We start from the raw sequence: 133997 nt of genomic DNA, 5'->3' as shown, positions 1-133997 counted from the left end.
GCATAAATCTTATATTTTGTTAAGATTGTCCTTCTCATGATGTTATTTTTCAGGTGGGAATACTTTTATTTATTTTGCCTTAGAACCAGCCTTTTAGAGAAAAGGATTTAGGAGTAGGAGTGGAGGGCAGGCAGGTGAGCCCAGGCAGGGGGAAAGGAGGGAAGCAGAATCTTGGAAGGCCCTCTCTGCTGCGGAACCTCACAAACGCCAGCCCAACATCCCTGGGCTCCAGTGTATCCCATATGCAGTGTTGCTGGAGGCCCTTGCCCTGCGTAACGTGCGGCAGCTGGAAGACCTTGTCATTGAGGCCGTGTACGCCGATGTGCTTCGCGGTTCCCTGGACCAGCGCAATCAGCGGCTGGAGGTTGACTACAGCATTGGGCGGGACATCCAGCGCCAGGACCTCAGTGCCATTGCCCGAACCCTGCAAGAGTGGTGAGAACCGTGTCCTGGCATTGTCCCTTCTCTTCTCACCCCAAGAAAGGGAGAGGTGCTTTGAGTGGGAGAGGGCTGGGTTGCACTGCAGAGGTGGAATCCAAGAGGGTGAAGGGAAATGAGCTCATTCCTCCAACTGCTTCTGAGGAAAGGAGTGGAGGAGGGCCTGCGGGGTAAGAGGCAGGACTTGGTGCCCTTGGTATAGTAACTGGAGGAGGAAAAGGGGAATGGTACTCTTCAGAGGATCCTCACTGGGAGGTCGGTCAGCTGTCAACCCCTGGGTCTGTAACCAGCGCTGTCATAGGCTGTGGGCCTTTTCCGCTTCTTCTCTTTGTGTTCTTGGCTAACTTTAGTTCATTAATACACCTTCTTTTTTTTTCTCTTAAGTATCTCCTACCCCATTTTGTTTTTAGTTCCTACTGCCATCTTGCACATCACTCCAGGCACTTCCTTATACCTCTTTCATCCTACCTGAGTGTCCTTCCAGGTCCTGAGAATATTGTTGCAGGTGGTTTCCAGGTGCCCTGGTGAGGGTTCCTAATTCAGACAAGGGTTTGGCTGCCAGGATCTAGGGTTCTTTCCTTTTTTTTTTTTGAGGAAGATTAGCCCTGAGCTAACTGCTGCCAATCCTCCTCTTTTTGCTGAGGAAGACTGGCCCTGAGCTAACATCCATGCCCGTCTTCCTCTACTGTATATGTGGGACGCCTGCCACAGCATGGCTTGCCACTTGGTGCCATGTCCTCACCCGGGATCCGAACCAGTGAACCCCGGGCTCCCAAAGTGGAACGTGCACACCCAACCACTGCACCACCGGGCCAGCCCAGGGTTCTTTCTGATTCTATTTTTCATGAGCCTGTGATCACAGCCCTCTTCCGCTGACACTTCTCTCTCCTGATTCCCACAGGTGTGTGGGCTGTGAGGTAGTGCTGTCAGGCATTGAGGAACAGGTGAGCCGTGCCAACCAGCACAAGGAGCAGCAACTGGGCCTGAAGCAGCAGATTGAGAGTGAGGTGAGGAGGCAAGGGGGCAGCATGGACCCAAGCTCCTCCACCCTGGGCCAGTTGTCCAGTTGGACAGTGGCTGCAGCAGACAGACAAGGTGGGCAGTGACTGTCAGGTTCTGGAACCTTCCTCATTATCCCCTATTCCTTTCATCTTGGTAGGTCGCCAACCTTAAAAAAACCATTAAAGTTACAACAGCAGCAGCAGCCGCAGCCACATCTCAGGACCCTGAGCAACACCTGACTGAGCTGAGGGAACCAGCTCCTGGCACTAACCAGCGCCAGCCCAGCAAGAAAGCCTCAAAGGGCAAGGGGTGAGCCAGTGTGGCAAGAGCTGCTCGCTTCTGGAGTGCCCTGGTTTTACTTCAGAAACCCAGCTGCCATCATTCCCTTTAGTCATTTGCAAGGGGGTAGGGAAGGGGGCAGGCTTCAGGGGTCAGGGGATTCCCTGCAGCCTCTCCCTCTCTCTTCCCCTTGCCAGGCTCCGAGGGAGCGCCAAGATTTGGTCCAAGTCGAACTGAAGGGACTGTCGTCTCTTTCCTGGGGATGTGCTTCCCAGCTGCCTGCCTGCCCTTTAGGAGTCCTCAGAGAGCCTTCCTGTGCCCCTGGCCAGCTGATAATCCTAGGTTCATGACCCTTCACCTCCCTTCTCCTCTTCCCCACCCCCAAGCATAGATCACACCTTCTCTAGGGAGGAGGCAAGTACAAGTGTGTTTTTGTTGGTACTTTTTGTTTTATGTGACTTTTTTACGTGTCCATTGTCCCCCTCCCTCCCATGCTCTCTTCCCTGTTTCTTTCTGAGCCAGCATCTATCCCTGTTTATTACATGTCATTCAGAAGGTGGGGCTGCTCCTTCTCCAGCATAACACACATGTGTTCCTTCTCCCACCACCCCATCCCTGCATGCCTGGTCCCCAGTTCTACTCCCAAGCCCCAGACTATTTGGGCAGCATCTGCAGAGCCGGAGGGCTCCCACCTTTATTCCCACCCTCAGAGTTCCAGGAGCCAGTCGGCCATTCTAGGAGTCACTGGACACTTTCATCCTAGAATCCTGTCACACTACAGTTGTTTCCTTTCCTCTCTCTTCCCCTTGGATCCTGGGAATGCTGCTGCTTCAATGACCCCAGAGCCTCAGAAGGCTAGCTGTTTCTTGAGACGTTGAGAGATGGTTCTTTCTTGGCCCTGGCTATCTTGGAAAGCCTGATGGCAATCCTGGAAGGATTTATACTTCCTTTAGTGAGTTTGGTGGGGAAGGGAAGGGGATATAGATTGTATTAAAAAAAAAAAAAGTATATATACATATATCTATATACAAGATGACACAGAAATAAATCTATGAGAAGTCTATCTACAAACATGCCCTGAACTCTAGGTATCTTCTGTCTTTGATATCTGTGGATGGGAAGAAGGCTCATTCCCATTCCACTCTAAAGCAAAGTGCTGGAAAAAGAAGAGAACCAGAGAAGATGTGCTGAATCCTGACCTAGAGGCCAGGAGACCTAGATGCTGGGCTCTGTGACTTTGGACAAGTTTCTCAGTATCTCAGCATCATTCAGAAGCTGTGGATACTTACTGAGCACCAACGTGTGATAGGTGCTGGGGATGCAAAATGGCGGTCACTGTCCCTGCTCCGGAGGAGCTTGAGTTCAGCCTGTTTCATTCCACCTTATAGAATCGTAAGGGGAAGAGTTGACGATAAACTTCAGTTTTTGCATCAGAATCACGCAGAACTCTGAGATCTGCAGCAAGAAGTAGCAGTCGGGCCACTGTTCTCTGTCCAAGGCAGAGCTTCCCGAGTGGTGTGCCGGAGGATTGGTCTCCTTGGCCTAGCGTCCCTGGAGTTGGGAAGCTCTCATGTAAGGGACAGTTGACCCCTGCTTGCATGTGAAGTGGTTGCCTCCTGAGGGTCCCAGTGTTGACTGAGCTGCCCTCCAGAGCGTGCGCTGTTCTCTAGGTGGACATTAGGACAGACCATTCTTTACTGGTCCTAAGGCTATCAGTCATAGAACTAGAAAGTGGGGGAGTTTTTGATTAAAAGTGGGCTGGATGAGCCTATTGAGGCACTGGAGCCTTAATGGGACCAGTCCAATGAGCCCTGTTTCAGGAGTTGACACTCTTGGCTTCTCTTTTTAGCTTTGCCCTAGACAGGCTTGTTGAGCCTGTTGCATCTTGGTTCTCAGTCTCTACCTCTGAAATAAACTCCTTCCTCCCATACCTTCCAGTGTGTAGAAGTTGCTCATTCATGGTGCCTTGAATCTGTCTCCCCCTCCTCTGCCCATGTCCCAGTTTTTCTGTTGAACTTAGTATCTTGTTTCCCTGTAAGCTGCTTCCAGCTAATGGCTCCGTAACTTCCCCGACCTCTCTAGTTCCAGCCTTCAGTGGCTGGCTCTAAAGTCTACTGTAGGCTGGGCTGGGACTGGCTGGCTTAACACCCAAAGAGGGAGGGGGGCCATTCACAGCTCCAAAGACATGCAAATATAATTTGTCTCTTTATTTTACAAAGGCAGGGCTCTTGGCGAAGGGGGAGTACATTATTTGTAGGCTTAGTTTTGACCATGAAATTTGGTTTAGGATTTAGGGATTCTATGTATAACCAAGCCCATGGCACCAGGAAAATCTTCCCAGACAAGAATCTTACTACCACCTGCACTGTCTTACACGCAGATCTCTACCGTACAGCAGTCTTAGGTGATCTTAGGGCTGAACCACTATGGTGAGAGGAGGAGGAAAAGAAGTTGCCTTCATGAGAATTCATGCACCTGAAACAGATACTTGAAAGATTAAGCCAAAGTCTCTGAAGCTCAAAACAGCAGTCGGAGTGGTGCACATCTTTATGCACAAGAAGAGCAGAGACAATGTCTCCAGTCAGTATGTTGTGAAATCCTGTTAAAGAGAGATTAGAAATTCTCCGCATAGGTGCATCTTCCAACACGGATGGATAGAAGGGAGTTTAGAGGGGCAAGTCTAGGCAGTGTACTAGTTGTCAATTGCTGTGTAACAAATTACCCTAAAATTTAGCGGCTTACAGCAACATAGTTATTATCACAGTTTGGTTCAGGAATCTGGGCACAACTAAGCTGAGTTTTCTGCTTCAGGGTCTCTCACAAGGCTACAATAAAAGTGTTAGCTAGGGCCATATCATCTCAAGGTTCCAACGGGAAATACTTGTTTCCAAGCACACTTGATTGTCAGCAGGATTCTCTACCTTATAGTTGGGTGCACTGACAGTCTCATTTCCTGGCTGATTGTTGGTCAGAGGCCACCCAGGTAGTCCTCTCCATCAGAGCAAGAGGCAGAGAGACCACATCAGCAAGGCGGAATCACAATCTTGTAACCTAGTCACACAAGAGACATCCCATCAGTTTTACCAGCCACCAGTTCCGGCCTAGTGACTCAGAAGGGAGTAGAAGCCATGTCATAAGTTTCCTACCACAGGCAATGTTTCTGTGGGCCACCAGCATCAGAATCATCAGGGGAGCTTTTGAAAATACATATTTCTGGGCCCCCCTCCCACCCCAATTTCTGTTGAATTAGAGTCTCTGGGAGGTGGACTGGAAATGTGCCTTCACTGCCCTCGTCGACTCAGCTCTGAGCCATGAAGTACCATTTATATAAGCAGACTTGCCCCGATTAGTGCTAACGGGTCAGCTGGAAAGGCTGCTACTGCAAGGTCTTGGAGGACAGGTAGGGAGGCCGAGGGTCACCATCTGGGAGAGAAGGATGAGCAAAGGTGAAACTTTGAGTACAGGACAAGAGAGAGGACTGTTCCTGTCCTTTGAGGTTCTTAAGTACATGGTTCTATGGTTAGAACTATGATAAGTGCTAAGAAATATATGGTGATATAAAAGCATTTAACGGGGATCTACATCTTGCATTGGGTTAGGAAAGCCTTCTCCAAGGATGTGACCATTAAACTGACACTAGGAGCAGAAGTAGCAATTAGCCCATAAAGGAGAGGGAGGATGAGCATTTGGAGAGGAAGTAATAATAGGCTGAAGGCCTGGAGGCAGCAAAGTTTCACCCTGTAACCTACTGCCTCTCCCCTAATATGAAATGCTTAATTTGGGAGATGGGGCAGGGAATACAATCCTGTTCTTTGACTTACTGTTCATTCGTCCATTCAGTCAATTGGTAAATATATCTTGACTGAGGAATCTGAAATAATGTAAACCATAATGTCTATGTTATAGTTCTGGGCATTGGAGTTTTGGGTGATTTTTGTCTTTTTGCCTAGCTCGATTTTCCAGTCTTTCTACAGTAATGGTAATAATAATAAAAGATAATATATATTAGGTGCTTGCCATCTCAATGCTTTATGTATATAAACTCATTTAATCCACAAAACAACCTTCTGAGATTGATACCAGTATTATCCTCTTCTAAAGATGACAAAAGGGGGCTGGCCCAGTGGTGCAGCCGTTAAGTGCGCACATTCTGCTTCAGCAGCCCAGGGTTCACCAGTTTGGATCCCAGGTGCAGACATGGCACCACTTGGCAAGCCATGCTGTGGTAGGCGTCCCACACATAAAGTAGAGGAAGATGGGCACGGATGTTAGCTCAGGGCCAGTCTTCCTCAGCAAAAAGAGGAGGATTGGCAGCAGATGTTGGCTCAGGGCTAATCTTCCTCAAAAAAAAGAGAAAAGGTACAGGTGTTATGGTATGTATGTTATGTAACTTAGTCAGGGTCACACAGATTATAAGTGGAGTAGGCATCCAATGCCAGCCCTCGTCTCTCCCTTGTTCCTGAACAGAGTGCATGGAGTGGCTGTCAGATCTCAGACAAGTAAATGGTAGCCGACAGAAAGAAACCAGAATTCAAAGTTCCACTAAGCCAGTGGAACTTTACCGTTTTTCCCCCCTCCAGTATTGCCCAGAATGGACTCAAAGGCAGCCCAAAACCTAGGAGTGTACATCAAGTGTGAACTGAAAGAACTCCTCTTGGTGCCCTCTGTTGCAGGTCTGAGGAGCAGGAAAGGGACTCCTAAGGGTCAGACAGCAGCGGATTCCCTATTGTTTTTCTTTCTCCTCTCTTCTACGTCCAAACCCAGGCAATACCATGGTGGTGGTAGCTACAGCAGCACAATGACAGGAACAGTGGGTGGGCAGGCACTTAAAACTCTGAGGGAGGAGAACCCTTCTCTCTCACCACAGGAGCTGTGGTCCTAAGAGTGTGAGGCAAATACTCTCTGCTTTTTTCTTTCTCTGTTCTCTTATGCTTGGCCCAGATACATAGTAGGAAATGCCCAGCAGAGTAGAGAAACCGAAACCCCAACTTTTTGGCCAGAGGATTGGGACGGGAAGCCCCAGAGAACTAGAAAGTATCAGGGAGATTGCAGAGAGAACGGAAATCAAGAGAACAGTCCCAGAGAGTTGTGGGTGAACTCATGGGCTCACCTCTGACCTGCACAAGCATAGATCTGACCCTAAACGGCTTACCACAGGTTTGTGAACTGAGCTCCAGGTTGGATCACTGTCCAGGTCTGACTGCCCACTGAGTAGCATACATACAGGACTGATCCAAATAGCACCACAAACTGAAAATGAAATTGACATAGGAAACACAATTCAAAGAAGGCAGGTTGTTGCTCAAACCTAACTTGGTCAATTGCCTTCTGAAATTAAAAATATTCTGTTTAGGGTTTTAACAAGACCCAGGGTCTCAAAATAATATTCAAAATATTCAGGATACAATCTAAAATTACTCAGTATACAGGGAAATCTTCAGGGAAAAGACAACAAACCCCGAGATGACAGAGATGTTGGAATTTAAAGCACAGGCTTCAGAGAAGTTCGTATAACCACACTGGAAGAAGGATGAGAGCACTCTTGAAACAAATGGAGAGATAGGTAGTTGCCGCAAAGAAATAGAAGATATAAATAACCAAATGGAAATTTTAGAACTGAAAAATACGAATAGCCAAAATAAAGTAATTACTGGATAAATTTAATAGCAGAATGGAGATGACAGAGGAAAGAGTGAGTTTTGAAGATAGATCAGTATAAATTATGCAATCTAAACAGGCAAAAAAGATTAAAAATAATAATAAAAAGACCAGAGCCGCAGGAACCTGTGAGACAATACCAAAAGGTCTAACATTCATGTCAACAGAGTCCCAGAAGGTGAGGAGAAAAATTATTAGAAGAAATTATGGCAAAATGTCCCAAATTTGGCAAAAGACAAACATAAATATTCAAGAAGCTTGGTGAACAGCAAACGGGATATACTCAAAGAAATCTGTGACCAGACACATCATAATCAAATTGCTGAAAATTAAAGACAAAGAAAAATATCCTAAGAGCATCCAGAGAATAACAATGCATCTCATGTAGAGGAACAATGACTCAAAGGACTGCAGATTTCTCATCGGAAACTATGGAAGCCAGAAGGAACTGGAACAACAAAGTGCTGAAAGAAAACAGTAAACTCAAAATTCTATATCCAATGAAAATATCACTCAGGGATGAATGTGAAATAAAGACATTCTTAGGTGAAGGAAAAGTATGAAGATTTGTCACCAGCAGATCTGCTCTAGAAGAAATCTAGAGTCTGCTCTAGAAGAAATGCTAAAGTCAGTTCTTCAGACAGAAGAGACATGAGAACAGGGGAAAATTGGGACATCAAGAATGAAGGAAGATGGGCCGGCCCCGTGGCCGAGGGGTTAAGTTCAGATGCTCTGCTTCAGCGGCCCAGGGTTTCACCAGTTCGGATCCTGGGTGTGGACATGGCACCTCTCATCAGGCCACGTTGAGGTGACGTCCCACATGCCACAACTAGAAGAACCCACAACTGAAATATACGTCTATGTACTTGGGGGATTTGGGGAGGAGAAAAGCAAAAAAAAAAAAAAGAAAATGCAGGAAGAGCAACAGAAATGGTAAATATAGATTGCGCTCCTCTTAAATTCTTTAAAATGTTTTATAATGAAAGTAAGAATTATAAAACTGATGGAGTTTTCAGTATTTGTGGATGTAATACACATGACAGCTACAGCATCAAGGAGAGAAAGGAAAGGGATCTATGTAGTAGTAAATTTCTACATTGAACTTGAAGTGGTGAAATGCAAATTCTAAGTGGACTATGAAGAGCATGTATTGTATAATCCCTAGAGCAGGGGTTAGTAACCCATATTCTACAGGGCCAATCCAGCCCACTTGGACTTATTTACCTGTTTTTGTAAATAAAATATTACTGGGACATAAAGACACCTCGTTCATTTACATATCGTCTGTGGCTGCTTTCATGCTACAGCGTAAGAATTGAGTGTTTCAACAGACATTATGTGGCCTACAAAGCTTAATATATTTATTATCTAGCTCTTTACAGAAAAAGCTTGCTAATCGTGCCCTAGGGCAACCAGTAAAAAAAAGAAAAAGAAATTTAGTGAAAAAAAAAATCAGTAGATAAAGTGGAATACTAAATAATATCCAAATAAACTGAAGGAAGGCTGGAAAGTGGAGATAGTGGAATTATAAACTAACCAGAAACAAATAATAAAATGATAGAAATATATCCAAACATTAATAATTTTATTAAATATATAAATAGCATAAATACACCAATTAAAAGACAAACTATCAAAATGGATTTTAAAAAAAACAAAACCAAGACTCAACTATATGCTGCCTTCAAGAAAAACCATTTTTAACTGTGAATGACATAAGTGGGTTAAAAGTAAAAGGATGGGGAAAGATATAGCCTGCAAACACTAATCAAAAGAAAGCTGAGGGCCAGCCGTGTGCCTGAGTGGTTAAGTTCGAGCGCTCCACTGCTCCACTTCAGTAGCCCAGGGTTTCACTGGTTCAGATCCTGGGTGTGGACATGGCACTGCTCATCAAGCCATGCTGAGGCGGTGTCCCACGTGCCACAACTAGAAGGACTCACAACTAAAAATACACAACTATGTACCAGTGGGCTTTGGGGAGAAAAAGGGGAAATAAAATCTTTTTTAAAAAAAAAGCTGAAGTAGCTATAGTAATATCAGACAAATTGACTTCAGAGCAAAGAAGATTATCAGGAATAAAGAAGAACATTACAAAATGATAAAAAGTTCAGTTTTCTAAATGTCTCTGCATCTAACTACAGAGCTTCAAAATACATGAAGCAAAAACTCATAGACCTCAAGGGAAAAGTGGACAGATCCACAATTATAGTTGAAAATGTCAAAGCTCCTCTCGCAATAATCAATAGGGCAAGTAAACAGAAAACAGTGAATATATAGAAGAATTGAATGATGCCATCAACCAACAGGATCTGACTGAAATTTATAGAACACTCTCCCAACACAGCAGAATACACTTTTTTTTCAAGTGTACATGGAGCATTTACCAAGATAGACTATGTCCTGGGTCATAAGCCTCAACAAATGTAAAATAATTGAAGTCATACAAAGTATGTTTTCTGACCATAATTGAGTTAAAACTAGAAATCAATAACAGAAAGATAACAGGAAAATCTCCAAACACTTAGAAACTAAACAACACACCTGTAAATAACCCATGGTCCAAAGAGGAGGACCCAAGAAAAAATTAGAAAATATTGTGAACTTGATAAAGAGGAAAATACAAAATATCAAAATATGTAAGATGCAGCTAAAACAGTGATTAGAGGAAAAATTATAGCATCAAATGCTTACATTAGATAAGAAGAAAGGTCTCAAGTCAACAATCTACACTTCTACTTGAGAAGGTAGTTAAAGAAGAGCAAAAATAAACACAAAGCAAACAGAAGGAAAATAGAGTGGAAACTAATGAAACTGAAAACAGAAAAATAGAAAAAAAAAATGAAACCAAAACCCGATTCTTTGAAACAATCAATAAAATTGATAAACCTCTAGCCAAACTGATCATAAAGAAAGAGAAAGACACAAATTACCAATTATCAGGAATAAAAGGAGCTATCACTACACCCCCCACAGACGTGAAAAGGTTAGCAAGGGGATGCTACAAACAATTCTACACACAGAAATTCAGCAACTTAGTGGAAATGGACCAACTCCCTGAAAGCTAGAAACTGCCAAAACTCACCCAAGAAAGAAGAGAAATGCAAATATAAAATGTGCAAGTATAAAACTTTTAGAAGATAACAGGAGAAAATCTTAGTTATCCAGAGTTAGGCAAAGTGTTCTTAGATATGACACCAAAAAAAATGATTCATGAAAGAAAAAGTTGGACTTCATAAAAATTCAGAACTCTTGCTTTGAAAAAGACAATGTGAGGAGGAGGAAAAGACAAGCTAGAGGAGGGGAGAAAATATTTGCAAATCCCTATGTAACAAAGTACTTCTAACCAGAATATATAGAGAACTCTCAAAACTCAAGTAAGAAAATAACCCAATTTTCAAAAATGGCCAAAATACTTAGACACTTCATCAAAGAGGTTGTAATGATGGCGAGTATGCACATGAAAAGGTGCTCAACATCATTAGTCATTAGGGAAATACAAATTAAAACCACAATGAAATATCTGTTAGAATGGACAGAATACCTACACACCTAATAGAATGGGTAAAATAAAATGAAAACTGACTGTAACAACTGCTGCAAGGATGTGAAGAAACTGGAATTCTTGTGCATTGCTGGAGGTAATGCGGGGTGCAGCCACCCCGGAAAAGAGTTTGGCATTTTCTTATAAAGTTAAATATACACTAATCATATGACCTAGCAATCCCACTCCATTTCATTCCTAAAAATATTAAAACATGTTCACTCAAAATCACGAATGTGTATAGCAGCTCTGTTCATAATTGCCAAAAACTGGAAACAACTGGAATGTTCTTTGACAGATGACTAGATAAACTATAAACACACTGAGAGTACTACTCAGCAATAAAAGGAATGAACTATGAATACATGCAACAACATGACTGAGTCTCAAAGGCATTGCTGAGTGAAAGAGCCACTCTCAAAAGGTTACATACCCTGTGATTTCTTTATATGACATTCCAGAAATGGCAAAACTATAGCAATGGAGAACAAATCAGTAGTTGCCAAGGGTTAGGACTGGAGGAAAGGTGTGACTACAAAGCAGCAGCAGGAGGGGGTTTGGGGGTGATGGAAGTCTCTTGATCCTGATTGTGGTGGTGCGTACACAAACCTGTATGTTAGAAGTGTATGATAGAACAGTACACACACACAGCAATTTTACTGTATGTTAAAAAAATACAAGATTTAAAGAAACAGACATACTGGGCTACTGGCATCCATCATTTTTAAACACTATACTGTTACTTGGGTAAATTTTTTAAAATTAATTAATTTATTTATTTATTTTATTAAGATTATGATAGTTAACAACCTTGTGAAATTACAGTTGTACATTATTATTAGTCGTGTTGTAGGTACACCACTTCACCCCTAGTGCCCTCCCCCCACCCCCTTTTCCCCTGGTAACCACCGATCAGTTCTCTTTGTTTATATGTTAACTACCACCTGTGAGTGGAGTCATACAGAGTTCGTCTTTCTGTGTCTGGCTTATTTCACTCAAAATAATACCCTCAAGGTCTATCCATGTTGTTGTGAATGGGACGACTTTGTCCCTTTTTATGGCTGAGTAGTATTCCATAGTATATGTATACCACATCTTCTTTATCCAATCATCAGTTGCTGGGCACTTATGTAGGTTCCATGACTTGGCTATTGTGAATAATGCTGCGATGAACATATGGGTGCATGGGACTTTTGGAATTGCTGATTTCAGGTTCTTAGGATAGATACCCAGTAGTGGGATGGCTGGGTCATAAGGTATTTCTATTTTTAACTTTTTGAGAAAGCTCCATACTGCTTTCCATAGTGACTGCACCAGTTTGCATTCCCACCAACAGTGTATGAGGGTTCCTTTTTCTCCACAGCCTCTCCAACATTCGTCACTCTTGGTTTTGGATATTTTTGCCATTCTAACAGGTGTAAGGTGATATCTTAGTGTAGTTTTGATTTGCATTTCCCTGATAATTAGTGATGATGAGCATCTTTTCATGTGTCTATTGGCCATCCATATATCTTCTTTGGAGAAATGTCTGTTCATGTCCCCTGCCCATTTTTTGATTGAGTTGTTTGATTTTTTGTTGTTGAGCTGTGTGAGTTCTTTATATATTATGGAGATTGATCCTTTGTTGGATAAATAACTTGTAAATACTTTTTCCCAATTAGTGGGCTGTTTTTTTGTTTCAATACTGTTTTCCCTTGCCTTGAAGAAGGTCTTTAGTCTGATGAAGTCCCATTTGTTTATTCTTTCTATTGTTTCCCTCATCTGAGGGGTTATGGTGTCTGAAAAGATTCTTTTGAAACTGATGTCAAAAAGTGTACTGCCTATATTCTCTTCTAGAAGACTTATTGTTTCAGGCCTAATCTTTAGGTCTTTGATCCATTTTGAATTTATTTTTGTGAATGGTGAAAAAGAATGGTCAATTTTCATCTTTTACATGTGGCTGTCCAGTTTTCCCAGCACCATTTGTTGAAGAGACTTTCTTTTTTCCATTGTAGGCCCTCAGCTCCTTTGTCGAAGATTAGCAGTCCATAGATGTGTGGTTTTATTTCTGGGCTTTCAATTCTGTTCCATTGATCTGTGCATATGTTTTTGTACCAGTACCATGCTGTTTTGATTACTGTAGCTTTGTAGTATGCTTTGAAGTCAGGGATTGTGATGCCTCCAGCTTTGTTCTTCTTTCTCAGGATTGCTTTAGCAATTCGGGGTCTTTTGTTGCCCCATATGAATTTTAGAATTCTTTGTTCAATCTCTGTAAAGAACGTCATTGGGATTCTAATTGGGATAGCGTTGAATCTGTAGATTGCTTTAGGTAGTATGGACATTTTAACTATGTTTATTCTTCAAATCCATATGCATGGAATGTCTTTCCATCTCTTTATGTTGTCATCAATTTCTTTCAAGAAAGTCTTGTAGTTTTCATTGTATAGATCTTTCACTTCCTTGGTTAAATTTATTCCAAGGTATTTTATTCTTTTTGTTGTGATCGTGAATGGGATTGAGTTCTTGAGATCTTTTTCTGTTAGTTCATTGTTAGCATATAGAAATGCTACTGATTTATGTATGTTGATTTTATACCCTGCCACTTTGCTGTAGCTGTTGATTGTTTCTAATAGTTTTCCTATGGATTCTTTGGGGTTTTCTATATATAAGATCATGTCGTCTGCAAACAGCAAGAGTTTTACTTCTTCGTTGCCTATTTGGATTCCTTTTCTTTCTTTTTCCTGCCAAATTGCTCTGGCCAACACCTCCAGTACTATGTTGAATAAGAGTGGTGAGAGTGGGCACTACTTGGGTAAATTTTACTATAAACTTTTTTTAAATCACCAAGGAACTTTCTATTGAAAGGACCTCCATGGTGAATCATTCTGTACAGCACATCAGTATCATTTATGCCGATCTGGATTTTGAGTCCTTGCTCTTGCAGTGCTGCTGGGTAGCTGCACGATGTTCAACAGGTCCCCTCTGTCTCTTAAGCGGTAGAGCAGGCGTGGGGTTGCATGCTACCTGGAATTGTTGCTAAGCTGCCTCGGAATCCTCTCCAACCTTGAGATTCTGCTTTAGTAGGTCTGGGATGGTGATTCTGACCTGCTGCTGCATTTGGGAATGTCCAGAGAAGGTGATCTCTAAGGTCTCTTTCAACTCTAAAATTGTTATTTATATCATACACTGGGTTTGCTCAAATTAAGGTCTATATGCATTGGGAATCAGCTTCTGTCCTTCCCTGCCACATTCCCTGTGAATTGGGAATTTCCCCCTACCCCAAATCCAGGATATCTTTTTTTCTTAATTTTATTTTTTTCCTTTTTCTCCCAAAAGCCCCCTGGTACATAGTTGTATATTCTTCGATGTGGATCCTTCTAGTTGTGGCATGTGGGACGCTGCCTCAGCGTGGTTTGATGAGCAGTGCCATGTCCGCGCCCAGGATTCAAACCAACAAAACACTGGGCCGCCTGCAGCGGAGCGCGCGAACTTAACCACTCGGCCACGGGACCAGCCCCCCGGGATATCTTTATCTAAGTTCACCAGTAGTTTTATAAGAACCTAGCTTTGTTTACTTTCATCAAACCATCTCCCACCTCAGTGTCACCTTGACCTTTCCCAAGGTATTTCTGCTGCCTCTTTTAGAGACTCATGCCCCATGCCCCCTTCTCTCCCATCCTCCAGTTTCATGTGTCCAAATGTTATAGCCTCAAACCCCTCAGACACTTGGTTGGCCTCCTGGCTGGAGAACACTGACATCTGTGAGCTATCCAGATAGCCGATGACAGAACAGAGGAAGGATGGAATGGATTCTGAGAGAAACTAGGGGCAGCACCCTATTCCCATCCAAAAGATACAGTCTTCAGGGAAGACGAAAAGAATCATGAAGGGCAGAGAAAGGCCAAGGCGCTCTGAATGCTAACCCAGCTCATCTCAGCTCTGGGACAGTCCGGAGTAGGGAGGGCCTGAGCCCAGAGGCGGAAGCACTGCCTGTTTCTCCTGTCTCCCTAGAGATTACTGTTCAAGACCAGACGTTGAGGCTGGGAAGGCTCAGAGCCGTCAGCGCTCTCTGCAGAGGGGGCTTCAGGCTCACCTTCTATAGCAGCTCTGCCAGCCTTCTGCATCGCAGGCCCCTCAAATGCTCTTCCCTCCAGCCATGCCAGTTCCCGCACAGGCTCTCCTCAGGGACAGAGGCTAATTGAGAGGCTCCTTAGGGGAACCAGCTGCACAAGGTCTTCTCTCCTTGTGCCCTTAGTCACGTCTTCTTACCTCTCAGCACCTCCTATGCCTAACTGTCCCTATCTTCATCTCCCCCTTCTAGCGCAGCCTCACCTGGCTCCCACCTCTCCTATCTGACGACCCCAGTAATGTCTCAAAGGGAGAGAGGTAAAGGCTACCTTTTTTTTTTTTTTTTTTAAACCCTAGCCTAACTGGAATGGCCTGAGAGAAGGAATTCTTGACACTTGCTGTTCCCTCAGCCCCTGGAATGACCCAAGCCCAGGCCCGGGAGCATAAGGGCAGGACAGATACGTGGAGTTAAGTGGATTTGGAATACGTGGGGCTGCGAGACCAGACTACTGGGTTCTTGTGGATCAGCTCCTGATTCTCTGGGTAACCTGTTTCTATGACTTGGTGCTGGGTAGAGGAAGGGGTCATTGTGTAAAGGGTGTTATGAGGACCTGAGGCCCTTTGTTACCATAGGAGGGAAAAATTCCCAAACTGCAAGCAGGGCTGGGTCAGAGTGGCCCAAAACATTTCTGTTTCTACTTGTCTGTGAAGCTAAGACATAAAAAGGGTGAAAGATGATAGTTGGTAGGTGGGAGAACGGAGGGCTGGAGGCTGACTCGAGGCCAGTAAGATGATTTCCAGGTTGTCTAGAAGTATTTTAGGAGCCCTGAGGATGGAACTGGGGATGAGGCCCACCAGAGAGCACTGAAGGAGTAAGCCAGGCACAGAGTAGCTGGGGAGAAATCGGTCCCATGCACTGTGTCAAACGCTTTCTCTGTACTAACTCAATTCTCCTAATTCTGAGGTTGGAATCCATGTCCCCACTGCCACCAGCACCTAAAAAGGCCCATTTTATAAAGCAGGAAACTGATATTGAAAGATTAAGAATCTTCCTCAGTCAGAGCTAAGTGGTAGAGCTAGGTCTTGCTCGTTCCAGGCTGTATTCACGATTTCACTCCTTTCTATAATTCTTAGTCTTCCACCAAGTATCAGTCTCTTCCAACTTATAATTTTTTGGGGTGGAGGAAATAATCCGAGTCTGACCACGTCCTCTGGACATATGTTAGTCCGAGGGCTAGTGGGGTGGCCATTGTAAATGGGGCTGCGCTCAGCTGGAGAACTGACCGGAAATAAAACATCAGGGGGCCGGCCTGGTGGTGTGGTGGTTAAGTTCACGCGCTCCACTTCAGTGACCCAGGGTTTGCAGGTTCAGATCTCGGGCGCAGACCTAGCACCACTGGTCAAGCCACACTGTGGCTGCATCCCACATAAAGTAGAGGAAGACTGGTACAGATGTTAGCTCAGGGACAATCTTCCTCAAGAGAAAAGAGGAAGATTGGCAACAGATGTTAGCTCAGGGCCAGTCTTCCTCATGAAAAAAAAAGAAAGAAAGAAAGAAAGAAAATGTCAGCATTCTTCCTGAGAGTTCCTTTTTCCTATTTCTGCTCCCTGGCTCTCAACCCACAAGCACAAAGGTCAGGAAGTGCCAGAGAGCTGGTTCTTAAGCACCTCACTCAGTGGCTGCTGCTCACAACTAACTTCCCAAAACATATCCCTGCTAAGAACTAGTTACAGACCCTAGGAATAAGCACTGGGTTGAAGGGTGGTCCTCACCCAACAGCAGGGAACAGGAGTGAGTTAGTTCATGTGTCTGAAAGCCAGGACCCAAATGGGGGAGCTTGCGAAACACTAGATTGACTCACCTAGATGGCAATCGGGGCAGCCCTTGCCCTGCTCCAGCCCCTACTCAGAACTACACCCATGAGGGTGGGCATTAGAAATGAAATGCAGGTTGAGAGGTTGCCCAGGAACTGTAGCCTCCGATTTTGTTGTTAGAAGGGACGCACACAGCTGAGGTCCAGGGATGTGAATGACCTGTCCAAGACCACATGGCTAGGTTGGTGGCAGAGCTGAACTGAGAACCCAGCCTCTGGGCTCCTTCTATAACTCCAGTGCTCTTTCACCTGCTGCCTCCTCAGGAGACTGATGAAATCTACTCCCACTCCCAGAGTAATTAAGTAATTGTCTATCTGGACAGAACACAGATTACACTTGAAGCCGAGGGCTGTGGATGCTTTGAGTTTCACCATCCACAATTCAGCAACCCAGGTGGAGATGAATTATCTATACCCATTTGACTTCTGGGATTCCTGGATTGTTTTACACATTGGGTTGGTTCCCTTAACCCTGGTCATGCATCTCCACCAGCCCTATTTATTGAGATTTAGTTCCTGCACTGGACAAGGAAGTTAGTGCCCAGTTGTTGAGCTCAACTTTATCTCTGCTCCCTGAGTGACTAGACAAATCCTCTTGAGTCTATTTGTCCATCAATAACATGGGGGAAATCCTCCCTTCCCTGAGGACACAGAGCCCTGAGGAGTTTTTTGCCTTTGATTTACCAACTGAAAAGATTTTTATAAAGAGATTATATAAAAAGATTTTTATAAAGAGGAAACATCATCAGACTCTCACAAGCATTTGCCATCATTAAATAAGTTCCCAAGAGGAACCGAGTGACCCATTTGGCTGCACCAGGTAAAGCAAGAGTGAACATCTTGAGAAATCTGAGTACCTCGTGCCCTTCCAGTACTGCTCAGATTCCAGGTTAGTTCTTCTCTGGTCTCCTTCCCTGGGCTCAAATTCTCAACAACTGGGGGTGGAGGGTTTGAAGAACGGTGCTGACCCCAGGCTGTCTCCTCCTTGGGGCCTGCGTAGGGTTATTTGGGCTCCTTCCTGCTCTGTACCACAAGTGTTCCCATCCACAGTCCAGGTGAGGAGCTATACCCAAGGGACAAGGGGTAGCAAATTCCTCCGGCTCCAGTGAGATATGCCCTCCATTCCCCCTGAAGAGTGAAGTTACGGCAAAAGCGAGGGAGAGAGCCAGCAAGACGGCTGCTTACGTTTTCACGCCCCCCCGCCCAGCCCAGCCCAGCCCAGCCCAGCCCAGCGAGTCCTGCAGCTGCTGCTCCTTTGCTAGTGCTCTGACAGTCCCACTGTCATTGCCATGAGGTCTGGGCTTGAACTCGAGTTAAGAAGGCCACACATGGAGAAAGAGGGAAGGTAAGAAGGGGACTAGAAGGGGACAGTAGGGTTGAAATTGAACAGAGAAAGGATCAAAAGTAAAGCCAAAATCCCACTTGGTCTTTTTTCCATTCTCCTTTATTCCATAAACACCTAGTTACAAGTTGCACAAATCAAAAAATAAAGGCAGAGAAGGGTGTAGGGGAGATTTTTGTGATGTGCATGGGGTGGGAAGGGAGGAAGGGGTGGGAACAGTCCTCTCCCTCCACACAGCCCTGGATGAGGGCTATGGCCCCTGCAGCGGGGGATCTGAGGAGGAGGTGGGCAAAGCTCCAGGGTAGCTGAGGGAGGGAGGAGGCCCCTAAACCCAGAGCTCACCCCAAAAGCCCCTAAATGCATGGCAGGGGTAGAATGGGGAAGGTGAGGAGGTTCAAAGATGGAGCAGCAAAATGAAAAATCAAGTTAGCGGATACAGGAGAAGTGGAGTCATCATGGTAAGGGGATTAAAGAAGGAAAAAGTAGGTAAAGGGGGCAGTGAAAGGTTCCCCCTGAGACCCCCAGGGAGAGGTGGGGGCCAGCTTGCCTGTTAATTTAATATTAAATGGGGAGTGGGAGTTGGAAAGGAAGAAGTTATTTCAGGGGATGATTTCTCAGCCTCTCAGCCTGTACCTGGAGAGGGAAGAGAGATGAGTACAAGTTAGAAGAAGACGAAACATAAGGAGTTGGGGCTTAATCCCCTATTCTAGTGAGACCATTTTTCTTTTTCCATACCAACTAAAACTTCTACCATCAAGGGCAGTATCTGCTGGGCACCTGGCCTGCTTCTGCCTCAGGGCAGAGAAATGTGCACAGCCACACTCCCCAGCCCCCTTCCTGGGCTCGACCGACACCTTACAATCCCTCCCCTCTCAGATACTTACAAGAGAGGCTGAGGGCTGAGGGCCCTCACCAGTCATAGCGGCGGGACTGTCGGGAGGGGGAGTCCTCAGGTCCCTGTATAGCCAGGCGGGGAGGCCCCTCAGCCCTTCGTCCCCCACCCCCTGAAGCCTCATGCCGTCGAAATTCCAGAGGGCGCTGCTGCCGGAATCGGGATGTCTCCCTCCGCCACTCATCATCAAATGCCGCGGCCTCACCTAAAGAGGACAGAGACCAGACATGACACATGTGTACAGCCAGGCTTCTGGAGGCCGATGCCAGAGGGAGCCACAGGCTTCCAAGACCAAACAACAGGGCAGAGGCTGAAAGTGCATGTGTGGGGGGCGTGCTGGGGGAGGGCAGCAACTTCCCGATGTAGCCATTCTGGGTTCAACATGGTTCCTGGAGGCCACTAGCAGGCCTAAGGCATGACCACTGGAAACAGAAATCGGGAATGGAATAATGATTTATTTAAGGAGCACATTCCCGTGCACACAACTAAGCATTTAATAAATATTTGTTGATTTGAAGAAAAAAAAAACCAAACTGATCCAGATGGACAAGGGTAGACTACTACCAATACTTGACTTAGGTGACAAAGTTTGGCCCTCCTTGGTGAGGATGCTGTTGGCACCCTAAGCTGACAATAAGGCTCCAAGTGAGGTAAGAACATGGGGCTCACCCATAATTTTGCCCAAGAAGTATCTACAGAGGTAGGAGAGAAAGCTGGCATCTCCTAGCTCACAGGAAGTGGGCTGGGGCTACTGGCCAAGAAGCCGGAAGGGTGACGAGCGGGAAGGAGGCTCACTCTCATCCAGGTTGATATAGTCCTGCCGCTCCTCCTGGTCCCCTGTGCGGTGGTTTCGTGAGCGCTGGAGGATGTGAGCCCGGTCTCGGATGTGATGCCCAATGGACATCTGCTCTAGCCCACTGTCTGAATCCCGAACAGTCCTCCGAGTCTCCCGGATCTGAGGTGAGGCAGGATACGGCACTGGCTACGCCACCCCAGGACAGACAACCCCCCCGCGACCCAATCCTGAAAAACGAAGCCAGGATTTCTGCGCGTGCCGTTCAACCCCGCCTTCTCTGGGATATGAGAAGCCCTCCCACTCACCCCGCCTGGCGCTGAGCGCATCTCTGATGTCTCTTGGTAGACCTTGGGGGCACCATCACCAGTATTGGAGTAGGAGATGACAGTGGAGGATGAAAAGGTCTGGCAGTTGCCTCCAGCCGTCATGTGCTCCTGGGGAGGAAAGGGTAGAGCAGGACTGAATGGGGAGGGGGGTTCCCCTCTGGAGAAGGGACCCCACACTTCAGCTGCCTGTTCTTGCCCATATCTTTCTCACAAAATGTGAGAACTGAGAAAACATGAAGACTCATCATTACCCCCCAATTCCTCTGAGTCCACAATACGAGAAGGACCTTAAGACACTGAGCCTTCACTGCACACTTAGTAAGAGTGCTGCTGCTTCTTCACTCGGGCACGAGCAGAGACAGGAGCCCAGCGCTCTCTGGGTTCAATGCCTTCCTCAGCGTGAACCCTTCACTAGCACACCCTTCCTCACTTCTGCCTCAGAGGACTCAAGGGGTTGCCAGCCAGCACTGAGAACAGGGCCCGGAAAAGGTATGGGGCAAGAGTCTCACCATGTTCCCAATCATGTCGTTCATCATCCCAAACATGTCCATGAAGCCACCCGACTGGAGCAAAGAGATGGAGAACAGTCAGGAAAGCAAAGTCGGTGCTCGGAGACCATCTTAGTCAGGCACCCACTAGCTACATGGCTGCGCTTTCCCTTTCTCTTCTTCCTTCACATCTAGCAACTGCTCTTTCTCGCTCCTGGAGAACACGACCAGAACACTGCGTGCTTATCTCCATGTTTCTCTCTCCATACTGCCACCCTCCTCCTCAGTCAATGGCTGCCTGGGTCCAATTTTCCTTCTCCCGACTGCCCTATTTCTCCCTATCTTTAGGAAGCAAACCACAGTTAATGGATTCTAACCTATAAAGGCATGAAATTGCAAAAAAAAGTTCTTCTAAAAACCATCTCGAGTTGGCTCTTCAACTTCACCTCCCTCCTCAAAAGAACAAACTTTGTTAGACAATTACATTTTCCTAATGGGTATGGCTCCTAGAAGTACAGGAGTCAATAAGGTTGCATCTTTAGCACACAGGACTCCGCACACAGCAGGCCCAGAGCTCTGTGAACACTATAGATTCTAGGGTTACCCAAAAAGGCTATTTTAGAGGCACATTTGGGAATAATATCTAAGAGTATAGACTGTGTCCGAAATGGAAAGACACGAGGAGATGAGGACTCACCATTCCCAGCATCCCAAAGGGGGAGACAGTCCCAGCCTACAGGAACAGGTAAGGAACAGGAATTAGACCACATCCTATCTCATTACAATCCCAAACCATGCCCATGGCCTCGGCTGTTTTTCCATCCTCTTCTCACAAAGCCCTTTTTCCAGACCCTTTCCCCACTTCTCGATCACTCCACTTGCTAAGTTAGCTGTAGTGCAAGAAACATCAAGTGCCCTCCAACCTTTTTTTTGGCCTCAGGTATATTGCAGCACCATTACCTGCATCCTGCGACTGGCAGGCCTGGTCCCTGGCATGTTGCCATCTGTGATGCTGAGGAAGGGGCTATATCCAAAGCCACCAGACAACATGCGGTTCATATGCTGACGGTGAATGGCAAAAGGGTCCCTGAGGAGTGAGTATACAGTATGGGTGGTAGGAGGGCCAAGGAATCAACACCTCCTTGCCCCCCAAAAAGAAAACACTCATAGAGGAACAGTGGCACAGATGCCTGTTTCCTCTCTAGGTCCGGGCTGGAGCTGAGTATCCAGCCAGTTCCAATTAGTGCCAGCAATGGGAACCCAGATGTCTGTCTGAAGTACTCAGAGAACTGAAGTGGAGTGGGATGAACGCTCCAGAGCATGAGGGGGAGGCAGTACTCACATCAGGAACATGGGATCCTCGGGCTCCACGTCCCTCATGAAGCGGAACATCCTGCTTAGCTCCAGGGGGCTCCACACTGTAAAGATGTAGAGGCTCAGCACTTGGAGGCGGCCAGGCTTTTTGCACACCCGCTCAGTGTAGGGACTCTCAGAGCCCTGTGCCTTAACAAAACTGTAACTGACCCCCCAAACTCCAGTAAGACCCTTCTCCAGGTATTCAGCACCACCCTCTAGGGAGAGAAGAGCTCTTCAAAGCCCTCTGTCAAGGAGGGCGATGGAAAATTTTTCCAAGCCTCTCAGTTTTCTGCCTCCCCACTCAGAGCCATCCCCTTCCCGAAGCCTGGCCAGAGCACACTGCTCCTCCCCTGACGCCACTGTTCCGGATGCGAATCCCCAGCGCTGGCCCTCCGCCCCATTAATGACCCCAACCACCCCGCCCCCTCCTTACACCAGCCACTCCCAGGCCTCCCCCCAGGCGGGCCTCACTATCCCCAGCGCGCCCGTCGGCGGCTCCCCCAGCCCCTGCCTTCGCCGGACGCGCAGGAGAAGCAAGGCTGACCCTTTCCGCTCCCCTCATCCCGGGTTTCCAAACCCTGCAGCCCTGCGGGCCCGCTCCCGTCCAGACCCGGCTGCCCGCTCTGCTCGAGGCTCACCGGTCCCCGATTCGGGCTCAGCGGCCCATCCGGCCGGTGTCGCCTCTCGGTGCGCTGCAGAATCGGGGGGTTGTGGCCCGGGACGCGGGATTGGTCCAGGCGTGAGCTCCTCGGCCTCCCGCGCCGCCTCCTCCCACAGCTGCCACCTCCGTCCCCCCCCTCGGCCCACGAAGCCCGAAGCACGGCCAGGCCCGGACGGAAGTGACGTCACGATGGGACAGCCCCCCCCCCCCCCCCCCCCCCCCGCCCCCCGGCCCGACGCCCCGCCCCCCCCCCGCGCGGGGGGGGCCGCGCGGGGGGCCCCCCCCCCCCCCCCCCCCCCGCCCCGGTGCCGGGCCGCGGAGCTCCGCCCACTGGCGGGCGTGGGGAGAAGGCGAGGCCGCGCTCCCAGGGCGGCGGGCGCGGGCCGAGGGCGCGGGGTCGGCCGGAGAGTCGGGGACGGGAAGCCTCGTCAGTAACCTGGATTTGAGTTCTGTGGACAGGAAGAGGCTCCCTGGAAGGGCGTGGGGGAGGAGCAAAGGAGTCGGCTCCTCGGGAGGGCCGGGGCAGGGGAGGATGGAGGGCGGTGCGGCACGTTCCCTGGGGGGAAGGAAGCGGACCAGGGGCAGATTCCCATGGGGGAGGGGCGGGCTCCCTGTGGGCGACGAAGTGGGGCGGATCCCTGCGGGGAGCTTTAAGCAGATTTTCGACCAGAGAAGCGCTCAGCCCCGGGAGGAGGAAGGGCGGCAGTTCTGCGGGGGAGGCGCGTTGTAGGCAGGGCGGGGTCCTCGGAGTGACGTAGAGAAGGAGGTGACAGTTCTGCCCTGGTCTAGCTGTGGCTTCGAGAACTCCGGATGGGGCAAAGAGAATGGACAGGGGACCGGCCACCAGATGGCGCTCTTCGGCCAGGCTGGAACTACAGCCCCTTGGGAACTGGCTTTGGAGAGGCTCCTGGAACCCTCAGTTACCCTGCCGTGAAGGGTCGGACTGGGGAAAGGCTCTGAAATCATTCAGTTTAGTGCCAGTCTCCCCCTTTATTTTCTCCAACTCATGTGTCCTCAAGAGCTCCCAATCCTGCACTGATCTTACTTGCCTCTAGTCAGGTAGGTAGGTTAAGGGTCTAAAGTTTGGGAGAAGAAAGGGGTGGAGAGCTCCATTAACCAGGATCACCCAGGGGCGGAGCTGAAAACACACCCGGGAGACCTGACACCAAGGCCAAAGACCGATACTTTGACACACCAAATGTCTTGCATAAAATCTGGCCCAACTGGAGAGAAGGGCCCTCCTCCTGGGTGTCAGGGCATTTGGACTGTCGAAGATGGACTTTAAACCAGACTCATCCAAACTCGAGCTCTCTCTGGTTCTTTACTCTGGCTGCTAGCCATATTCGTGTTATGTAGAGCCTGACAATGAGAAAGACTTGTCCCCAGTACTTCCCTGGGGGAGAAGGAGGAGGGGGTCTCTGGTGACTCAGGAGAAAGTACTGGGAGCAGGGCTTCTCAGGTTTCTTTGGACTTGATCATTATTAAAGAGAGAAAAAAAATAGTGGGAACAGAGACAGATAATTTAGAAGCTGGCAGACTGGCAAAGCCAAAGAAAGACAAAGACAGAATAAAAGGAAATTTGTTTTTCGAGGATATTTTTGGAGAAGAGACTTAGTGAAGTCTTTCAAATTTATCTTCCAGATGGTTTCTCTCCGGACATCTCACCATGCAAGTGCCCCTTTTTCTCTGGCCCCAAACAAAAGCAGCTGGACATGTGATCACATCACCCCGTGAGAGTTCTATGGCCCAGACAACTAAGTGTTAAGTGGAAGCTTACCTTCCACCTTCTCCCTTCTCATAGCATCATGTCCAACCTTCAACAGAATTGGACATACAACTTAGCTTCTTGTCTCCTCCTTTTTTCTTTTTCTGTACCTGGTATCCTCTACCTACTGCCTTTCGGTGCCTAAAGCCCTTTCTCTTCTTCCTTCCAAAACTTAAGAACCTGATATCAGCCATTTTTACCTTTGCATGATTTTAAATCAATGTATTACCTCTCCTAGGAGTATTTCCAAATTACAGCTTAGCTTCTAACTCTGAGACAAAGCTCCAAATCTGGGCTTTGTCTCAGGTTAAAAAGAAATCATTGAATAGGTGGGGATGAAGGAGGAGATGCAAGAGCTCGTTTGCAGAGTCCTCAGAGACTTAGCATATAGGCAGCCGTCTACTTCAGGAATCGAAGGGATATAATTTTACAAGTAACCTTTCTGTCCCCCACAACCAGAGTTTGTGTCTGTCTTCCTTCTCCATCACCTTGCCTTGCCTTTTCTTTCTCCCACCTTCCCTTCCTCCTTTCCTCTCTTCCTTCCTCCTCCCTCCCTTTCTCCCTCTTTCTTTCCTTCCTTCCTTCCTTTCATCTCTGTCCAATGAACTCTGATGAAGAGAAATTCCTGAGTCACTGGAATGTCCTGTAGATGATAAGATGTAGGAGGGAGAGTGGGCCCTGCCAGGGGTGAGGCTTAACACAAGGAGGATAAGGACTGTTGGGAAGGAAGAGAAACAAAGTGGTGCCTATATTCACTGCTCTATCTGATGGAGCCAAAGTCAGGAAGTCCTTGAGAGAGTAGAGCTGGGCCAGAAAAGGGGCCCTCTTTGGATGTGAGGTCACGCATCTGGAGCTATCCCAGAGCAGCTGGATATTGGAAGAGTGAGCATGGGGCAGTGATGTGGGAGTTAGAGAAGACTGGATTTCCTGCCTGAGCCAAAGTGAATGGGTGTGACTGAGTGTATGTGTGTGTATATATGTGCATATGTATTGGAGGAGGGGGATACACCCTGAAAATTAGCACTAAGGTGCCCTAGGTAGAGAAAGTGAGTTCTACAGTGGATACCAGATCCAAGGGAGTAACTCAGGAGCATTTTTTAAAAATCAGCTTTTCAGTTTGTTTTTATGTCCACATCCATTCAACAAATATTTATTGAATGGCTACTATGTGTCAGGTATTCTTCCTGGCTCTGGAGATATAGTAATGATACAGAGGAAAATAAAGCAGGGTAAAAAGGGGAAAGAGAAACAGGCAGGCAGCTGCAAGGTGGTGTTGCTTTTTAGGGTGACTAGGGAAGGCCTGACTGATAAGGTGACATTTAAGCAGAGACCTGAACAAGGTGAGGGATAGCTGGGGTGAGAGCGTTCTGAGCAGAGGATATAGCAAGTACAAAGGCCCTGAGGCAGAAGCATGCTTAGTGTGTTCAAAGAACAGCAGAGAAGCCAGTGTGCCTAGACTGATGTGAATGGAGGCAAGAGCAATACTAAGAGACAAGGTCACAGACAAAGAAGGAAGCCAGGTCATGTGGACCTTTGTACGACCTACAAAAGGATCACGCTGGCTCTTGTAGGGAGAATAGATTACTGGGGACAACAGCAGAAACAGACCTATTAGCATGCTATTGCATAACCCAGATGAGACAGGATGGTGGCTTAGAGTAGGTTAGAAACAGTGGAGGTGATGAGAAATGGTCAGATTCTAGGTATATTTTGAAGATGGAGCTAACAGAATTTGTTGATGGATGGATGCACTATAAGGGAGAAGAGTCAAGAATGACACCAAGGTTTTTTGACCTGGACAACTGAGTGAGAAATAACATTCTGCTTGCCACACTGTACAGAGTATATTTGGTACTGGTTTGAGAATATATTGAAACTGTGTCTGGCTGGAAGATCCTGACTATGTGACTACACAGGATAACGGACTTGGACAGTCTTACCCTTAGAAGCTAGCAACCTAAAACAGGAGGAGATGTGAACAACAGGAATAAGTGAATTCCATACCTCCTTTGACCATGAGATATTAGATGTTAGTTAGCCCATCTTGAGTGGATATGCTTTTGTTAATGATTGACATTAGTATTGGAGTTTTAAGTCTTAAGAACTTCCTGTTGTCCTTTGATCATTTCAAAAAGACATCCTGAAGGAGGCAGTATGTCTCACGATTAACATGAACATTCGGGATTGAAGTTGGTGCCACCTGTGCGGTAGTTCATGTCAATAAATATTTACTGAGTTCCTACTATGCACGAGGCATAGTGCTGGGTGCTAGGGACGAAAAGACAAGACATGGTCTCTGCCTCCCCAAGAGGGTCCACAGCCTAGTGAGGGTGGCCAGCCTGGAATCCATCATAATCCTGTGTTGAAGGCCACGATGGAAAGATATATGTTAAAAGGGGAAAAGTGGTTCAGAAGAAAGAGGGAGAAACTTGGCGGGGGGGGGGGGGGGGGGGGGGGGGGGGGGGGGGGGGGGGGGGGGTCAGCCAGGAGAGCATTCCAGGCAGAAGATGGGATCAGTGCAAGGGCACAGAGGTATGCCCCATTTGGGAAGAACTATGAGGAGTGAAAAAAAACATGCTGAAGTGAAACTTTGGAGGGAACAGTGGTAAGAGATAAGGCGACAAAGGTTAAAAGGAAACAGACCTTGAAGGGCCCTGTTTGCTTCTGGACTTTATCCTACAGGCCTGGAAAAGCTATCAAAAGGTTTATGTAGGGAAATTACAAGTGTCTGTTTGTATTTTAGATAGAAAGGCAGTTTATGCATTTCAGGAAACATGTTTGAACTTCTACAACATGCCAAGTAGGGAGGTAAGTGCTGAAGATACAAAAATTCTTAAGTCATGATTGAAAACCCTAGTTAATTAACCTTAAAGTCAAGAGAGTGACGTTGACCCCTGGAACAGAGGCAGGACTGGGCTTGGAGAGAAGAGGAGGCACTCGAGGAATCTTCAGAAAGTGCAATGTGAAGGATCTAGGCAGGGCGAGAAAAGGTGGGTCTTGGATGACTCCTTGGCAGAGCGAATAGGCGGAGGACAGTACCTTTAACTGAAATAGAAAACCAGGGAATTTCAGTTGGAATACGTAGGGTTTGAGGAGCTACGGAGGATCCAGGGAGTGATGACCAGAAGGGGACTGGAGTCATGACTCGAGCTCAGGAAAAAAGCCAGCGCTGACGATAGAGGTTTGAGAGTCATCAGTGTTTGAGGCACGTGTGGCAGTGGGACTTAAATCCATGGAAATGTGCGATGGAGTCGCTTAGGGAGACTGTGAAGGATGAGAACAGGACCTCTGAGACTAGAGTCACCTGGAAGGGTCCAGTCAACACTGTCATTGCCTCCTCCTGGTTATAAGTCCTCCCTCAGTCTTTTAGTCTCTGGGCAAAATAAGTCTCTAGCTGTCACTCTTGGTCCCATTTTCCCTGGCCTTTTCATTTTTACTTTCCTCTCCTCTGGGTCAGCCACATAGTCTGTTTAATATGTGGAAACCCTGAACAAACATGCACCTATGGTAATGGAGATGACAACAGTGGCCCAGGTGACCTTCCCCACAGCAGCCAAAGTTGCTCTTGACTTTCCAGTACAGAACACTGAGGATGGAGAAAGGAAAGGAGGTGGAAAAAGAAGAGACAGTTTTGGCCCAAGGTCTAAAGTGGTGCTGTCCAATGTGGTAGCCACTAGCCACAGGTGGCTGTTTAAATTTAACTAAAACTGAATAACATAAAAAATACAGTTCCTCAGTTGCACTAGCCACATTTCAAGTGTTCAGTAACCACACGTGGCTCGTGGCTACTGTATTGGAAAGTGCAGATATAGAACATTTCCATCACAGAAATGTTTATTGGACAGAGCCAGAAAGCAGCTATAAATATTATCTTCCTTCTAAACTTTTTCGAAGGTCTACAAAGGGTTTTTGAAAAGAGTGCACGTGGGAGAAAAATTGAAAAGAGGGCAGTGGAGGGTTGGGCAATAGTAACTATTCTAGGTGTAAAAGTGAAGGAAGTCAGGAAGAGGGTGTGAAGAATAGGAAACGCCCATCCAAGGACCTGGAGGAGAGGTACGATGGTGAAAGCAATTCTTTTTGCTGGGGAGAAAGTTCATGGGGAAGTAGGAAAGCCCTAGAAATTTTGGTTGTGATGTTGATACCATAAAAGACAGACGGTGACCACTAGGACACGAGTAGCTAATGAGAAGATCCCAAGCCAGAGAGAGGCAAGTGGGTATCCTGGTTGCGGCTTGTGTATTTTCCCAGCCCACTCAAAGAAAGAAGGTTGAGAGGGCTCTGAGATTGAGGCCAAAATGGTGTGTCAGGGCTAGGAAATCACTGATTTATTGACCTCTTCCTCTTTGGTGCCTAGCGTCGTGCTGGGGATTGTGTGCAAGAGGAGACAATCCGTCAGGGTGGAGGAACCAAGGAAGGCTGTTTGGAGTTGGGAACAATGGGTAAGCATTTGCAAAATCAGGAGAGATCAGGGAGGCATTCCTGAAAAGGAGTACCCATGGAGATGGGACAGTGCACTCTCTGGTCTGACTGGTGGAAAGACAGTGCTGGGTACATGTCCCTGTGTCCCTTTTCAAGCGGTACTTTGACTGCCTGAGTCTCCCCATGGATTCCTTGAGCTCAGGGACCATGTATTTTTCATTCGGCTTTGTGTCTCCATCACGTAGCACAGTGCCCAATACCTAGTAAGAGCTCAATAAAAGTTTGTTAATGTGCAAGAGTTCAAGCTTGATGTAGAGGGCAAAAAGAAAACTTAGAACGTTTTTTTAGTTTAACTCTACTTAAATGTGAGTAGAATATGAAGATGGATATAGCTTGACTGGTAGCATTCATAATAAACGTGCCCTCGTGTTGTTGTGAAGGTGATTTCTTAAGTAACACTCCTGGGGGCACCATACTCAGCACAAACATGATCAAAGTTATGCTGGTTTAGGTCTCCAGGAAGCTGGAGAAGGGAAGGACTTCACTTAAGAATGAGATGGATGGGGCCGGCCCCATGGCCGAGTGGTTGAGTTTGCGAGCTCCGCTTCGGCAGCCCGGGGTTTCGCAGGTTCGAATCCTGGGCAAGGACATGGCACCGCTCATCAAGCCATGCTGAGGCGGCGTCCAACATGCCACAACTAGAAGGACTCACAACTAAAAATACACAACTATGTACCAGGGGCCTTTGGGGAGAAAAAGGAAAAATAAAATTTAAAAAAAAAAAAAAAGAATGAAATGGAAAAAATTAGAATTGAACACCTTGCACACAGCAATGAGGTAAAATTTCTAGAATGTCAGGCCAGAAGTCATAGTTTCTAGGGGGCTCCTACCTCCCTTGTTCTCACCCAGCCTCCTTTTTCCCATCTCCAGAAGATGTGTAAGAAGCACAGGTTCCCAATTCAACTAGTGGAGAAATTCTCAGTTGGACTGTGGAGTAACAGAACTCTTGGAATAGGCAAGCCTCCACAAGGCCTCAGAATCAATTCTCTGGGAAGGAGCAGACACAGGCTGGCATCAGTTAACACTGTTGGCCCCAGAGGCCCAGAGACTAACCCTGAGGATGGGGCTGGCTTTCAGCATCCCACTCACTCCAAATTCATCCCAAGTCTCCTTCTAGCTTCTTTCTCATGAAGGCAAGACTTCAGGAGACTTGTCTGTTGTCCAACCAGACATAGAAGCCTAAGGGATGCTTCCCCCATGCAGAAAGGGAATTAGATCCAGGCCTCCTGCTTCCTAGATCTTTTCCTCTGGTCCCTGAGGACCCCAGTGTCCAAAACTCTTAGATTCTCAAGGCGTTCCCTTGGGCCTTGGGGCAGGATTCCCATTCCCTGCCTCTCCATCTCCCTGGAATTTTCCACTGCAGCTGCCTCGGCTCCCAGACACCCCTCCCTGGGCAAAATTCCCAGCTCCCTCCGCCTCCCCTTCCCTAATCACACCTCATTCCCACCCCCAGCCCTGAGGCCCAGCCTACAGTCCGGCCCACACCACACACTAATCCTAGTGATCCCAGTTAGAGAAATGGGAGGTCAGGCCCTTATAGAAGGGTGAGAGGGAAGGTCCTAGGCTCTCTCCAGGGCGGGGAGAAAAGACGGTGGAGGGGCTGGTCTCCTGTGGGGCTGGAGTGGGGGGAGTGGCCCTCCTCAAATCCCCATATAAGGCAGGGCAAGCAGTTAGGCTCCTGGATTGGCTGATTCAAATGAGCATTCCACCTGGCAACAGGGTTTCTATTGGCTCTCAGGAAAAATAGGAGGAAGGTGGATGGAGGTTGTTGGTGGCGGTGATTGAAGTGGGGGAGGGGAGTGGAGGTGACCGGAGTGGGGGGCGGTTACCAGGGTAACAGGGTAAGAGCCCAGCAGGGTGTCCGAGACAGCAGGCGGGGCTGGTAGGTGGAGAAGAGGGAAGAGGAAAGGAGGGTGGGAGGGAAAGGAAAGAGACTGACAGGGAGGGAGCGAGACAGGGAGACGCGGGGGGGGGGGGGGGGGGGGGGGGGGGGGGGGAAAAGGGGGGGGGGGGGAAGGTAAAAGGAGGCGAGAGAGGGAGAGAAATGAAGCAAGAGAGTACAGAGATGGAGAGGGTCAGAGCTCGCTCCAGACATCAGCGAGTGAGTCAGAGAAACAGATTGAGAGAGAGATGAAAAGATGCAGAGTCCGGCAAGGAAAAACCTGGGTGGGGCTCCAAGATTTTTGAGGGGAGGGAGACTGAGAAACTGATAGAAGAATTAGAAAGAGAAATTGGGAGGTTTCTATACCAAGGGACCAAAAGATGGTATATTTAAGCACTCAAATACTAAATGATGATGATTGATCAGGGTCTTTTTTATTAAGATAGTGAAAATTATAAAAAGAGGAATAATGATAATGATAGACAAATATGGGAGGGCACACACACCAAAGATACCCTTTTTCCAAGCCCTAAAGCATTCCACCCCATCCACCTTCTGACCTTTAATACACACCCCAGCTCCTGAGCCCTCCTGAAATCCCAAACTTCTCAAAATGACCCAAAGATACTGAGACTGAGGGCCAGCAACTGAGGATGTGTGGAATAGGGTGGGGCTGGAACTCCAGACCTGGACCCCTTGCAAAGTAGGCAGTATAATCCAGAAAGGCTCGGGAAGATGGCAGCAGAGGAAAGAGAAAAGCAAAGAGGGAAAATGTGAAAAATAAGGACTTGAAGAGAAGTTGAGGGAAATCAGCTAAGGATATGGGGCCAGGTGACAGACTCAGATGAGACAAGAACAGGGTTGTCTGGGAGAGAGAGGGAGAGAGACCAGGGTTGGAAAGATAGAAGAGGGCAAATGAAAAGTGGAGAAGAGGTGACAGAAGAGTAAGAGATGTGAGGTATGGATGGTTGTGAGGCAGGGGTTTGGGTACAGAGGAATGAGGAGGGATGAAGAGAAATAGAAGGATCAGGCAAATAAAAGTGAGGAGAGATGGGCGAGTAAGAAAGGTCTAAGATGGAAGAGAGGAAAGGAGACTAGAGAACCTGTGACTCCCCTGAGATCACAAGAAAGAGCCAGGAAGGGAGGAACCCGGCAGGGGTCACATATGTCGCCTCAGGCAGGACAGAGGATGGGCTGCCCTTTCTGTTCTTCCGTCCCCTCTCAGGGCCACCCAGAGAATGTAGATGCAGGATGAGAGGGGAAATCCAGCGTGATGTGGAAGTAGCTCTCCACCCTCTTCCTCTTTAAGCTTTTGGTTTCTCAAATACCTGCCCAGCCTTTCCAACTGTTCCCCCGACTCCATCCTTTGGGGAAATCTCAGGGCTTGCGGGGGGAGGGGGGGAGGGGTGGTTCAGAAGGATTCTGGCCATCCCTCCAGTCCGCCCCCAAAAGAGAGACTCCACCACATTCGCAGGCAGTAGGTCGGGATTCGGAGAGGTCCCTCCCCGCAGGAACCCCACCCCTTCCCACCTCCTCGCCCCACTCCTTTCTCCGCGACCGTCAGTCTCTCCATTTCCCCCTGCTGGTCTTGTCCTCCCTCCCGCCTCTCGCGCTCTCCCTCCCCTCGCTTTCATCCTCCTCTCCCCACCTCTCCAACCTCCGCTTTCATCCCCCTCCCCTCTCCTCTCCTCCCCGCTCCCGCCTGCCCCACCCCTGGGAAGCCCCTCCCGTCGGGCAGCGCCGCCTTTATAAGCGGGTTCCCTTCCCGGGGGCGGCAGCGGCTGGTCGGCGGCAGCTCTGCTGGTGCGGGGGCGGCGAGCCGAGGACCGAGTGACCGCGGCCGGAGCGTGCCGGCCACCGCCCGCACCGCCCTTCCGCCCGCCCTCCGGACGGCCGCAGCCCTGCGGGTCTCCGCTCCAGACCCACCCCCGCCCCACCCCGCGCGCCTCTGCCGCCTCTTCCAGAGACCCAGCTTGCTGAGCGGCCGCCGCTGCCGCTGCCGCCGCCGCCGCCGCCACCGCGCCAGGTTCCGGCCGCGGCCACCCTCCGCCGTCCAGGGCCCCTCCGTCCCGGCCGCGGGACCCCGGCTCTCCGCCAGCCCCGGCCCCGGCACCATGTCGGAGAAGAGCGTGGAGGCAGCGGCCGAGTTGAGCGCCAAGGTACGGGCGGGCCGGCGGCGGCCCGGACCCCGCGCGACCCCCGCGCGACCCCCGGGCTCCGCGCGGTCCCGGTGCCTCCGGCCGCCCCCGACGGCCCCACGCTGCCCCGGCGCCGGGTCCCCGCGGCCCCTCTCCGCCCCCCCCCGCTCCCCAGCCTGGCGCTGCTGCCCCGCTCCGCGCGGCCGCGCCAGCGCCCTCTAGCTTCGCGAGCGCCGCGCGCCGCCCCGGCCCGCCGCCCCGGCCCGCCGCCGTCCCCACCCCTCGCCGGCCCGGCTCGCGCGCCTCGACCCGGCCCGCTCTCCCGTCCAGCTGGCCGCGCCTCCCTTACCGTGCCCCCTGCGCCGCTCCGTCTCCCTGCGCCCGGGTTCTCCGGCTCCCCCTCCGCTGGGCCCTCACCTTTCCACTGCTAAGCGGCGCGAGCCTCAAGTGTAAACAGCACTCTCCCGGGAGGCTTCTCGCTCGGCCCCTCCCCTCGAGGCCCGAGCGCAGACAGCTACTGCCTCTATTTTCTCGTTCCCTCCTTGCCTTCCATCTGTAGCCGGATATTTCTTGCTCCGCTCGCCTTCAGCTTCCCTTTCTCTCCCTAGCTCCTCTCCAGCCTCTCCTCCACACTTAAAGAATCTTGAGTTCCTAAAAATCAGAGGGGGGCGGGAATAGCCTTCAGAAACAGCTGGGGCGCAGCATTGCATGGCATTGCCTCGAGCCCTCCTGGCTCTCTTCAGCTCCCTTGTCTGGCCCCCTCCCTTTGCCCTTGCCTCTCTTCCAGCCTTTCTCTAATTTCCCTAGGGAACCTGCTGAGTGTCGCTTTGGGAAATTAATTCGGCCAGGGTTTGGGGGCTGGGAGCCCGACCTTGAGGGGGCTTGCTGAGGAGTAGGCACAGGGGTCTCTCTGAGGTCTGTGAAGTGAGAGGGGGGACCACTGGAAGGAAAGGCGATGAGAGAGAAGGGGCTATGTGTCAGATCTAACAGGGGTACCGTGTGGCCCTCCGGTGGGCTGTGCGGTGGCATGTGACTTCACTGAGTAGGTGTCTTTGTATGTCTGAAATGCAGCGTGTGTGGGCCTGCCAGTGTCAGTTACATGTGTGCATGTGGACATGTAGATGATGTGGAGCCATGTGGCCGCTTTGTGAGTGCCCAGTGGCTGCACTGTGCTCTTGTGCTGTCTCAAGAGTGTGTGCCAGAAGGCCCAAACACCGGGCCATGTGTCTCCGGATCGCGTGGGTGCTCCTCTGTAGCTGTGTGTGTGAATCGGTGTCAGCCTGTGTCAGTGCGTGTGCCTGTGTTGAGTAAATGAGGCCAGAGAGCTGCTTAACACAAGACCTAGGCCACATACCCTCCTGGAAAAGGGATCATGGAAGGACAGTGACCACGAGGACAGGACAGGGGAGGAGAGGGTCCGGCCCCTTGGACTTTGGTCTCTGGTAGGCTCCCTCCCTCCCTTGTACTCTCTCCCTCCCTCCCTCCATCAGCCCAGATGGGAAACTCAGGCCAGGGCCACAGAGAGCTGGTCCTGGGGCCCCCAGAGAATGACTGACTAGCCCCTGGCTCTCCAGGCCCAGGATGTAGGGGAAAGCCACCAGGTAGTGGAAATGGCATGCGACCATGTGGCAATGAAATGAGGACAGAGAAATGGCATGAAGCAGCCTAGCTGGAGTGAGAGGGGCAAAGGATCTGTGCTCCCCTTAAAGGGAAGAGGGAACTGAGTGTTCCTCCAGGCCCACCATTCTGCACCAACTCCCTCTCCTACCCCCAATCTTCTTCCAGAAAGGACACACCCTCCCAGGGTGCTCTCCTCGCCCAGAAAACTTCCATCCTCATGGAATCAGATACACAGAGTTGCACACCAACACCAGATCAGATCACACAGACACCCACAGTGTCGCTCAGTGCCTGCCAAGGGGTGGGGTGGGGAGAGGACTGGAATCTAAGCTGGAAGGGCTGCTGTGGTGTCCAAAGAGAGGAGACTCTCTCATGAGCATCTCCCTCTGCCACATCAGAATAGGACATCACGGAGGTGCCAGTTGGGACCTTGGGGTGAAGGGGAGGGGGTGGTGTGGAGGGAGGTTGCTTCCCCAACTACATTCCCACGCCACCCCAGCTGTAGATCTTGTTTGTCTCTCTCCATCTACTGTGTCCAGTACTCTTTCCTTCCCACTTTTCTTTTATCCTGCTTCACCTGCGTTCCCCCTGGAGACAGGTACTCCCACCCTCTACCACACCAGTGCACACACCACGGGCCATGGGGAGGAGGAAACTACTGGAACTGTTGGGGTGGCGGTGGGAAAAGTGAGAGGGGGGTGCCGGGAATCGTGCTAGAGTGCTCTCCCTGTTCCTGTAGTGTTTGGCCAAGAAGGAGCCTGAGGATTTGGGGGACACAGACAGAGACACAAAGCCTTTCGAAACTGAGGGGGAAGCTGGGAGGGATGCCCAGGAGAGAGTACTCAGGAAAAGGCCCCAGAGGTAGACAAAAGGCAGGGTAGGCAGGGCAGGCCAGGCTGGGAGGGGGTGGGGCATCAGGGCTGCGAGCAGATGGAGGGGATTTGCTTTGCTGAGCTGAACTCTTCAGCCGGTGAGGTTTGGAAGAACCTGAGGGGGGTGGTGAGCAGTTCCCTTGGCCGCCTGTTCCCCCCTCTTCATCCCTTCTCTCTTGAGTCCTGGGGAAGAAGGTGTCTGCTCTCAGCCCCTGGTGGCCCGAAGGACCCTGGATCTCTGTTCTGTCTCTAAGGTGCTGTGGCCACCATCTCCATTTCACACTCCTCTAAGCTCACTGCAGAGGGAAAACTGGGGCTAGAAGGACTTACAGACTGCAGATCATTTGTGGTGAGAGGAAGGTGACCTCTTTCTCTCTTGCAGGACTTGAAGGAGAAGAAAGAGAAGGTGGAGGAGAAGGCAAGCCGGAAAGAGCGAAAGAAAGAAGTGGTGGAGGTGCGGAGGCCTGTGGGGGGTGACCACACCTGCCCACCATGCCCCTTTCAGTTTCCTTCTTGGGGGGCTGCATCCTTCCTTTCCTTTGACCCCTCCCATCTTCCTTCCCCCACCCTTCAGGCCCTGGCAGTGCCCCTTGCCGTCAGTGGGTGGAGGCACACAGCTAGCTTGACACTGTCCCTCTTTGGTCCCCACAGGAGGAGGAGAATGGAGCTGAGGAGGAAGAAGAAGAAACTGCTGAGGACGGAGAGGAGGAGGATGAAGGGGAAGAAGAAGGTGGGGAGGGGCAGGGGAGGCTGGGCTCAAAGAAACAGAGTCAGGGTGGGTTTGAAGACCTGCAGCAGGGCTGAGCGGGACCACAGGGAGTCTCTGCCGGAGCTTCCTGCCCTTCCCCAATGACCCATTTCTGGCTCCTCAGATGAGGAAGAAGAAGAAGATGACGACGAAGGGCCCGCGCTGAAGAGAGCTGCTGAAGAGGAGGTTTGGGCTGGGTTGTGGCCCCTGAGGGGCTGTCAGGGATGCAGCAGGGGCTGGGAGCCCTTTGGATTTGGACGCAGATCCCTGTGGTGCAGGGCGGGGGCTGGAGCAGGGCCGGGACAGGGGGAGCTCCCTCTCCCATTTTACAGCTACCCAACTCTTTTCCTCCCACAGGATGAAGCGGATCCCAAGCGGCAGAAGACAGAAAATGGGGCATCGGCATGAGCCCCCTGCCAGTGGGCTGGGGGTGGGAGGCCCCTCAGGGCCTGGAGGTGGGGTGGGAACAGACAGTGCAGCCACTCTTCACCTGGCTCCTTGCTCTGGGCCCCGCACCAGAGCTGCCACCCTCTTTCTCCCCAGCCTTCTCATGTCCGCCTCTCCAGACACTGCCCCTCCCTCCATCCTCACTCTGCCATTGTTCCACCTCCTGACCTGCTCCATCTGAGCTTCCCAGCTGGTCCCCAATGGCTCCTTTCCCCTTCCTTGCTCTCTTCCTCCCTCCTCCAGCCAATCCCACCCCTCCTGCGGTAGCCTTTCCTTCCTCACCTCTGCATCCCAGCCTCATGTCCTGCCCATCCCAACCCCGCCTGATCCCTGGGTCTCCCTCAGATCCCCTTCTCTCAGACAGCGCCAGGCCGGGGTGGGGCCAGGGTTGGGGCCGAGCCCCACAGCTGCCCCCCTCCCCTCCCCTTTTTGTATAATTTAATAAAGAAACGGTCGCGCTTCTGTTTTTAACCTGTCTCCTGCTTTCCCGGGGCAGAGGGAGGAGGGTGGCTGATGGCACATTCTGTGAGGACCTTTCCCTTCTGTAAAATAGTGGCACCCTCCTACCACCCACCCATCAAGAAGACAGGATCAGCGCTCCAGGGGTAGACACGGAGCACAGCTTCTTTGAGAGCTGACTTCTGTCCTGTTTTTGGATTCTTGGGGATGCTCCTGCCCAGCAACACACGCACTGCCCTGCTAGCCCACACCAGGTCTAGACACTGCTGAGTCCAGTGGAAAGCTACCAGCGCTGTTGTGCTGAACCAGGCAAAGAAACAGCCTCAGAAACAGGAAGTCCCACCCCTGAAGTGGGAGAGGGCTGGGAGGCCTGGGTCTCAACCCCTAGGACCCGGAGTGAGAGTTGCCTGGCATTAAAGGTGCCCTCTGCCTGGCTCTGAGGAAGGGAGCCCCTGGTCAAGCAGGGGAGAAGTCCAGGGCCTCTTGTGGTTCCCAGGCATGCTGCGATTTCTTGGCACCCACCGTCCACCTCTCCTGGCTGGGCAGGGTCTGGTGGGGAGCAGGAGTTTCCTTCTGTCTCAGGCTTCCATCCCTAGTTCTGCCTCAGTTTTTCGAGGGTTTGAGCTCTGTTGCAGGATTTGTGTATTTGTCCATATCACCTTTGCCTTCTCTTAGTTCAGAACCTCTGGTTTGGGAGAAGCTGCTGAATACACGGGGGGCCCGACCTGGAGGCGGGGGGTGTGTGTGACTCATTGGCACAACCGTTCTTCCCAAAAGATGAGAAGACACTCATAACTCACCCAGGGTCAGGACCACACACACGCACTCTGAGCTTTTGTCTTCACACTCCCTGTTTGACCTTGGCAAATTAATCTCTGAGCCTGCCTCAGTTTTCTCATCTGCGCAATGGATAATTTCTTGAGTATGTGAAGTGTCCAATACAGTGTCTAGCACATAATGAAGGCTCGGTACAATGTAGCTATTCTTTTCCCTGGGCTTGGGGTGCCCTTCCCCAGACCTACCATCTCTTAGGATACAGGAAAGCTTCCTGTCCATCCCATTCCCCGGAGGCACTGGCTGGATGGGTGGGGAGGCAGGTGTACAGGGCTAATGAAGTTCTGGGAGGCTGAGGGAATGAGGGAGGGGCTGAGTACCAAGGAAAGGGCCTGCCAAGAAGGAAGTGTGCATGGAGGACTGGGGAGGCCGTGTAGAGGTGGGCCAGCAGGTAGTTCCAGGCAGAAATGGTTTGGAGAGAAGGGCAGAAGGTCCCTGAGAAGGAACAGTCAGGGGGGTGGGGGAGGGAGTGGAGGGGGTGGCGGGGACACCCAGGACTGAGGAAATAAACAAGGGGAGCGCCACCACAGGGGTGGAGGGTAACGCTGCTGGGAATCAGCCCCCTCAGACTTTCCACTGCGAAGCGAAACTGTGAGCCCTGGGGTTTGTGGGGGGGGCGATGGGGAGGGGAAGTGGGGAAGGTGGAGGGAAGGCAGAAGGACAGGGGCAGGGCCCTGGGAGCAGCACAACAGCCTCCCAGCTCAAGACAGCCACCTTGCCTCTGCTCCGCTCTGTCACTGCCCTGCCCTAGTCCCTGGGACCCCCCCACCCCGACCCGGACTGCCTCATTGGGCCAGCCGTTCTCTGGATTCCAGCCTCTGGTCATTGGGCCCTGCCCTCTCTCTCCAGGCCTCCATCCCTGTCCCTCTTCCTCTTCATTCCCTTCCTCCACCTCCCTCTTCGCAGAACCTCTCTTTTTGTCCACCGCCCCCTCCCCTTCTGACCTCTTCCCTTTGGAGGGCTCAGTGTGGCCCAGGCCTAAGGGGAGATGCGGCAGGCTCAGTTCCTGGTCTCGCTGCTTCTGCAACTGCTGTGGGTGGCTCCAGGTAAGGCGGGGATGACCCTCTGGGACAGTTGAGGGTTTACCTCCAGACCCACAGGAGGGGGTCAGCAGGGATCCCTGCATGACCGCCCAGATGCCAAGGTCCCTAGCTTGGGTGGATTCTTCTAATGCCTTGCTTGGGGCAGTCCTTCAGCCCCCGAAAGCCTCTCTTCAGTCTCCCCCTTGGTAGGAAAGGGGCAGAAACCCAAGGTCTTCCCCAGCCCCGTTTCTCTCTCAGGACACTGAGACTCCTCTACTCCTAAGTCTCTTGACTCACAGCCCCTCCCTTTGGCCTCTCTTTTGCTCCCCAGTGGAGGCTCCAGAGCCTGGGGCAGAGGTCACAGTGGTGTGGGCCCAGGAGGGGGCTCCTGCCCAGCTCCCCTGCAGCCCCACAATCCCCCTCCAGGATCTCAGTCTTCTGCGAGCAGGAGGGGTCACTTGGCAGCACCTACCAGACAGGTATGCACCCCAAACTTGGGCAAAAGAACCCCCAAATCCGGCAGTAATGGCATCCAGACTCACAACCCGAGGCTCAAGCCAGCCCTGTGCGTTCTCCCTGAGCTGTCAGTCCCTCTAAAGCCAGGGGCTCAGCCTCCTCTGCCGCTCTGCACCCCGCCTGCCCTTCCTCCGCAGACAGCTCCCCCACACCTGCATCCCATAGCATGCCTGACTCTCCAGGACTGGATGGTGCTGGCCCATTCGGAGGGGGAAGGGGACGGGGCCGGCACGGGTGAGGGGACACGGAGGAGGGGCGGTTAGCGGTCAAGAGACCTTCCTTTTGGGTGGGTTTTCTTATCCTTGGGTGGTCGGACTGCATCTGGCCTGGGGCTCCTTCCCTCTCGAATTTCTCGATCCTCTCTCTCCCGCAGCGACCCGCCGGGTCCCGGCCCCAGCCGCCCCTCAGCCCTCGGCCTTCGACCCCCGGCGCCCTCCCCGCGGGGACCCGGGCCTCGCGTCTACACAGTGCTGAGGCTGGCCACCGGCGGCCTGCTGAGCGGGCGGCTGCCCTTGCCGCCGCACGTGCAGCTGGCCGAGCGCGGCCTCCAGCGCGGGGACTTCTCACTGTGGCTGCGCCCGGCCGGCCGCGCCGACGCCGGCGAGTACCGCGCCGCCGTGCGCCTCCGGGACCGCGTCCTCCCCTGCCGCCTCCGTCTGCGCGTGGGCCAGGCCTCCAGTAGGTGGGGGCGGGACGAGGGGAGCGTGGCTGGGAGGAGGGCGCCCCGCTCCCCGCCGCCCCGGAGGCAGGAAGGGCTGGGGCAGAGGCCGTGCTGCTAAGGCTGCGCCCTAGGCCCTGCCAGAGAGCCCCTAGAAGAGAGCCTGATTGCGGAGGGGAAGGGGCCCCCAGAGAAGCACGTGTGGGAGGAGGAACGCCCCTGTGCAGGGAGAGGTGGTATCACCCCGTGAGCTCCCCTTCCCCAGCTCACAGCGCCAGGGTGGAGGAGGGAGGGTACCTCTGGGGGTTGCGGGGAGTGCAAGGCCAGAGTGATTCATTTCAGCTCAGGGGGTGGGCTTAGCGGGGATCCTCAGGCAAGGCCTGGAGGAAAGGAAGGGGGTAGACCAAGCCAAGTAAACTGGGGACAGGAGGCAGGGGAAACAGGCGGGAGACCCCTGGGCATCAATTTTAAGCACCCCAGGTGCCAGGCACTGGGCTGGGGGTGGGGGGACGTGGCAGGAGAAGACGACAAATCTATAGCTTAGTGCCCCTTTCCAGGAGCTTCCAGCTTAGTTGGCCTGCTGTGTTGGGTAAGTGTTTCTGGTAGGGCTGATCAAACCTTCTTTATTCTTGCTCAGTGACTGCCAGCCCTCCAGGGCCTCTTAGGACATTGGATTGGGTCATTTTGAACTGCTCCTTCAGCCGTCCTGACCTCCCAGCTTCTGTGCACTGGTTCCGCGGGCCGGGCAGAATCCCTGTCCAGGAGTCCCCCCATCACTACTTCACCGGAAGTCTCCTCTTCCTGCCCCAAGTCAGCCCCTTGGACTCTGGGCCCTGGGGCTGCATCCTCACCTACAGAGATGGCTTCAAGGTCTCCATCATGTACAACCTCACTGTTCTGGGTAACTCCTCCAGTCTGCCTTCACACTTGACCACAACCCCTTCCTGCCCCCTGTCACCGCCCCCTGACATATGGGTCCCCAAACCAGGTCTTTGGCAGCTAATGCCACCTGTGATTGCTCTGGGCCTCACTGTCTAACCCCTTTTTCCATCCCACTGCAGCTTTTTAGCTGCCTTCTCCCCTTCTAGCTCTTCCCTTGGCCGTTTAGCCTCACTTGCTAGCCTTTGGTCTCCTGCCAGCCCAGCCACATCTTGGGTTTCTGAGCATCCTCAGTTCATCCACCTTATTCTGCTCCTTAACCCTCTTCAGAGCATGACCACCTCCTTCTGTGCAGACCCAGCGCTCTAGCCACTCTATACTGCGCCCTCTCAGCTTTAACTTTGGGTTCCCTTTTCTCTCTAGGTCTGGAGCCCTCAGTCCCTCTGACAGTGTATGCTGCAGCAGGCTCCAGGGTGGAGCTGCCCTGCCACCTGCCTCCTGGCGTGGGGACCCAGTCTTCCCTCACTGCCAGGTGGGCCCTTCCTGGGGGAGGCCCTGACCTCCTGGTGGCTGGAGACAATGGCAACTTTACCCTTCGACTAGAGGCTGTGAGCCTGGCCCAAGCTGGGACCTACACCTGCTGCATCCATCTGCAGGGGAAGCAGCTCAGTGCCACGATCACTTTGGCAGTCATCACAGGTCAGCTCCAGGTGGGAAAGGAGTAGCTCCCATCCCAGGGGAGCTAGGACAGGGCGGGAAGGCTGTCTGGGCAAAAACTGGGCAAATATGCCTCCTGATGCTAGGCCGCTGGGCACAAGTTGCAAAGGCTGCCCCTTGTGGCCTCCTCTTTTCTCGCCCCCATATAGAGAACCGAAACTGAAAATCTCCCTGAGTCACTAGGTGAACGTTCCACTCTTCTCCGAGGGACTCCCCTGCTCTGAACTGGGGGGAAGGTCTGAGAAGTTAGAAGGAGAGGTGGCAAAAATTTGAATATTTCAAAAGAGGTGGAATCTATTTCTAGAATCCTTGTCCACTTTCAGGCCAGGGCTTGGATTAAAGTTGCAGGAAGTGGCCTGGATTTCGGAGGAATTAATAAATCAGTCCCTTGGTCCGCAAATATTTACTGAGCAAGGGCTTTTCAAGACAATATAAAACAAACACAGAAAAAAAACCCTCAGAAAGGACATGTTGATTGATTGGTAACTATCAGCCAGGGCACCTTGGCTGTGTCTGCAGTGCTCACCTGTGGCTCTAAATAGTAGCACCATATAGTAAGTCCTGAATAATGCATATTGGTTGAATGAATAAAGAATACACCCGCAAATTATACGTCTGTCTCCTGAGAGCCAATGCTGAATTCCACCTGCTTCCTGGATATCTCTACCTAGATATGGTACCCACACCTCAGCTTTACTCTGAATACCGTCTTTGCCTCAGCCTCAGTCCTCTTGCCGACTTAGCCTTTCTGTCAGTAACTCCACTTGTATCCCATTCACCCTGAAACCTGGCCTCCTCCTTCCCCCACATCTAGTCACTCAAGCCCACCGATTCCTTCTGTCCAAGTCTTCTTGAGCGTCCACTGTTTTGCATCAGTTTTCCCTGCTCTCTGCCTGACAACTCGATGGGAGAGAGACTATCATCTCTTTTTTACAGAGAACTTTCCCAAAGTCACACAGCTGGGAAATGCCAGGCTTGGGGTCTAAACTCGAGTGCCTGTGTCACCAAATATTCAGGTGCCTGTTCACTGTGCTCAAGGCCATTCACCATCTGTGTCCTCCTACCCACCCTCTCTCTCACTGTGCAGCTTTGAGATGCTCTGTCTCTAGATTAGTTTACTGTTTCCAAAACATTCAGAAAGGGGGATAGAGTTCATTCAGGGGCCACCCCAAGGCAGGGGGCACTGATGTGAGCCAAGTCGTGCAAGCAGGAGAAGTGCAAGACAGATTGGAGACCAACGCACCTGACTGCTGTTAGGCATTCTGAGCATCTGAGTAGAAAGTAAGGTGAAAGAATCTGAAAGAGTGCTTGGCGTGCGATCCTCCCGGGCCAGTCTGAGTTTGACCAGTCCCCTGAAGGCAGTAGGGAGCCTGGAAAGTTTTTGAGCAGCAGTGATCTGACCAGAGCTTTGTCTTGATAAGACTAACGTGGCCATGTCCCTGGTCACCTCCTGGACCTCATCTGCTCAGAGCCCAGGTGAGCGCAGGGCAATGGATCCTTAGGACTTCAACTGTGGTTTCAAGATAGGGGGCTGGGGCCCCAAAAGAGCTCTTCCCTCTATTTTTTTCAGTGACGCCCAAGTCTTTGGGGTTCCCTGGCAACCTGAGAAAATTGCTCTGTGAGGTGACTCCGGCATCCGGAGGAGAGCGCTTCATGTGGAGCCCCGTGAATGAGCCATCTTTGAAGGGTTCCCCAGGACCCTGGCTGGAGGTGCAGGAGGCCAGACTCCTCTCCCAGCCCTGGCAGTGCCATCTGTACCAGGGAGAGAGGCTTCTTGGAACAGCGGTATACTTCACTGAGCTGTCTGGCCCAGGTCTGAGATGCCACCACACCACACCCCCAATGCCAGACCAGTCATTGATCCCACTTCCAGACCCCTCCCCTCCCTGGCCCAACTTTTTTCTTTCCAACCAGGGACCTGACCTCCAGTTCTTGTCTAGGCCTGACCCACTTCTGCTACTAATTAGCTCAATGATCTGGACAAGTCCCTTAAACTCTCTGGGCCTGATTGTCTGCATCTGTAAAATATGAAGGTGTGGCAAGATGTCCTTCCAGCCCTGACCCTGTACTTTCTCCGTAGGAGCCCAACGCTCTGGGGGAGCCCCAGGTGCCCTGAAAACAGGCCTTCTCCCTCTCTTTCTCATCCTTGGTATCCTCTTTCTGCTCTCTTTGGTAACTGGAGCCCTTGGCTTTCACCTTCGGAGAAGACAGGTAAGCCAGGGACGGCCCCCTCCCCCACCCCCCCAGCCATTGGCTTCTCCTTCCCCTAGTTCTTGGGGTGCTGTCTGGCACCCCTTCCTCAGGGAAGATGACCAACGTGGACCCCTGAGCTTGCTTTCAGAACCCTCTCTTCATAAGCGTCTGTACGCCAGGGACCCCTTGTGCCTGAAGGACCCAAGGGAGACTTGAAGGGGCTGAAAAAAGGCCTGGGACCAGATGGGGAGGGCAGGGAGCTGGGAAAAAAGATGGATTCAGTATCCATATTCCCTTTCCCTTCATGCTTCTCCTCTTCCCACCCTCCACCTCTCTCTCCATGTCTTCCCACAGTGGCGAGCAAGAAGATTCTCTGCCTTAGAGCATGGGATTCACCCACCTCAGGCTCAGAGCAAGATAGAGGAGCTGGAGCCAGAGGCACAGCCGGAGACGGAGCTGGAGCTGGAGCCGGACCCGGAGCTGGAGCTGGAGCAGCCCTGAGCTGAAGCTGAGGCAGCTGGCTAATCTCCGCAGCTCAGTCCAAATAAAGTCCCTGTCAGCAGCAAGCCTGAGTCGGCCTCCTTCTTGACAGTGAAGGCTCTTGTCTCCCTAGCCTCTGGGGGCTCCCTTCTCCCACCCCAGACTTCCGACCTACTTTCCCCAGCTAATCTCTCTCATCTTCCTCTTTTCTGCTCCTCGCTCCTTTGTGATTCTTTCTTCCTTGGTCTCTGTCTTTCCTGGGTAGTCGTTTTTCTGAAGCTCCAAAAAGCACTCACCCCTTACCTCAAGAGCCCTCTCCTCCTTCCTTCTGCTCAGATCATGCTGGCCGCCTTGGTTTCCTTTATATTTTTGTTTCTCTGGCCCACCACACCTGGTCCCACACTCGGCTCCACTTCAGCACTGTCCTTGGCCCTCTGGCTGCAGCTCACACACACACACACACACACTCACACACACACATACACACACACACGCGCGCACGGAGGAGCCCTGACATGTCTAGTCTGCGGGGAGATCAGATCTTGCAACCTTTCTGGGCAGCCGCTGACGTTCCTGCCTGCCTCCGCCCCACCCCCACATTCCTCAGCTCTAGGAGGCCTTGTCTGGTCTAAGGCACGAGAACACACTGCCACCCGGTGGACACTGTTTGTCACACGCCACCGGAGGTACTGGGCAGATGGGGGCAGGCCCGAGATTGAGTGCAGAGGCCAAGGCGGGCGCAGATCCCGCATGCAGTCCCTGCATTTGTGAGGCGCACTCTCTGTGGTCGCTCTCTGTGGTCGGCATACACATATGCCACATATGCATGTGCACCCAGCAACCGTCACAGGCCCTACGCACCCTCCAGGGGAGGGACTGAACAATACACGCCTCAGGACACATAGCCCTGGCCCTGGCAAGGTTATGACCCGAGTCTGACAAAGGGGATTCAGTGAAACCCACATGGGGAGAAAAGCAGCCAGCAAGACAGCTGACTGCTGCTGCAGCTTTGGGAGTCAAGAGGCCTGGCTTCTGATTCCAGCTCTGCTGATGTGACCAGAGCTAATCTCCCTGAACTTCAGTTTCCTCACCTATTAAATGGGACAATGACAACCCACCAACATGAATTTTGGTGACTATCAGATGATAAGAGGGCTTTGAGAACCGTGAAGTGCTCCAGGCGTCTGATCATCTACTGATGAAGGCAGAAGCAGGCCTGCTCTGGTCATAGTGACGATGCAGAAGCCCAACGAGCCTGCCTGCCCCCTCGCTCTGTCTGTCACTCTCGGAGAGGACGTTCATCTGGGCCGGGCAGACAGTCCAGCAGAGTGCTCGCACAGCCTCAGCCCACAGCCCCCCCACCCCCCAACTCCAGGACCTGGAGCTCCGCCTGCGGTATGTGCAGGGCTCTGGACTTTGGCTGCAGACAGCTCTGTCAGGGAACTTTGACCCTGGGCAAGAGGAAGAAAAATAGTGAAAGAGAGTGGGAGTGAGCCAGCAGAAGCAGGAGGCACATGGGGCACATGTGTTGTGGCAAAGTCCTATGGGTGTCCCGCTGTGCTGTGTGATCAGTGACACAGAGACAAACCACGAGGCTGAAGACCTGACACAACAGCCAGAGACTTGGGGACAGAGAAGGGAGAGAGGGACACCTCTGTTCTGGGCAGACCCTCAGAGGGAGAGGGGCACCCTCTGAAGTCTGAATAGTGAGCCGTTTAAGGCAGTCTGAGGTTCTGAGACTTAGAATGGTGGGGACCCTTGCCTTGTCACTGATAGAGAACAATGGCACCAAAGGAGGCTCTGGGGCTCCAGGTGAACAGATCACACTGTAGGGTGAAATACCGAAGGCCCTTTGAGAAACCTCTGAAGCATTGTTCCCGCCCCAGCCAAGGAGACTCCTCAGCTCTGCCCCATGACCCTGCTCTCCCTCCACAGCTGTAGTGGAAGCCCCCATATTTTAATGGGGCAGGGGTTTCCTGGAAAGTTCTGTGGGCGGTGTTTTTCCTCTCTACTAGGTAACACCCTATGCCCTTTGGGCTTATGAGAGTCTTATGAGAGAGTCATCGAGGATTCACTGGCATCTCTGCAGGGACTTCCCCGTGCTCCTGCACAAAGGAGACAGGGAGGGGACAGAGGCAGAGTGAAGGGCCACCTTGATCCTCCACCCGCCAAGGAAGAGAAGAGCAAAGGGCGGAAGGAAGAGGGGGCCTGGGCTTGTGCATACAGTGTTCCTTTGATTAATTCTTACCCACCTCTCTGTGGGATCTCTCCTAGGGGGTGACACATTCCAGCTCCCTCCCCCCTCCCCGTCCTGGCAAAGCCCCACTCCCCTCCCAGCAAGATAACTTCCAGCCGTTTTGGTGTCCTCTTAAGGCCTTCCAGGAAGCTAGGTTAATTCATCCCACCTCTCCAAAGTTTATCTGCAAACCAATGTTCCAGGCTGGGGTCCTGGAGGGGAAGGGGCATCAAAGAGGCAGGGAGCTTAGTGGGGACTGGGGAGAGGAGATCATCTTAGGTCCTTGTTAAAAGGAAAGAGGGTGTATCGGTTATATATCGCCGCATAACACATCACCCCCAAATTCGGTAATTTAAAACGATAAACATATTATCTCACATGGACAGGAATCCAGGAGTAGCTTAGCGGGAGTAATTCTGGTGCAGGGTCTCTTGTGAAGTTGCTGCCAAGATCTGGGCCAGGGCTGTAGTCATCTGAAGGCTTGGCTGGGCTGGAGGATCTGCTTCCAAGAAGGCTCCCTCAGTTGGCTGCTGGCCAGGGCTTTAGTCCCTCCCTACACGGGCCTCTTCATAGGACCACTTGTGACATAGCAACTGGCTTCCTCCAGAGGTAGAGAGTGGCCAAGATGAAAGCTACCATGTCTTTATAAGCTAATCTGGAAAGTGACATACCGTCACTTCTGCTCTATTCTGTTGGTCACACAGACCAATGCTGGTACAATGTGAGAGGGGACAGCATAAGGGCGTGAACTGAAGGAGGTAGAAAATCACTGGGGCCATCTTGCAGCCTGGCTATCATGGGGGGAACAGTGCCTGAAAGAGAGGACAAGAGAGGCAAAGAGGCATCTCTGAGCACATACACCCCCAGCCCTGCCATGGACCTCACAGCTTCTTCCATTGTCCACTGTCCAGAAGTTCTGGAGGCCAAATGTGGTCCAGAGCTTTGCCAAGTCAACTGTGTCAGGCAAGAGGCCATACAGTGTTCCTTCAGATCTGCGGTCCCATTTGTCAGTGTGCCCCCCACCCCTGACCTGGTCTTCTCATCTCCACAGGGCGGGGCAGGCCCAGAAAGTTCCCGGCCCCACCTCCCCAACCAGGCAGAGGTGTTAGGGTTCAGGTCTGAGCCCCTGCTGCCACCCCTCCCACAAAGGAGGTGAGGTTGTCCTGCTTGAGCCCACCCAAGGTGGAGTTCACCTTTGAAGGGAATGGGGTTGCGGAGGGGATGGGTTCTATCTGCTCCACTCTGTGGCTGACAGTTTCTCCAAGGGGGTGCAGGTGCCAGCTGGCTGAGCCCACGCTGGGCTCTGAAATTTGCCGGCTCATCCCTCCCGTGGGGTCTGAGAGGCCCAGGAACCACCTTCAGAGCAGCAGAAAGTGGTACTGGCGCTAGGGAGAATGTACCTGGGGTGAAGGTGGGTCCACCCTCCAAGACTGTTTTACAAAGAATAGCTTCTGTGACCCCTCCCCCACTCCCTCAGCTCCAAGCCCTGCCCCCAGCCTGCTTTGCAGAGGGTGTCAGTGAGCTGCAGATGTTTCTGGTAAGGAGGCCACCACAGGACTGCACCTGGGGCCTCCAACTTCCCTACTCCACAGGCAGTCCTCCTCCTCCAGTAGCCTGGTCTCCAACACTCTGTCAGCAGCCTGTGATGCTGGCTTCCCTCTGTTTCCCATCTCTTTGCTCCCCCCTTGGCCTCCTATCCTTCCTCCAGCCTGGAGACAGAATATATGCAGCAAAAATAGCTCTCTACCAGGAACCAGGAGACTTCTAGAAATCTGCGTTCTGCATGCTGACAGTCACAGGATGGGGCAGATAGCTTCAGTTGCTTCTTCCGTAAAATGAGGATAGTAATACGTACCAAAAAGACTTGGCCTGTGGTAATGTATGTGAAAGCGCTTTGAAAACGGAAAGTCACCTATAGGTGTGAGGGATCAGGGTGATGGTAGACCTCGGAAGCCCCACTGAGGTTATTGGCCTCATCTGCCCTCCACTGCCATGGGAGAAGGCTTTCCTTCATCATTGCCCTGTCCTTTCTTGATGCCTAGGAGAGGCAGTGGGGTGAGGGGGAAAACCCAGGGATTGGGGTCCAGATATGTGAGTTCAAATCCCAGTTCCACCAGTTACGCTCACTAGGTCTGTGATCTTTAGCAATTTTCTTAAACTCTTTGAGCCTCAGTTTCCTCATCTATATGGTCTGGAGCATAATACCTATGCCTTATATTGTTGTGAGGATTAAATAAAATACACAGCCATATAAAGCACACAGCAGTTCTAAATGTTCAATATAAATTTGCTCTCTCTTCCTCTTTTCTTTTCCTGTTTGGAAACTCCAGAGGGAGAGCCAGCTTCTTGGAGCCTCAGAACCCCTCTTCACAGGCAGTCACGGGTGACAGACCCAAGAACTATATGGCATCATATAGTCCATCTGGTCCATTGGTTGCAAACTGGTGGGCCCTAAGCTAGAATGCTTTGGGATGTTTTATTTTATTTACCCAGTGTTAGAACGAAACAAAAAATTAGTTGCCAACATTAAAATTAGGAGACATTACATAAATGTCTGGGTTTTCACCTTCTCTCCAAATTTTGGCAGAGCTGGCAACTCTGGGTTCACATTCTGGTACAATTTCTACTCTCAGCTCGGCTAGAGCTGTGTGGTTAGTGGCTGCCCTCATTAGATGAGGCAGCTACTCTCTAGTTTACCTCAGTCTCCACCCCTCCCTGTTGTTTACAGCCAGCCTGCTTTTCTTATCTATACTACACCGCGGGCTCCTGTAGGCATTTAAGTTTGAGACACTTGCTCTAGTCCCTCTCCATTCATTCATTCAAAAAGTATTCAACAGCCAGGGGTTGGGGAGAGGGAGGAATGGGGAGTTAGTGTGTAACGGGTACAGAGTATCAGTTGGGGAAGATGAAAAAGTTCTGGAGATGGACGGTGGCAATGGTTGCACAATAACGTGAATGTATTTAATGCCACAGAACTGTACACTTAGAAATGGTTACAGTGGTAAATACTATGTTGTGTATATTTTAGCACAACAAACTTACTATCAATAAAACTTAATATTAAAAAATAGTATTTGACAAGTAATAAGGATCTACCAGGCCCAAGGCACTCTGCTGGGTGTTGGGGTCTGGTGCTAAGTAAGACAGACGTGATCACTACTCTAGCCTATGAGAGAGACACTAAACAATTAATCATTTCATTACACTGGGACGAGTGCTTGCAAGGGAGAAGCACAGAGTACTGGGCGGTCTTAGCACAAGTGACCCTTGTTTCCACTGAGGAGCTTGAGTAGCCTTCTCAGACTATGAGGAGAGGTCGTGTGCAGAGGATGGTGGAGCAACAAGATACAAACAGCCCAAATCCTGCTGCTGGGGTAGGGTGTGGTGCTCCCTCACCTCTGAACCACCTGCCTCCAGGCTTCCTTCAGGTGAGAAATCCACTTCAGTCTCATTGAAGCCTCTGTTATGTTGAGTTTTCTTTGGCTTGTAGCGGAGCGCAGTGCTTGCTGATACACACTTCCCATGGAAGCCTTTCTTGATCTCCCAGTTGAAGTGGGTTCTTGGCGATAAGCTCTCCCCGTCCTCTGTGTTTTTCCTTCTGTAGGACTTGTCCAATTGTAATGGACAATGTAGTGTCTATGTCACAGGCTGGAGTGGTGACCATGTCTAACTTACTCAACATCACATCCCTGGCACCCAGCAGAGTGCCTTGGGCCTGGTAGACACTTAACACTGTTGAATATGCAAGTAGAAGGAACTGGTCTAGGCCAGGGTTGTAAACTTAAATGCCCATAGGAGCCTGCTAGGTAACGTAAATTAGAAATGCAGGCTTGTAAACAATTGGGAGGGTGCTTGTATTCCAGACTGCAGGAAGGCCATGCAGGCCTGAGGAAGGACACATACCCTCACTTGAAGGACACACACCCTCCCTTTAAGGATGCTCCTTAGAGGTTGCACCTAACACTTTTCACTTATATCCATTAAACAAAATTGAGTCATTTAGCCACATCTAGCTGCAATGGAGGCTGGGCAGTATAACTTAAATCTGAGCAGCCGTGAGCTCAGCTAAAAATTGAGGGTTCTGTTACTAAAAAACAAAGAGAAAACAGATTTTGGGGACAACTGAAGGTCTGTGCAGAGAGATAGCTAAGATTTGAAGAATGAATAAAATTTTTCTAGATTAGTGGTTCTCAAAGTGTGGCCCACAGTGGTTCTTGAGCCCCTTTTAGGGATTTGCGAGGTCAAGCTATTTTCATAAAAATAATAGGACGTTATTTGCCTCTGTCACTATGTGGACATTGCAATGATGATGCAAAAACAATCTAGGTTAGACTGCTGCCTCAGCACAAATTGAGGCAGTGGCACCAAACCATGCTATCGTCATTGTATTCTTCACTGCACTTGCAGTAAAAAAAGAAACAAAAATTAATGCCAGTTTCACTTAAGAATGCCCTTGATGAAGCAGTAAATATTAATTTTATTAAATCTCAAGCCTTGAGTACATTGTGTTATGAAATGAGAAGTAGCATAAAGCACTTCTCTTGCAAATGAAGTACAATGGTTGTCTCCAGTAGAAACATTTGCATTAATTGTTAGAGTTGCAAGCTGAACTAGCCACTTTTTTCATAACAGGGGATGGCATGATCACACGTGCTTATTTAAATGATCACTCCGTCTGCTGTGCGGAGGGTGGCCTGGAGGAAGGCAGAATGGAGAGGCCGGGAGACCAGTGAGGAGGCAGGAGCTGGAGTCCAGGCAAAGGAGATGATGGCACCTTGGATTGGAATGGTGGCAGTGGGGCAGAGTGACTTGGATAGACTTTAGAGCTATTTAGTAGGGGAACTGGTCCACAGGAATTAGTAAATAAATATGTGGGAGCGGTTGGGTGAAGAAAGAGTCAAAAGATTACACCCAGTTTATTTGGCTTGAGCAGCTTGGTAGATGGTAAAGCCCTCACTGAGTGGGAGACTTGAAGGAGAGATAGGTCTGGAGGGTAAGAGTATGCAGATGATAAGTTTAGTTTGAAAGGTGTTGAGTTTGCTATGTCTGGTGAACGTCCAAGTGGAGATGTCCAGTGGGCAGGTGGGTATACACATCTGGAGCTCCTGAGAGATCCAGGCTAGAGATAAACATTTGCCGGTTGGCCAGAGACGAAGGCCCAGAGGAAAAGCGTCTAGTCCGTGGTCGCTCTGGGTGTCTCAGATATGCTGCACTTGGCCCAGGCCCTTTCTGCCACACTGGGCCATCTATAATGCCTCTAGTGCTTATCCACTGAACAAATGCCCTCAGGGCCCTGGAGCAAGGAGCTGATCGGAGCTGACTGCAACTGCTCTCATATGCCTCCCACTTGCTTCCCACTTTTTCTTTCCCTGAAGCCTAGGCCGGATTGCAACATCATTGGCGTAAGCTTTGTCTTGCCACCCAACAAGAAACATATGACACTCTGGGCTCCGGCCTGATTCTGCTTGATTTTTTCCCTTGACTTTGGCATTTTCACTGTGACGTCTTCCCAGAGAGGCAGGGGGTGGGGACCCCAGCCCCAGATGGTGACGTTGGGGGCTGGCCCAGGCCTGGGGTGTGGAGGAACCTGACTACCGGGCTTCCTGTCTCTTCATTTAACCACGTCTCTGCAGAAGTAACAAGTGCTCTCCCCAGTGGGCTCCTGGTTGCAGAGCTCCCAGCCCTCACATAGGCACACCTGTGTGAGAAGCAGAGGAGAAGAAAGACACAGGCCCAGAGGTAAGATGGATGACTCAGTTTCATTCCTTTCCGAGGGTCTGGGAAGGGGAGGAGACGTGGCAGCAGATGCGCTAGAATGTGCTGGATTCCCAGTTCTCTGCCCGCTGCTCTGGCCATCTTCTCTTGCATTTCGTGAGCAGCTATCTCCCACTGGAACTGTGAGCTTCAAGAAGCCAGGGACTGTGCCAAACTCCTCTTGGCATTCCCACTGTGCACAGCTCAGCGCCCAGAGCACAGCGTGCTCCTCAGAGGGGTGTTGACTCGGACGGCGAGATCGGAAAAGGAACGGGGACTCAAGGCCACCTTGGGCTGGGAAAGGCAGTGGAAGGCGACTGGTCATGGGGCAGTGGAGGAGCTGAAGATAGGAAGAGGAGAAAAGAGGAAAAAAGGGGAAGGAAGGGTGGGGAAAAAAAGAGAATACATGGTATGAAAGAGGAAGGAGGCCTATGAAAAAGACATGAAAAGAGGAAACAAAAGCAAGGAAAAGAGAAAGAGAAATAGAATCTAGTCTAGAGGCAATTCTCCTCAGATCAACTTTCCCAATGACGCTATTTCCAATAAGTCACTCAGAAATCATACAGGTTGCATTTCATAAACCATACGATTGATGAGGCCTCTCCGTTAACTATCTTTTCTGTTTACATGTGTTTTTACTCTTTTTATCTACTTTTGTGCATTTTTAGGATTTTTGAACAATATCTTTAAAGGCACTTCCACTTTACTTAGCTTTAAAATGATTAATGAAATGGGAAAGCTAAAATCCTCAAAAAGGGTTGAAACTGAGCTCTTTCATACGGAATGCTGTAAAAGTGATAGATACATATTTTTAGGTAAATACGTCATTAGAAAAATTCGTTCTAAGACGATTGGTTTTAGGTGCCTCAGCTGCTCTGGAAAGGGCGCCTAGGGGAGTTAGAGAAGGATTTGCAGACCCCCCCATCTGCCGGGCTTGTTGGGGGGGAGGGGGACACAGGAAGTGATACCCCTCTAGATGGGTGGCCCTGAACAACTCCAGCCTCCCACCTCCACACCCTCAGTCCTTTCCCCTCTTAAGCCCTCCACGGCCTTGCAGCCCTGTTCCCCGGGTGTCCTCTGCCTTTCCTTGTAGATGTATTCTCGGAGAGGGGCCTCCTGGGGTACAGTCTGATTCCTCAAAATAGAAAGGCCCCACTCTCACTAATCCAAAGATTTCGCTCTCGGTGGGATAGCTTGTTCTGAATGTCTGGCTCTTGTGGGTCAAATTTTTAGGGGTGCAAGGTTGAGAGTAGAACTTGATCACTGCCTCTCATGTTTTGACAAATAATTTCTTGTGCTGTGTTAGATTCTGTAGGCTCATACAAAATGGCCGCCCTGTTAACCTGAGGTGAAGGAGCTCTCGGAGGACCAGGGTTAGAGACACCTCAGGAGATGATTTCCCTCTTTCCATTTGGGGAATTTATGTAAAAAAGGTCTACCTCAAAATAAAAACTCCCCCCACCGACTGGTTCTAGTCTGAAGCCTCACAGGGCTTTAGGCCGTGATCCTGGCCAAAATGGTGAGGTGGCCCTGAGGGGAGTTCGGTAGACCAAGGGCCTGGCTCATTTTAGACACTCAATAAACGTTGAATGAAATAACTTCGATGAGGGTGGGTGCTGGGAGAGGGAGGGCAGACAGGGCCTGGGTTTGTAAGGCTCTAAGGTTGAGCTATGTTCTGAAGCTTTCGGGGGATAGGAGAAGGGGGAGGCATGGCTCCCCCCATGTGGGCGTCTGAGGCAAAGGGGAGGATGGTGGAGGTTGCAGCCACTGAACCACAAGGGTCCCTTAGAGGGGTCATGGTCTCTAGGAAGTTCGTAGGAAGCCAGTGAGCAGTAAAGAGGGCGTGTGTGGTGGGGGGCACGTCCCGCAGCTGGGCTTGAGGGGGCTGACTGGGGGCTATGAGGGGAAGATGAAAGTGCCTGTGGGACCACAGACTGTAGCTGTGGTGGGGCTGTGCCCTCTTCCTCTCCTCAGCCTCGCTCCTCATCCCATCTCTGGGGCCAGGGGGAAGGCAGCGGGAACCTCAAGGGCTCTGAGAGAGTGTGTGGTGTGTCTTGCCATTTTGGTCTCATCGCTCTCTTGGTCTCTCTTTGTCTCTTTGGTCTGTGCGTGTGTCTTGCCTCTCAGAATTTTTTCATCTCTTTCCCTCTGCCTCTACTTTTCTGTACTACCCTGGGCTTTGTGTGTGACGTGCATTGTGTGAAGTGTAGCTGTTGCTTTAATGAGCTGCTCTGGGTCTCTCCTACCTTCTTCCTCCCTCTGGGCCTCTGTGTGTTTCCAGGAATCTGTCCTTTTCTCTTTGTCCACCCTGCAGCCATCTCCCTTGCATCCACCCCTCAGCTCCAGGCTGTGCTCTGCAGGCGCCCTTCAGATCAAAGCTTGTGAAAAGCTGCACTCCTGCCAGAGGCCTGGATACTTGTTTATGGGCGGGCGAGAAGGGGCTAGAGCTTAGCGGCAGCTGGAGAGAGGAGAGATGAAGAAGGAGAAAAGGGAAGGGGCATTCCAAGAGAGACCAGGAGAGCCAGAATTGCCTCCTGGCATATGAGGTGTAGAGGAGGAGAGACACAGATGCAGGGAGTTGAAGATGGAGGCATCAGTGTGGGAGGCCCAGATACAGAAATGCACCCATGTGAGCAGAGAAACAAGCAGACGGAGACAGGCAGACACATCAGGACCTGGGGGACCGGCAAGCCCTCCCAGCCTCTCTCAGAGCGCTGTGGTATACAGGATGCCACTGTACTGGGGCAAAGTGCCTGTGGGGAGGCTGAGGATGTGGGAATCAAAGGCCACCTCTTTGGGGCGGTAGCGGAAGCCCAAAGCACCAAAGCAAGTAGCAGCTGGAAACCCATAGCCTCCTCCACTGAGCTGAGCCCTGGGGTGGGTTGGGGCGGTGCAGGCAGCTGGAGACGGGGAGGTGGCCTCTGCACTACCCCAGGATGACAGAGCAGGGAAGAGAAAGTGGCCACCATTTGGGGAAAGGTCAGGAATGTCCCTAGCCTTCCTTGGGCATCTAAGCTGAGTCTGAACCCCAGGGAAGGGATATCCCATGGGGAGACTCCTTCACTCTCTGCTCGCCAAGGACACAGTGAGTCTAGGATGGGAGGACAGTGGGAACCACTCTCAAATGTAAGAGTGCCCCTACCCCACTCTCTCACCCAGACTTCCCCTCCATGCCTCCATGCCCCATGCTGCTTGTAAACAACTTCACCTGTGACTAGCGCCCTCCCTCCTTTCCTGGAAGCCTCCTTACTGACTTCTTCTTTTCTAATTTCCCTGGTTAAAAAAAAATTATATCAAGCGTTAGGCCCTGAGTAATTCCTCTTTCAGGCAGATGGGGTAACTGGAAGGAATTGTTTTTTTTAATCTTTCCCCAAACCTCATTAGGAGGACCAAGCCTCCAGCACCAGTCTGAGTGCTAGAGCTCTGTGATGGATCAGTGCCCAACAGGAAACAGAGCCTGCCTCTGATGGTTCAAGAGACTGCAGAAAGGGGGTTATTCACAGAGGTGTGGACAGGGTCAAGGGAACCCACCAGCATGTTGAGGCACAGAGACACTAGCACCAGCAGGTAGGGTCCTGAAGGGGCAAGGGCAGGAGCGGTATTTCTGGAACCCAGTGAGGGTTTGAGCTGTGGATAAGGGGCCAAGGGACAGAATCTGTAGTGGGCAGGGGCAAGGAGTGGGGAGAGAGGGAGTAAAGCTCTACACAGACCAGTCACTTCTCTGCTCAAAACTCAGCAGTGGCTCCCAGTCACCTGCACAGCAAACCCTAGCTCCCAGCCTGCCTGTCAAGATTCACAATCAGCCCCCAAAGCCTTTCCCACATCGTCTCTCACTGCCTCCCCCCAGGAGCCCTCTCCTCCCTCCCAAATCTCCTCCATACCCCTGCACCTTTGCCTGCCTGGGTGGGACGCCCCTCCCCTTTCCTTTCCAGCAAACTCACAGTTTTCAAGCCTGAGTGTGTGGCAGTCACCTGGAGGTTTGTGAAAACACAGAGGCTAGACCCACCCCCAGTTTCTGATTCAGCAGGTCTGGGACCGCCCGCATGAGAACTTGCCTTTGTAACAAGTTCCCAGGTGACGCAGCTGCTGCTGATCTGGGACCGCACTTTGAGAATCTCTGCTCTAACCTAATGCTGCCCATTCCTCAAGGTTCATTCTGAGCCTTCCTGCCACGCCCTCCCCCGCAGCCTTCCCAGCTCACGGAAACCGCTCCTGCTCCTTCATCTGAACTCCCAAACAGCATCTTTCTGCCTGTCTCACTCGGAGGCCTTCTGGGGTTGGTCCGACGACGGTGAGCACCGAATGACCCTCTGCCCTTTCTCTCCCTCCCCCTCACACTCTATCAGGCCCCAGGCTGGGGAATTTTACCTCAGAACTGTCCCTCAAGTCAGTCTCTTTTTCCTCATTCCCACAGCCACTCTCTGAGTTCAGGCCTCACCTTCTCTCACCAGGATTGTTGCAATCCTGCTTCCTGAGCTTGGCCTCCTCCAACTCATCTTCCATGAAGCAGTTCAAGGGATCCATTTTGCAAATTAATCATGTCCTTCTCTATATAAATTTTCTTTTTTTTGAGGAAGATTAGCCCTGAGCTAACTGCTGCCAATCCTCCTCTTTTTGCTGAGGAAGACTGGCCCTGAGCTAACATCCATGCCCATCTTCCTCTACGTTATATATGGGACGCCTACCACAGCATGGCTTGCCAAGCAGCGCATGTCCGCACCAGGGATCCGAACCGGCGAACCCCGGGCCGCCAAAGCCGAACGCGCGCACTTAACCACTGTGCCACCGGGCTGGCCCTATCTACATAAAATTCTTTACGGCTCCCTGGTGCCCAGGGTCAAGTCCTGGCATCCCGACATGGCATTCAAGGACTTTTCATGACCTGACTGGCTCCCTGGTGTCAGTCCCCATCAATTTGCCACCTTCTCCATGAAGCTTTTTCTGATGCCAATTTGCAGAGAACCCACCCTGGCCTGGGCACAGCCTTGTGTGGCATGTGCCTGTGAGTGTCTGCTTAGAAGTATGGTGTCCAGGTCCCTGGCTTGGCTGTGTGGGTCCTGAAGGGAGAGACTGCGTACCATCCCCGTGTGCCCCTTGCCCAGAAGACGCCTGCTGACTAATGACTAGTATCTCTCTCAGGCCCTGCCCTTCCTGTGGGGGAGGCTCAGGTTCCCCCCTGCTTCAGCAAGGCCACGATGGACAGGGGAACCTCTTTTGGGCACCTGCTCCTGCTGCTACAACTAGGTGAGTGCTCAGGCTTGAGGTCCGGCACAGATGGGCTGAGAGGAGGGGCTGACTGGGAAATACAGAGGTGGGGGATGGGGCGGAGGCGGGGCAGCCTTGAGGCCTGACCCCCTTCTTTTCCACCCAGCGCTGCTTCCAGCAGTCACTCAGGGAAGAGAAGTGGTGCTGGGGAAGGCAGGAGAGACAGTGGAGCTGCCCTGCCAAGGTTCCCAGAAGAAGAATGTGTTCTTCAACTGGAAGTATCCTTCCGAGGTCAAGATTCTGGGAGGTCAGCGCACCTGGTGGGTTAAAGGTATGGCAGCCCTGCTCCCGGTTTTCCTGCCCCAACTGCTGCTGGCCCAGGGAATGGCTTTTGGTGGTCTATTATAATTTCAATATTTTAATATTCATGACTTATTTTAATGAGTATTAGAAAAGTAATTGTCCTATAAAACCCATAATTTCACAAATATTACTGCTGTAGATCCGTGATGATACTTCGTTTACTTCCGTTGAAAGCAACAGGATGATTTTTTTCTAGTTTTTAAAGTGAAAAAAACTAAGATCTCAATGCTTCTTAGGAACGTATTTTGCAATAAAGGAGATTTTTTTTTTCCATGTGAGGTTTGCCCTCATGCTCTTCTTTATTATTTATTTTTATTTTTAAAATTATTTTATTGAGGTCATATTGGCTTATAACATTGTGTAATTTCAGGTGGACATTATTATCTATCAGTTTCTTTATAGACTGCATTGTGTTCACCATCAATAGTCTAGTTTTTATCTATCACCATACATACGTATCCCTCATGCTCTTACCTTTTTTTTTTTTGAGGAAGATTAGCCCTGAGCTAACTACTGCCAGTCCTCCTCTTTTTTTAGCTGAGGAAGCCTGGCCCTGAGCTAACATCAGTGCCCATCTTCCTCTACTTTATATGTGGGATGCCTACCACAGCATGGTGTGCCAAGTGGTGCCATGTCCGCACCCGGGATCCAAACTGATGAACCCTGGGCCGCTGAGAAGCAGAACTTGAGCACTTAACCGCTGCGCCACCAGGCCCGCCCCCCTCATGCTCTTCTTTAAATAATTCTTCTTTCTTTTGTGTATGGCCTCTAATATTCAACAATTTTTTTTTTTTAAGATTCTATTTTTCCCTTTTCTCCCCAAAGTTCTCCGGGACATAACTGTATATTTTTAGTTGTGGGTGCCTCCCGATGTGGCATGTGGGACACCACCTCAGCATGGCTTGATGAGCAGTGCCATGTCTGCGCCCAGGATTCAAACTGGTGAAACCCTGGGCTGCCGAAGCGGAGCGCGCAAACTTAACCACTCGGCCACGGGGCCGGCCCCAACAGATGGTGTTTTGTACTACCAATTTCATCCCATCAGGAGCCATGTAATGTCTATCACTCTTTTTGTGCTATTAAGATTAATTGGTGAGCTCGTGTTAGTTTTAAGTAATAAATATAATAACATTATTTTTAGTGGGTTTTTTTAGTTTTTTTTTTACAGTTGCCTTCTGTTTGAGACAAGTGATACTGGCTTTCTGTTTATTATAGTGATATAAAGTTTCCTTTTAAAATAAATTTATTTAATTTGACAAAATGAATCCATTTAAAGATGTTACATGAATAGGACAGGCAGATTTGGCCAAAATCGTGTACAAGGTACGTGAATGGTTGAAGTCTGGGATATCTGGCTGGAGTCCAAGACTCTGCTTTGACTAGGGAGGAAGCTGCAGCCCAGGAGAGGAAGTCCTTGCCCCAGGCTTTTGTGCCCAGATGGACGCAGAGCTGGTCCTAGAGCTTTGGTCCTTGAACTCTCAGGCCTAAGCTCTCCTATGGAAAATCATCCTAGGGCAGGCAAACCTGAACCCGCCACAGTGCACAGGAAATCATCTCTGTTGAAAACGGATGTCTCGGTTTCCTACCTGGGTCCAGTGGAAAAGAATTCCACCCTCTCTGGCACGAGGTTCTTGCTGGGTTCCCAGAGTCACAATTCAGACAGCTGTGTCCACTCCTCAGGTCTGCACATGAAGAAAAGGGGGATAGTGGGCTGGATCATTATTGACCCAAAGCCATTCCCTAAAATTGACAAAACCCCCAATTCCTGATTTCTTTCTGATAAAAACAAGCAGATGTCAGCCCATTAACCAGGCTAACTGCCCTTTGCCCGTGTTCTCTCCTCCTTCAGAGAGCTGCTTCCCGAGGCCCCTACGCGTCCCCCCTGGACCCAGTAGCTAATCTACACCCTGGAGCAGAGCTCAGGACAGCCGGTCCCACAAACTCTGCAAGTGGTTTCCTTGTCCTAGAATTTTATTCTGCTAAATTTCTTGAAAGAAGCAAGAGTTTCAGCGGGGACTTTATTTTTATTAATTTTAAAGTAAAAATAATTTGAAAAAGTCAAACAGGTACTTGGTAAAAATTTAAAACCGTGCAGATGCTATACAGTGACAATAACTCTCCCCCCAACTCCTGATCCCTAGTTCCTCAGTTCCCTTCCCCAGAGGCAACTGTGTTAATCAGTTTCTGTGCTTCCTTCAAGAGATGAACTACGCATGTAGAAGCACATGTGGATACGGTCTCCTCTTTTCTTTTTATTTGTTTATTTGTTGAGGTAACATTGGTTTATAACATTATGTAAATATCAGGTGTACATCATTATATTTCGATTTCTGTGTAGACTACGTCATGGTCACCGCCCAAAGACTAATCACTGTCCATCACTGTTCACATGTGCCCAGTCACCTCTTTCGCCCTCCTCCCTCCCCTCTTCCCTTCTCGTAGCTACCAATCTCACCTCTGTATCTATGTGTTTGGTTGTTGCTGTTGTTTTTATCTTCTACTTATGAGTGAGGTCATAAAGTATCTGACTTTGTCTGACTTATTTCACTTAGCATAATACCCTCAAGGTCCATCCATGTTGTTGCAAATGGCAAGATTTCATCTTTTTTGATGGCTGAGTAGTGTTCCATTGTGTATATATACCACATCTTCTTTATCCTTTTGTCCATCGATGGGCACTTAGGTTTTTTCCAAGTCTTGGCTATTGTAAATAATGCTGCAGTGAACATATAAGGGTGCATATATGTTTACATGTTCGTGTTTTCATGTTCTTTACATAAACACCCAGCAGTGGAATAGCCAGATCATATGGTAATTCTCTTATGGAGCCTTAAGGACCCGTGACCTGCAAGTGGACCTTTTTGCCTGGAGCCACTCGCACCAGTAGAATGAGACTGGGTTTGGAATAGCAGAGTAGAAACTTTATTCATCGATCAATGAATGGAGGAGGCAGAACTCATGCTCTAAAACACCTTCTCCCCAAAGGGAAGGTGAGCAGGGTTCTTACAAGATGTGAAAGGGAGGGGTCTCCATGTCATCCATCGCTCAGGGCAGTGGCATTTGGGGCATGTGCAGGTCTTCCCTTCTTGCACACAGTACCTTGTGCACACGTTTCCTTTTGTATATGGCACCCCATCGCCATCTTGGACCTTTCTGGTTTGGACCGGTTCTGTGGTTCGGCCATCTGGCAACGTTCTGCCTTGGTTCCTGTAAGCAAGTACAACTTAAAAACAAAGTATTAGACATGGAAAATGTTTTAGGGACTTCCCTAGGTGACAGTTCTATTCTTAATTTTTTGAGGAATCCCAGTCCCCTCTTTTCTTACATAAAATGGTAAATTCATCATATATATATATTCATCACATATCAAAACAAACAAGAACTTGAGATAGAAGCATACCATAGCAATACACCTTCTTCTAACCTTGCCTTTTTAAAAAATGAGACAGATATTTTGAAGATTGTTCTATATTCATATATGTGTATCTATATATATCTATACTTATATATCTATGTATCTACCTCTCTCTGTATATTTCTACCTCCTTTCTCTCCAGGGACTGTGCAGCTACTTTGTATAATTATAGCACAATTTATTTGACTAATCCCATATTGTTGGAGATTTAGGTGGTTTTCAGTTTATTGCGATCACAAACAATTCTGCAGTGAATCAAACTTTGTCTCTTTGGACGCATGGGCAAATGTCTTTGTAAGATAAATTCCTAGAAGCGAAATTGGTGGGCCAGGTCTGTTTGATCTTTAGATATCTTTTTGTTAGACAAATTTTGCTGAAATGGCATCTGCTATAATAAGATTTGACTATACTAATTTGCACCTTCCAATATGTTACTTCTTTTATACAAATATTATTAATGTTACTGTTTTTTCTCCACATTTGAAAGTAATACTTGCTCATAACAGAATATTTGGCAAATGCAGAAAAGAATAAGGAAGAAAGTCAAATGCATGCACACTGCTACCCCTCAGAGATATCCTCTATTAACATTTGACTTATTTCCTGCCAATCTTTGTTTACTGTGGAAAATATAATATTTATTATTTACATAGATAATATCATACCTTTTAGCCTACCCCTTCATAGCATTATATCATGATGAGACAATTATTAGACTAATTTTTAAAAGTAGTCTGGCAATGTTTAATAAATACAAAATTCTAAAATCCTTTTACCTAGTAATAGCTATTCTGGAAAATCTATTAGAAATAAAAAAGTGAATTTTTCATGACATCTATGCAAGGATGTTGTTATAAGCATTGTTCATAATATGAAAGAATAGGGTTCAATCGGAATATCCATCAGTGAGGAAAGAGCTGAAATACAGTACAACTGTGGGAAATTATGCACGTAATGAAAAGGATGAGAGCTTTCAGGAAAATGGAGTAGACAGATGCGTTAGTCTGCTTGGGCTGCTATAACAAAATGCCGTAGGCGGGGTGGTTCAAACAACAGGAATTTATTTTCTGACAGTTCTGGAGGCTGGAAGTCCAAGATCAGGGTGCCAGCATGGTCGGGGTCTAGAGAGGCCTCTTTTCTTGGCCTGCAGATGGCTGCCTCCTTGCTGTGTCCTCACATGATGGAGAGAGAGAAAGCAAGCAAGCTCTCTGGTGTCTCTTCTTATAAGGGCACTAATCCATCAAGAGGTCCCCATCCTCATGACCTCATCTAAAGCTAACTGCCTCCCAAAGGCCCCATCTCCAAACACCATCACACTGAGTGTGAGGGCTTCGACATATGAATTTAGGGGGGACACAATTCAGTCCATAGTCCACTGAGGCTGTAAGGAGGTGCCCCAATACCCCTGCTGGGATGGTATTAGGGAATGCAAAGTAGAGAGCTGGGATGTAAATCTGCACCAGCCAGTGGCAGGGTTCCTCAACACCCTGCAATGTCAGTGGAGACCATAAGAGGAGCCTGAACTTCCATTCCCACCCGGCAGTCATGAGGCACCCCTCCATGCTGGGGTGGTGTCAGAGTGGAGAGCCAGGGCTGTCACCATCATCCAACAATAACAAGACCACCTCCACTGCAGGGTCCACGGAGACCACGTGGGGAGCAGGAACGTTCACTCCTGCCCCCCAGTAGTGAGGAGCATCCCCCTCTAGTGGCAATGCAGGATGAGAGGCGAACTTAGATTTCTGCCTCCACGTGGTAGTAATAAGGTGGCACTGCCCCCTTCCTTCGACAGAGCTGTGTCAAAGAAAGCCAGTTAAAACAGAAGGTGTAAATAAGATCCAAAGGGGCTGGCCCAGTGGCATAGCGATTAAATTCGCACGTTCCACTTCGGCGGCCCAGGGTTTGCCAGTTCAGATCCCAGGTGTGGACCTACGCACCACTTGTCAAGCCATGCTGTGGCAGGCGTCCTGCATATAAAGGAGAGGAAGATGGGCACAGATGTCAGTTCAGGGTCAGTCTTCCTCAGCAAAAAGAGGAGGATTGACGGCAGATATTAGCTCAGGGCTAATCTTCCTCAAAAAATAAATAAATAAGATCCAGAATCTCATAACAATAATACTCAAATATCCAAGTCCCACTCAAAAATCTCTCACGATACCAAGAACCCAGAAGATCTCAAACTGGATGAAAAAAAGAATCAATAGGTGCCCACACTGAGATGAAAGAGATGGTAGCATTCTCTGACCCAGATTTTTAAGCAGCCATAATAATAAATCCTTCAACAAGCAATTGCAAACATGCTTGAAACAAATGAAAAAGTAGAAAGTCTTAGCAAAGAAATAGAAGACATAATAAAAAAGAGCCAAATGGAAATTTTAGAACTGAAAAATGCGATAACCAAAAAACAAAGATGAATGGATAGGCCCAACAGCAAAATGGAGGGGACAGAGGAAAGAGTCAGTGGACTGCAAGATAGAACAATAAAAATTATACAATTTTAACAACAGAGATAAAGTAGACTGGAAAAAAAGGAATAAAGCCATAGTGACCTGTGGGACTGTAACATAAGATCTAATATTTGTGTCAATGGAGTCCTAGAAAGAGAGGAAAAGGAAAATGGGGCCAAAAAATACTTCAAAAAATAAGGGCAGAAAATTTCCCGAATTTGGCAACAGATGTTAATCCATAAATTCAAAAAGATGAGCAAATCTTAAGTAGGATAAACCTCAAGAAATCCACATTAAGACACGTCATAATTAAACTTCCGAAAACTAAAAACAAAGAAAAAATCTTCAAAACAACCCGAGAAAAATGACACCTTACCTATAGAGTGACAATGTGAATGACAGCAGATTTCTCATCAGAAACCACGCAGGCCTGAAGGAGTGATGTGAAAGAAAAGAACTATAAACCCAGATCCTATACCCAGAGAAAATATCCTTCAGGAATGAAGAAGAAGTCAAGACATTCTCAGATGAAAGAAAACTAAGAATTTGTTGCCCTAAAAGAATGGCTCAAGGAAGTTCTTTAAACAGAAAGGAAATAATAAAAGAAGGATCTTAGAATATTAGGAAGGAAGAAAGAACAAACTAAGCAAACACATGGATAAATACATTAGGCCTTCCTTTTTCTCTTAAGTTTTCTAAATTATGTTTGACAGTTAAAGCAAAATTATAACATTATCTGTGTGATTCTAAAGGTATGTAGAGGAAAATATTTAAAATGATTATATGAGAAACGGGGAGGGTAAAGGGATGTAAAGGGAGGTAAGGTAAATGATAATACAAGTAGACTATGATAGGTTATATATGCATATAATGTAATACCTAGAGTAATCACTAAAAAAATATGAAGAGATACACTCAAAACCACTATAGATAAATTAAAATGGATTCTACAACACATTAAAAAACGTTTACATCCCAAAGTATAAGTAAATATCTATGAGTCCATACTAATATAAATAACTGATTGAATAAATAAATAAATGAGGAGAAAATGACAAATCTTCCATATAGAAGAATTCCAATTAATTTATGTAGATAATCTGCCCTCAAAGAGGTGGAGCAGAACTCTTTACTCCTTAAGTGTGGGCTATGCATAGTTATTAACTTCCAAAGAGTTCAGTATGGAAAGAGGGGCAAGAATAACTTTACAGGGGCCGGCCCCATGGCCAAGTGGTTAACTTCACACACTCTGCTTCGGTGGCCCAGAGTTTTGCCAGTTTGGATCCTGGGCATGGACACAGCACCACTCATCAGGCCATGTTGAGGCGGCATCCCACATAGCACAACCAGAGGCATTCACAACTACAATACGCAACTGTGTATTGGGGGGCTTTGGTGAGAAAAAAGAAGAAGAAGAAAAAAAAGAATACAGTGGAGAAACCTGAAAAACACTACTTCAGTCAGGTGGTCAAGGTCAATATCAACAGTCATAAGTCATGTTGATAGAATGTACCCTTGATATGTAATGAAAATGGCACTTTACCTCTGTGATCTTCCTCCCCCAAACCCATAAACCCAGTCTATTCAAGAGAAAAACAAGAGACAAATCCCAGTAGAGGGATATTTTACAAAATACCTGACCAACACTCCTCAAAACTGTCAATGTCTTCAAAAACAAGGAACGTCTGAGAAATTGTCACAGCCAAGAGGAGCCTAAGGAGACATGACAACTAAATGTAATATAGTATTCTAGATGGGATCCTGGGATGGAAAAAGGACATTAGATAAAAACTAAGGGAATATGAATAAAATATGGACTTTAGTTAATAATAATGTATCAATACTAGTTTATTAACTGTAACGAATGTTCCACACTAATGTTAATAATAGGGGAACTTTAGTATGAGGTATATGGAAACTCTGTACTATTTTCACAATTTTTCTGTAAATCTAAAACTATTCTTTAAAAGTGTGTTACAAAAAGATGCTCAAGTAACCCACAGAAAGATAGGAAAAAGAAAACAGAACAAGCAGAAAGCAAAAATAAAATGGCAAACTTAAGCCCTAACATATCAATAATTACATTAAATATAAATGGTCTAATACACCAATAAAAAAATAGAGATTGGGGGGCTGGCCTGGTGGTGCAGCAGTTAAGTTTGCACGTTCCACTTCAGCAGCCCAGGGATCCCTGATGTAGACCTACACACTGCTTGTCAAGCCATGCTGTGGCAGGTGTCCCACATATAAAGTAGAGAAAGATGGGCATAGATGTTAGCTCAGGGCTAATCTTCCTCAAAAAAAAAAAACACAAAAACACAGAGATTGATAGAGTAGATTAAAAAGTATAACTCAGGGGCTGGCACCGTGGCCGAGTGGTTAAGTTCGCGTGCTCCGCTGCAGGTGGCCCAGTGTTTCGTTGGTTTGAATCCTGGGCACGGACATGACACTGCCCATCAAACCACACTGAGGCAGCGTCCCATATACCACAACTAAAAGGACCCACAACGAAGAATATACAACTATGTACTGGGGGGCTTTGGGGAGAAAAAGGAAAAAAATAAAATCTTCAAAAAAAAAAGCATAACTCAATAATATGCTGTCTACAAGAAACTCACTTCAAATGTAATGATACAGTCAGGTTGAAAGGAAAATGATGAAGAAAAGGATGATAGACATTAATGACAAGGATTAATCAAAGAAAAGCAGTAGTGGATATATTAAGATCAGATAAAGCCAATGTTGGAGCAAAGAAAACTACCAGAGTCAGAGAAGGACATTACATAATGATGAAAATGTCAATCTCTCAAGAAGACACAATAATCCTAAATGTGTATGCACCAAACAACAAATCCACAAAATATGTGAAGGAAAAACTGACAAAACTAACAGGAGAAATAAATAATCCCATGTTGATAGTTGGAGGTTTCAACACCCTTCTTCCAACAATCGACAGAAGAACTACATAGAAAATCAGTAAGGATATAGAGGAGCCCAACAACACCGTCAACTAACAGGATCCAATTGATATTTATAGAATACTGCACCCAACAACAGGAGAATACACATCCTTTTCAAATGTCCACAGAACATATACAAAGACAGTCTAAATCTTTTTCTTTTTTTAAAGATTTTATTTTTCCTTTTTCTCCCCAAAGCCCCCTGGTACATAGTTGTGTATTTTTAGTAGTGAGTCCTTCTAGTTGTGGCATGTGGGATGCCGCCTCAGCGTGGCCTGATGAGCAGTGCCATGTCCACGCCCAGGATTCGAACTGGCGAAACCCTGGACCACCGCAGCGGAGCGCACAAACTTAACCACTGGGCCATGGGGCCAGCCCCCAAGACAGTCTAAATCTTGAGCCATGAAACAAACCTGAGCAAATTTAAAATAATTGAAATCATACAGAGTATGTTCTTTGACTACATGGAATCAAATCAGAAATTAATAACATAACTATAACAGTAAAAATCTCCAAATACTTGGAAACTCAACAACTTTTAAGTATTCCATGGGTCAAAGAAGAAGTCTCAAGAGAAATTAAAAAAATACATTGAACTGAGTGAAAATTTAAAAAACATCTCAAAAAAACTATAAGTAACACTATACTTAATGGTGAAAAACTGACTACTTTCCCCCTAAGATTAGGAACAGGGCAAAGATGTCTGCTCTTACTACTTTTGTTTTTAAATTAAATTTAATTTAATTGAAAAAAAATTTGTTTTAAAGATTAACACCTGAGCTAACATCTGTTGCCAATCTTTTTTTTGCTTCTTGTCCCCAAAGCCCCCCAGTACATAGTTGTATATTCTATGTAGGTCCTTCTGGTTATGCTATGTGAGTCACCACCTCAGCATGGCTTGATGAGCGGTGCCATGTCTGCACCCTGGATCCAAACCAGCGAAACCCTAGGCTACCAAAGCAGAGCGGCAAACTTGATTACTCGGCCACAGGGCCAGCCCCGTGCTCTTACTACTTTTATTCAACATAGTGCAGCAATTCCTAGCCAGTGCAATAAATTAAAAAAAAAAAAGGAAATAAAAGGAATACTGATTGGAAAGGAAGAAATAAAACTGTTCCTATCTGCAGATGTCATGATCATTTATGTAGAAAATCTCAAGGAATCTATTTAAAAAAAAACTCTTAGAACTAATAAGTGAGTTCAGTAAGGTTGCAGAATATAAGATAAACATACAAAAATCTATGGTATTTCTACATACTAGCAATGAACATACATACACAGAAATTAAAAATACAATGCTGGGGCCAGCCCCGTGGCTGAGAGGTTAAGTTCATGTGCTCCGCTGCGGCAGCCCAGGGTTTCACCAGTTTGGGTCCTGGGCATGGACATGGCACTGCTCATCAGGCCATGCTGGGGTGGTGTCCCATATCCCATGGCTAGAAGGACCCAAAACTAAGAATATATAACTATGTACTGGGGGGCTTTGGGAGAAAAAGAAAAATATAAATCTTAAAAAAAAATACAATGCCATTTACAATTGCTAAAAGAAGAAAGAGAAATACTTAAGTAAATCTAACAAACATGCATAGGATTTGTATGCTAAAAACTACACAATGCTGATGAAAGAAGTCAAAGGAGATCTAAATAAATGAAGAGGCCATGTTCATGGATTGGAAATCTCAATATAGTAAAGATGTCATTTCTCCCCAAACTGATACAGGTTTAACACAATTTCTATCAAAGTTTCGACAAGATTTTTTTGTAGATATAGACAAGGTTATTCTAAAATTTATATAGAAAGCTAAAACAATTTTGAAAAAAGAAAGTAGGAGAAATCAGTCTGTCTCCTTTCAAGACTTATTACATAGCTAGAGTAATCAAGACTGTGTGGTATTAGCGGGGGATAGACACATGGACCAATGGAGCAAAACAGGGAACCCAGAAACAGACCCACATAAATATGCCCAACTGATTGTTTTTACAAAAGTACAAAAGCAATTCCATGAAGGAAAGATAGGCTTTTCAATAAACGGTGCTGGAGTAATTGGACATCCATAGGTTAAAAACAACAAAATGAACAACAACAAACCCTTGACCTAATTCTCACACCTTACTTTAAAATTAACTCAAAATGGACTATGAACGTTAAGTGTAAAATATACAATTGTATTACATGGGAGATCTTCAGGATTTACAGTAGGCAAAGAGTTTTTACACTTGACACCAAAAACATGATCCATAAAAGGAAAAATGGATGAACTGATCTTCATCAAAATTAAAAACTTTTGCTCTGCAAAAGACTCTATTAAGAAGAGGAGGGGCCGGCTCCGTGGCCGAGTGGTTAAGTTCACGAGCTCCGCTTCAGCGGCCCAGGGCTTCACTGGTTCGGATCCTGGGCGCGGACATGGTACCACTTGTCAGGCCATGCTGAGGCCGCGTCCCACATGCCACAACTAGAAGAACCCACAACTAAAAATATACAACTATATACCAGGGGCCTTTGGGGAGAAAAAGGAAAAATAAAATCTTTAAAAAAAAAAAAAAGAAGAGGAAAAAATTTATAGAGTGTGAGAAAATATATGCAAACTATATTATATATCTAACAAAGGACTAGAATCTAGAATATGTAAACAACTGTCAAAACTCAATACCAAAAAACAAACAATTCAATCAGAAAATGGGCAAAAGACACGAACAGACATTTCACCAAAGAGAATATAAAGATGGCAAATAAGTACATGAAAATGTGTTCAACATCATTAGTCATTAGGGAAATGCAAATTAAAACCATAATGAGATATCACTACTCACCTATCAGAATGGCCAGAATAAAAAACAGTGACAACACCAAATGCTGGTGAGGATGCAGAGAAACTGGTTTACTCTTACATTGTTGGAAGGAGTGTAAAATGGTACAGCCACCCTGGAGAACAGTTTGGCAGTTTCTTTAAAAACTAAACATGCAACAACCCAGCAATTGCACTCCTAGGCATTTATCCCAGAAAAATGAAGACTTACGTTCACACAAAAATCCGTACACAAACGTTTATAGTAGCTTTATTTGTAATAACGAACAACTAGAAACAATTCAGATGTCCTTTAATGGGTGAATGGTCATATCTATATCATGGAATACGTTTTGGAAGTAAAAAAGTATGAACCATGTATAGTTATACAACAACCTGGATGAATCTCCAGAGAATTATGCTGGGTGAAAAAAAGCCAATCCTAAAAGGAAACATACTGTATAATTCCATTTATGTAACATCCTTGAAATCACAAATTATAAAAATGGAGAACAGATTAGTGATTGCCAGGAGTTAAGGAGGAGAAAGGTTTGGGAAGGAGGAGGGTGTGGCTAGAAAAGGGCCACATCTTTATGGTGCTGGAAATGTTCTGTATCTTAATTGTATCAATGCCAATATCCTGGTCGTGATAGTGTAGATAGTTTTGTAAGCTATTGCAGTTGGGATGACCTGGGTCAAGGGTACGTGAGATCTCTCTGTATTATTTCTTACGATTGCATGTGAATCTGCAGTTATCTCAAAACAAAATATTTAATTTAAAAAAATCACCAGAATAAAATGATTAGCTTTCATAATTTCTAAACAAAATGAAAAAAAGAATGAAGAAGCTCCACATACAGATGCTTAGAAGGATGTCAAGCATATTTTGTTAAGTGGAAAGAGTAAGCTATATATGTAATATAATCCCATTTTAATTAAAAAATTCAATGTATGTGAATATATGTTTGCATGAGCAAAGAAAAAACCTTGGAGGACTCCACCCCAAACTGTTTACAGTAGTATTGGAAGGGTGGGCAAGGGAAAAGGGAAGTGTTGCATCCGTATAATTTTTGTAACCTAAAAAATAAAGATTACCTTGACGTGACTTAAAAAGTATATATTATGAATATTTTTCATTTAATTAAGAATTACTTATAAATATTTTTATGCCAACCTAATATCCCACCAAATTAGCATACACTAATAGACAGACATTATCCTTTTGTCTAACATTGTACCCTATTAACAACACTATAATTATTATTTTTATATTTACATTTTGGTTTGCATTTTTAAGTTATTATTTTAAGGATAAAGTTCTAGAAATAAATTAAGGATATGAACTTTTAAAAATAGTTGGCATATACTGCAACACTGCTTCCAGAAAGGTCCTGTCCATTTACACAAAGTCTAGTTAATGTCACTGTGTGCCTCGCTCCCTAGCACCCTTGCCAGCACTGAGTAGTAGGATTTAAAACTTTTTTTTCTGATTTAATAGTTGAACATCATTGTTATTTTAATTTGCATTTCTTTGATTGCCTGTGAGATTGAAACAATATGCTCCTTTCTAAAAATTCTTAGGTCTCTTGTGTCAATGCTTTTGTTCTGCTTCTGTGATCTGATTTTCCTCTAGACAGTTCCCCTTCCCAACTTCCTGAGCTCTGACAAGGGCAGTATCACTCTCCGGACTCCTCCAATTTCTGAACCACAGAGTCAAATTTCTTTCTCTGCTTCAACCCCTGGTTTGGCCATCCCTTCCTTTGGAAGTAGTTTTGTTTCATCTTCTTCGTTCCCATGGAAATGCCACCTTCATCAGCTAAGGCCACATACCTCTCACCTGGATTACAGTGGAAGATTCCTGGCAATTCTCTCTGCTACTGGTCTCTCCTACTTTCATTTCTTTTCCACCTGCTGCAGCACTGACTTCCAAAGCAATGCTTTGCACATGTCACTCCCTAGTCCATTAGACTAAGCCTAGAAGCTTCCGCTGAACATTCATCCCCCAGCATGTCTTCCCACAGCTTCCCAGATGGAAACCTCCACACCCAAGTGGTTTCCTCACTGCTTTGAGGTGGTTCCTGTACTGCTTCCCTGGAGCTTTTCTCCCTTCCTGGATGTCTTCGTGGCTCCCTTTCCTCTGGTCCACTGCCTTTAAGTCCACTCTTTTAAGGCTTGTTTCAATACTGCTCTCCTCCATGAATTTATCCCAGACTCACCCACACTCTTAGCCCTTTCTTGCCACCTTGCAATCACTTCTACAAAGTATGGGACAGCCCGGACAAGTGGGCCAGGATGGGGCCCAGAAAAAGGAAAAAGGAAGTAAGGAGGAAGAGCTAGTTTAGGGAAAGGTTGATACATTTCATTTGGAATCAGGTGAGTTTGAGGTGATGGCAAGATATTCAGATAAAGTAAAGGCCTCCAGAAGAGGATGAGCCTGAGCAGTGGGGAAGGGGATATGAGGTCTGGAAGAGGAGAGAAGGGAGACTGCAGGGCTGACAAGACATCCAACCTCCCGCACCTAGAGAAAGGGCCCGGGACTGCTCAGGGAGGCAGAGGTGGTGCCCAGGGGTGTGAGGCTGGGGCTTTATCTCAGCCACCTTCACCCCATCCCTCCAAATATGCATTCTAAGTAAAAAACTGTGTGCTTGCTGTGTACCTTTATCTTCTAAAGCTCGCCTCTACAGGAATTCTGGAGCTGCTGCTATACCCAGAAAAAGGTTAGCTAAAGAGAAGAACTTCCTCTTGGTGAAGTTTGTTAGATATTAAAAGAGGAGACTGGAGGAGATCACATATCCATGCCAGAGGAAGCTTCCCGAGGCAGTACTGCACAGTGTACCCAACAGGCCTGAGTTTTGTTTGTTTTTTTGAGGAAGATTAGCCCTGAGCTAACTACTGTCAATCCTCCTCTTTTTCCTGAGGAAGACTGGCCCTGAGCTAACATCCGTGCCCATCCTCCTTTACTTTATATGTGGGATGCCTACCACAGCATGGCTTGCCAAGCGGTGCCATGTTTGCACCTGGGATCCGAAATGGCAAACCGTGGGCTGTCAAAGCAGAATCTACGCACTTTACCGCTGTGCCACCAGGCCGGCCCCAGACCTGAGTTTTAATCCTGGCTCCACCACTTACTGGAGTCAAAATTCAAAAGGTAGAAAAAGGTATATAGTGAAAAGCCGCATCCCACACCTGTCTCATGGGTATCCACGCCCTCTCCCCAGAGGCAACCAATGTTACCATTTCCTTCTGTTTACTTCTAGAGATATTTTTTCATATGCAAGGCAATAGATGATAGATAGATAGATGATAGATAAATTTCCCCCTCCTTTTTAAACAAATGGTAGCCTGTTTAATTTCTTGCTTTATTCAGTTAATGATGTTTCTTAGATATTATTCGATCTCATATATAAAGTGCTTCCTCATTCTTCCCATACAGCACTCCATTGAATGGGTGAACTATCATTTATTTAGCCTTTTCTTTCTTGGGTGGACATTTACTTTTATATGTGCATTTGTAATTCTGGTAGATACTGCAAACTACCTTCCAAAGATATTGTGCTGGTTTATGTTTCTGCCGACAATATGTAAGTAAGAGTTTGGGCAACTACTTAATCTCTCTGAGCCTCAGTTTCCTTATCTGCAATAAGCAAGACATGATCTATTTCTTGCAAATGTTGTGAAGATTACTTGAGATGTTGCATGTACAGTATTTGGCACGTCTGAGTTGGTGCTCTCTAAATAGGAATATTATTTTATTTTGGATTAGTGAGACGTTGTCCTGGCCAGGTAAATGAATGTGATGGGACCTCCTCGCCAGTCTGGGGTTTTCTGATTAGGATGAGGGGCAGATTCTGCAGGAAATTAGCAACTCAGATTAGAAGAGCTGGGGGCACTGCCCTCATCAGGGGTGTCACATCTCCAGGGTACCTCAACCTCCTCCATCTGGCTTCTACTCCTAGGTAACACCAAGCTGAAAGATCGCATTGAATCAAAAACGACCCTGTGGGACCAAGGGTCCTTTCCTCTGATCATCAAGTATCTTGAAATAACAGACTCAGGGACTTACATCTGTGAAGTGGAGGACAAGAAGACAGAGGTGGAATTGTTGGTGTTCAGATGTGAGTGGGGCAGACCTGGGATGAGCATGCCTCCAGCCAGTCTCCCTTTCTCCCTGACTCCCATCTCTGCACCCAAACCAGGGCCTGAGCTGGTGGTACTGCAACTGTCCAGAGACAGATCAGACTCGCCACCACATCTCCTCAAAGCCTCCTCAGGCCTTGGGTCAGGCACGGGGAGAGGAAGAGACCTAGAGAGGGGAGAGAGAAGGGCTGGGGCCAGAGGAAGGAGGCAGAGAGACAAGAGAAGAGAGAAGGAGGAGGGGAGGGGGAGACGAGGAAGAGGAGGGGAGAGGGGAACCCTGCTTTGGGCTGGGGGTGGGCAGCTGGGTGTTGGCAGGAAGGGAGATGTTGGGACAGGGGTAATAAAGAGACTTTTGGTTGCCCCGCTTCTTCCCTTCTCCTTGAGGATAGGGTATGTGTGACACAGGTGGCCTGTTCCCTCCACAGTGACTGCCAACTCCCACACCCACAGCAGCATCCGCCTGCTGCTGGGGCAGAACTTGACCCTGACCTTGGAGAGCCCCTCTGGTAGTAACCCTTCTGTGCAATGGAAGGGTCCCAGGCATCAAAACACGACTCAGGGGAGCCACTTCCGGCTCAGGCTGGGGTTGCAGGACAGTGGCACCTGGACGTGCACCGTCTCCAAGGACCAGAAGACACTGGTGTTCAACATAAACATCTTGGTGCTGGGTAGGAGGAGCTCCTCTCCCCTGCAGTCTCTCCCTGCCTCAGTGGCCCACAGGCCCTCTTTCTGTTCTCTCTGCTCTGCTCCTGGGTCTGGTGCTGGGGGAGGGAGGGAAGCTGAGGCCCCCTTAGAGCTGAAGTCTGTCCTGACAGATCCGCTGGGCCTCACTTCTTCAGGGTGCTGAGTCACAGCCCCTCCTCAGGGTGGTGGATGTGAAGGAAGGAATGTAAGGGCCCCTCAGGGTGGTGGGCACGGAGGAAGGAGGGATAGGGGCTGTAAGGAGGTGAAGGGCCCCAGAGACCCCTGGAGGAGCCCCCAAAGGCGGAGCATCGAGGACACCTGTTTTCTTTGTTGCCTCAGCTCCCCACTCCCACCGAGTCAGTGAATGCACGAACACCAGCAAGCCAGCCCTGAGGAATTCGACACTGCACCTTTAGAATCCTGAGCTAGGCTCTATGGGGGAATCCAAGAGCCCAGGATTCAGGTCCCACCCCAGACCCTGTCCTCCGATGCTTATGTGACATGAGTAGGGTAGTGTGGTGGTCAAGTGCATGGACTCTGATTTAAATCCTGGCTGACTTAACCGTTTGGCCTTGGGCAAGTTACCGAACCTCTCTGTGCCCTGGTTTCTGCATCTGTAAAATGGGGATGATGCTCACTGGGATAGTAGTTCCTACCTTGTAGTGTTATGGTGAGAATTAATTTACATAACGCACTGACAACAGTGCCTGGCACAGAGTCAGCCTGTTTTAAGTATTTGCTCTATGTTGTGAAGGGTGATAAATTATGCGCATAAGTAGTGTGGGACAAATGCCTTCTGTGCTCCAGGGGTCCTGAGGAGGAGAGGCTCCCCTGTGGCTGGGCTGTTCTAGGAGGGCTTCCATGGGGAGGGGGCACTGCCGTGGGAACATGCGGGGGAGGAGAGATGAGAGAGAAGATTGGAGAGGTAGATGGGGATCTAAGGGCCAGAATGGCAACCTAGGGGTCTGGACTCACCTGGTCACCTTCCATCTCTTTGCTGCCTCCCCCACACACCTACCCCTCCCCGTCCACCCTCATTTTCCTATCTCCTTCTGACCCAGGTTGTCTCCCTTCCCACCTCCAGCTTTCCAGAAAGTCTCTCACACAGTCTATGCGAAAGAGGGGACACAGGCGGAGTTCTCCTTCCCGCTTACCTTCGCAGACGAAAACCTGAGCGGGGAGCTGCAGTGGCAGGCAGAGGGGGCTTCCTCCCAGCAGAAATGGATCTCCTTCTCCTCGGACAACAGGAAGGTGTCTGTGACAGGTGTTTCCCCACACCTCAAGCTCCAGGTGGAGGAGATGCTCCCGCTCCGCTTCAAGCTGCTCCAGGCTCTGCCTAAGCATGCCGGTTCTGGAAAGCTGAGACTATTTCTTGCCAAGGGCGAGTTGCAACAGGAAGTGAAGCTCGTGGTGATGAGATGTGAGGAGCTAGGCTAGAAGGGGAGGACAGGGGCAGGAGGTGGAGGGGCCTGGCCCAGGGCTTCCTCCAGGGCAGGCCCCCCAAGGGTTGCCTTGGCCCTGGTTGCCTGATCGAGCTTATGGAGGGCCCTCTGGTTTGGGGGCTGGCTTTGAACTGAGGCTGGAATCTACATGTCCTTCCCTGACATCCCTGAGCCAGCGGCTCCACTGAGAATCCCCAAAGGGCAGGCACTGAGAACCAGAGTTCTAATTCTGCCTCTGCCCAGCCCTCTAGGACCCTGCCTGAGCCCCTGCCTCTGCAGGTCTGCCTTCCCCTCCTGAGGGTAACAAAACCTGCCCTTAGTGGGATAGTGGTGATGGTGATGTCAGGCTCCACATGGAGTTCCTCACTTCTTTATCTCCTGAATCATCATAACAACTCCACAAATAATAATGGCTCATACTTGATGCTTAGGACATGCCAGGCCCCATTCAAGAGCTTTACAGGTATTTGTGCATTTAACTATTGTCTGGGGCTCAGGTTGTTAAGTAACTTGCTCAGGAATACACAGCTAGTAAGCACTGGGCCTGGGATTCAAATCCCATAGCCTTGGGCCTTAAAAGCTATGTTTTCTCTATTTTAATTGCATGAAAATGTGCTCTAAGAGGCTAAAAGAGGGGTGCCCATGAAAAATATCATTTTGATTGTTCTACTGAATTCCCTTAGAGCCTGGAGGTGCTGAGAACACAGAGGCCCAGGCTCCCAGCCTCAGGCTTTTGTCCCCTTGCAGTGACTAGGTCCCAGAATGATGTGACCTGCCAGGTGCTGGGACCCTCCTCCCCCAAGCTGATGCTGAGCCTGAAGCTGGAGAACCAGACTGACCAGACTGCAAAGGTTTCAAATTCGCAGAAGCTGGTAAAGGTGCCGGACCCTGAGACGGGGACATGGCAGTGTCTACTGAGTGACAATGGCAAAGTCCTGCTGGAATCCAAGATTGAGGGTGAGTGGATATCCAGATCCCATGACCTAACCCCAATCACCTTCCTCCTCAGCCGTGGGACCTTCCTGGGGTAGGCGGAGACCACCCAGAGTCCCAGCCTCCCAATTTCTCTGAGATGGGTGGTTTATACATATGGTGCCTGGACACACGGGGGTGATGAGGTGAAGTGGGGTGTGGTCCCAGGTTCTAGGTTTCCACCTGTGGTCCTCTAAGTTCCCACTTCCCTAAGGTCTACAGCCCAGGAATGGGGCCCACCTGACTAAGAGCCCCTTTCCCTGGCTACTCTCCAAACCCAGACACACACACACACACACGCACACACGCACGCACGCACGCATGCACGTACTCATTCAGGCTGGACCCCTGCTTCTAGCTCCCCAGAGTACCCTGTAGCCTCTAAACCTTAAAACCCCTTCCCCAGCTTTTCCCCTCCAGCCCTGGTGGCCTGTGAGAGTCCTGTACACCCTGCCCCCTTCTCCCAGCCCAAGGCTCAGTCCCAAGCATGGCTGGGCAGCAGGGTCTCCGCCAGCCCTCCAGGGTGCCCTGTGCCCTGATGGAGGGCAGGGAAATGAACACCCCTCTCTCTCATGCAGTTTTGGCCACATCGTTCCCCCAAGCCTCGCCAAAGCTCCTGGCCGCCATGCTGGGGGGTGTCGCAGGCCTCCTGCTTTTCACTGGGTTCTTCATCTTCTGCTGTGTTAAGTGCTGGCACCGCAGGGTGAGTGAGCCTCCCCAGACCCCCCCTCACCCCGTCCCCAGGACTCTAGGGCTGTACAGGACCTGAGGCCTGTACCGCAACAAGGGTATCTGGTATATGTGACCTACCTGCTTCTGCTCTGGCTCTCTCCGCCCACCACGGAGTTCCCTCAGCTGCAGACTGGGCCCTGTCCCAGAGCCCAAGTGGAGGGAGAGACAGGGAGGAGCAGAGAGTTAATTCTGGGACAGATGGCCTCAGCCACAGTCACTGCTTTCCTCTCCCAGCTTTTCCCTGTCCCCTCTCCAAGGGGCACCTCCCTTCTGGAGGCCTGGGACCCTCACGACTCCCTTCCTTCTTCCTGGACAGCGCCAGGCAGAGCGGATGTCTCAGATCAAGAGACTCCTCAGTGAGAAGAAGACCTGCCAGTGCCACCAGTAAGGAGCTGGGGGGAGAGAGGGACAAGGAGGGCAGGAGGGGAAGAGGGGAGGAAAGAGGAGGGGAGGGGATGAGGAGGGAGGCGGATGGAGGTGAGGAGATAGGGGCTAAATGGCGGTGGTGGAGTGGCGGAAAGGTGAAAATGGGTGGCTGGGCAGATAGGAAGCAGGCAGAAGGTGGAGGGCAGAGGTGAAGGGGCAGCAGGCCTGGGATATTTCTGGATGTGGCACTGTAGCTGTGGCCCAGAGGCTGTCACTGCCCTGGAAGAAAAGAGTGAGGTCTCGGAGTCCTAGAATGCAAAGGAACTGGGGAGAAGGAGACTTGTTCCTCTTGTTCTGTCTTCCTCCAGCCGGTTCCAGAAGACAGGTAACCTCATTTGAGGCACTGGCCAGGGGGCGCTCCCCACTTGCAGCCTCTCCAGCTGTCTTCCTTGCGTTTCCTGGACCTGTGAACCAGATGAATGTAGCAGATCCCAGTGCCTCTGGCCATCTCCTGTTCTCCTTGTTCACAGTTGGCCATCCGTGTTCCTTTTCCAGAGGCTTACTCACACCATCTCTTCCCATTTCCTCTTCACTCAAGCCCTAGCCCTTCTTTGATTATTTCCTCTCAGCTCTCTCCCTCACTGCCCGCTTGGATCCCAGGGGAGCATGTGGGACCAGCCCTGCCTGGCCTGGAGGGTGAGGCTGGGCCTCTGAAGCATGTAGCACATGTCAACATGACATGTAGGACTGTCATTTTAAGGGAGAGGACCCTGGAATCAGAGAGGGCAGGGACCAGCCCAAGATCACAATAGCCAGTCGAGGAATAGCCAGTCGAGGACAGACCCAGATCCAAAGGCTCCTGACTGCCAGCCTCCACTGCTCCGTTTGGCCTGCTTCTCACCCTGTGTGGGCTGGGCTACAGACTCACACCCCACCCTGTGCACAAACAGGCACCCCTGGACACGCACCCATGTACACAGCCCAAACTTGTGCACAGACGCAGTTCCTTATCACCCAAGCAGAGTCTCTCAGTTTATAAACCAGTTTCACATCCTTTGTCTATTTGAACCTTATGCAAATCCAACAAGGCTGGTAATGACAAGCCCAAGATTAGTATCTCCAGTTTGTAGACCAGAAATGGAACTGGGAAGGTCAGATGTGCCCAAGGTCCCACAGCTAGTAAGCGCCAGAGTCAGGACTAGCCCATGTCTCTTGCCCCCTAATTCCACTGCTATTTCTTGAGCACAGGGACAAACACCACAGAGACCTCTGCTGGCTAGTCATAGATGCCCAGGGTGTACCTTTGGATTCACAGGAGCACACCACCACAGGCAGGGCCTGCCTCAGAGAGTTCAGGAACACGGGGGAGGGCCTCCCTGCCTAAGATCCCTCCTTCATCACCTCCTGGGGGCAGAATCTTATCAGAGGACACAGCCTTCAGTTCTCCTAATCAGAGCACAGGCTGGGAGCAAGGCCCTGTGGGAGAGAGTGCCCAGTGACCTGCCACAGAACCTTCTGGAAGGTGAGCTTCCGGAAGGTGGGAGAGAGGGTAGGGAGCTGGCTTGAAAGTGAAACTCTGAGGGACCCTCCTCTGAAAGGTGATAGTGCTGGGCCTCAGTGCCCTTGCCCTGCACCCTGCTCCATCTCTCCCCAACACCATTCAGGACACAGGAACTTGGGGTGACAAGTATTCTTCCTCCTTCTCTTGGTCCATTTCTCTCAGGATCCCAACCTCCTCTGCCTCTCCTTCCTTTCCTTTCTCACCACCTCCCGCTGTCCTGACCCCTTTCCGGCTTCCTTTCTTTCCAGATTGCCTCTTCCAGGAAGAACAGCCCATTGCTGCCAGGGCCCCCCACTGCTTGCTTTGTATTCCTGCCCCTGCCCCACCCCTGCCTCCTGAGCTGACAGAAAAATACAACAAACTTACTATAAAGGAGATGTTCTTCACTTTTGTGGGGGGGGGGGGGCGCGGGGAAAGAGAGAGAGAGAGAGAGGTGGTCTCTTCTCTGGGGACCTGGAATCTTCTGATCTTTGGGGTGAGACCCAGAAGAGGGGTTACCACACTTGCCCCAGGAAGGAGACGAAGTTTCCCCAGGGGGGGAAAATTCTCTGGAGGCTGATTACCACCTACCCACCCCAAAGGACCCTCTGTGTGTGTGTGTGTGTGTGTGTGTACACGTGCGTGTGAGGCTAAGACACTGTAATCACACGTGCGAGGTAGACAGCCTGAGGGTATGTGAGTATGTGCGCTACACCTGTGTATGTGTGTAGCGGACAGGAAGGACTATGAGAAACTAACGTGTGCCTGCGAGCTGGGTGTACCCCTAATATAAGTGTGAGTTTGTGTTCCAGGAGGTGGAAATGGGATGCGTGTTTGTGTGTGTGCCTGCATCCTCTTAGACCTGTGTAGCCCCCACCCCCTAAGCAGCCCCAGCTTCATCACAAGGGCCCCTGGCTTCCCATAGCCTCCAGCACATGCCCCTCTGAGCTACACCCCAGGCACAGCCCTCACTCGGATACACACGGTGACACACGGTGACACACTCTTCCTCCTCCTGGAACAGCCAGCTCCTCAGTCCCTGAACAACACCAGCTGCCTCTTAGAGCCTGTGTTCGTGTTGAAAAGCAGAGTGGGGTGGGGGCAGGACACGAACCGTTTCACCAATGAAGCCAGTTCCTCGCCAGCCTCCTCGCCCCCCTCCCTCTCGGTGCCTTCCTTGCCCCTCCCCCTCCAAGTCACCACCACCGTCCAGTTCCCCGCCCTACACTCATCCCGCCCCCCCCCCCCAACCTGTCCTTCAGTCCTCCGCCCCCGGCCCACGGGCAGGGAGACTTCGGGAGAGAGAGCCTTGGAGAGACCTAGGGGGCAGAGACGGAGTGAGCCTCGGGGCTGAGCCGAGAACCCGGGACCGAGGGGGAGGAGGGAGGCCCGGAGGGAGGAGGGAGGGAGGAACAGAGGGAGGGAGGAGGGCGGGCGAGCTGGAGCCGGCAGGCGGCGGGAGCCCGGGCCAGCCGCGTCGGGAGTGCGGTCTCCATGGCAGTGACAGGCGCAGCCAGAGGTAGGACGACCCCTGCCCTGTCCCCCGTGGTCTCCTCCCCTCTTCCCCCGCAGCTGCCTCATCTCCCCTCTGGCCAGCCCCTCCTCCCCAGCCACCTGCTGTTTCTGCCCTGGAGAACGCGGTGGGTGGCAGGAGGGAGAAGCCGCCTGACCTTACCCCTTCACCCTAAAGGGTGAGGGACCCCTGTCCACCATGGAGTCCCCTAGATCCCCCTCCCACCTTCCTCTGATCTTTCTCTGTCCTTCACCTCCTTCTCTGTCCTTCACATCCTCCCTGCCTCCCTCCCTCTCTGACTCCCCATTTCTTTCTTTCTGAGCCCACCCACTGGGCCTGGGTTGGGGTGGGTGGGAAGGGGTCCAAGGCTGTAGGGGAGGGTGGTGGGGCCGGCTTCTGACCAATTCCCTCCACCTCCCTCTGGCTGGCCATTGCCATGGCAACTAGGTGTACTGGGCTCCGGAGGGAAAACAAAGGTGGGGGTGGACTAGGACCTCTTGGGGAGGGCAGGGGTCTGAGGTTCTAGCACAGGAGATAGACCTTCCCACTGCTGTGCCCCCCTTTTACCCCCGTTTATACCAAAGCCTTTATGCCCATCTTCTCAGCCTGACTCTGTTCAGGGCTTCACTGATGTCTCTTAGCCCCCTCCCCAGGGCTCACTGAAGCTTAGCGTCAGGAAATTCAGGACTATCCTTCCTCCCATCAGGGGGAAACTGAGGCTGGGGCAGGGGAGGGAAGAACTGAGGTCTGCCGGTGGGAGTCAGCACCTTACTGAATGCTGGGCTTTTCTTCTTGGCCTCCCTATTCCTGGCTCCCTACCTGTGTCCAAACCCTCCTCCCTCCAGAGCCTCCTGTGGGGTCTCCACACTTTCCTTCTATTTTCAGATACTATCACTTTGCCCCTCTTCCTTTTTCTTCTGCTCAAACTCTCCTCCTTCCCCTAGTTCCCCCTCTTTCCATTTCTGGATGCTTCTGATGTCAGCGGCTTCCCCGCCTTCGGGTTCCCTAGCCCCCCCTCGGTCCCAGCCTCCTTCTCCCATCTTCCCAGATCCTGGTGAGCTGGAGGGCAATCACGCAGGCTTGGGGAAATGGGGCTGAGCCCGAAGACCACTGGGCCCAGAGCCTGGAAGGTTGGGGAGGGGCTGTGATACCATAGCCCAGTTGACCATGAACCCTCAAGAAGAAACAAGTCCCGCGTCTGCCATCAGTAGCTCTGAAGAGGATTCAGAGACATGAAGATAGGAGTTGAGTCGTACTGAGCAAGGAATATAAGAAGAAGGAAGCTGGGAGTGCCAGAGGGGGGAAAGGGCCAGAAAAAGGTTGAGTGCCAGGAGGTCAGAAGACCTTTCCTGGAGGTCTGGAAAGCAGGACTCATCTGTGTGGTTGAGTGGCCATGTGATTTAAGGCAGGAGAATGTTCCAAAAGATCCCATGACCACTAGTAATCAGTCATATCTTTAGTTTCAAGGTGGGGGGGGGGGGGCGCAAGAAACCAGTTGGAGATCAGCCTAGGCCCCACCTCTGCCCTCTCCCTCCCACATCTCATCTCTCCCTTGCAGTTTGTCCAAGTGGCTGAGCCTCACCCCTACACCCCTGGGGGCATCCAGAAGATCCCTGACTGGTCAAGAACCAGAAGAAGAAGAGACCTGCAAGTCCCCATGGGGACTAGAGCTCCCCGGCCAGCCTCCTAGTTGGGAAAGCAGTCAGCTTTCCTCCCCCATCTACTACAGGGAGACTTCAGGAAGGGCCCCGCCCAACATGGAAGCTGAGGACTCCCTCTGCTGACCCTCAGTCTCCTCCCCCGCCCTCCACACCTGACCTTAGCTGGGTCAGTCATGCAATGCTGAGCACCAGAGTAGGCCTAGGGGCGGCCTGCCTCACCACGGGGCAAGGACTGTGGGCATCATGGGGTTGTGTGTGAGTGGGGCTCCTGGGTGAGACCTAGCCCCCACCCCCAGGAGTTCAAGGGGGGTGGGGGGCTGAGGATAGGATGGCTCGGGGCGGGGCGGGGGCAGAGGAGGCCTCCCTGCGCTCCAATGCGCTGTCCTGGCTGGCCTGTGGGCTCCTGGCACTGCTGGCCAATGCCTGGATCATCCTCAGCATCTCGGCCAAGCAGCAGAAGCATAAGCCGCTGGAGTTGCTGCTCTGCTTCCTGGCAGGCACACACATACTCATGGCGGCTGTGCCCCTCACCACCTTCGCTGTGGTGCAGCTGCGGCGCCAGGCTTCCTCCGACTATGACTGGAATGAAAGCATTTGCAAGGTCTTTGTGTCCACCTACTACACACTGGCCCTGGCCACCTGCTTCACAGTCGCCTCCCTCTCTTACCATCGCATGTGGATGGTGCGTTGGCCCGTCAACTACCGCCTCAGCAACGCCAAGAAGCAGGCGCTGCATGCTGTCATGGGCATCTGGATGGTCAGCTTCATCCTCTCCACACTGCCTTCCATTGGCTGGCACAACAATGGCGAGCGCTACTACGCCCGAGGCTGCCAGTTCATAGTCTCCAAGATTGGCCTCGGTTTTGGCGTCTGCTTCAGCCTCTTGCTACTTGGGGGCATCGTCATGGGGCTGGTCTGTGTGGCCATCACCTTCTACCAGACACTGTGGGCCCGGCCCCGGAGGGCTCGGCAGGCTCGGAGAGCGGGGGGTGTAGGCGGGGCCAAGGGTGGTGGGCCAGGGGGTTTGGGCACCCGGCCAGCCTTTGAGGTGCCAGCCATTGTGGTGGAGGATGCCCGAGGGAAGCGGCGGTCCTCGCTGGATGGCTCCGAGTCGGCCAAGACATCCCTGCAGGTCACCAACTTGGTCAGCGCCATCGTCTTTCTCTATGACTCACTCACGGGGGTGCCCATCTTGGTGAGATCGGGGTCCCTCCATCTCCTCTCCCCAATATCCAGGCCCTAGCATGATCATCTGACCTCCAACTCCATCAGTCATACAGTAGCTCCATTATCCATCTTCCTCTCTTCTACCCATCCCCACTCCATTTGTGAGCCCCCATTTCCATCATCCATATTCTAGTTCCCCTTATCCTCAGCTCCGTTGTTTTCCAGTTCCCACTACTCAACTCCATCATCCATCCTTCAGTTCCACTACCTATCCTCCAGCTCCATCATCTATCCTGCGGCTCCACTATTCCGCCTCCAGACCTATCATCCAGCTACTGAGCTCCACTCTCCATTCCCCAACTCCCTCTGGATACCACAGGCTCTCTGAGCACTCTTGTGAGCACCCCACAGAGCTCACCCTGCCACCCCAGATTTTTGCATCCCCATCTAATCCTTATTCGTGAATTTCTGTTCTAGAAGTTTACTGTACCACCTGTGCTCCTCTCCCTCCGAACCCCAAGGCTTTGTCTCCAGTACTCTCCCCTGACCTTCCTCTGAGTCAGTCCCTTCCCCTGTTCATCCCGTCTCCATCTCCAGTTTTGCCTCTGTCATGATCCTGTGTGATCCCGGCCATAGCTTCCTGACTTCTTGCCCACCAGCTGCACTAGGGTATCAGATCTGGGGTCAGGTGGGCCCCCTCAGCCCTGGGCCCTGACCCGGCACCATTCCCCATCCTCCCGCCAGGTGGTGAGCTTCTTCTCCCTTAAGTCGGACTCGGCTCCCCCGTGGATGGTGCTGGCTGTGCTGTGGTGCTCCATGGCACAGACGCTGCTGCTGCCCTCCTTCATCTGGTCCTGCGAGCGCTACCGCGCTGACGTGCGCACGGTGTGGGAGCAGTGCGTGGCTATCATGTCGGAGGAGGATGGCGACGACGGTCAGAGGAGGGACTGGGCTTTCGCTTTCCTGGGCCTCAGGCTCCCTTTCCTCCCAGCCCTCCTCTGTGCGGGACGGGCTGCCCTGGAGTGCCCCCTGCTGGACAGAACCTGCGCAGCCCCTGGCTGACTGCAGGCTCCCCTTTCTCTAATCGAGCACCCTGATACACACCCACTGCTTCTTTCTGCACCGAGGGCTCCCTCCACGGGACATCGGTTCCCCTCTGGAAGCCCACACTACCCAGCCCTGCCTCCGTGGGGCAGAGTGCCTGAGAAACAGTCCAGAGTCCTAACACAACCATAAAGAAGGCTGTGGAACTAAGGGGAGGCTAAGCTTCCTGAGAGACCCCCAAATACTGGGTCAGCTCTTGGGGGGAAGTAACTGTTTCGATAAATATGTTTATATGTGTCAAGCACTAGGGATTCAGCAGTGAACACAACAGACGCTAGCCACTCTCACTTTCCCTTTGGAGTTGACAGACTAGTGGGAACAGGGTTCTCTGGGGGGGCAGGAGCTTTTTAAAGGGGGCGAGGAGGGGGTGGGTATTCCCTGCCTGTAACCACTCTGCCCCTTCTCTCTCCTAGATGGGGGCTGTGATGACTATGCAGATGGCCGGGTGTGCAAAGTTCGCTTTGATGCTAATGGGGCCACAGGACCCGGGGGCAGGGACCCCACCCAGGTGAAGCTGCTGCCTGGAAGGCACATGCTCTTTCCCCCTCTGGAGAGGGTCCACTACTTACAGGTACGGGTCCAGGGAATGCAGCTCCTCTTCTGGGTATCCCCTCACTACTTTTCTCCAGTTTCTGTTCTCCATCCCGACGCCCCATTCCGGAGCCCTGGCCTGCAGGGCATAGAAGGGTAGGTGAAAGGCATGGCAAGAGGAGGTCCCTTTCAGACCTCTCAGAACCACAGTTGCCCATCAGAGGATGTTTTGGAAAACATTAAGGGAGTGGAGCCGTCTTGCAGAGTACCCGCTTTTGTTCCTGCCTTCATCCCTTTGTCCCTGCAGCATCTCTGGGTCTACTTATTCCTCTCCCCAGGTCCCTCTGTCCCGCCGCCTGTCCCATGATGAGACCAACATCTTCACTACTCCTCGGGCACCAGGCTCCTTCCTGCACAAGTGGTCGTCCTCTGATGACATCCGGGTCCTCCCAGCCCAGAGCCGGGCCCTGGGGGGCCCTCCTGAGTACCTGGGAGGAAGACAAAGGTTGGAGGATGAGGAGGACGAAGAGGAGGCTGAAGGTGGGGGGCTGGCAAGCCTTCGCCAATTCCTGGAGGGTGGGGTTCTGGGGTCAGGTGGGGGACCCCCACGGGGTCCTGGCTTCTTCCGGGAGGAGATCACCACCTTCATCGATGAGACACCTCTGCCTTCTCCAACTGCCTCGCCAGGGCCCTCTCCTCGCCGGCTCAGGCCACTGGGCCTCTCACCCCGCCGACTCTCCCTTGGATCCCCTGATAGCAGAGCCCTGGGACTTCCACTGGGGCTGAGTTCAGGGAGACGCTGCTCCCTGACAGGAGGTGAGGGTAATGCAAGAGCTTGGGGAGGGTCCTGGGGCCCAGGTAACCCTATCTTTCCCCAGCTGACCCTGTGAGCCCAGGTGGGCCTGCTGGACTCAGAGGAAGGGGCCTGGGTGAGTAACGCCTTGTTCTGGCCCTGAGCCTAGGGCAGCTGCCTCCAGACTCCAGGGAGATGGGCGCTGGACCTTGGGCCCTGGAGGCCCTGGTGTCTCCCATCAAGTGACCAGATGCCCTACTCACCTTCCATCATCCCTAGCAAATGTATTAAAGTCTGAAGTGTTACTATGGAAACCTCTGTGTCCAGTGTACTAGGGTGGCAAAGGGTGTGGTCAGAGGCTTGGGGATGGAGTGGCTCACAGAGGATGAAATAAAGCAGGGGCAGTAGACAGAAGCACAGAAATCACACAGAGAAAGACATGCAGACATACACAGAGACAGGCTTACAAGAGCATCTCGTGCTGTGGGGGAGGGGAGACACTTGAGTTTTCTCCTTTGGGGTGTGAAGGATCTTTGTTCAGATTTGTGGAGGTGGTTTTAGAGTGTGACTCTGTGCCCCGTGCCCCAACTCTCCTCCTTGCCTAAACCCATCTAGGGGCCTACTTTCCAGGCAGCAAAGGGTTTGGGCCTGACATGGTGTGCCAGGCCTGGAGTTTACCTTCCTCCGTGCTGCATTCTAAAGCTCTTTTTCCAAAAGTGTGTGTGGGTGAATGAGTGTGAGAGGAATTCACACTCCCTTTCCTGGACCCAAGAGTGGAGGAGAACACAGCCACAGTCGTACTCCCCAGCGTGGGCCTCAGGGCTGGAGTCAAGGGTTCTAAGAGGCTCCTTAGGCTGTCTTCCAAAGCACAGGCGGCTCCCGTTCGGCCCTTCGCCCTCCTCGATCGCTCCACGGTCTGTTTCTCATCCCACACTACCCACTTGTCTTAAACCCCCGCTTTCTCCACTTCCTGCCAGGCTTCCTCTGACTTCTGCCGCTCTCATGTTGGCCTCTGCCAGTATTGGGTCTCTGCCCCATCTGCCCTCTTTGGCCCCGCTCATTCCTGCTCTCTTCCTCTCCTCCCTCCTCTCCATCTCTCCTTCCTTTCCCCTCCCTCTCCCTCCTCCCTTTCCTCTCTCTCCCCCTCTGATCCCGCATTTCCCTTCGGCAGCCGGCCGGCGGCTCTCGCACCATGCTCCGGCTCCTCCGGTTGCTGCTGCTACTGCTGCTGCTGCCACCCCCTGGATCCCCCGAGCCCCCCGGCCTGACCTCGCTGTCCCCGGGGGCGCCCCCCCAGGCCCCGGACTTGCTCTACGCCGACGGGCTGCGCGCCTACGCGGCCGGGGCTTGGGCGCCGGCCGTGGCTCTGCTGCGGGAGGCACTGCGGAGCCAGGCGGCGCTGGGCCGCGCGCGCCGGGACTGCGGGGCGCACTGTGCTGCCGAGCCGGGGGCCGCGCTCCCCGTCGTGCTCCTTGACGCCCCGGGGCCTGACTCTGGGCCCGGACCGGCGCAGGGGGCCTGGGAGCGGCTGCTCCTCCGGGCCGCGCTCCGCCGCGCCGAGTGCCTGACCCAGTGCGGGGCGCAGAGGTTGGGCCCCGGGGGCGCGGCGCGGCTCCGCGTGGGCAGCGCCATCCGGGACGCCTTCCGCCGCCGCGAGCCCTACAACTACCTGCAGAGGGCCTACTACCAGGTGCGGGAGCGGCGCCGGCAGTTTCTTGGGTCATGCCCGACCCATGTTGCACCCTACTTCGAGCTCACCAGGAGAGGGCGGAATGCTAGCGCCCAGGACCCGGGGTGGGGCTGTGGGAGGCGGTCAGCGGACCTCTCCTTCGGGTAGGTCCCGTAAAAACACGTCAAGTACCCACTGAGGTCGCAGAGGGACAGCCTAAGGGAGGGGGGAGCAAAGTTGGAATTGGGGGCAAGGTGGAAGTAGATTGATGATGGAGGGAAGAGCCCTGAAATTTTTGCGGGTCTGAGACCGACGTGGGGGTGAGCGCCGCCTCTACTTAGGAATGAAGCGGAGCGGCTGGGGGCAAAACCCGCCGGAGAGGAGGTATGGGAGTGAGGGGTGAGTGCGAGCCTTTACTTGGGGCAGGAGGGAGCTTTGGGAAGGTAAGAGGAGAGAGGCAAGGCTGAGGGCCCGCGTGGCCGGGTGTCTGGGGGCGGGGGCAGGGGACACGGCACAGCTATTAGTACCGTAGCTGCTTGCCTACGTGGCTGGGGAGGGGGGGCGCTGGTCACACACACCTCAGCTCAGGGTCCTAGAGACCTGCGGGTTTTCCTGGCGCTCAGGTCCCCCCACTTCCCCACTTCAGTTAGCCATCATTTTCATCTTGTCTCCAATCTGAGGGCCCTCCGCCCATATGCAGCCACTCCAAAGTGTTCACAGCCCCCTTTCTTAGCTACCAGACTCCCTAGAGGCCCAACTTACTGGTTTCTAGGGGGTCTGGAGGTTGGAAGATGGGCAGTTCTGACAAGTTTTCCAGAAGGCTCAGGGGCAGTCCCAGGTGTGTGTCTGCAGTGGGAAGGCTGGTCTCACACACCTCAGGGCACTGACTCCCTCCTCCTTCCCTGGCATCTCAGCTGAAGAAGTTGGACCTGGCAGCAGCCGCAGCACATACCTTCTTTGTAGCAAACCCCACACACCTGCAGATGCGGGAGGACATGGCTAAGTACAGACGCATGTCCGGGGTTCGGCCCCAGAGCTTCCGGGACCTGGAGACGCCCCCGCACTGGGTGAGACCCTCAGCACTACCCCTGTCCCACTTTGACTGGCTGGATATACAGGCCTCACTGGACTGTGGCCCTGTGCAGCTTAGGCCTCAGGAGATCTGGGTACTGTCTTCAGTGACCCTAAATGGGGAGTCCCCCTCTGGGACTTGGTTTCCTTCCTGAGGATCACTATAAAGTCCCATGTTCTAACATTCTGATTCTGAGGCCCACCCCTGTCTTCCCCAAGATGAAGTGGGACGTGACATCCATGCCCCAAATGAGACCAACACCCCTCCCCTTCATTCTACCTCCCAGTCTTGTTTGGCACCCCCTCCCCCAGGATCTCAGGTACCTGACCACTTCCTTCCCCAACAGGCAGCCTATGACACTGGCCTGGAGCTTCTGGGGCGCCAGGAGGCAGGACTGGCACTGCCCAAGCTAGAGGAGGCCCTGCAGGAGAGCCTGGCCCAGATGGAGAGCTGCCGGGCTGGCTGCGAGGGGCCTGAGGAGCAGCAGAGGCAGGAAGAGGAGGAAGAAGGGTCTGGGAGCCAGGGGGGCCTCTATGAGGCCATTGCAGGTAGGCAGGTGGGAGTGCGGGGTTCTCGGTGCTGAGGGGGAACATGCACAAGCTCAATGGCTCATGCGTCCTCCACAGGGCACTGGATTCAGGTCCTGCAGTGCCGGCAGCGCTGTGTGGGGGACACAGCCACACGTCCTGGTCGCAGCTTCCCTGTGCCCGACTTCCTTCCCAGCCAGCTGAGGCGGCTGCATGAGGCATATGCTCAAGGTCAGATTGGGAAGGGGGAACCCTGGGGGTGACTGGGGCTGCAGACAGGGAAGGTGAAGGTTTGTCTCCTGTGGTATCCTGAGCCCCATCTCTCCACCCCTCCCATATGTCTCTGGATCTCTAGTTGGTCAGGGCTCCATGGGGACCATCACTTCGGGAGGACTCTAGTTTGCTGTCCTTTGGCACCGTTGTGGAAGGCTCAGGAGACGGGTCCTAGGGCTCCTTCTGCCCCGCTGCTTCTCACCTTCCTTTATTCTCACCTCTCTTCTTCCCCTTTGAACTCTGCCCATACAGCTCAGGGATGTTTCGTAAGCTATGAGAGAGGCCGTGGTGGAGGAGCGTGTCTGCCCGGTGGGATGGGGGCTTTGGAGTTGGCCGGCCCTGGGAGACCACCTTCTCCGGTTCTGCCTCTGCCCCTGCCCAGAGACTGCTGCCATTCTCGGTCTCTGTGCCCACCCCACCCTATCACTCTGTCTCCAGTGGGGAATCTGTCCCAGGCTGTGGAAAATGTCCTGAGTGTCCTGCTCTTCTACCCGGAGGATGAGGCTGCCAAGAAGGCTCTGAACCAGTACCAGGCCCAGCTGGGAGAGCCGAGACCAGGCCTTCGGCCAAGAGAGGTGACCGCCTCCCCCACACTGACCCTGTGGTAGCCCTGAGTCAAACAAATATACCTGAGAAGTGACCCAGCCCTGGCCCCCAATTCTGGTCACCAGAGGCAACCCCAGGTCCAGCATCTGATGTGTCTCCACTTGAGACTCGACTTCTGAGTCCAAGTGCCAGCCCATCCCTCTCCCTTGAACCTCAGCCCTGCCTGCCCCGACCTTGTGCACACACACACACACTCTCTCTCTCTCTCTCCCCTCCCCCAGTTTGAGCCCAGTCGCCCTGAAGCTGCTTGAGGGAGGGAAGCTGTTTGAGGGAGGGAAGCTGAATGGAGAGGCACGGTGCCGGTTTAAGGAACAGTGAGGCTGTCCCAGAACCTAGGGCCGCCCTGCTCCCTCCCGCCTTGACTTCCCTGCCCCACTTAACTTCCTCCTGTCTTGTCCCTTCTCCCTGCTGTCCACCCCATCTCAGAACATCCAGCGCTTCATCCTTCGATCCCTGGGGGAGAAGAGACAGCTCTACTATGCCATGGAGCACCTGGGCGCCAGCTTCGAGGACCCTGTGAGTGACTCTACTTCTCTCCACACCACCCCGCAGTGCTCCCCTGGGAGGGAGATAACAGCAGTGCCCTATATTTATGTGACACTTCAGTTTGCAACAGGGTTTCCCTTTTTCTACCACCCCATGAGGCTGGGAGAGGAGTCTGTTGTCCCAGTTCTGCAGGGACCAGGCAGTGCCTGTCGTTAAGGATGCTTTGGGGTCCTGCAGGCCTAAGTGTTGGTCTCTCTTCTGCCACAAACAAGCTCTGGACCTCCACGTGCCTCAGCCTCAATTTCCTTACCTGTAAAATGGAAACAATCACACCCATCTCAGAGGGCTGTTGAAGCTGTATCATTTGCTACAAAGCACAGAAAGCTCTGTTGCCGCTGCTTTTTTCCTTTTCTCTTTGTTGTAGTTATGAGAGGAACTAAAGGGCAGAGGTTATTCATGGAGCAGGCTTTCCGACCTTCTGGGCACTGCTGACATTTGGGACCTGAGAGTTCTCTGCTGGGGAGAAGAGGGAGCTGTCCTAGGCTTTTTAGGGTGGTGGGCAGCTTCCCCGGTCTCTACCCAGGGGATGTCAGTAGCACACCCTGAGTCACAACCATCACAAATGTATCCAGACATGGACTGATGTGCCCTGCGGGCAAAATCTCCCTGTTTGAGAACCGTGGACTCTGAAGCTAATTTAAATCCCAGCACTGTCACTTACTAGCTGTGTGATCTTGGGCATGTTACTTTACCTCTCTGTGTCTCAGAATCCTTGAGTGCAAACTGGACACATTCATACTATCTGTTTCATAGACCACTGTGAACTTTAGATGATAAATTCCACTTCTGTGGATAAAGCTCTTAGAATACCCCCTGGCAAATAGCGCTGCGTAAGATGTTTTTGGTTTTGTTGTTGTTGTTATGGTTATTATTATTATTACTATTACAGAGTTTGGCCCAGTGCCCAGAGCTCCTGACCATGAGTCCAGGGCTTTTCCCACCCCCACCTTCCCCTCTGGAAGCAGGAGGACCTTAATGTGGTAGTTCTGAGTCTGACATCAGGGGTTCAGGGCTGGACTAGGTGGGTGATGGCACTTTCCCCGGCTGTCCCAGGACCCCTGGACCCCGGCAGCTTTCATCCCTGAGGCTCTCAGAGAAAAGCTCAGGTAGGAGATGCCCCGTGGTGGGAGGAGCCTGCCTGAGCAGGAAGGTGAGGGAAGGGCTCCTGGGAGGCTGGGTCTGGACTGGCCTGGGCGTCCACTGAGCGTGTCTCTCACCCCTGAGAGAGGATCAAGAGAAGAGGCCTTGGGACCAGGAGCCTCCACAGCAGAAGCCCTTGACTCACTGGAAGGGTAAGTTCCTGGGAGAGCAGGAGTCAGGAGCCTGGAGGGTCTGGGGGCTGCCAGCTACTGCTGGGCCCTTAGGGGACCCTCACCGCCCTCTGCCTGGTCCCTTCCCCTGCAGATGTCCTCCTCCTGGAGGGAGTAACCCTGACCCAGGATGCCAGACAGCTGAACGGGTCAGATCGAGCGGTGTTGGATGGGCTGCTCACCCCGGCTGAGTGCGGGCTGCTGTTGCAGCTTGCCAAGGTGAGAGGACCGGCGAGTGGTGGACGCATCAAGTAGGCAGGGACCCTCAGGCACTGTGCCTGCCCCCTGTCTGTCTGCTCTGAGTCTCCAGCTGGGACTGTGTGTGCTGCTGCCGCCTCACTGCTGCGGACAAATTCCTTTTCCTCTCCACTTAGCTGACATGGGGTAGACATTCTTTACAAAGGAATTTTGGTAGAAATTGACGGGAAGAACAAAACAAAAACCAGAGAGGCATAAGAAAGGGTGAGTATGCAGGTGAGGATTCCTCGGTTAGCCAAGAGTTTTGTAATTGGCTTGGCCGATGGCTCAGTGGGTGGTACACAGGCTTCTTTTCTCCTCCACTGCATCCCCTCCTAGCTTGGGTTGAATGACCCATATTCACCAGGTCGAGTCTGCCATTTTATGAAGCTTCAATCCTCATTCTAGGCTAGTGTTCCTTCACCACACACTCACTGAGTACCTGCTGTGTACTCGAAACTGCTGGGTTCCAGGGAGAGGGAGATGAACACAGACCCGCATTCGGGAGCTCCTTGTATAGAGAAGGAATCAGACACGGGGACACATAATTAGAGCAGGCGGTAAGTTTGATTAAAGAAGGATGGACGCATCCCAGTAGAAGCACTGAAACACAAAGTCATAGAAGGCTTCCCGGAGGGGCAGCCTGAGAGCTGTCTTAAGGATGAATTAACCAGGCAGAGAAACGGAGGAGAGTCAGGCTTGAGGGCGAACAAGGGGTATTGTGGGAACTGTGGGAGGGCACAGGAGTTAAGAGCATGGGCCAGCCCAGCGATGATTAGCTGTGTGACCCCGGGTACTGTATTTTAATGCCTCTAAGCCTAGTTTCCTCGTCTATAAAATGGGGCTGAATACAGTATTGTTGTAGGGTGGTTATGAGGATTAAATGAGTTAGTACATGGTAAACCTTTAGAAGAACATAGAAAGTGCTCAGTATCAGTGTCGCGAGCATCATCAGGTTGTATGTTACCCAGAGGCGGTGGCACAGGAGAGATGGTGAAGGGCCTTCTGTACTCTACCAAGGAGGACTTTATTTGTAGATGGTGGACAGCTTATTGAACGAGGGATGATGTCCCTTTTCCCACAGAACCTCCAGGTGCAGGGTCTGGGGTCTCCTCCTGTAGAACCGGTAGATGCCTCTAGTGGCAATGTGCAGAATGCGACCAGAGAGGAAAGTGAAGGGGGGACTTCCTGGGGTGATACAAGAGTGCGTTAGGTTAGGTCCTCATTTCAAGGGACTGCAGAGAGCGGACAGAAGATAAATATTTAGAAAACTGAAGATAGAGAAATTGAGGAGTAAATCTATGTGGAAGACGATGAAAGAAAGGAGTCAAGGATAACTCCTAAGTAGTGGCCCTTCTCTCTGTTCCTTGACCACGCTAAACTCATTCTGGTCTCAGGACCTTTGCACTTGCTGTTTCTGCTGCCCGGTACATTTTCCTTTCAGATATTCAAGGGCTCCTTCATATCATTGGGTTTCGATTTAGATGTCACCTTGTCAATTAGCTGACCCCTGACCCCTGCCTGGGCACTCTCAAGGTTGTAACCTTGTTTTAATTTTCTTCATAACACTATCACCATCTGAATTGATCTGGTTGGTTAGCTTATTTATTTATTTCTTTATTATCTCAAAATAGAAACCCCATGAGAGGAGGGACCTCTTCATGTCATATTCACAGTTGTGTCCCCAATGCCTAGAACAGTGCCTGGCACTTAGTGGGTGCTCAGTATACATTTGTTGAGTGAATGGATACAAGAATAGGTTAGACGGCTTGGATGACTAGGTAGTCTCTCAGAGATGAGGTTTATATATGGGGTAACCAGGTAGTGGTACTTGAATTGAGTTTCAAAAAGCAGGCAGAAGGATAGGTGTCAGGAAGGGGACGTCCAAATACCGGGAGGTCCCAGGTGATGAGAGTCATGGAGGCAGCTGGGTACTTGGGACTCAGCATCAGGGGTTCTCAGGTTCTCCAACTGCAGGGAGAGTGGGGAGAGGAGAGAGAGATGCCTCGGCGGATGCTGTCCCCCCGCCTCGAGTCAGCCGGAACCTGGGCTGACTGTCGAACTTCCCGCAGGGTCCTCTTTCCAGAGACTCCTCTCTTCTTGCTCCTCAGGGATGAATGATCAAGCCCCTCTGGCACCCCCTCCTCAGGTGTCCTTACCCTCTCAGAGGCCCCTTCCCCACTGTAAGAAGCTCTCTAGAGTTCTGTGCACAGTTCCCCCAGTGAGTGGGATTCCAGGTCTTTGCCAGAGAGTGACAATAAAGACATGAAGACAGTCCTTCTCTGGGAAAGGACAGCAGCTCAGGAAGAGGAGCCACCAGAGGACTCTGGGAGCTTCTGGCCTCTTCCAGGGAGTGGGAGGGTTGGAGGGAAGGTCTTGCAGCCCCGTGGGCAGTGAGGTAGGTGGGTGATAGCCTGGGGCCGGGGGAAGTGACTCCATAGTTAACTCCCCCTCTATTTAGGATGCAGCTGAGGCTGGAGCCAGGTCTGGCTATCGAGGCCGCCGTTCCCCTCATACCCCCCATGAACGCTTCGAGGGGCTCACGGTGCTCAAGGCTGCGCAGGTGAGAGGAAGCACCCACGCCCTGGTCTGATGCCCAGAACTGGAGAAGAGGGTATGCAGGAGGCTGGGCACCAGTGCCTGGGCTTCTCCTGTGGAGGGGCTCTCCTGGGACTGCATACCGGAGTCCACCACCCAGGGCTGAGGAAGGGGGTGTTCTGAGACCTTGGGGCCTGGGTTGTTGTCATGGAGCCAATGGAAGGATCGGTTTGGGCTGATGGATGGAGCTGCCTGCTGAGACTCCAAATGCATGGGTGGAGAGCTGTGGAAGTAGGCTGGGGCTGGGCCCACCTTTCCATTGCCTCCCTCCTTTCCCGCCCTTCCTTTCGCTGCCTGCAGCTGGCCCGGGCTGGAGCTGTGGGCAGGCAGGGTGCTAAGCTGCTTCTGGAAGTGAGTGAGCGTGTGCGGACCCTGACACAGGCCTACTTCTCTCCGGATCGGCCCCTGCATCTTTCCTTCACCCACCTGGTGTGCCGGAGTGCCATAGAAGGTAACTGCCAGGGACCCCAGCTGCTCCTTCCCAACCCTGGGCCTCTGCTGGGCACTGCACACCCTCAGCACCCCCAAATGTGTGGGTTTCAGTCTTCAGAAAGACCCCGACTCCTCTGCCCAGGTGGGGGCCTGGCCTCTCTGCCCAGCTGTGAGCCCTGGAGCCGCAGGGTAGGTGTGGATGGTGGGGGAGCACAGAGGCATTCACCAGGCCCCTTTGCTTCCTAGGAGAGCAAGCGCAGCGCATGGACCTGAGTCACCCGGTGCATGCTGACAACTGCGTCCTGGACCCGGACACCGGAGAGTGCTGGCGGGAGCCCCCAGCCTACACCTATCGAGACTTCAGGTGGGCGGCCCCCCCAGGGGTCAGGCAGGTGCGCCTGGGTTGGGATCTCACTGCGTCCTGTCTTCCTCCCTCCCCAGTGGACTCCTCTACCTCAACGATGACTTCCAGGGTGGGGACCTGTTCTTCACAGAGCCCAACGCCCTCACCGTCAAGGTAAGTGGGGTGGGGGCTGTGGGGTGTGACAGGGAGCTCAGCTGTGGGCTCAGGAGTCAAAACAGAAGGTTCCCAGAGGCAAATGCAGGGAAATGGCTGGGGCCGCCTTAACCCTTTCCTTTCCTGGCATCCCCAGCCCTCTCCATCACCTGTCTGGGTTCAGGGACTCTCCTAGTGGAGGCTGATGACGCCTCCTCAGGAGATCTCGGACTGGCCCCTCCAGACCCTGCCTTCAGTGTTGCCTCATGTCCTAAAGGAAGGTGGGTGAAGCACAGGACCCCACGTCCCTGTTCCAGTAGAAACTAGGGGCTAGAATTGGGTAGGAGAGCGGCAGTGATTTTGCATCGTCTATTGATCTTCTTACTCAATTATCTCCTTCTCCACTTACCTCCACCAGCGACCTATAATCCAAGCCCTCGCTGGGGTGGAAAAATGTCCCCAAGATGCTCATCCCCAGTACTCAGAGTCTGGTACTGCACTCATATGCTCAGATTGCTTCACACCTGGTTCAAAGGGTTGGGCAGGAAAAGTCAGGGCACCCGAGGGAGGGAACCGACAGGTGGCCCTCGATGGAGGCCCCTTCTCCCTTTGGCTCCAACTCCTCTAGCCTAAGTCTGGCATTTGTGCTCCCCAAGTTGAAGCCGATTTCTCATTTGCCCCAAGATAGTCCCTGGATTAAGGAGTGGGAAGTGATGGGCAAGAGAGCTGACCTTCCTGGGCCCCCTCTCCTGTCCTGCTCCAGGGCGTCAGGGCCAGGTTCTCTGAGAGTGCCTACCCCTGGAGCCGAACCTGCCCCCTGCCCCACTAGGCTCAGGTGCGTCCTCGCTGCGGACGCCTCGTGGCCTTCAGTTCCGGTGGGGAGAATCCCCATGGTGTATGGGCCGTGACTCGGGGACGGCGCTGTGCCCTAGCACTGTGGCACACGTGGGCGCCTGAGCACAGGGAGCAGGTAAGGAGGAGCAGGAGGAGGAAGGGATGTCTCTCCTGGTGTGGGAAGGGTGGGCCGGCTGATGGATGAGGGGCAGGGGCTGAGATGACCCAGGGAGGGTCCTTGGGGCAGGGTAGATGCAGGGGACTGGGTCAGACTCTCCTCTCACTCCCCAGGAGTGGACAGAAGCCAAAGAGCTGCTGCAGGAGCCAGAGGAGGAGGAAGAAATGCCCAGCAGAGACCCTGCCCCAGAACCCCCCAGCCGCAGGCTCCAGCGGATCCAGGACAAGGCTGGGAAGCCGCCTCGGGTCCGAGAGGAACTGTGAGGGGCTGAGCCAACTCCTTGGGGATGTGGCCACTTGACTTGTGAAGGGCTGCCTTGATGCCAGGACCCATGAGAAGCCCCCATGTAACAGGAGCAGAACAGCAAGCTCTCTCTCCCTGTGCCCCCACCATCTTGGGAGTCACAAGGGCCGTCCAGCCCTGGACTCAGAGGACACTGCACGGGCTAGCCTAGAGGTCACCAGGCCTAGGAAGCCACACCTGGTCCCAGCTGATGGACCTCCAGCCCTATGACAGACAGAGGACACGATGCCTCCCTCGGGACAACTGGCAGGGGGCAGGGCCTGACTGCTTTCAATGAGGAGGATGAGAGGGGAGGAATACCCCACTGCCCTCTCCCAGGCTGTCAATAAAGAACGTGAAGATCCCTCAGCCAGGGCCCAAGTCAAGTGTATCACAGTTTCTGTGGTGGCTGGAAGGGGGAGTGGCTATGGCTGGCCTGGGAGGAGACAGGTGTCTTTGGGCCTCCCAAAGGGGGGCCACTCAAGCCTGTGATTTGTCAGGGAAATCTCGGCCACCTGCTCCCCTCATGCAAATGGACCCTAACCCCTGACAGCTGCTCCTTGGGCCTCCAACTCTAAGCCCTGTCTTCCCTCTGAGCTTGGCCCGGACTTAGGGCAGCCTGATCCCTTGGGGTCCTGCCTTCACAGCCCCAGCAGGACCCTGTGAGTCGTAGGGGCAAGGAGTGGGACAAACCCCAGGTGGGAGCAGGGGATGGGGTTGCCCTCCACTTGCCATCCTTTCTCTACCCAAAGCAAGGGCAGGCCTGTCCATCCTTCTCTCTGGATCCCCTGTACCTCCTCCCACCCGCCCAGGATCAGACCTAGGGGCAGCTGGTTGGGGTTTGTCGGGAAGGATTATCCAGATCAGTCCCTCTAATCTCAGCTCCTACCTGCGCCCTCCCCATATTCACCGTAGCCCTCCTCCCCCACCACCCCGAGCTAAGGAACAAAGTTTTGGTTATTGACAATGGGCCATCTCTCACCCTCACATTCTGGCTCCTGGACTGGTTGTTAGGTAGGCTCTGACTGCCAGATCATCACCATTGGTGGGGCCAGGGCCTGGGGGGGCCACTGGGGCTGTGGTTCTACTGCTCCTCTGCACCCCTCCCAACCCCAGCCCTTAATCCTCACAGCTTTGCTCTAATCCTACGGGGCCTGATGCTCTTCTCTCTGCCCACAGAGAGGCTGGCCAGGGAAGCACCCCTTCAACCCCTCCTCCCTCCGGGGCTTGTTGTGGGGGACTGCTCCTCTCTATAGCCCCATACGCCTGCTCCCCGCCCTCCCCCAGGCTGGACCCAAGTCTCTGGAAGCCACACACCTCCCTCCCTGTCCTCCCCCCCAACCCCGACCCCGACAGCTGATTTCATTTGCCTGACGTAGTTGGCCCTACCCTTCCCTGTCATCCCCCCCGCTCCCCCGCCCCCCAGAGTCGGGGCCAGGCCAGGCCAGCTCCTCCAGCAGCAGAGCTGGGGCAGGTGACGGGCGGGCATCGCCGCTGAGGGAGTGAGGAGGCACCTGGGAACTGGAGCTGGAGACCTGGGAGAGGTCCAGGCAGAGCCCAAGTAAGAGGGAGCTGGCCTGGCTCTACTCTCTGGGGCTGGGGGCTGCAGGGAGGGCTGGGGCAGGGCTGGGGCTGGCTGCACAGGACCCCAAACTTGCAGAGGCTAGTGGTGGAGGTGCTGCAGGCCACCCAGTCATGTCCCCATTTCTTGTAGTGGGCTCCAACCCTCATGAGGAGTCTGGTGTGGGGTGTGAGGGACAGAAACGTGGCCAGGGGGGCTCCCCCTACACCTACTCCCTGTTCCTGGCAGGAGCCGGAGTCACCCCTCAACCCGTCAACCATGGGGGAGATGGAGCAGCTGCGGCAGGAAGCGGAGCAGCTCAAGAAGCAGATTGCAGTAACCACAGAACCCTCCCACTGGGGGACCCCAGAAAACATGGAACTGGGAGCATGAGGGAGTGTGGCCTGAGGGGAAAGGGGCTGGACTTGCTTCTGGGTGACGCCTTAGAGACCCCTGACCGGAAGTGACCAGAGCCTTTCTAAACTTGGATCTCATATTGCAGATATCCCCCAAACCCTAGAGCCCCTGGCCCACCTACCTCAGAGGCCCGTGCACCCCCACCCAGTCCTTACCCTCCCCTGCTGTCTGCTTTCCCCCCAGGACGCCAGGAAAGCCTGTGCTGACATTACTCTGGCAGAGGTGAGAACTCCTGTCCCCCTGAGGCAGGGGCTGAGGGGAGGGAGGGGATGGAGCTCCCTGACAGCAACAGCCTGGTGCTCAAGCTTTAGTACAGCATGTCCTTGGAACGAGGAACAGCATTAATTAATTCATTCAACAAACATTTAGTGAGCTCTGCTCTGGGCCAGGCCCCGTATTGGAGGGTGAGGATGCAGACGCTGTCCCTCTCCTCGTCCATAAAACAAGAATGATTATGAGCCACCACCACCGCCCCTCCCACCCCTGCCCTCGCCCCAGGGTGGTGAGGATGAAGAGAGAGGGAGCTTTGTAAGTCATAAAGCCCTCACAGACTCTAGTTCCTAGTTGTCTAATACTGCACTTCATCGGTTCTAAGGTGAACATTTTTCACATTTTGACATCTCTGTTGCAGCCAATAATAGATGGTGCCTTACAATGATAACTGGCAGCCCTCTTTCTTTCTTAGTGATCCATAAAAGAACACTGCTGCTTAGAGTTGGTGGCATCTTGGATTGGATTAAATATGTTAATAATAAGAGTAAACGTTTACTGAACACTTCCCATGAGCCGCACACTGGGCTAAGTTGCTTAAATACATAATTTCACTTAATTTTCATGATTATCCCAGAAGGTAGGTGCTATAACCTTCACTTTACAGATGAAGAAACAGGCTCAGAGAGGTCAAGTAACTTGCCCAAGATAACAAAGCAAGTAAATGGCAAGTCAAGTCTATTGACTCTGGAGCCCCAGCCTAAGTCTAGAAGCTGGAGAGAGTTTAAGGGGCATTGGACCGCACATTTTAGGAGGTGCAGTTCAGGGTCACAGCGATGCCCTGGGCACCCAGTTAAACAGCCGGCCGTGTTGCAGTGGTGTGTGAGAGTAGGCTCCTAGTGGCTTGGGACAGCCGCACGTAGGCATCTCTCCCCAAGTCCATGTTCAGTGACCTCACGCTGGCAGCTTGAAATTGGCCAAGGTGGAGTATTTACATGATGGAAATCACTCTCCCACCCCCCCACCCTCCCCTCACCATACACACTGGAGAGGTGGTTGTTAGACACTTAGCAGCATGCCCCTGGCTATGCGTGTGTCTGTCTCCCACATCGGTCTAAGCCACTCCAGGGCAGGGACTTATTTCTCTAAGGCTGGGGGCCTGGCCTAGGACCTTGCACGGAGCAGAACTTGTACAGATCAGTGGCTGTGGCACTGGCATCTGGGCATGTACTCTGCTCACCCCAATTTCTAATGTTTCCTTTTCTGCAGCTGGTGTCTGGCCTAGAGGTCGTGGGACGAGTCCAGATGCGGACACGGCGGACGTTACGAGGACACCTGGCCAAGATCTATGCCATGCACTGGGCCACTGACTCCAAGTGAGCCTTGAGAGGTGCCCAGAGGGGAGGGGGAGGCAGGAAGAAGAGGCTTGGGTGACACGGGGTGCTCTCTCCCCAGGCTGCTGGTAAGTGCCTCGCAAGATGGGAAGCTGATCGTGTGGGACACCTATACCACCAATAAGGTACCAGCCCTGCCTCCCTGCCCCCCATCACCCCATCCTTCCTTCGGGCATCATGCCTACCCTCCTCTGCCCTCCGCACCTGGGAGCCCAGCTCAGGTCCTGCCTCTGGCCACACCCGCCCTCCTGCAGGTTCATGCCATCCCGCTGCGTTCCTCCTGGGTCATGACCTGTGCCTATGCCCCGTCAGGGAATTTTGTGGCATGTGGGGGGCTGGACAACATGTGCTCCATCTATAGCCTCAAATCCCGCGAGGGCAATGTCAAGGTCAGCCGGGAGCTCTCTGCTCACACAGGTGAGTGAGACCCTGTCTGTCTGTCTCGGGGGTCCAGGGAAGCCCCAGCCCTGGCGGGTTGTGGCTCTGTAGCCAGGGCAGTGTCCTAACCACCCCCAGGTTATCTCTCCTGCTGCCGCTTCCTGGACGACAACAACATTGTGACCAGCTCAGGGGACACCACGTGGTGAGGACTGCAGGCTGTGGGAGCTGGGGCTCGGGAGGCAGTTCTGTCCTGGCTTTTCTGTGACAGCCTCCCCTCCTCTCTGCAGTGCTCTGTGGGACATTGAGACTGGGCAGCAGAAGACAGTGTTTGTGGGACACACGGGGGACTGCATGAGTCTCGCTGTATCTCCTGACTTCAAACTCTTCATTTCGGGGGCCTGTGACGCCAGCGCCAAGCTCTGGGACGTGCGGGAGGGGACCTGCCGGCAGACTTTCACTGGCCATGAATCGGACATCAATGCTATCTGCGTGAGCCCCCACTGTGCTCCAGCTCCAGGGACCACCTCACCCCCACCACATCCTCCATCCCTCCCACAGCTCCCTACCCCTTTCTTTTTAACCTTCCACTTCAAAATAATCTCACTTTACAGAAAAGTAGCAAGAATAATAAAAAGATCTCCCACCTAGGCTTCACCCATATTCACTGTTAACATTTTACCACATTTGCTTTATCATTCTCTCTGTAGAGAGATGGGCAGATAGATAGGTAGACAGACAGACAGATACATACACCTAGCTGTAGATACAGATACATTCTGTTATTATTTTCTTCCTGGGTCTTTTGAGAATAAGTTGCAAACATCATGCTTTTCCCCCCTTAAAATACATCAGTGTATATTTCCCAAAAACAAGGCCATTCTCTTACATAGCCACAGTATCATTCTTATTTTTAGTTTTTAGAGGAAGATTAGCCCTGAGCTAACATCTGCTGCCAATCCTCCTCTTTTTTTGGCTGAGGAAGACTGGCCCTGAGCTAACATCCGTGCCCATCTTCCTCTATTTTATATGTGGGACACCTGCCACAGCATGGCTTGACAAGCAGTGCCTAGGTCTGCACCTGGGATCCGAACAGGCGAACCTCTGGCCCCCGAAGTGGAACGTGCGAACTTAACTGCTGTGCCACTGGGTCAGCCCCACAGTATCATTCTTAAAATCAGGAAATCTAACATTGACACAATACTGTAGCCTACAGTCTGTACTCAAATTTCACCAATCATCTCAAGAATGTCCTTCCTTGCAATGTGTTTTTTGGTCCAGGAACACGCATTGCCTTGCCTGGCTGTATATTTTCCAGTTTCCTTTAAACTGTACCCATTCTTCCACCTTTTTTTGTCTTCCACGACCCTGGCAATTTTGAAGAGTACAAACTAGTTTTCTGCAGGCTTTCCCTCCACGTGAGTGGATCTGACATTTGCTCGTGATGAGGTTCAGGTGATGCATTTGTATCTAGCCCTGTTCTCATACTCTGATCGGGCCGACTGTAGCCACAGGAGTCGAGGACAACCTCCGCCCTTCCAGCCATGTGACCCTGGGCAAGCTGCCCACCCTCCCTCAGCCTTGTGCTCTCGCCTGCACCGTGGTGGAAATAACGCCTGCCTGCAGCCCTGTAGCGAGAGCAAGTGAAGTGTGTCCGAGCCCTGGCATGCTGCTGGCTCGCGATAAATGTCAGTGGTGGAGAGCGAGCTGTTTCCCACCACAGGCTGGGGAAAGGACAGGCAGGGGGGCTGAGGGAAGCAGCTGGCCCTGGAGCCACCAGGCAGGAGTCAGGGACAGGGCAGGAGAGGCAGCAGGCTGCCCAGGTCTGAGTCCTGACCACCTTGCCACTGTACCTTCAGTTCTTCCCCAATGGAGAGGCCATCTGCACGGGCTCGGACGATGCCTCCTGCCGCCTGTTTGACCTGCGGGCCGACCAGGAGCTGACCGCATACTCCCATGAGAGCATCATCTGCGGCATCACGTCTGTGGCCTTCTCCCTCAGCGGCCGCCTGCTTTTTGCAGGTTATGATGACTTCAACTGCAATGTCTGGGACTCCATCAAGTGCGAGCGCGTGGGTAAGGGCCAGCCCCCTGTGCCACCTCAGCTGGAAGGACCCCCCCCGCCAGCTCCCCTTGTTAGGACCTTCTTACTGCTGTTCCCTAATTGCTGGGTAACTCTGAGCTCTACCCCCAGGATCTAGTCCTCCTTGGTTCTCAATCTAGGACTGTCTTCTCTCAAAGAAAAGTTGCTCTACGCGGCCCTTCTCCACTGCCCAAGGCCATAGCTGCTCCCTGCCAGAGGAGCTCCTTATGGTCATCCCCAGACCCATCGACACTGAATGTCCAGTCAGTTCTGGCTTTTAGGAGCACTCACTAAAGGAAAGGGCTATCTCAGGGAACTATGCAAAGAGCAAAATCCAGGAGATCCAGAGGGACCTGAGGGCCCTGATCCAACCTAGGGACTTCTCTAGGAGCAGCCAGTCTGAAGCAGAATCACGTAGTGTGGTTTCTTCTCCTGGGAGAGGCCAGGTGCTGAATGAAAATACCGGCCAGAGTCAGGACCCCAATTCTAATTCTGCTGCTTAGTTTCTGAGTGCTCTTGGACAAATCACTTCTCTCTGGGCCTCAGTCTCTTCACTTGGAAATACGACTACAGGGTTGCCTTCCCTGCTGTCTGGTGCCCATCAAGGTGCCCTTGTTTTCTCATTAGCACACTGGCACTTACCCCAGGTTCTTGACAGAGAGCTTGGCCTCAAGAGAACCCTGCCCCTTAGAGCTAATCCTCTTTCAGTCTTCCAGTCTCCACCAGGGGCTGCAGAGTCCCTGCCAGCCCCCCTAATTTAGGATTCCTGCACGTGCACACACACTCCCTGCCAAATCAGCATGGGAAACAGGCTGACTCCTCTCCTTTTCCCTCAGGTACCCTCTCTGGCCATGACAACAGGGTCAGCTGCCTGGGGGTCACAGCTGATGGGATGGCTGTGGCCACTGGTTCCTGGGACAGCTTCCTCAAAATCTGGAACTGAGGAGGCCAGGGAGGTAAAAGGCCACGAAGACACTCAGCTGCCCCCTCCCCTGCCCAATTTCTGTAAGGTTTTCTTTTCTCTACCCCAGCAGCCATTCCCACCAAGCTTTCTCCCTTAAGGGCAGTGGGGAACATGGGGAGTGTGCCTTTGGGAGGCAGAATCAGGGACACAGGGGCAAGGAACTGCCCCATCTCCTCCCATGGCCTCCCCTCTCCATGGTCCTGACAGCTTTTCCCTTAATGAGCAAGGATAACTGACCCTCCCCAGCCCTTGGCGGCCTAGCAGCCTTCCAGTCTGAGCCCCAGGCCCTGGGATTCCTCCCCTAGAGCCACTACCTTTGTCCAGACCTGAGTGGCACAGGGTGCTCAGCCCCATGACCATGGCTCTGGCACCATTAGGGTCCCCTTCTCTTTCATGCTTTCTCCTTCCTCTACCTTCTTTTTTTCTCTCCTAAAGCAATTGCAATAAAGTTAGCACCCCAGTATTTCTGTGATGATGTTTGGCTTCCACTCCACTTCTGTTCCAAAAAGATGCAGGTCCCACTTAAGTAATAAAGTATTAGAGGTGCAATGATAAAGGCTGGGTACCAGCTGGTGGGAAGAAAGTAGGGTGGAGGCAGAAGCCCAAGCCGCATGGGGAGGGCCTGAGATGGGTCAGGAGGAGAAGGTATTCACCAGGTCGCTGAGGGAGCATGTGCACAACAGTTCACTACAGCCTGCCTATGGTATGTATGCATGTGTTTGCACAGGAGGGTTATGTTGAGAAGGAATCAGATTATAAAAGGCCTGGAATGCCCAGCTAAAGGGCCTAGACTCTATGCTAAGGGCAATGGGGAATCATTGAAGAGTCTGAGCAGAGTAGTGACGTGATCAGTGGTGCTTCTCAGAAAGATCACCCTAGCAGCAGCGCAGGTTGATGAAATGGGGAAATACTAGAGGGAATGGAGGGAAATGAGGTAGGAGGCAGGTGGCAAGAAATGCAAGAGTGAAAGGACAGAGGGGCAAGAGAAGGGATGGGGAAGAGACTGAGGATATAGAATCACCAGGATTTAGTGACCAAGACCTAGGACATGGGATATTCAGAGGGCAGGATTCAAGATGATGGCCAAGGTTCCAGTTTGGGCATCTGGGTGGATAACGGAGAATAGGGGATGAGGAATACCTTTTGGGGGATGATCACAAATTCAACTTGAGACAAACTGACTTTAAAGTGCCTATGGGGCAGCTGGATAAAAGTCAGGGTTAGAGAGAGAAACCTGGAAGTTACCAGAATATAGGTAAGTGACAGCTAAAGCCCTAGAAGTGAACACCTAGAGAGAGCAAGAGGAAAAGGCCAAGGACAGAGCCCCGGGGAACACTAGGACTAAAGGGAGGTACATAAAAGACGCTCGGAGGAATCAGTGAGGGAACACTCAGCCCGGGGAACAGAAGCTCCCCAGGCTGCCTTTCTACCTGCAGAAGACTCGGTGCAAGGGTTAGGTATAACACTTAACAACATCATTTAAAACCACTTTCTTTAATATGCAAGAAACACATAAGACACTAACAAAGCCCAAGGAAGCTCTCAGTCCCAGAGTTGGTAGTTTAGGTGGAGTTAAAGAAAACAAGCCTGTCCAGTCTCCCAGGGAGAGAAGGGGTGAGTGTAGGGAATGTCACTAGGCCCCTAGGGAACCCAGTGCTGGACCCACACATGGCCTAGTTCTCTACCAAGGGAAAGTGCTGATTTTCCTTGTCGTGGTCCTGGCCTTGCTCCCATGCTCGTCCTCCAGTTTTCAGAAGTCGTCCAGTTCCCAGAATGGCCCCTTCCTTTAGTTCCCTAACATTTTCACTCAGAGAAGGCCACTTACCCTGAAAAAGGCAGTGTTCGAGTTGGGGGAGGGAGAGAGGTTGTTCAGGAGAGGGAAGATTGGGTAAAAAGGCCTCCCATGCTCTACGCTGGATTTCCTAGTAATAACCTTCACCCTGTCTCCCTTTACCTGTCGTGGTGTCAGAGTCCCAGGGGAGTTGTCATCCTGCAGGATGGTGAGGGGAGATCTTCCTAGTACTTTCCCCTTTGGTTTCTGTCTGTTGCACTTGGAACCTAGGGTGGGTAAGGAGTTAAAGCAAGGAGCCAAAATTAGGGGCTTACAGTTTATTCTTCCTACATTCATCCATGGCCATTATCCCAACTTCTCTTCCCTATATGTTGCCCTTAGATTCTGTACCTGAAGATCGGGGAGTCTCAGGGTCTCTCAAGGGCTTGTCTGAGCCCTGGCTGGCCACAGAGGTTTCTGAGGGCTGTCCTGTTTCCTCCTTGGAAAATGCCTGCTTGGAGGGGAGCTCAGTTTGGCTCCAAGGTGGCATCTGGTCCTCAAGGGAAAACTGGGTGCCCAGAGGCAAGTCTAATTCAGAAGATGAAGGTGCCTCTGGGGGCAGACCAGGATCTGGGAGAAGATTCAATCTGGGGGCTTCGGTCTCAAATACTTCACTCAGCTGTTTCACCAGTGGGCTTGGGGGCTCTAGAGGGGAGAAGTGGGATAGTGACCCTCTGATACAAATCATTCAGGAAGGAGGAAAGTATACAGGAGCCTTAGGATTCTTGACTTGGTGAGTGAGGGATTGGAAAGAGAGAAATCAAGGCGAGAGGGAGCAAAATGTTGAGAAAAGAGTGAGATGAGTTCAAAGCAGGAGGATGGAGGCCCCTTTAAGAAGGAGCCCTGAGGGACCGGCCCTGTGGCCGAGTGGTTGCATTCGTGTGCTCTGCTCCGGCGGCCCGGGGTTTCGCCGGTTCGAACCCTGGGCGCGGACATGGCACTGCTCATCAAGCCATGCTGAGGTGGCATCCCACATACCGCAAGTAAAAACACACAACTATGTACTGGTGGGCTTTGGGAGAAAAAGGAAAAATAAAATCTTTTTCTTAAAAAAAAAGAAGGAGACCTGAGAGTATGGCTTCACTGACCCCACCCAAGGATGCTAGGTGACAGCCTTATCAGAATTCCCTGGGCTCAACACTTACCTCCGCTGCTGGTCTTCATAGGTGTCCGTGCAATACCAAGGGTAGGAGAACGGGGATCTGAGTCCTGGGCCTCATTAGGACCCTCCAGCTGCTCCCCTGCTGGTAGGTTTGGCTGTGGAGAGCTCTCCACCTATCAAAACCAAAGGCTAGAACAAGTCTGGGCCCTGACTCTTCTTCCCTCCCAGGTCTCTAGCCTCAGGCCGATATTCTAGGCAGGGATTGCCAAGGCCCTCAGACATTCAGCCTACTCCACCCGGACTGACAATATGGAAAATAAGGCCTCAAAGTAGAGGGAGGTGGGGGGCAAGGGCTCTCTCAGAATCAGAAATGCCCAAGAATTCACACAGTTTCTCTGCCTCTCCCACCCCGGCCCAGAATACCTGGATGGGAGTGCGAAGGATGCCGGCAGTAGGTGAACGGGGGTCCGCCACTCGGGCCAGATGCTTGTTGTGCAGTGGAGGCCGCGCTGGAGTAACTGGGACGCTCTTGGCTGAGCCCATCTCAACCAGGAGGAATAGGGTGGGCAGAGCCCGGCCCAGGGCGAGGAGGGGATGCCTGTGAGAAGTGACTCAGGTCTCAGCCCTTACCGCGACCATGTCCGACTTCTAATTCCAGACCCCCCGATCTTCCCAGTTCCCAGCTGAGGAACCTCCTGGCCGCTGGGCCTGAGGCCTCTGCGGGGATGATGACTGGTGCAGCTGAGAAGGCGGCTCATTCTGGGCCTGGTGGGTCCTCTCATTTACTAATTTATTCAAATCACTTACCAGGCCCCAGATCCACTTTTACGCGCACAGCCACTCAAGCCTTAACCCGCGGAAGCTGAGTTTCAAACCTCCCGCCACGCCCCTGCCTTGACCCTATTGGTTGAGCCGACGCAGGCTCCCATAGGCCCGCTATGTGAGACCCGCCTCTAGTGGAGAAAGTCATTGGGCTGAGAGGACGTCTGTCACGGGGACCATGGGGCCAATGGGCAGCGGCTTGGCTTGCCCAGGGGTGACGCCCCCTCCATGAGAGGACTTTTGTTCTGTAAGAGGCTTTGAGTTGTCCGTCGTGGGATTTTGAGGAGTGCCAATCTTCGCTTCTGAGACCTTCAGTGTCTAAACCAAATGATTTTGTTGAAAAAGTAGACTCATGAATTATTACAGATCCTGCTGAAGACGGAGTTAAGATTTTTCTGAGGCGAGAGAGATCGTAGTCCTTATTGGTTAAAGGAGTAATCAATCATCGCCACTACCCTCTCAAACTCCGCCTCATTGGACAGCCCCTTTTCAAATACCAAGAAGACAACTGCCCTTCTATTTTCCGATTGGACAAGTGCCCAGGAAAGTTTCTGGGGTTGATTGGTTTAAACAACCGTCAGTTTCTGCTCTTCAACAGGAGGCACGCGAAGGGAGTGTAGGATCCCAGAGTCCGAGCAGCCAAAATTCCGGGGCCCCCCTCGCCGCTTCTACGTGCGTCTGCCTGGAAGAGCAGGATTGGTTCTTCTGGCCATCGACTGCACTAGAAGCGCTTTCCATTGGTGCCAGTCGAGAGTAGGGCACTGGGCGGAGCGCTAGTAGGCAGGCTCGGTCCAACTGCCATGCTCGCGCGTCTCCCCTTTAGCGCATGCGCCTAACGAGCAGTACTCATTGGACAGCAGGAGTAGGGGGTGGGGGACTGGGAACGGTGGGAGCCGCTGTGTGTGGAGAAGCTGCTGCCGGTGTCATGGCGGAACTGAGTGAGGAGGCGCTGCTGTCAGTGTTACCGACGATCCGCGTCCCTAAGGCTGGAGACCGGGTCCACAAAGACGAGTGCGCCTTCTCTTTCGACACGCCGGTAAGCCCACTCCCCACGCCCGCAGCGAGCACGACTTCCTTCCATCGCCCTGGTCATTCTGCCGGGGCCTGCAAGGCTCGGGCTACCGCCTTCCTGCGATGCACCATGGGACCTGTAGTCCCCCACGCTGCTCTTTGCTGTTGCTTTTAATTAGCTGGAGCTGTCGTGTGACTACCGCTCCCGGAAACCACTGCTCCCGCCTCGCTCCCTTCCCGTCTCGTGGAGGACTGTGGGGATTGTAGGCGCTCCCTCCCCTCATTGTCGTTCTAATCTAGAGGCGCAACCCAATCGTCGGACTACAATCCCCATGTGGACCCCGCGAAAGCCTGGGAGTTGGCCTTGCCTGTCGCGCATGGCTCTCCGGGTTTTGTAGTCTTGTGTAGGAGGGATGGGGCGACCCCCTACTGCTGTGGCCCGGGGTTGGGTTTGGAGGGTGGGGACCGCAATTCCTAGGCGTCTAGTAGTCTGGAAGTGGCCATGAAGAAGGCCGGTTCTGAGAAAGGCCGAGTTAGAGAGCCTCCACCCATGGTTAATATGGACAGGGGGCGGGGAGGTGGGTCATTGGTGGTAGGGAGGGGAGGAAAGAGGAGAGGAAAGCTCTAGTCGCTTCTCTTTTGAGGTGAACTATGACTGCAGCCCCCTCTTTTTCCTGCCCATCACAGAGAGCAGAGCGAACCCTTTTTAAAGTATTCCCAAGGAAATGGTTTCTTGGCGGGGGGAAGGGGGGAGCAGTTACCAAGGCCCTTTTCCCATCCTGGTCCCACTCTTGACTAGTTAGACAAAGCCTCCACCCACACCCTGCTTCACGTTTTGCAGACTCCACCCTGTTACCTCCCTTCCTGCAGTTCTGCCTTCTTGTGTCACCCTCTAGCAGAGACAAGCCTTTGGCCAGGCCAGAGCCTGAACTGAGAGGGCAGCAGCCTGGCTGGGATCCGCCCCCCTCACCACCCCTCCCCTCAAGCCACTGCTGGGCTGTGCCCAGGGTGTTCAGCCAGACCAGCTCATGGCCGGGAAAACTGCAAGTCAGAGTGGAAAGGCTTCATTAATGCATCGCCAGTGCTGAGTATAGCAGCATGATCTAAGGCCCAGTTCAGGATCATCACTGTGATTTGTGGTTTGCTTGGTTTCCTAGGCTTTGATTTGGGCTTCAGACAATGTGCTACTTCTCTGAAGTCTGGCTTTGGCAGAGCTACAAGAGGACTGCTCAGAGCAGAGCCCCAGGGTTCCCAGTCCTTGGTGAACCCAGCCTCTTTTAATTCCGACAGAGGAGTTTGATCCCTGCAGAGCGCCCCCCCGACTCCCAGTTTGTCAGGTGCATGGCTTGGTGAGGCACCATCTTTCTCAGGAGGGAAAGGTTTTTCTTAATAACCAACAGATGGTAGAAGTCTCTGGCTCCCTCTTTACATTCCTGTCTCTCCCTCCTTAGTAATTGCTTTGAATAATCAAAAGAGGTTTTTGTAATCTTATTACACTTTCCTTCTCTCACCCCAAGTCAAGAGATGTCCACTGTGGCCTAATTGCTTTGTTAACCAACTTCAGGCTTTTTTTTTTTTTTTTAAGGAAGATTAGCCCTGAGCTAACTACTGCCAATCCTCCTCATTTTTCCTGAGGAAGACTGGCCCTGAGCTAACATCCGTGCCCATCTTCCTCTACTTTACATGTGGGATGCCTACCACAGCATGGCTTTTGCCAAGTGGTGCCATGTCTACACCCGGGATCTGAACCAGCGAACTGCTGAGAAGTCGAATGTGTGCACTTAACTGCTGTGCCACTGGGCCAGCCCCCAACTTCACGCATATTTGGTTATCTTCAAATAGGGTTCATGGTAGAAAGAGAGCTTATTTGACTTCCCTGATGAGAAATGCTCTGTTTGTTCATGAGCATTGTAATCCACACTGTTCTAGGGAGTGATACAGAGCAACCTCTTGGACCAAAAACTGCCTTATTTTTGGTATCACAGCAGAGAATTTTTCAAGGCTGGGGCTTTTATTCCAGGAAGGAGATACCTGTTGTTTTTGGATCTGAGTGAAGACTTTGTTGTTGTCTCCAATTTCCTTCTCCAACTTCATCAGTCTAGTCACAAAGGCACTAGTAGCCTTGCTCAGTTTTGGGGAAGCCCATCCTCAGATGTGATTTAGGCTAGACACTTGTGTTTCCCTGTTTTATTCCTGGGTTGTATGTGTTGTAGCTGTTTCCGCAGGTATTGATTGCTAGGTTGTTCTAGAAAGGGGATGGCTTTGAGGTTGGAGGTTGATGGGACTTCAGTGGGGTTGAGTTGTTGGTCAGAGGGGAGGCGACAGGGTTGTGGCTGGAGAATGCTGGATTTCGTGTCCCTGCCAGACTGGGTCCAGGTTTAGCTGTGAGCCCCACACAAGACATTGTTCCCTTGGAGCTGTGCTTCAGCAGGAGAGGAGGGTGAGGACTCAGTGTGGACCAGGGTCCGACTACCTAGTACAGTGTGGTAAAGGACAGGCCTGGGCTTGCTGGCAAGCTTAGGGGTTAGATGCACTGTTCAGGTGCTAGAATCTCGGCTACTCCAGTCTGGAAGGTTCTCTGAGTTCTGGAGATCAGGTAGGGCTTGTCTTGGTGTCCCTGGTTTAGGTTCAGTGTCAGATGTACAGCTCTTTCCTCTCCCAGGAAAGGACCCTTTTCCCCTCTGAATGCAATATCTGGCCCTGGAAATCCACAGTATTTAGTCCTCATTTACTTTCTGAATCTCTTGGCTCCAGGAATCAGGTAAAGGGAGCTCTCTGCAGTTGATTCGAGGGCTCCAGAGCCCCAAGAAGGAGCAAGAAAGAAGATGAGTGGTGACTGATAGGTGTTGCTCATCCCCTGGTATCCTTGTTGTTTTTTATCAAAGTCGTAGGAGGAAATGGGGAGAATCTTAACCATGTACCAGGTCCTAAAAGAATAAATGACTTGCCGAGAGCCACATAGTGTTAGAGAACGGAACCTTTCTTCTGGGAACCAGCAGTTTCTGACCCCAGGTCTTAGTTTCCCGCCTGGCCAGGCTTCATCCTCCCTGTTCCTCCCCTGCCTCTCATCCTGCAGGAGTCTGAGGGTGGCCTCTACATCTGCATGAACACATTCCTGGGCTTCGGGAAACAGTATGTAGAAAGACACTTCAACAAGACCGGCCAGCGAGTCTACCTGCACCTCCGTCGGACCCGGCGCCCGGTAGGGACAGGGGCTGGGGCAAGGCCTGGGGACATTCAGGCACATCCCACTGGGCCTGGGCTCCCATTTTTTTTCTTTTTTTTTTTAAAGATTGGCACCTCCTGGGGGCCGGCCCTGTGGCCGAGAGGTTAAGTTTGCACGCTCTGCTGGGGCAGCCCAGGGTTTTGCCAGTTCGGATCCTGGGTGCGGACATGGCACCGCTCATCAGGCCATGCTGAGGTGGCCTCCTACATGCCACAACTAGAAGGACCCACAACTGAAAATATACAACTGTGTACCAGGGGGCCTTTGGGAGAAAAAGGAAAAATAAAATCTTTAAAAAAAGAAGATTGGCACCTCCGCTAACAACCGTTGCCAGTGTCTTTTTGTTTTGTTTTTTCTCCCCAAGTCCTCCCAGTACATAGTTGTATATTTTAGTTGTGAGTCCTTCTAGTTGTGGCATGTGGAAGGCCACCTCAACATGGCTTGATGAGCGGTGCCATGTCCCCGCCCAGAATCCGAACTGGCGAAACCCTGGGCCTCCGCAGCGGAGTATGCAAACCTAACCTCTCGGCCACGGGGCCAACCCCCTGGCCCCCCATTTTGAATCTCTGTTCTGACCTTCTATAGGCCTCAGTTTCCTCCTCACCTATTTCTGTTGGTGTCATTAAAACTTAGCACGCATTTTTTAGCTCCATTCTCTTCTGAGATTAGCTCACTCCATCCTGCCCATCCTTCTCATTTGTTCCTTTCCTGGTGCCTATTGCTGATCTTGTCCTTCATGCCTCATTGCAGAAAGAGGAAGACACCGCCACAGGCACTGGAGACCCCCCCCGTAAGAAGCCCACCCGGCTGGCTATTGGTGAGCCATGCTGTTCTCCCTGAGCTGGTCTTTCCTGTCTCAGGGGTACTAGGAAAGCCCCAAAAGAATGGGTCTAATCAGTGGCCCTAGAGCTCTGGCGGGGACAAAATGAATGCTGTATCAGAGGGGGGACATTTACTTGTAGTGGTTGTCCTACTCTCCCTCTCCTTTCCTGTCTCACCAGGTGTTGAAGGCGGGTTTGACCTCAGCGAGGAGAAGTTTGAGTATGATGAGGATGTGAAGATTGTCATTTTGCCAGATTACCTGGAGATTGCCCGGGATGGGTTGGGGGGACTGCCTGACATTGTCAGAGATCGGGTATGAATACCTTCCCGCCCCACCAGAGATTCTAGGACAGGTGGGACCAGAGCAGTGATGATCTTGTGCAAGCACTGACAAAGCTGAAGACCAAGGGCATGTGGGATTTGGGGTTGGGTACCACCTGTGACCCTCTGCTTCCCCCAGGTGACCAGTGCAGTGGAGGCCCTATTGTCGGCCGACTCAGCCTCCCGCAAGCAGGAGGTGCAGGCCTGGGATGGGGAAGTGCGGCAGGTGTCTAAGCATGCCTTCAGCCTCAAGCAGCTGGACAACCCTGCTCGAATCCCTCCCTGGTGAGGCCTGGCCCCTCCACCTCGGGGCGCAACCCCCAGAGCAGGGGCAAAGAGGCCACCCTGCTGGGGGATCTGATGGGAGAGAGGGTTGGGGGCAGGACAAGGAGGGAGACTTGGTGGGGAAGAACTAAGCCAGGGGACATCCAGAGGAGAGGAGAAAAGAGAGATCTTGGACTGGCAGGGGGACCTACAGAGCCCCCTCTCTCTACCACTCCCATATCCCTCTGACCCATATTTCAGCTAATTTCCTTCTCCCTGGGTTAGTGGTTGGAAGTGCTCCAAGTGTGACATGAGAGAGAACCTGTGGCTCAACCTGACAGATGGCTCCATCCTCTGTGGCCGACGCTACTTTGATGGCAGTGGGGGCAACAACCACGCCGTGGAGCACTACAGGGAGACAGGCTACCCGTTAGCTGTCAAGCTGGGCACCATCACACCTGATGGAGCTGGTATTCCCTCCCCTCCTCCACCCACCTCCATGCTGAAATGTGTTTTAACTGCTATTCATTTTATATGACACAAATAATACATGAATATGTTTTCTTGATAATGAAAATATGGTAGATGGGACTAAATCTTCAATTAATGCCCAAATCCCAGTTGCCTTCCTAGAGGTTACCATCATTATCTGTTTAGTGAGTGACCTTCCAAACTCATCTGACCCTAGTTCCTTATCCTACCTTATCCTACAGGGTAGTGTCACAATTAATTCCAATCCTCACCTGCTTCAGCCCATCTTCCCTGACAGCCAGTCCTAGAAGGGCTTGTGACCTCACTGATATTCAAGGGAGCCAAGAGGGATGCCCTGACAGGCTTGTCCTTCTCTCCTACCAAGGCCCCTCGGGGTGGGAGGGCGCATTGGTGGCCAGGCCAGTCCTGAGCCACCCCTTCTGACACTGCTTCTGCCATAGATGTGTACTCATATGATGAGGATGACATGGTCCTGGACCCCAACCTGGCCGAGCACCTGTCCCACTTTGGCATCGACATGCTGAAGATGCAGAAGGTGAGACCCCTTCAGTTTCAGATTCTTCTCATTTCTGCCCCGTCAGGCTCTTCTTCCCTGCCTGTGGCTGAGGTAGTGTATTGGAGAGAGCTGCTACAGTTGTCTCAGCCTGCAAGATGTGTGGGCTTCCTTTGGGAAACTTCTAGAATCATTTATTCGTTCATTGAATACTGCTGAGTACCTACCATGTGCTAGTCACTGTGTGAATAAGACAAGTGCGGTCCTTGCTTTCATAGACTTAAATTCTAGATGGAAGGGCAGACGTTAATCATAAACGCACGCCAGTAAGTGAATAACTACAAACTGTTGGCCGCTATTGAAGAGATGTGGAGGGCACTGTGACAGTTTACAGCAGGGAGACCGGGCCTTGTCTAGGGTGTCAAGGAAGTTTTCCCTGAGGAAGTGATGCTTGGATAGAGATCAGAGGGGTAAGAAGGAGTGACTTCAGAATGGAAAATCACTTCAGGTAGACAGAAGCACATTTATTTCATTCCCTCCTTCAAGCAGAGTCCTGATGACTAATAGGCCTCTGGGACAGTTGCTTGTGGCCTTCCGGAGCCTGGACTGGATGATATCCGATGTGCCTCCCATGTTAGTGTCCATAATTCATCAAATTCTAGGTTCCAGTTGTGTATCATCCTACACCCTGTGAGAGATTAATGTAAAAAACACAGGGCTGAATTTCTCACTCCTTCTGAAGTGCCCCTTCCCATGCAGACGGACAAGACGATGACAGAGTTGGAGATAGATATGAACCAGCGGATTGGTGAATGGGAGCTGATCCAGGAGTCGAGCGTGCCACTGAAGCCCCTGTTTGGGCCTGGCTATACAGGCATCCGGAACCTGGGTAACAGCTGCTACCTCAACTCGGTGGTCCAGGTGCTCTTCAGCATCCCTGACTTCCAGAGGAAGTGAGTGGTGCCCTTTCCCCACTACTCACCCCTTGGTTCTCCACCCCCAACACCCCAGCTCCTGGTCTCCAGCCTGCAGGTAGACCCCTCCTTCAGCTGCCCGCAGTACCTCTGTGTTCTAGCTCAGCCTCAGTTCCTATTACACTGTGGCTGGTGTGCTGTGAGGGGAGCAAGTTACAGAACTGCACCACTGTCACCCAGCCACACACAAACCCCACTGACACAGCAGGACACCAAATCCCAGGGCTCTCCGTGGCCTCCTGACTGACTCAAGAGTGAGCAGGTGGTCTTTATTTTAGGCCAGTGACATCGGATGAGCACCTAACACGGACATGTAGCACACGGGGAGAGGAGAGAGCTTGGGACGCTAAGAGAGACGAAGGGCAAATTCTTAGTATAAATGAGTTTATTCTCTAATTGGGAAGGACCTGATGCGTATGCAAAGACTTAGAATGTATTTATAAGTTCTGTTCAATAGAATATGAACTGTCTTTATCCTTCTCCCTTCTCTGACTCTCTCTTGGGGAGGAGGCTGAGAAAGAATGCCTCTGAGTACACTGCATGCTGACGTAGTTGAGAAGAGGAGGAAGGGCAGGTTCCTGGAAAGAAATGGACTCCAGGGTTCAACCACAAACGCCCCACTCTGGAGGGAGTCTGTTCACTGGGCTTGGAGATAATTGCTTTCTTGTCCTTTCCTCTGAGCCTGGGCCAGAGCCCCTCCAATTATCCTTCCCTTGGCTCCTAGGTATGTGGATAAGCTGGAGAAGATCTTCCAGAATGCCCCAACGGACCCTACCCAGGACTTCAGCACCCAGGTGTATGTAGCCGGGTCCTTTGTATGAAGGCTGTTAGAGCCTCTTTCTGCTCCGTGACCGCCTGGAGCGGGCGGCAGTTAGCCCCTGGTTAGAAGCAGTTAGAAGCTTTCAGATGATTGCCATTTGGGCGTGCTGTCTGCCTTGAGTTGGGTTCCTGTGGAATCTTAAGATTTTTCACATTTTAGAGAGTTGTCTAAAGAGTGCTATGAGCAGGAGTTAAGTTGGGGAGAAAAAGGTATAGACAGTCGTCAGATGGTTGTTATTTGACTGAAGCTAGATGGTTCTCTTGGATGTTAATGCAGGGCCAAGCTGGGCCATGGCCTTCTCTCGGGAGAGTATTCCAAGCCAGCAGCGGAGTCGGGTGATGGGGAGCAGGTACCAGAACAAAAGGTGAGTCTGGGACTCTATCCCTTTCAGGCTCTGGAATTATGGGGAAACTGAGGCCACTGGATGGCCTCTTGAGCCCCAGCTGAGTCACTGCCCTGGCTCTGCCTAGGAAGTTCAAGATGGCATTGCCCCTCGGATGTTCAAGGCCCTCATTGGCAAGGGTCACCCTGAGTTCTCCACCAACCGGCAACAGGATGCCCAAGAGTTCTTCCTTCACCTCATCAACATGGTGGAGGTAAGGGCTGAGGAGATGGCAAGGGAGGGCACTCTCCACTCTTCTTCCATCTGCCTGCAATTCCCTCCCTTCTCCCTCCTGCCCATTCTTTCCTCTGTCAGCCCCAAACCGGGTGGTGCCACCCCCGTAACCTGGTCATCTGGATGCACTGAGCCTTCCCTGAGAGTAGCTGCTGCACCTGAGGAGAATAGTAAAGCCAAGCAGGGATCCTTACACTTGATGGGCTGGCAGCCTAACGGAGGGCACACCCAAAGAAGGTGATATGAGGATACTTACTGCTTATAAAGTAAAATACAGGGGCTGGCCCCATGGCCAAGTGGTTAAGTTCGCGGGCTCTACTTTGGCGGCCCAGGGTTTCGCCGGTTCAGATCCTGGGTGCAACAGTTGTTAGCTCAGGTGCCAATCTTTAAAAAAAAAGAAAAAGAAAAAGAAAGAAAAATACAAGCACATTCCATTCCAGTCCCACAGCGCTGTGATGGGGCCAGAACGGGGGAGGGAGGGTGGTTAATTAGGGAAGGCTTTTAGTCTGCTCTTGCATCCCCGTGCCTCTTAGTGGTAGTCTCCCTTCCACTCCTCTCTCTCCCCGACCCCCCATTGACCCTTTGAGGCCCCCATTCTCTTCCCTGGCTGCCTAGACCTCCCCACGCTGCCTCTTTCCCATAGAGGAATTGCCGGAGCTCTGAAAATCCTAATGAAGTGTTCCGCTTCTTGGTGGAGGAAAAGATCAAGTGCCTGGCCACAGAGAAGGTGAAGTACACCCAGCGAGTGGACTACATCATGCAGCTGCCTGTGCCCATGGATGCAGCCCTTAACAAAGGTGGGTTGCTCTCAGCGAGGTCTGGGTGCAGTTGGAGTCTGAGGTCTATGACCAATGCGTGGCCACCTTAAAGGAGCAGAGCCCACATTATGCCCTGCTCCCTCAGCCAGAGGTCTGAAGCTGGCCACTGGGGGAGGTGGGATTAACCACCAGCTTGTCAGCAGAGCTGTGTTGAGAAAGAGAGGCAAGATCATGGAGGGATGTGTGTCTGGTGGGCTTGGGGCTGGGGGGTGAGGAGCTGAAGTACTCAAGGACACAGAGCCAGAAGGGGGAGGCTAAGGAGGGAAACAGGCAGCACCCTCTGATGGACCCACCCACCAATTCTGTCACCAGAGGAGCTTCTGGAGTATGAGGAGAAGAAGCGGCAAGCTGAAGAGGAGAAGCTGCCACTGCCAGAACTGGTTCGGGCCCAGGTGCCCTTCAGCTCCTGCCTGGAGGCCTATGGGGCCCCCGAGCAGGTGGATGACTTCTGGAGCACGGCCCTGCAGGCCAAGTCTGTAGCTGTCAAGTAAGTCCTGTTGGTCTGGGCCTAAGGTTGCAAACCTATGTCAGGGTGATCCCAAAGTACCATCTGCCTCTTTCTCATTCTCTCATCCCTGTGGGGTTGGAATCTCGGGGTTGCCTCAGTTGGGGCTGGAAATCTGGCCCTGAGGGAACCAAGAGGCCCTGGCAAGAGTAGACTCAGCGATAGTACGTAACCATGTCCCGCCCCTCCCGCTCCCTCTTCTCTCATGGGTCAGGGTTTCTTTTTAGTGCAGCATCTCTCTACTCGCTCCCTTAATCCTGGCAGAGCACAGGCACTCAGTATCAGTTGTGGACAGAACTTGGATTTCCGGCAAATTGGCCTTACTTTTTGTCTAACTCTGTCATTGGCACGGGCTGCGATCTGAAAGAGTGCTTTGGTCTCAAGGGAATTTGGCCATCTGCCCCTTTGCAGCTCCTGCCAACAAGACAGCCCTTCCCCTGACTTCTGCTGCTCCTTGTGTGCAGGGACTCTAATGCCTGCCCAGGGCAAGATGAGGATATAGAGAATCTTGTGGTCTTCTGCCCATGAGAAGTGGAACCCCAGGGTGGGGGCTTCAGGAGAGGAGAACCTTGGGGTTCTCTGGGTACCCGACATTCTCTCTTCCCTAGGACCACACGATTTGCCTCATTCCCTGACTACCTGGTCATCCAGATCAAGAAATTCACCTTCGGCTTAGACTGGGTGCCCAAGAAACTGGGTATGGTGGCTGGGATGAGCGAGGGAGGTTGAGCAGAAAATGCTAGAAAAAGAAGGGGCCTTAACACACGTAAATTAGTGTCTCTCACACTTTCCTCTGAAAGGAGAAAATATTACCTTAGATGTTTCAAAATGTGTCTCGTTTAAAAAGCACTAATCAAAAATATTAAGGGGCTGGCCCGGTGGTGCAGCGGTTAAGTGCAAACGTTCTGCTTGAGTGGCCTGGGGTTCGCTGGTTCGGATCCTGGGTGCGGACATGGCACCCCTTGGCAAGCCATGCTGTGGTAGGCGTCCCACATATAAAGTAGAGGAAGATGGGCACAGATGTGAGCTCGGGGCCAATCTCCCTCAGCAAAAAGAGGAGGATTGGCGGCATATGTTAGCCCAGGGCTAATCTTCCTCCAAAAAAAGTTAAAAGACTTTTTTGATTTTATAGTTATGATTTACAACCAAAAGTGACTTTCATAGTTTTATTTTTACAATTGGTAAGACATTTTCCTTTTGATAATCTTGAAACAGTTTGTTCTCACGCGTCTTAGAAGGCCCCTGATGACTTGGAGAACTGCTAGTTTAACTTCATTTCCTGGATCAGTTACGACCACAGAAGTATAACAACATTCTGTTGCACAAGTTGGAGCCCCACTTCCCTGCCCAGAGCTCATGTGTGGTAGATCGGGAACTAGAATCCAGGTCTCCTGACTCCCAGGCCCATGATTATTTTTATTACACTGGGCCCCCTAAGATTGGCACTGCTCTGAGCAGCTCCTTACTGCAGAGCAGTGCCAAGCAAAGGAGAAGGGGCTTGAGATTCCCAAAGTGCTTTTTCAGGGATGGCCTCCGAGGGCTGCTGAGGTGACCTTTATCCTGCCATTCCACTGACAGATGTGTCCATTGAGATGCCAGAGGAGCTGGACATCTCCCAGTTGAGGGGTACAGGGCTGCAGCCTGGAGAGGAGGAGCTGCCTGACATTGCCCCACCCCTGGTCACTCCGGATGAGCCCAAAGGTAGCCTTGGTTTCTATGGCAACGAAGACGAAGACTCCTTCTGCTCCCCTCACTTCTCCTCTCCGACATGTTAGTGACTCTTCTTCCTGCCTGTCTCTCTTCCTGCCTGATGGGGGTTTTCTCTGCCTGCCTCCCTGTGACCCTGTCCTTTGTATTTCTCCTGTCCTCCCTTTCAAATTTCCTCTGTCCTCTTTTGATGGATGTGAGGAGCAACTAGAGCACTCGCAGCCACATTCTCTGTGTGGATGGCGGTTGCTCTGGCTAATTGCCTCTCTACCCTTGTGACCTCACTGGGGGGGGGGGGGGGGCTGAGGTACCATACTCCAGAAACAGGGCCCATTCTGTGAGAATGGGCAAGGAACGGGATCTATGGGGGATCTTTAGCCTCAGTCCTGCACCTTTCGGATACTGCTGGACCCACATTATGTTGTGTTGTCATTTTAGTTCTGGAATAAGGTACCAGGGCATGGAAGAAAGATGCATGGAATGAGTGGTTGGGAGAGGGCTGGAGGGCTGGACTGTGGGAGGGAGGAGGAACAGACAGTGGCCCAAGGAGACAGGTCACAGTGCCTGCACTTCTCCCACCACAGCACCCATGTTGGATGAATCCGTCATCATCCAGCTGGTGGAGATGGGCTTCCCTATGGATGCCTGCCGCAAAGCTGTCTACTACACAGGCAACAGTGGGGCTGAGGCTGCCATGAACTGGGTCATGTCGCACATGGATGATCCAGGTAGGCAGGGGTAGGTAGCAGGGTGGGGCAGGACCACCATCCTCCCTCAAACACTTCAACCCCTTCACATCTGCAGATTTTGCAAACCCCCTCATCCTGCCTGGCTCCAGTGGGCCTGGCTCCACAAGTGCATCAGCTGACCCCCCTCCAGAGGACTGTGTCACCACTATTGTCTCCATGGGCTTCTCTCGGGACCAGGCCCTCAAAGCTCTGCGGGCCACGGTATGGGCTGCCACCAGCTGAGTACTGGGGGCCTGGGGAAGAAGGGGGCGGGAGTGAGGTTGCATCCTTTGCAAGCAAGACCAGGGACAACTGGTATGGTATGGCCAAGGCTGGGGCTCCACCCTTCTGTGGCTGTGATGAAGGCCCTGAGGCTTTCACTGGTAGTTTTCTTGCCTCTGAACTTGTTACAAACAGTAATGCTGCCCTCCTCTCCAAGAACAATAGTTTAGAACGGGCTGTGGACTGGATCTTCAGTCACATTGATGACCTCGATGCAGAAGCTGCTATGGACATCTCGGAGGGCCGCTCAGCTGCCGACTCCATCTCTGAGTCTGTGCCAGTGGGACCTAAAGTCCGGGATGGTCCTGGAAGTGAGTGTCCCTGGGAAACGACAGGCCTGGTGGCATCTAGCCAATCTGCTACACCAGATCTTCATTCCAAGGCAGCTCTGCTTCCCTCGGGGCGGAGGGGTCAGAAGCTTTTCCACTAATGTGACTTCTGAAGGTGGGATTCTAGGAGGCTGAGATAGACTTTTGACCCAATACATGCCCCACACTCCCTGACACTCATGTCCTGAATTTGAGCTGTTAGATATGTCTTTGGACTGTCACTCAAGGATTCCTCTCTCATTGTCTTCCCTGCCCTCTCCCTGTCTCTCTCTCCTTCCCTAGAGTATCAGCTCTTTGCCTTCATTAGTCACATGGGCACCTCTACCATGTGTGGTCACTATGTCTGCCACATCAAGAAGGAAGGCAGGTGAGGGAGGGGCTGGCAGTGTGCGTTTGGAATGGGGGAGTGGTGGTGGGAATGAGTAGGGGCATCCTGGAAGTCCTTAGAATATTTGTGGAGAAGGTGAAGGACGGCCTGATGGGGGCCCAGATACACCAGGAACTGAGAGAAGCCCTGAGAGCAGGGATCGGCAAACTACAGCCCAAGGGCTGAATCTGACCAGCTGGTTTTATAAATAAAGTTTTAATGAACGTAGCCAGTTACTCGTTCATGTATTGCCTGTGGCTGTAGGGAAGTTGAGTAGTTGTGTCAGAGACTGGATGGCCTGGAAAACCTGAAATATTTACTGTCTGGCTCTTTACAGAAAAAGTTTGCTGACCCCTGCCTAACAGGAGTGGGTGGGGGGTGGCTGTAGAGAGACTGCAGGATCTGAAGACACTGAGGAGGGGAAATGACCCCTGTGAGATTGAGTCACTCCCTTCAGACAGGTAGCAGCTGGGCTGTAGGTTTGGGGGCCTAGGCAGAGAATGTTGGGAGTCTTTACCCCAGAATCACTCCAGGGGCGATGTCAGAGACTGAGTTGATGCAGCGTGTGGCATGCCCAGTTTCTTCATCCTGTTCCACTCCTCCCTCCCTTCCCCAGATGGGTGATCTACAATGACCAGAAAGTGTGTGCCTCTGAGAAGCCGCCCAAGGACCTGGGCTACATCTACTTCTATCAGCGAGTGGCCAGCTAAGAGCCTGCCCTCTGACCCCTTACCACTGCGGGGGGGGGGGGGGGGGCAGAGCACCTGGCATGAGGGATAGGGGCTGAGGGATGGACTTCAGCACCCCCTCCTCTGTACCCTTTTTCTTTTTGTCCCCAGCAGCAGGGAAGAAGCTAGAGGCCATAGGAGAATGGCTAAGCAGAGTGGGGGTGGGGGGACACTCCAGAGACTCTGGGGATAGAGCAGGAAGGGGACAGAGGGCCGGCGCCTGTGTGTGAGGAGACTTTGTTGCTTTCCCTGCCCCTTGACCCCACAGTGCTCTGCTTCTCTGTGTAATCCCGCCGGCCCCTGGCGTGGAGCGGGGCTTGTTTGTGTGTGTGCCTGGGTGTAGCTTTGTGCAGCCTCTTCCGCAGAGGGGGTGTCTGTGCCTCCCCTCCCACTTTGTGTTTGCTCCCTGTGTGGTTGGGCAAGGAGGGATGTGAGGGAAAAGGGGACCCCCCTCGCCCTCCTGCCTCAGTCTTTCCCTCACCCTGTCTCTTCCCTGTCCTTCTCTGGAAAATGCCAAAATACACGATGTGAATAAAAGTACAATGGCTACATTGTGTCCTCTTTGATACCTTGGGAGAGACTTATCTTCCCTGGCGCTAACAGGAGGGCCGCTTTCCTCCGCAGTCACAGAAGAGGAGAGGCCCAAGTGGGCATTACCCAAATGTCCCTAGTGGCTAGGGAGCCCTCGGCCTGGGCTCTGGGCCCTGCAGTCTCTTGTCAGGTCTTGGCCAGCTGGGGCAAAGAGTGGGCTACTCCTCGTGGTGGTGCGGGGAGGGGGGGGCAGAGGGAGGGGGTGGCTGTAGACTCTGAACTGCCTTTCTTAGCTACACAGTTTCTATGCCAATGTGGGCGGTCCCTCCCCCTCTGAACCCTGTTAACTGCCCAGTAACTGGGGCTGGATTTTTCCTGAGTAGGTCAAAGGTCCCTGCTGAGCAGTCGGGGATGTAGCTATACTCTGATGGGCGAGGGGGGTTCCTTTTCCTAGAGTTGGAGAGATGCCCCTCATAGCCCCTTAGTCCCGGGAGCAGTGTGGTCCAAGGCCAAGCAGTGGCTGGGCCTGCCTGCAGCTCCACTGGAACCACCTCTGGCCCTCTGGAGGGCTGTAGTCGTGAGGAGGGGTTCCCCTGAGCACAGGGGCTCACAGTTCTCGCCTTCTGCCCAAAGTCAGGCAACTGAGGCTGAAGAGACGGAGCCCCCGGACGCCCCTAGAACGTTGCTACAAGAAAGGGCGTAACGTCAGAACCTTGCAACACTGTTGGCTAGCGCGCCGGCGGGCCCGGGGGCAGGGCCTGCGGGCAGGGGCCGGGCTCACGATGGCCGAGGCCGGCCAGGAGGCGGAGTTCTGCCTCACCGCGCTCTACATAAGCGGGCCGTGGCCGCGGCTGCGCGCTGAGCCTGCCCTGCAGTCCGCCGGTCCCAGTGCCATGGCGCCCTCCAGGAAGTTCTTCGTCGGGGGGAACTGGAAGATGAATGGACGGAAGAAGAGTCTGGGGGAACTCATCAGCACTCTGAACGCGGCCAAGGTGCCGGCCGACACCGGTGAGCCCTCGCCCGGGAGGGTCGGGCCAGGGTGGGGGAGGTCGGGCGTGGCAGCGCCCTCTCCCGAGCTCTCTTAGCCGGGTGTTCGCGTGGACCTGGATGCACGGATGGGAACAAGGGCTGTTGGGGGTCCCGGCCTTGACCCCGCAGCGCCTGGTCCCGCAGCCGCAGGACCGGAGACGTGTCGAGAGGGAAAGGCGGGGCCACATTTAATGGTGCCCTCGGACTGTGGGCGGGAAAGGACTTCTTGGGTCATCCGGAGGAAGATACCTCCGCCCGCGGACTGGGGCTGCACCAGCCAGGAGGCGGGGGTAGAAGCGGAGCCTAGCCCCTGTGGGCAACCGGCAAAGGCGACAGCTCGGGAGTGTGGGGGAGGAGGCTGAGCGAGCGCGCGGGCCTCCAGCTACCTGCCCCCGCCGCCGGCTCCGTGCGCCGCCGCACGTAGCCCGAGTCTCCTCCCTGCGCCTCGCCGCCGGCCCAATGGCCCCGCAGAGCTCCTCCGGCCGCCGGAGCTGCCCGCTCAGATCCTTTCCCTCGGCAGCCTGGAGGACTCCTGCTTTCCGCGGAAGGGGCTGAGCAGGTGCCAAACAGGCTGAGCCATTTGGGAATAAGGAGCGATCCTACAGCTTTCTCCAACCTGGAAATGGGAGAGCGCAAGGCCTTTATGAGTCAGTCCACTCCTTGCCACGCATGGGCAAAGAGTGCTGGCCTCAGTCCTTCCCGTCCCACCCACCTAAATCACAGAACCACGGACCTGATCAAAAGAGGCATCCCCTTCTGGTTTATTCCCCAAAGATCCCAGTACAAACCCCAGGAGCTAACCCCTTCTGCTTTTGGTAAAAATCTTTGCCTTGCCTGGGGTAGGTGGGGATGGGCTATTTTAGAAGGGAGGCGGGGTTGGCCCCGAGAGAATGCTGAGTCTAGGAGGTGCCCAGGCCCAGAATAGCTCGGGAAATCAGAGCTACAGTTGTTAAAAGAGCAGAGGGCAGGGCGAGGGCCGTGGCCTCTCAGGGGCACCTGGAAGGCCCAGGGAGTTGGGTACAGGCCCAGCCTGGGCTCAGAAGTGAATACAGATCAACTTGCTGGGGTGAAAAGGAGAGGAAAGCAGAACTAAGGAAGTGGGTGAAGGCTGGGGGCTCCAGAGGACAGGATGGAGTGTGGAGAATGAAGGCTTCCTTATGATCTCATCCTCAGAGGTGGTCTGTGCAGCCCCCACTGCCTACATTGACTTCGCCCGCCAGAAGCTAGATCACAAGATTGCTGTGGCTGCGCAGAACTGCTACAAAGTGGCTAACGGGGCATTTACTGGGGAGATCAGGTGAGATGCAGGCGGGAGAAGGGTGTATGGGGACCCTGCCCTCACTTTCCTTGTTGAGGGGAAAGCCATAGGGTGGGCTCCCTGCTGAACCATGGTTTCTCTCTTCCTTTAGCCCTGGTATGATCAAAGACTGTGGAGCTACATGGGTAGTCCTAGGGCACTCAGAGAGAAGGCACGTCTTTGGGGAGTCAGATGAGGTTAGTAACCAGGAGAGGGGATAAGAGATGCCTTATTCCAAGAGTGGTGTCTCACCAAGTTTGTTCCTTAACAGCTGATTGGGCAGAAAGTGGCCCATGCCCTGGCGGAGGGACTTGGAGTAATCGCCTGCATCGGGGAGAAGCTAGATGAAAGGGAAGCTGGCATCACTGAGAAGGTCGTTTTCGAGCAAACCAAGGTCATCGCAGGTATTTCTGAAGAAAGGGACCTTTGAGCCTAGCCAGGGCCACGGAGGCACAGAGGGTGGGGTCCAATGCCCTCCAGCCTGACTTGATCCCCTTGCTGGAAAGGAAAGGAGGAGAGAACCCTTGCGTTTTCCCTATCACTTCTGCTCCTGTGTCTTATGGTATAGATGCCACTTGGGATTCCTTCAGCAGCCACCAGGGGGCACTAGGCCACCACGGTTCTTCATTCTCTGGGGAAGGAGCTAGAGAGTTCCTTCCTGTTCCCCCTTCCATCTGTGATCTCTGTCCCACAGATAACGTCAAGGACTGGAACAAGGTTGTGCTGGCCTATGAGCCTGTGTGGGCCATTGGTACTGGCAAGACTGCAACACCCCAACAGGTAACCAGCCCAGGAGCCCTACCTCATCCTCTCCTGCTGCAGTAGAACTGGACAGCCAGAGACCATCAGGGCCACCCCCTCATTTTAAAGACAGGAGCCCCCAAGCCAGAGAAGGAGAGTGACTTATCCAAGGACATCCATTCCAGGGCCTGAGTGGGATTAGAGCCCTGGTGTTCTGACTTGGATCCCAGGGTTCTTGCCCCAAAACCACACTGCCTTTCTCCACTGGTGCCCAGGGTTTTTTACCCTTTGAGCAAAAAGCAGAAAGTCTTACTTAGTCTGGCTTCTTGTTCTAGGCCCAGGAAGTACACGAAAAGCTCCGGGGATGGCTTAAGTCCAACGTCTCTGATGCAGTGGCTCAGAGCACCCGCATCATTTATGGAGGTGAGTGGGTTTGGCTCCAGTCTGAGGTGGGTTGGGGCTGAGAACTAGACTGAGCGCTCCTTAGACATGGAGGTAGGGATGGAGCGTACCCATCCCATCCTATCTCTGACCGTTCCCTCTCTCTTCTCCTTTCCCAGGGTCTGTGACTGGGGCAACCTGCAAAGAGCTGGCAAGCCAGCCTGATGTGGATGGCTTCCTTGTGGGTGGTGCTTCTCTCAAGCCCGAATTCGTGGACATCATCAATGCCAAACAATAAGCTCCATCCATTTCCCCTGCCCTTCCTGCGAAGCCAGGGACTAGATAGCTCAGAAGCCCAATAATTGCACCCCCCCACACACATGCTTCTGGTGGTGTCACCTGCCCCCTCTCCTGGCCTAATCCAAACTGTACCTCTTCCTTTACCGTTTACACCTTAACCTGTAATGGTTGGGACCAGGCTAATCCCTTCTCCACTTACTGTAATGGTTGGAACTAAATATGTCACCAAGGTGGCTTCTCTTTGGCTGAGAGGTAGAAGGGGTGGAGTTTGCTTGTGGGTCCCCTTAGTCCCCAGTGAGGGCAGGAGAGAGAAGCTATCCTCCTCTCCCATCCCGCACCATGAGGCCAAGGGCTGAGAGACAGCCTGGTCCTCCCCTCCAAGGCCAGGGGTGCTGCTCTCTCCTGTGGTGCCAATGCTTGTGTGTGTTGTGTATGTGAGCAGTCCTACATGTGGGGGAAATAAACACCTGGCACTCAGCCTTGTCATTTGTCCTTACAGTACCTGCCCATATCATCTCTTTCTTCTTTCAGGCAGCCACAAGACCCTTGTGCAAAAAAATACCACGAATAGGTTTCTACAACAGCGTATCTCTTAGTATTTTTACTTGAAAAAATGTCTTTCGTACCAGGCTGCCACAGCTGTGAATAGCAGATCCTCCCTTCCACCCCTCTGAGTGGCTCTGGGGCTGCTGAGCTCCCCAGAGCGTGGGTTGGGGAAGAGGCCCAGCCTCACTTCCCCAGCCTCACTGGCTTGAAGTAGCTGGTCTAGGCCAGCAGTGCCTCCTCCCAGCCCCTCCAGGGGAGGTGGGTGTCAAGGCCCCAGCACAGTCTGGTATCACGGGTCACTGGTAGAGCAGGTAGCGTTTCATGGCAGGGGGCAAGGGCAGAGCAGATACCTGGCCAAGCCGGGTATCCCCCAGAGCGTGGCGCACACACAGGCGGCTCAGATGCAGGAGGGAGTGTGGCTCCGCTGAGAGAAAGAAGGAGAGGAAGTTAAGCAGGGATGCAGCCACCAGCCAGGCATCCTCAAACTACAGGGTCCTGCCCAGGTTCCCTTCTGCTTTCCTGCTCCGAGTCTGCTCCCATCTTGGTTGAGAGAGAGACCTAAGGCGCCTGCGTCTGCTCTTGAGATGGGAGGCATCTGAGATTTCACACATCCCCAGTCAGAGCTGGGGGTACTCTAGCTAAAGCCCAAGGTGGCTCTGACAGTGGTGGAGCTGGCCCAGGCTTTGATTCCAGAGAGGCCTTGGAGCCGGGGCTGGTGAGGTGAGAGGAAGGATGGCCCTCTGCTTTCTCATGGCTCACATGGGTGATGGGAGGAGAGGCATCCCCGCTCTGCTGAAGACTGCACTTGCAGAGAATGTTCAGTTCAATCAGCTCCAAGCCCTGGCCCCATCCGTTCCCAAGGAGACCGTTCCCTGCAGCCCCACCCCAAGGCCTGCCTCCACTGCTCTCCTTCCAGGTACCCAGGACCTCAATGGATCCGTCCTGGGGTTTGACTGAGGAAGTAGCTATGTGTCACAGACAGGTCAGAGCCCAGGGAATCTGGTACACACCCTGGGCGCTGGCACTCCTAGTCCTCTTTCTACTGGACTTGGACACTTAGCTCAGTACCCACTTACCCTTTGCACCTCTTGCTCCAGGGGCTATCTCCTATAAAGCCCTAAGCCCTGAATCTCTGGAGTGCCTCCCTCCATTCTGACGGTTCACCACTTACTAGCAAGTTGTATTGCTGTTGGGAGGATTAAATTAGGTAACAGCTGTGAAGACCCCTAGCCATTCCTGGCACCGAGTAGGGGTAGGAGGCAGGTCAGATGAAGGCCCATTCCCTCTGCTTTTGTAAGGCGCTGAGTTGCCATCCCAAACCACAGCCACCAGTGACCGAACTCTCTCCCCACACCTGTCCCAAGCCTCACCTCTCCTTTCGCCCAGGTAGCTGATGCGGACCTGGCACTGGCCCCAGACGGCGCTTACTGCCGGATAGAGTGTCCTGCCCTTCAGTCCGCGGAAGGCTGGTCCTAGGTAGGTGCCCCCAATAGCGTAGCCCAGAGTCCCCTCCTCCATGTCCAGAACCACGAGCAGCCTCTCTGGCACCTCCAGCTGCTCACCCTGAGGTCCGGCTGGATACTGGGGGGCCCCAGGCCCCTTGCTCTGATGGTACAGCTTCCCTCGCCCAATGTCCCAGCCCCAGGACTCGCTGTTGCTGCCCAGCAGCGCCGCATAGTGGTCGGCCTGCAGCGGGGCGAGGGCCGTGGCCACGCCCACCACGGCGTGGGTGCCCCTCTGCTCCCGCGGCCAGCTGATCTCCCAGGCATGCAGGCCCCTCGAATAGCCCCTCTTACCCCGGGCCCCATCAGTGCTCTGGGCCACGGGCCGCCGCTCAAAGCACAACCCCCCTTCCTTGACCTCGATGTTCTCTGAGCAGTCCTTGGGGTTCCAGCCGTGGCGCCGTTGGGCCCCCAGGTCAGGAGGGGGAGCAGATAGCAGCTCCTCCAAGCCCTCCGGACAAGAGAGGTCAGGGTACAGGGCCTGTGAGGTGGGGGTGCTGCTGCTGCCGCCCCCTACCAGAGCCGTCTGGCCCATGGAGGTGAAGAGCCGGAGGACTCCCCGAAAGAGTCTTGCCGGGGCGTCTCTCTTCTGAAAGTTGAGCTCCCGTTCGGGATTGACCTGGAAAGGAGTTGGAGCGGAAGAGGGAGTGAAGTGCGGGATCCCGGCGGGGGTTCCTCACCCTGGCGCCCCATCTTCTCACCCACGTTTGCCCACCGCCCCTCTCCTCCCTCTTCGCTTCCCCAAAGCTCCTAAGCCCATCACCTTGTCCTCACCCATCTGTCCCGGTCTCCCGAGACTCTCGCGAGTTCGCCCCCTTTGGGCTTCTCCGAGGGCTGTCAACCTTGCCCGCACCGTGGCCCCTTCACCGTCGCCGAACCTCGCTTGGCTCCCCAGGCCGGGAGGAGCCCAGCAGAAAGCAGCCGAGGCCCGCGGCGCTGACCGCCGGCCGCTTCCGCCTCCAGCACCTCCCCCAGGCCCCGCCCCGCACGAGGCCCCGCCCCCACGGGGGGGGGCCCTCCGGGGCTGTTAACCCTTTAGTCTCCGCCCCAGGTAGCGCCCGGCCCCGAGCCACGCCGCCATAGAGACCCCTCCTGGGCGGCTAAACTCTGGTCACCGCCCCACGCGAGGAGGCTCTCCCTGGCGGTTAACCCTTCTCCGGCCGCCCCAGAGTCCGCACCGGGGCAGTCCAGGCTCAGAATTAACCCTTTGATGGTATCATCGCTTTGGGATCCCTGTAAGTCTGTTCTCCATCGTCAAGACCTTTGAGCAGCCTGGGCAACCAACTCCTGAGCCCCTAGAGATAAGGGCCATGGGGTCCAGGAGGGGCTTCCATTGTGTTGACATCTGTTGGCTTCCCAGGCCGGGAGGTCGCCTGCATGTCCCTGTGATTCTGGGTCGCTGTTTCTGGGCTGGTCTCTTTCTGGCCCAGTTTCGAGTCAGTCTCTTGTATCTCTGAGGTTCCGAACTCTGGGCTCTGAGCCTAGGTGTCATAGGTCTCTGTGTTCTAGTCTTCATCCTGGATGTCAATCCATTCCTGAGCTGTGGTCTCATTGGGCAGTGCAGTGGTTAAGACCTTGGTTGTGAGTGAAGCTACGCCACTAATTAGCTGTGTGACCTTGGGGAGGTTGCCAAACTTCTCTAAACCTGTTTTCCCATATGTAAAATGGGAATAATGATGGTACTTACCTCATTGGGTTGTTGTGGAGTTGAAATAATTCAGGTAAAGCACTTAGCATGGAGCCTGGTACATAGTACACACTCACAAAGCATAGCTATTATTGTGTACCTAACATTTACTAAGTGCCCACTCTCTAGACAGGCGATATGATATAGTGGTGAAGGATGCAAGCTGTGGGGCCAGGCTGACTGGATCTGAATACCTGAAGTCCAGTATGCACGTGACCGTGGGCAAATTACTGAAGCTCCCCATGCCTGTTTCTTCCTCTGTAAAACGGAGATGCTATTGGTATCTACTGCATAGGGTGTAGTGAGGATTCCGTGAGGTTATATATATGTAAAGCACTTAGACGGTTTGTGGTTCAAATTTAATCATTTGTGTTAAGCACTGAAGATTAAGTATTGAATCCTCAAAGAGGTTACAAGAACATTTATAAAACAGTTTATCACGTAGTAGATGAAATTATGGAGATATAAAGAAGGTATTATGGGAGTAAAAAGGATGGGACTTCTAATCGGGGATCAAGCAGTTAGGAAAGAACAGTATCCTGGAGGAGATGACACTGGGCTGAATCTTAAAGAATGACTAGGAAGTGGTTGGCTTGAGAAGTGGTTCTGCAGCATGGGGGTTGGGTTCGGGTTGCTGCATGTGGAAGGCAGTCCAGACAAAGGGGTCAGCATGAACAAAGCCAGAAGCAGTAGGTGGGTTGGGGAAGTTCAAAGACTTCAGGTTGCTGCAGCAGGAAAGGAAGCAGGAGAGACAAGCTTAGAGCAGTCAGTGCCAGATTAGGAGGCCTTGCAGGCCAGTTAAGGAATGCATGTATCCTGTAGGACAGGCCAGTAATGGGGAGCCACATACATAAAAGGAGGAGAGGAACATGGTCAGATACTCATTTTAGAAAAAACACCCTGGCAGCCATGTAGAGGAGGTTTCGAGGGAAATAGGACTGGAAGCAAGGAGACCAGTTCCAGCAGCCCAGGTGACAAATGCAAGAGCCTGAAACGGGGCAGTAGAAATAAGGATGAAAAGAATTCAAGAAACACTGATGGAACTGTGAGATTTCGTGACTGATTAGATGCTGAGGCAGCGAAAGGAAAGAGAATAAGGAAGACTTGGAAGACTTTGTTGGAAGGTGGTGCCACTAATGAAGATGGAGATGACAGAAGGAAGGGCAGTTGGGGGCAGGGCAGGATGGTGGGAGAGAGAGATGATGAGTTCATCTTAGGACATGTTTTTCGAGGTACCTGAGCAACAACCAGATGGAATCATCCAGAACACACTTGAAAACGGCAGGTCTGGAGCGGAAGCCAGAGGCCTGGGCTGGAGATAGAAATTTGGGAGGTGTGTCAGCCTGTAGTCAGGAGTTGAACTATGAGAATCAATGAGGGGACCTGGAGAGTGTGTGTCGAATGAGGATACAGTGCAGCAGAAAATTCAAATTCGGTTACTCAGACAAAACTTTTTTTGTCATCAGCAACTTTGGTGAGAGAGCACTTGTGGGTTGTGGGAGGTGGGAGTCCAGGCTGAACTGGCGCTTTCTGTTTGTCAGCCACTGTGCTACAAGCTTCATATTTTTCGGGAATAGAGAGGTGGAGAGGTAAGGCGACAATTATGTCTCATACTCAAAAATACCCTTGAAAATCCCTTCTTCTCCCCTCTATTAGGTACAGCATATATTAGTTTTGTGTAAAATACAGTATGTGGCAGTATATATACAATGATGTACAGAATAAAATTTTATCATATTTTAGTTAAAGAGAAAGAAGAAAGTATATTAAAAAGATGTTAACCTGAGCACTTGTCATCCACCCAGCCTGGATAGTCTTGCCAGTGTGACAACAAAAATAATGACATTATGACTGTGAATAGTGGCCTATGATGAATGTTAGTGCAGGACCTGTGTGGTAACCAAGTGGATGAGGCTTAGGGGACAGAGAGCAAGCATAAGCCATGGCCAACTCTAGTTCGGCTTGAGAAGCTGACCGCACCTGCTCAGCTATAGCTTGTTTAAAACGTGGTATTCACAAATTGTTGCCACTGAATCTTGAACTGCTCAAACGTTTGTTGATGGGAGCTGAAATGTTCATAATGCTACAAGTAATTTTAACTTTTTACTTTTTAATTGAGATTAACATATATAAAGTATATTAATCTTAAATTGCTCAACGAGTTTTACATATTACAAAAATATTTACATATTTTTACACATGCTGTGTGACCACCACCAGAAAAGATCAAGATTAAGAACATTTCCAGCATCCCAGAAGCCTCCTTCTTGCCCTTTCCCTGACACTACACCTCTCAAGGTAATTCCTATTTGACCCTATATGTATAGATTAGCTTTGCCTCTCCTTCAATTTCATATAAATGAAACCATATAGTATATATTCTTTTGTGTCTGACTTATTTTTCTCAACATTATGTCTGTGAGAGTCATCCATGTTGTTGCATGAAATAGTAGCTCATTATTTTCATTGTTTTACAGTGTTCCATTGTATGGATATACTACAATTTATCCCTTCTACTGTTGATGGACATTTGAGTTGTTTCCAGTTTTTAGCTATTATAGAGAAGGCAGTACTCTCTTGTACAGTATTGTACAAGTCTTTCAGTGGACCTAGGCACTCATTTTTCTTGGGTACATACTTATGTGCAGAATTGCTGGGTTATAAGGAATTACAATGCATAGATTTAACCACATGTAATTTTCAGGTTTCTATCCATAGAGGAATTTATTCAGAAGTTAAATCATTTAGGTATTTTGCAGCATGGAACACTTCAACATATTTATGAAGATTTGAACTGGTCTTCTCTTCCTGTTCATCATATCATTGTCTTCTGGGGATGATTTTATCAGTTCCTTGAGCTTTTTATTAGTATTTCTCTGTGGCTCTCAAGAAGTTCTTAAGTTTCTTCCACAAAGCTGATATGATCCACTTGCTAGGCCACTTGAACAGTGAGTTTCACTTCTTTGTCAATACAAGATCCTTAAAATCATAAACATATTCTTCCAAACATGCATGGACTGTTTTAGGCTTGATTGTTTCCATGCCTGTTTAATATAAATGATGCAACTGGCAATACTGAAGAATTTCCAGCTCATTACCACATTAAGATCAGGGTCAGCATTAATGGCTCTGGGAGTCAAAAGAGGACTCTCAGCCTCATGTACATTGCTTTGAAACAGCAAATCATGCTTGGATCAGCAGAGTGAAGGATAGGGGTGATGTTGGGGGGAGGAAGACTTCGATGTCTTCATGAGCACGCTCATGAAGTGTGTGGTACTTCAGAGTGGTACTGCTGTCTGTGATCAGCAACACTAAAGCCAAGGCCTTTCTCTTTGAGATCCTACTTGACTTCTAGAATGTAGAACTGTAAACCCAAGTCAGGAAAGGTGCTGCAGTCACCCAGGACTTTGTACTTGATTGTTAGAGTTCAAGCAGATTTTT

The 133997-nt window shown here is 51.6% G+C and overlaps 12 protein-coding genes and 1 long non-coding RNA gene across 25 annotated transcripts in view; 9 read left to right on the top strand and 4 right to left on the bottom strand.

The window, feature by feature from the left end:
* The window catches only part of COPS7A (COP9 signalosome subunit 7A), a 7002-nt gene extending 3353 nt beyond the window's left edge, over window positions 1-3649 (top strand). For all 3 annotated transcript variants that reach the window (XM_046676949.1, XM_046676940.1, XM_046676956.1), the window contains exons 5-8: window positions 233-435; window positions 1340-1445; window positions 1598-1749; window positions 1917-3649. In XM_046676949.1, coding sequence (XP_046532905.1) covers window positions 233-435; window positions 1340-1445; window positions 1598-1749; window positions 1917-1956 — 501 coding nt within the window. In that variant the 3' untranslated portion in view covers window positions 1957-3649. The remainder of the gene's footprint in view (window positions 1-232; window positions 436-1339; window positions 1446-1597; window positions 1750-1916) is intronic.
* A 14616-nt stretch (window positions 3650-18265) lies between these two features.
* Window positions 18266-33425, bottom strand: MLF2 (myeloid leukemia factor 2). Of its 2 annotated transcripts, none has more exons than XM_046675658.1 (9): window positions 33314-33425; window positions 22026-22101; window positions 21644-21770; window positions 21381-21416; window positions 20705-20758; window positions 20175-20303; window positions 19869-20028; window positions 19066-19278; window positions 18266-18814 (listed from the first exon to the last, which is right to left on the bottom strand). In XM_046675658.1, the coding sequence occupies exons 2-8, from the start codon at window positions 22073-22075 to the stop codon at window positions 19091-19093; spliced, it is 744 nt and encodes a 247-aa protein (XP_046531614.1). In that variant the 5' UTR covers window positions 22076-22101; window positions 33314-33425; the 3' UTR covers window positions 18266-18814; window positions 19066-19090. The 2 variants fall into 2 exon arrangements, with proteins under 2 accessions (XP_046531614.1, XP_046531604.1); XM_046675648.1 differs by lacking the exon at window positions 33314-33425 and adding an exon at window positions 22678-22861.
* PTMS (parathymosin) lies at window positions 27976-37122 on the top strand. Its single transcript, XM_046668626.1, has 6 exons — window positions 27976-28041; window positions 32308-32985; window positions 35839-35910; window positions 36108-36186; window positions 36329-36390; window positions 36562-37122. Exons 1-6 carry the CDS (start codon window positions 27976-27978, stop codon window positions 36610-36612), a joined length of 1008 nt encoding a protein of 335 aa, XP_046524582.1. The 3' UTR covers window positions 36613-37122.
* Window positions 37123-38505: 1383 nt separating this feature from the next.
* LAG3 (lymphocyte activating 3) lies at window positions 38506-44478 on the top strand. 2 transcript variants are annotated; one of them, XM_046682407.1, is made up of 9 exons: window positions 38513-38535; window positions 38851-38990; window positions 39298-39445; window positions 39856-40160; window positions 40778-41041; window positions 41443-41718; window positions 43307-43549; window positions 43817-43947; window positions 44284-44478. In XM_046682407.1, the coding sequence occupies exons 2-9, from the start codon at window positions 38933-38935 to the stop codon at window positions 44428-44430; spliced, it is 1572 nt and encodes a 523-aa protein (XP_046538363.1). In that variant the 5' UTR covers window positions 38513-38535; window positions 38851-38932; the 3' UTR covers window positions 44431-44478. The 2 variants fall into 2 exon arrangements, with proteins under 2 accessions (XP_046538354.1, XP_046538363.1); XM_046682398.1 differs by having other exon boundaries at window positions 38506-38990.
* A 7676-nt stretch (window positions 44479-52154) lies between these two features.
* Window positions 52155-79841, top strand: CD4 (CD4 molecule). Of its 4 annotated transcripts, none has more exons than XM_046681513.1 (11): window positions 52157-52384; window positions 56587-56690; window positions 57539-57643; window positions 57771-57935; window positions 73532-73690; window positions 74138-74380; window positions 75481-75816; window positions 76586-76795; window positions 77389-77513; window positions 77859-77926; window positions 78277-79841. In XM_046681513.1, the coding sequence occupies exons 3-11, from the start codon at window positions 57595-57597 to the stop codon at window positions 78305-78307; spliced, it is 1386 nt and encodes a 461-aa protein (XP_046537469.1). In that variant the 5' UTR covers window positions 52157-52384; window positions 56587-56690; window positions 57539-57594; the 3' UTR covers window positions 78308-79841. The 4 variants fall into 4 exon arrangements, with proteins under 4 accessions (XP_046537486.1, XP_046537469.1, XP_046537478.1 ...); XM_046681522.1 differs by having other exon boundaries at window positions 56549-56690; XM_046681505.1 differs by lacking the exon at window positions 56587-56690.
* A 952-nt stretch (window positions 79842-80793) lies between these two features.
* On the top strand, window positions 80794-87267 carry GPR162 (G protein-coupled receptor 162). 2 transcript variants are annotated; one of them, XM_046681491.1, is made up of 6 exons: window positions 80794-80967; window positions 82520-83817; window positions 84534-84723; window positions 85307-85464; window positions 85763-85964; window positions 86112-87267. In XM_046681491.1, exons 2-6 carry the CDS (start codon window positions 82951-82953, stop codon window positions 86312-86314), a joined length of 1620 nt encoding a protein of 539 aa, XP_046537447.1. In that variant the 5' UTR covers window positions 80794-80967; window positions 82520-82950; the 3' UTR covers window positions 86315-87267. The 2 variants fall into 2 exon arrangements, with proteins under 2 accessions (XP_046537447.1, XP_046537438.1); XM_046681482.1 differs by having other exon boundaries at window positions 85763-87267.
* Window positions 83612-86002, bottom strand: LOC124249942 (uncharacterized). 2 transcript variants are annotated; one of them, XR_006891497.1, is made up of 3 exons: window positions 85913-86002; window positions 85463-85563; window positions 83612-83748 (listed from the first exon to the last, which is right to left on the bottom strand). It is a non-coding gene; the product is annotated as an uncharacterized LOC124249942 (long non-coding RNA). The 2 variants fall into 2 exon arrangements; XR_006891496.1 differs by lacking the exon at window positions 85913-86002 and adding an exon at window positions 85694-85849.
* Window positions 87268-87376: 109 nt separating the features above from the next.
* P3H3 (prolyl 3-hydroxylase 3) lies at window positions 87377-97648 on the top strand. The gene is made up of 15 exons (XM_046663735.1): window positions 87377-87907; window positions 88801-88953; window positions 89305-89506; window positions 89585-89716; window positions 90197-90333; window positions 90791-90880; window positions 91964-92016; window positions 92135-92202; window positions 92315-92439; window positions 94919-95020; window positions 95356-95506; window positions 95734-95851; window positions 95929-96004; window positions 96813-96953; window positions 97109-97648. The coding sequence occupies exons 1-15, from the start codon at window positions 87410-87412 to the stop codon at window positions 97256-97258; spliced, it is 2196 nt and encodes a 731-aa protein (XP_046519691.1). The 5' UTR covers window positions 87377-87409; the 3' UTR covers window positions 97259-97648.
* Window positions 97649-97821: 173 nt separating this feature from the next.
* Window positions 97822-104729, top strand: GNB3 (G protein subunit beta 3). 2 transcript variants are annotated; one of them, XM_046663747.1, is made up of 10 exons: window positions 97822-98838; window positions 99088-99174; window positions 99439-99477; window positions 100735-100841; window positions 100921-100984; window positions 101114-101276; window positions 101376-101442; window positions 101528-101729; window positions 103097-103313; window positions 104157-104729. In XM_046663747.1, the coding sequence occupies exons 2-10, from the start codon at window positions 99118-99120 to the stop codon at window positions 104261-104263; spliced, it is 1023 nt and encodes a 340-aa protein (XP_046519703.1). In that variant the 5' UTR covers window positions 97822-98838; window positions 99088-99117; the 3' UTR covers window positions 104264-104729. The 2 variants fall into 2 exon arrangements, with proteins under 2 accessions (XP_046519703.1, XP_046519699.1); XM_046663743.1 differs by having other exon boundaries at window positions 97822-99174.
* A 1046-nt stretch (window positions 104730-105775) lies between these two features.
* On the bottom strand, window positions 105776-108802 carry CDCA3 (cell division cycle associated 3). The gene is made up of 6 exons (XM_046663755.1): window positions 108025-108802; window positions 107641-107815; window positions 107261-107390; window positions 106467-106760; window positions 106239-106342; window positions 105776-106110 (listed from the first exon to the last, which is right to left on the bottom strand). The coding sequence occupies exons 2-6, from the start codon at window positions 107758-107760 to the stop codon at window positions 105958-105960; spliced, it is 801 nt and encodes a 266-aa protein (XP_046519711.1). The 5' UTR covers window positions 107761-107815; window positions 108025-108802; the 3' UTR covers window positions 105776-105957.
* A 95-nt stretch (window positions 108803-108897) lies between these two features.
* Window positions 108898-123093, top strand: USP5 (ubiquitin specific peptidase 5). Of its 2 annotated transcripts, none has more exons than XM_046663716.1 (20): window positions 108898-109075; window positions 112127-112252; window positions 113027-113093; window positions 113278-113411; window positions 113559-113704; window positions 113969-114153; window positions 114616-114710; window positions 115428-115621; window positions 116367-116438; window positions 116739-116826; window positions 116933-117058; window positions 117722-117875; window positions 118209-118383; window positions 119010-119098; window positions 119980-120171; window positions 120693-120836; window positions 120913-121058; window positions 121276-121429; window positions 121730-121814; window positions 122431-123093. In XM_046663716.1, the coding sequence occupies exons 1-20, from the start codon at window positions 108965-108967 to the stop codon at window positions 122522-122524; spliced, it is 2577 nt and encodes an 858-aa protein (XP_046519672.1). In that variant the 5' UTR covers window positions 108898-108964; the 3' UTR covers window positions 122525-123093. The 2 variants fall into 2 exon arrangements, with proteins under 2 accessions (XP_046519672.1, XP_046519680.1); XM_046663724.1 differs by having other exon boundaries at window positions 108899-109075; window positions 119980-120102.
* Window positions 123094-123840: 747 nt separating this feature from the next.
* TPI1 (triosephosphate isomerase 1) lies at window positions 123841-127298 on the top strand. The gene is made up of 7 exons (XM_046639701.1): window positions 123841-124081; window positions 125276-125399; window positions 125512-125596; window positions 125671-125803; window positions 126094-126179; window positions 126476-126563; window positions 126701-127298. The coding sequence occupies exons 1-7, from the start codon at window positions 123856-123858 to the stop codon at window positions 126817-126819; spliced, it is 861 nt and encodes a 286-aa protein (XP_046495657.1). The 5' UTR covers window positions 123841-123855; the 3' UTR covers window positions 126820-127298.
* A 109-nt stretch (window positions 127299-127407) lies between these two features.
* SPSB2 (splA/ryanodine receptor domain and SOCS box containing 2) lies at window positions 127408-129833 on the bottom strand. 2 transcript variants are annotated; one of them, XM_046639679.1, is made up of 3 exons: window positions 129633-129833; window positions 128738-129488; window positions 127408-127791 (listed from the first exon to the last, which is right to left on the bottom strand). In XM_046639679.1, the coding sequence occupies exons 1-3, from the start codon at window positions 129645-129647 to the stop codon at window positions 127664-127666; spliced, it is 894 nt and encodes a 297-aa protein (XP_046495635.1). In that variant the 5' UTR covers window positions 129648-129833; the 3' UTR covers window positions 127408-127663. The 2 variants fall into 2 exon arrangements, with proteins under 2 accessions (XP_046495635.1, XP_046495643.1); XM_046639687.1 differs by having other exon boundaries at window positions 129644-129831.
* Between the last annotated feature and the right edge of the window lie 4164 nt (window positions 129834-133997).

This window comes from Equus quagga, chromosome 1 (assembly GCF_021613505.1).
Source record: "Equus quagga isolate Etosha38 chromosome 1, UCLA_HA_Equagga_1.0, whole genome shotgun sequence".
NCBI lineage: Eukaryota > Metazoa > Chordata > Mammalia > Perissodactyla > Equidae > Equus > Equus quagga.
Note: the sequence above shows the minus strand (reverse complement) of the source record. Positions and strands in the feature narration are given on the sequence as shown.

Coding starts and splice junctions, on each gene's coding strand:
- MLF2 (XM_046675658.1), bottom strand. CDS start 22,075: ATGTTCCGCTTCATGAGGGACGTGGAGCCCGAGGATCCCATGTTCCTG. Junction 20,304..20,704: donor ACGACATGATTGGGAACATG/GTGAGACTCTTG, acceptor TTTCCTCCCCAG/GAGCACATGACGGCTGGAGG. Junction 19,279..19,868: donor CTATATCAACCTGGATGAGA/GTGAGCCTCCTT, acceptor TGTCCTCTTTAG/GTGAGGCCGCGGCATTTGAT.
- PTMS (XM_046668626.1), top strand. CDS start 27,976: ATGGAGATGACAACAGTGGCCCAGGTGACCTTCCCCACAGCAGCCAAA. Junction 35,911..36,107: donor GAAAGAAAGAAGTGGTGGAG/GTGCGGAGGCCT, acceptor TGGTCCCCACAG/GAGGAGGAGAATGGAGCTGA. Junction 36,187..36,328: donor GGATGAAGGGGAAGAAGAAG/GTGGGGAGGGGC, acceptor CTGGCTCCTCAG/ATGAGGAAGAAGAAGAAGAT.
- LAG3 (XM_046682398.1), top strand. CDS start 38,933: ATGCGGCAGGCTCAGTTCCTGGTCTCGCTGCTTCTGCAACTGCTGTGG. Junction 40,161..40,777: donor GCGCGTGGGCCAGGCCTCCA/GTAGGTGGGGGC, acceptor ATTCTTGCTCAG/TGACTGCCAGCCCTCCAGGG. Junction 41,719..43,306: donor CACTTTGGCAGTCATCACAG/GTCAGCTCCAGG, acceptor TATTTTTTTCAG/TGACGCCCAAGTCTTTGGGG.
- CD4 (XM_046681505.1), top strand. CDS start 57,595: ATGGACAGGGGAACCTCTTTTGGGCACCTGCTCCTGCTGCTACAACTA. Junction 57,936..73,531: donor GCGCACCTGGTGGGTTAAAG/GTATGGCAGCCC, acceptor TTCTACTCCTAG/GTAACACCAAGCTGAAAGAT. Junction 75,817..76,585: donor GAAGCTCGTGGTGATGAGAT/GTGAGGAGCTAG, acceptor GTCCCCTTGCAG/TGACTAGGTCCCAGAATGAT.
- GPR162 (XM_046681482.1), top strand. CDS start 82,951: ATGGCTCGGGGCGGGGCGGGGGCAGAGGAGGCCTCCCTGCGCTCCAAT. Junction 83,818..84,533: donor TCACGGGGGTGCCCATCTTG/GTGAGATCGGGG, acceptor TCCTCCCGCCAG/GTGGTGAGCTTCTTCTCCCT. Junction 85,465..85,762: donor AGAGGGTCCACTACTTACAG/GTACGGGTCCAG, acceptor TCCTCTCCCCAG/GTCCCTCTGTCCCGCCGCCT.
- P3H3 (XM_046663735.1), top strand. CDS start 87,410: ATGCTCCGGCTCCTCCGGTTGCTGCTGCTACTGCTGCTGCTGCCACCC. Junction 87,908..88,800: donor TGCAGAGGGCCTACTACCAG/GTGCGGGAGCGG, acceptor CTGGCATCTCAG/CTGAAGAAGTTGGACCTGGC. Junction 95,852..95,928: donor TACACCTATCGAGACTTCAG/GTGGGCGGCCCC, acceptor CTCCCTCCCCAG/TGGACTCCTCTACCTCAACG.
- GNB3 (XM_046663743.1), top strand. CDS start 99,007: ATGAGGAGTCTGGTGTGGGGTGTGAGGGACAGAAACGTGGCCAGGGGG. Junction 99,175..99,438: donor AGCTCAAGAAGCAGATTGCA/GTAACCACAGAA, acceptor CTTTCCCCCCAG/GACGCCAGGAAAGCCTGTGC. Junction 100,842..100,920: donor CACTGGGCCACTGACTCCAA/GTGAGCCTTGAG, acceptor CTCTCTCCCCAG/GCTGCTGGTAAGTGCCTCGC.
- CDCA3 (XM_046663755.1), bottom strand. CDS start 107,760: ATGGGCTCAGCCAAGAGCGTCCCAGTTACTCCAGCGCGGCCTCCACTG. Junction 106,761..107,260: donor TATGAAGACCAGCAGCGGAG/GTAAGTGTTGAG, acceptor TCTCCCCTCTAG/AGCCCCCAAGCCCACTGGTG. Junction 106,111..106,238: donor GGACTCTGACACCACGACAG/GTAAAGGGAGAC, acceptor TGCCTTTTTCAG/GGTAAGTGGCCTTCTCTGAG.
- USP5 (XM_046663716.1), top strand. CDS start 108,965: ATGGCGGAACTGAGTGAGGAGGCGCTGCTGTCAGTGTTACCGACGATC. Junction 114,154..114,615: donor CATCACACCTGATGGAGCTG/GTATTCCCTCCC, acceptor CTTCTGCCATAG/ATGTGTACTCATATGATGAG. Junction 116,827..116,932: donor AGCAGGTACCAGAACAAAAG/GTGAGTCTGGGA, acceptor GGCTCTGCCTAG/GAAGTTCAAGATGGCATTGC.
- TPI1 (XM_046639701.1), top strand. CDS start 123,856: ATGGCCGAGGCCGGCCAGGAGGCGGAGTTCTGCCTCACCGCGCTCTAC. Junction 125,400..125,511: donor GCATTTACTGGGGAGATCAG/GTGAGATGCAGG, acceptor CTCTTCCTTTAG/CCCTGGTATGATCAAAGACT. Junction 126,564..126,700: donor CACCCGCATCATTTATGGAG/GTGAGTGGGTTT, acceptor CTCCTTTCCCAG/GGTCTGTGACTGGGGCAACC.
- SPSB2 (XM_046639679.1), bottom strand. Junction 127,792..128,737: donor CTACCTGGGCGAAAGGAGAG/GTGAGGCTTGGG, acceptor TCTTTCTCTCAG/CGGAGCCACACTCCCTCCTG.